A 144179-nucleotide genomic window follows, 5' to 3' on the forward strand; every position below is an offset into this window, starting at 1 on the left:
TTAATGGTGCCAGCAGTGTCAGGATGCATTGGACACCAAAAGCTCTCTTAAGAAAATAATACGACTGACTCACCAAGCTGGCCAAACGTATCCTGACCAATGACTATATATAGATGGACGATGCGTCTCCATCTGCTCTCAGTGTACGAAATTGATGCCAAAATAGCCCCTGTGATAGGCGGCGCCATCTTGTCAATCAATCAAATGTTATTTGTATAGCGCCAAATCATAACCAGGGTTATCTCGAGACACTTTACAGAAAGAGCAGGTCTTTAAATACAATTTTCACCATGTTTTTTGTGGTCGTCCAACCACTGTTGACGGTAAACGTAGTCAATTAATGGTGCCAGCAGTGTCAGGATGCATTGGACGCCAAAACCTCTCTTAAGAAAATAATACGACTGACTCACCAAGCTGGCCAAACGTATCCTGACCAATGACTATATATAGATGGACGATGCGTCTCCATCTGCTCTCAGTGTACGAAATTGATGCCAAAATAGCCCCTGTGATAGGCGGCGCCATCTTGCAAATGTGACGTCATTGGAGCCGGAGTTGTGCAGTAGAGATCTACGGGTTGAGCCGACGTAGCCACTTCCGCTAACCAAAACACACACTTAACTTACCCGGAAAAACATCAAGGATCTCGCATGTCGGCGTATTTAACGGTAGAACAGCTTCTTGTGTTGGTCCGAAGCTGGTCACAGATATATATTCTGGTGGTTGCCCAAAGACCCAGTTGTTGACTTTTAGATAAGCATTGCCAATAGTGACAAAAGTGGAAACACTTCCTGGAAGGGAAAGACTCGTAGTTTCTGTATTTCACATCATTATTTAATCTGTGATAAAATAACCATCTTTAAAGTTTGTTGCACAGATGCGCCTCTAGGTGAGGAAATGCTGATAAAATAATATGAGTGTTATCTCAGTTATAGTTTTAGTTAAGAGTTATATTGAGCCATAAAAGATTAGTATGACATACAACTCTACTACAAGGAAGCCGCAGAAGGGATCATGACCCGGATTCTGCAACATAACGGGAAAGCTTTTAATTGGTGGCATTTGGCAAACGATCATTTTTGAGTCACTGAGATGCACAGAAGAAGGTGGAGTCTCTGGAAAATGGTGCACAGTTTCTGAGAAGTTCCTTTGTACTTCTTATCATAAGCATCTTATCATAAACCTTACAGTAGCTGTGATGTTTAATCAGTGTTGGCAAATTGTGCTTGGGATATGGGTATGAGATACCCAAGGTAAGGTTTATGTGCGCATTGGTTTAGGGTTTGGCCTCCAGGGGAAAAGGAAGCTGATGTTTATAATTGCTGCTTTTAAGGGCGCATGATGTCACAAGGAAGACATAGATACCTAATACATGAGTCAGCTCACTTTCAGAGGGCACAGCCCAACATTATGTACTTTGCAGTCTTGCCTTAGTTGCACCACTTGGGAGTTCACCTGTTGTGTGGCTTAAATTAAAAAACCAAACTAACATGTTTGAAGTAGGCTAAAAACAATTTTTTTTTTTTTGTCTATCATAATTTTCGTGTTTATATTGCAATAAGTTACATTTTGAAATAATGACATACTATTGGAAAAAAATATGAAATAAAACAATAGTTGACAGCCATGCTAACAGCTCTGTCAGGCTGGAACAAAGGTGCTTTGAGCTCATTTAAGCATTCAGCATGGCAACAATCTCACAATCACAATGCTAACATCCTTCATGTTTTTTAGCCGTGACTTTTTGGGGAATTCAGTCCTTTTTGTGGACGATATTTAACATGTTAACCAACTTCCCCAAGCATTGTTAACATGCTAATATTTGCAGATTCATAGGGCTGTAGGCACTGTGGTGCTTTGAACTAGCAGACGTTAGCATGGCAACATTCTCACAATGACAAGGCTTACATGATGTTTAACATGTTGACCATTGTCTTTAAGCATAGTTACCATGCTCACATTAGCAGCAATGTAAGGCTGTAGGAACCAAGGTGCTTTGAGCTAAATGCCTTTAGCATGGTAACATTCTCACATTGACAATGCTAACATCCTAATGTTAAAATTCAGGTTTTTTAGCTGTGACTTTTTAGGGAATTCAGTCCTTTTTGTGGGCATGACATTTAACATGTTAACCATCTCCCCCAAGCATTGTTAGTATGCTAATATTTGCAGATCTGTCAGGTTGTAGGCACAGTGGTGTTTTTAGCTAACTGACGTGAGCGTGGAAACATTCTCACAATGACAATGCTAACATGCCGCTGTTAAAATTAAGTGTTTAAGCCTGGACCTCTTGGGGAATTCAGTCCTTTTTTTGTGGACATGATGTTTAACATGTTAACCTTACTTTTAAAGGGATAGTTGGGTTTGTTTGAAGTGCGGTTGTATGAGATGCTTATCAATAGTAAGTGAGCTACATTCCATGGATGCCGGTCAGCACGGCCAGAAGCTAGGCTATATGTCGCTGCAGATAGGGTCACTTTCACATGTATTTTATCTACTTATAAGGACGCCCCACCTAAAAATCAGTAGTGGTATCGATTGTACGCTATATTTCAATATTTCACCGCGTTTCACTTTTCAGTAAGAAAGCGTCTTTCTGTTTTCCTTCATGTGTGAAGTGTTTTACGCCGTATGTCAGATGTTTGTGTCAGAAAGTGCAGCAGCTAACACAGACTGAAATCAAACTTCACTTTTCTGAAAATTACCGTTGGTGCTTGCTTGTCTTTTTTTCCGGACTGTTGAAACAAAGAGTGTCCTGATTACCTTATAGATTACAGCGAGTTCTGCTGAGTGATCATTGTGTTCGTTAGCGGTGGCTAGCTGCGCTAAATGTAAACATCAACACTCGAGCGGCAACAGTGAGACAGTTATACATCTGCACCGATCATTTTTCTGAAGAGGACACACATTTTCTCAATGACAGTGCTAACATGCTGGTGTTAAAAATCCCATTTTCAGCTGTGACGTGTTGTGTTGTCTTATTGTTAGCATGCTAATATTGGCAAATGAACACTAAGCACATTGCTGAATACAGCTGAGACTGTTGGGAATGTTAGCAGGTATCTTAGGCCACAGCGTGAACCAAAGTGACTTGATGATGTCACTGATACAAAGCAGTTTAGGGATTGTACAGAGGGGAACATAAATGTGTGCGTCGTATGTTGTTTTCAATTGTTGAAATATTTCTTACACTTTACTCTGTGAACTTCAAAGTCAGTGTACCTGTCAGCCATCTTAGTTGCATCATCAATAAGGACTACATTTAATGGACACTGACAGCTATTCATTAAGCAAGCTGTGCCACATCTTTTCAACTGTAGTTTCCAAATTACATAACACACCCTTTCTCTTTGTCTGAGAATTATGTTAATGGTACTTCCTGAAAAGAAGCATTTGGATAATTTCCAACATTATTAAATAACCCTGATGTATTAGTTGGCAGGACAGTGGTTGACCTAGAGGAAACGAGTGATCATCAATCAATCAATCAATCAAATGTTATTTGTATAGCGCCAAATCATAACCAGGGTTATCTCGAGACACTTTACAGAAAGAGCAGGTCTTTAAATACAATTTTCACCATGTTTTTTGTGGTCGTCCAACCACTGTTGACGGTAAACGTAGTCAATTAATGGTGCCAGCAGTGTCAGGATGCATTGGACGCCAAAACCTCTCTTAAGAAAATAATACGACTGACTCATCAAGCTGGCCAAACGTATCCTGACCAATGACTATATATAGATGGACGACGCGTCTCCATCTGCTCTCATTGTACGAAATTGCTGCCAAAATAGCCCCTGTGATAGGCGCCGCCATCTTGCAAATGTGACGTCATTGGAGCCAGAGTTTGGCAGTAGAGATCTGATGAGAAAGATGAGTTATACCAGAAAGTTACATCACTGTAACTTACACACATTCCAGTCCAGTGCGAGTTGCTTTGTGTGGCAGCATGCATGTATATACATGTCATCAGTACTTACGTACTTAGTACTCAAAATGTAGGCAAACCAGATGTGTAAGGGCCCGATCAAGCAGAACGCGTTTTGCAGGCTTTGACCGCTGAGCTAACTTGCGCCCCAAAGGCAGCAAGTGAACATTTTGTCCTTGACGTTGATGTGTTGGAAGCAGGAAAAATTAGTAATGTAAGAATGTGAGCGTATTTGACAAGGTCCAAAGTGAGATGGCTAGACAACTGGGTTAGAGCATCTCCAAAACTGCAGTTCATGTGGGGTGTTCCCGGTCTGTGTGGTCAGTACCTATCAAAATGGTCGAAGGAAGGAAAACCAGTGTACCAGCGACAGGTTCAAGGCACCAGGATGCACTATGGGAAGAGGGCAGGCCAGCGGAGGCAGTGCGATGCTTTGGGCAATGTTCTGCTGGGAAACCTCGGGTGACACGTACCACCTACCTAAACATTGTAGCAGACCAAGTACACCCCTTCATGGAAGCAGTATTCCCTAATGGCAGTGGCTTCTTTCAGCAGGATGATGCGCCCTGCCACACTGCAACAATGCTTCAGGAACGGTTTGAGGAACAATGAGGTCAAAGTGTTGACTTGGCCTCCAAATTTCCCAGGTCTCAATCCAATCGAGCGTCTGTGGGATGTGCTGGACAAACAAGTCCGATCCATGGAGGCCCCACCTCGCAACTTACAGGACTTAAAGGATCTGCTGCTAATGTCTTGGTGCCAGATACCTCAGCACACCTTCAGAGGTCTAGTGGAGTCCAAGCCTCGACGGTCAGGGCTGTTTTGGCGGCTACAGGGGGACCTACACAATATTAGGCGGTCATAATGTTATGGCTGATCGGTGTATATACAAATTGCATCATTCAAAATACCTGTAATAGTACAAAAGTCCACACGAGTGTTTGAATCCCATTTTGCTGCAATAAATATGACATGCCATTAACAAACTGCATTTTGCAGCTGCCAAACGCCACAAAAAACTTTGACATCTGCAGGCACTTTCCCCACTTTGTACCTAACTCAGACAGAGATACAGTTGAAAATTGACAAAACTTCCCTTTAATATAATTCATCTACAAATCTGTCTACATTAGACCCAGGTACCAGGCTTTTTACCTGACAGCTCTGCTCTGAAATCTCTTCACCGCTGTGCTGTACAGAAGGTAAACATGACCTTCCTCTGCTGCCCCTCTCAGGCCACACTGCACTAATGCAGGGTGAGTTTGATGTGTTTCTTCTCCTGTCACCTGAAACTTCACTTACTGTAACTGATACACATGCCTGTCCAATGTGAGTTGCTCTGTGTGGCAGCATACATGTACATACATGTCATTAGTACTGTAAAAAATGTAGGCAAACCAGATGTATAACTACTGAGTGCCAATGTCCCATCTGCTTTTTCTCCTTCTCCTCCTCCTGTCTTTTTTTCCTTCCTTCAATGTAATTATTTTTTTTAAGATTATTTCAGTCTTTTGTTTTTTATTGTATAGGACAGTAGATAGAGTCGGAAATGAGGGAAGAGAGAGTAAGGATGACATACAGTAAAGGGCCAAGGGTCGGAGTTGAACCTGGGGCCGCTGCGTTTAGGACTTTAGCCTCTACTCATGGGGCGCGTTTTTGACCGCTGAGCTAAACCGGCGCTCCAACCGTTAGGCAGCAAGTGAACATTTTGTCCTTGACGTTGATGTGTTTTAAGCAGGAAAAAATAGTAATGTAAGAATGTGAGCTTATTTGACAAGGTCCAAAGTGTGATGGCTAGACGACTGGGTTAGAGCATCTCCAAAACGGCAGTTCATGTGGGGTGTTCCCGGTCTGTGTGGTCAGTACCTACCAAAAGTGGTCGGAGGAATGAAAACCAGTGTACCAGTGATAGGTTCATGGCACCAGGATGCACTATGGGAAGAGGGCAGGCCAGCGGAGGCAGTGCGATGCTTTGGGCAATGTTCTGCTGGGAAACCTCGGGTCCTGCCATTCATGTGGATGTTACTTTGACACGTACCACCTACCTAAACATTGTTGCAGACCAAGTACACCCCTTCATGGAAACAGTATTCCCTAATGGCAGTGGCTTCTTTCAGCAGGATGATGCGCCCTGCCACACTGCAACAATGCTTCAGGAACGGTTTGAGGAACAACGAGGTCAAGGTGTTGACTTGGCCTCCAAATTCCCCAGATCTCAAACCAATCGAGCGTCTGTGGGATGTGCTGGACAAACAAGTCCGATCCATGGAGGCCCCACCTCGCAACTTACAGATGTTAATGGATCTGCTGCTAATGTCTTGGTGCCAGATACCTCAGCACACCTTCAGAGGTCTAGTGGAGTCCAAGCCTCGACGGTCAGGGCTGTTTTGGCGGCTACAGGGGGACCTACACAATATAAGCCAGGTGGTCATAATGTTATGGCTGATCGGTGTATATACAAATTGCATCATTCAAAATACCTACATTTTGCAGCTGCCAAACGCCACAAAAAACTTTGACATCTGCAGGCACTTTCCCCATTTGTACCTAACTCAGACAGAGATACAGTTGAAAATTGACAAAACTTCCCTTTAATATAATACATCTACAAATCTGTCTACATTAGACCCAGGTACCAGGCTTTTTACCTGACAGCTCTGCTCTGAAATCTCTTCACCGCTCTGCTGTACAGAAGGTAAACATGACCTTCCTCTGCTGCCCCTCTCAGGCCACACTGCACTAATGCAGGGTGAGTTTGGTGTGTTTCTTCTCCTGTCACCTGAAACTTCACTTACTGTAACTGATACACATGCCTGTCCAATGTGAGTTGCTCTGTGTGGCAGCATACATGTACATACATGTCATGAGTACTGTAAAAAATGTAGGCAAACCAGAAGTGTAACCGAGTGCCAATGTCCCATCTGCTTTTTCTCCTTCTCCTCCTCCTGTCTTTTTTTCCTTCCTTCAATGTAATTATTTTTTTTAAGATTATTTCGGTCTTTTGTTTTTTATTGTATAGGACAGTAGATAGAGTCGGATATGAGGGAAGAGAGAGTGAGGATGACATACAGTAAAGGGCCAAGGGTCGGAGTTGAACCTGGGGCCGCTGCGTTTAGGACTTTAGCCTCTACTCATGGGGCGCGTTTTTGACCGCTGAGCTAAACCGGCGCTCCAACCGTTAGGCAGCAAGTGAACATTTTGTCCTTGACGTTGATGTGTTTTAAGCAGGAAAAAATAGTAATGTAAGAATGTGAGCTTATTTGACAAGGTCCAAAGTGTGATGGCTTGACGACTGGGTTAGAGCATCTCCAAAACGGCAGTTCATGTGGGGTGTTCCCGGTCTGTGTGGTCAGTACCAACCAAAAGTGGTCGGAGGAAGGAAAACCAGTGTACCAGTGACAGGTTCATGGCACCAGGATGCACTATGGGAAGAGGGCAGGCCAGCGGAGGCAGTGCGATGCTTTGGGCAATGTTCTGCTGGAAAGACTCGGGTCCTGCCATTCATGTGGATGTTACTTTGACACGTACCACCTACCTAAACATTGTTGCAGACCAAGTACACCCCTTCATGGAAGCAGTATTCCCTAATGGCAGTGGCTTCTTTCAGCAGGATGATGCGCTCTGCCACACTGCAACAATGCTTCAGGAACGGTTTGAGGAACAATGAGGTCAAAGTGTTGACTTGGCCTCCAAATTTCCCAGGTCTCAATCCAATCGAGCGTCTGTGGGATGTGCTGGACAAACAAGTCCGATCCATGGAGGCCCCACCTCGCAACTTACAGGACTTAAAGGATCTGCTGCTAACGCCTTGGTGCCAGATACCTCAGCACACCTTCAGAGGTCTAGTGGAGTCCAAGCCTCGACGGTCAGGGCTGTTTTGGCGGCTACAGGGGGACCTACACAATATTAGGCGGTCATAATGTTATGGCTGATCGGTGTATATACAAATTGCATCATTCAAAATACCTGTAATAGTACAAAAGTCCACACGAGTGTTTGAATCCCATTTTGCTGCAATAAATATGACATGCCATTAACAAACTGCATTTTGCAGCTGCCAAACGCCACAAAAAACTTGGACATCTGCAGGCACTTTCCCCACTTTGTACCTAACTCAGACAGAGATACAGTTGAAAATTGACAAAACTTCCCTTTAATATAATTCATCTACAAATCTGTCTACATTAGACCCAGGTACCAGGCTTTTTACCTGACAGCTCTGCTCTGAAATCTCTTCACCGCTGTGCTGTACAGAAGGTAAACATGACCTTCCTCTGCTGCCCCTCTCAGGCCACACTGCACTAATGCAGGGTGAGTTTGATGTGTTTCTTCTCCCGTCACCTGAAACTTCACTTACTGTAACTGATACACATGCCTGTCCAATGTGAGTTGCTCTGTGTGGCAGCATACATGTACATACATGTCATTAGTACTGTAAAAAATGTAGGCAAACCAGATGTATAACTACTGAGTGCCAATGTCCCATCTGCTTTTTCTCCTTCTCCTCCTCCTGTCTTTTTTTCCTTCCTTCAATGTAATATTTTTTTTTAAGATTATTTCGGTCTTTTGTTTTTTATTGTATAGGACAGTAGATAGAGTTGGAAATGAGGGAAGAGAGAGTGAGGATGACATACAGTAAAGGGCCAAGGGTCGGAGTTGAACCTGGGGCCGCTGCGTCGAGGACTTTAGCCTCTACTCATGGGGCGCGCTTTGACCGCTGAGCTAAACCGGCACCCCAATTGTTAGGCAGCAAGTGAACATTTTGTCCTTGACGTTGATGTGTTGGAAGCAGGAAAAAATAGTAATGTAAGAATGTGAGCGTATTTGACAAGGTCCAAAGTGTGATGGCTAGACGACTGGGTTAGAGCATCTCCAAAACGGCAGCTCATGTGGGGTGTTCCCAGTCTGTGTGGTCAGTACCAACCAAAAGTGGTCGGAGGAAGGAAAACCAGTGTACCAGTGACAGGTTCATGGCACCAGGATGCACTATGGGAAGAGGGCAGGCCGGCGGAGGCAGTGCGATGCTTTGGGCAATGTTCTGCTGGGAAACCTCGGGTCCTGCCATTCATGTGGATGTTACTTTGACACGTACCACCTACCTAAACATTGTAGCAGACCAAGTACACCCCTTCATGGAAACAGCATTCCCTAATGGCAGTGACATCTTTCAGCAGGATGATGCGCCCTGCCACGCTGCAACAATGCTTCAGGAACAACGAGGTCAAGGTGTTGACTTGGCCTCCAAATTCCCCAGATCTCAATCCAATCGAGCATCTGTGGGATGTGCTGGACAAACAAGTCCAATCCACGGAGGCCCCACCTCGCAACTTACAGGACTTAAAGGATCTGCTGCTAACGTCTTGGTGCCAGATACCTCAGCACACCTTCAGAGGTCTAGTGGAGTCCATGCCTCGACAGTCAGGACTGTTTTAGCAACTACAGGGGGACCTACACAATATAAGCCAGGTGGTCATAATGTTATGGCTGATCGGTGTATATACAAATTGCATCATTCAAAATACCTACATTTTGCAGCTGCCAAACGCCACAAAAAACTTGGACATTTGCAGGCACTTTCCCCATTTGTACCTAACTCAGACAGAGATACAGTTGAAAATTGACAAAACTTCCCTTTAATATAATACATCTACAAATCTGTCTACATTAGACCCAGGCACCAGGCTTTTTACCTGACAGCTCTGCTCTGAAATCTCTTCACCGCTGTGCTGTACAGAAGGTAAACATGACCTTCCTCTGCTGCCCCTCTCAGGCCACACTGCACTAATGCAGGGTGAGTTTGATGTGTTTCTTCTCCCGTCACCTGAAATTTCACTTACTGTAACTGATACACATGCCTGTCCAATGTGAGTTGCTCTGTGTGGCAGCATACATGTACATACATGTCATTAGTACTGTAAAAAATGTAGGCAAACCAGATGTGTAACTGAGTGCCAATGTCCCATCTGCTTTTTCTCCTTCTCCTCCTCCTGTCTTTTTTTCCTTCCTTCAATGTAATTATTTTTTTTAAGATTATTTCAGTCTTTTGTTTTTTATTGTATAGGACAGTAGATAGAGTCGGATATGAGGGAAGAGAGAGTAAGGATGACATACAGTAAAGGGCCAAGGGTCGGAGTTGAACCTGGGGCCGCTGCGTTTAGGACTTTAGCCTCTACTCATGGGGCGCGTTTTTGACCGCTGAGCTCTGCCGGCACTTTCCCCACTTTGTACCTAACTCAGACAGAGATACAGTTGAAAATTGACAAAACTTCCCTTTAATATAATACATCTACAAATCTGTCTACATTAGACCCAGGCACCAGGCTTTTTACCTGACAGCTCTGAAATCTCTTCACCGCTCTGCTGTACTGACGGTAAACATGACCATCCTCTGCTGCCCCTCTCAGGCCACACTGCACTAATGCAGGGTGAGTTTGATGTGTTTCTTCTCCCGTCACCTGAAACTTCACATTCCTGAGGAGAAAGACGGACAGTTGTTCCTGAAAGTTAACTTACTGTAACTGATACACGTGCCTGTCTGCTTTTTTTGGCACCATGTCAGGCCCCAGGGGATGCACATGTATTGTTTACAAAAAGTAGTCTGAAACATATCGTGTGTACTCCTGAAATGTAGAAAAACAAGATTTGTGAATCAGCAGATTTTTTGTCTCTTTTTTTCATAGATAACAGTTTTCCCTACCCTACCTCTCCAGTGAAAACCATGTATCTCCAGATCTGGTGATGTTGAATTTTCTTGTAAACTTAAAGTTTTCCTTAACGTATCAATTCTCCAACTTCTTAATCGACACAAACAAAAATAAGAGTCTTTTCTGATCACGTGACTTTTTTAAGAATCCACCAAAAGGTTGGTGTTGGTGTTTTAGAGTAAAATATCTCCACAAATATGGGATCCACTCACATTCATTAGGTCAAAATGTCAATATAACCAATACTTTATTAGCAAAATAAGAATACTACAATTCCCATCAGCCTCAGCTGTACTTTGTGTTTCAAACTGGGAATTTTAGCATGCCATCACGCTAAACTAGGAGGCTGAACTTATCCCTGCTTTACGTGAGCATTGTCCTTATGTGCTTATTAGCATAATGACGTTAGCATTTAGCTTACATATATGCTATGCATAATAATTCAAAGCTGCTAGTATGGACTCTGGTTTTAGAGACTCTAATTTGGACTCAGCAACTTGCTGCTTTACAGGCTTTTTTTAGGGGCGGCTGTGGCTCAGAGGTAGAGTGGGTCAATCTCCAATCAGAAGGTAGGTGGTTAGATCCCCACCTCCTCCAGTCTCTAGCTGTGTCCTTATTCAGGGGCTGCATCCTTCGAAGGACGTATTTGAAGTCACAGCGGCGCGTCGAAGGCTGTCCCATTTTGAAAGCTCCTTCAGATGCAGCTAACAAATGCTTCCTCCTTGTCCAGGGCCACGAAGGATGCATCCTTCACGGCCCAACGTGTCCTGAGATTCATTTAAACGAGATGTCGGACTCTTAATCGGCCGAGGAATACACTACAAGTTTAGTTAGTTGTTAGTTATGATAGCTGGTTAGCCCGCTAGCTACCTGTTGCTAGGCGACAGGAGCCGCGTTTGGTGACGCATGGTTAAGGGCAGGAACAGCTGGTAACGCAAACAGGAAATCCATCGTGGACCAGACCGCCTCATTTCAGCTCAGCCTTAGCGGTCTACGAAGGACGCATTCCCTGTTTGAGACACAGCTGCTGTGTTAAAGTATCCTTGAAGAAGATACTGAACCCCAAATTGCTCCCGGAGGCCCAGCCCACAGTGTGTGACTTTGTCTGGTTAGTTGAACTGTTACCTTGTATGGCACTAAATTAGTGGGTGAAAGCTGTCATGTAGTGTCAACATGCCTTAACGGCGCTATATAAATGCAGTCCATATATCATTTCACCGTCTTTATAACTGATGATTTGTTAAAATTCCCCAAATTCTATATTATACATTTGCTGTGCTCCTGCATCAGTACTGCTAAACCTTTTTGTCTATCAGACCTTTTGAGTGTTTGCTTTGTGTGCACCGACTCAACCCTTCAATGATAAAAACACCTTTGAGATAAAGACAGCAGAGGGCAGTGCAGGGTAAAAAGAGACTGCCTCTGTTGTTTCTATTTCAAGTGTTTAGCTGAGAGCAGCATCAAGACTCTGCTTTCAGCGTGCAAAGTACACTAACAATATGAGGAAATATGTTGATGTTGACAATTTAACTGCTAAGCTTGATTTAGTTTTTAAAATGAGGGAATAACTTGACATGATGTGGTATTTTCTACAAACAAGAAAGACACAGTGTTGGGTGTTTTGATATGACTTTTTAAAATCCACAGTCCATTCTTTACAATCACACCATCAAACAAATCCAAGCTTCATCTCAAACAAACATTCCTCTGATCTGTTATAATACAACTCTGACTAGCTTAGAAAGATGGCACCATCACGTGGGGAGGGAGCATGATTAGGGAGTGTTTTTAATAGGCAATTTAACAAAAATATTTCCTTTAGTTAAGATAGATTCTTTTTTTTAATGATATACTATGAGGATAGAATAAAATTTTGTCTCTGAAAACTGAAGGTTTAACGTTTGGAGAGTGCTATGTTGAAAGGGTTGCATAGTCGAGGAGACGTAAACGAAGGGGTGGTGGGGGTCTTAATTTAAAACGACACACGAGGGAGTAAAAAGCTTTTTGTGTAGCGCAGAGTGCAGGGTACAAATACTCTTAATGTGATTGTTTTGGCTCTCAAACACCACACACCGTCAAACAGCTTGAGCTGCCACCTTGATGCTTGTGTGCTAGCTTTAGTAACATATAGTCCATCTTTGTGCAAATGTAACTCAATAGAACACGATCCACAGCAATCACAGGTGATAGTAATCTCCCGAGCAGGTTTATGAACACAAGGGAAAGCTCGTTTTGTGTGTCGCTCACATCGCAGCCGGTAAAAACCGCCACTTAGCGCAAATCCTTTAAAATAAAATATCCTTAACAGGCAAACAAAGAACCAGCTTAGCTTTAAAAATACTGTCATTCTAGCTTATGGGCTGATTAAAGCTCCACGCAATCACAAACCCAAACTTCTCCCTTTCTTCTTCTTTCGAGATTGTGTTCATGTAGCAGACTCCACGTAGGAATCCTTGTCAAACGGCAGTCTCATGTGTTAATGTTGCTCACTCCGCATCGGCTGAATAAAAGCTGGAAAGTTGCAAAAAAAACCCACTCGTTTAGCGTCTCAAGATGCTGCGCCAAGCGTGTTCGTAAAACCAGGCGTTAAAACAAATGAAGAAAAGGGGTTCACTACGAGAGCCACGCCCAGTCTCTGCTGCTGGTTCTAACTTTACAAGCTTCATCCGCGGAGCAGGAGCTGCCTGTCTTCTCCTCACGTACATTCATTAGTCCCGTATCCCGACCAACGCTCAATCAGCCGTCCATCAACTTATTGGGAGCATGTAAGAGTTTGCACTTATCCAGAAAGCGAAAATTCTCATCCCTAGTCGCCGTTCTCCTCCTCCTCAGTAGCATCCGCAGACCTCGGCTTCGTTTTTAAGTCTCTGTCCGTCACAAAAAAAAGATCCACGATGCTCGCCGACGTCACCGGAACTCATAGATGGCTGCGCTGTGCTCGGGGACGTGGGTGAGGTTTAGAGACTGGTACCTGCAGGGTGACAACACAGTTTATGTTACGATATGTATGTGAGAAAAACATTGCATGTGCCAGATATGAAGGAAAAAAACTCATCACCGACAATCAAATGTTCCCTGGTTTAAGAAATCAATCTGCAAAATAGTTACACGACGTGTCGGCTTGTCTGCTTGTGACCTTGTTGCCCTGTGAAAAGCATGCATCTCCATAACATCAACTTTCATCAGATAAACCTGTTTTTCAGCTTTGTGGCATTTCTCAGATAATCCAAAGGGATTTACTGTGGTTTATACTGTTTGAATACATAATCCTTAATATATGATATAAGGATATATGAATCCTTAAGATATATTTAAATGAAATGTCAATCATTTTTAGGACTATTTATGTTGTGCATGATTTCTGCAACAGCCATTTAATGTATTTACATTCAGAAATTAATTACTTCTCATTTTAAATGCATTGTTCACCATCGCCACCATGGCTTTAAACTCATGTGCTTCAGAGAGTTCTGTGAGTATTGTAAACTATGGCGTCTCTGTTTGACAAACTATGTGATAACACTGTTATTAAATAACCCCATGCATTGCCCACTTAGTGCCTTTTTCTGAGTGCAATGAGGACAGATCATACGCGGCTGCCGAGAGAAAAAGCTGCACTCAGTGTCATTTTTCAGAGCGCTCCGCCTTTTTTGTGCAACCGCTCCCAGTTAAAAATCTCTGAACTTTTCAGAAAGGCACTGGTGTCGTCACCACCGCTTTTATCAGGCAATCAATCAGATTGGGCGCCACTCTTCACCCTGGTTACCACCAAACATGGAGGAGCAACTTGTTTGGCTGTTTCTGTTTACCCAGAGCTGTACGATATGACAAACAAACAGTATCACACTACAGACCGAAAAGCCCATTTGTGTGAGCAGATCGGCCGGACACAGTTTAACACAGTTAAACTTAATCATAAGTTCAACACAGCGAACAACAAGCGAACAACAAGCTTACAAAGCGTAGTGCGATAAAAGCAAATCACTTACCAGCAACATTTATCCAACTAGTTAAACTGGAGTTAGTTAAACTTATTGTCGTCATAGAAACAAAACCCACAAGCATTTTTTTCTCTCACCCACAAGTGCTTCATCCCAGCGCTATATCTGTAATAAGGTGTATGTTTTCCACCATGAAAACTTTAAACTCTGATCATATAATGCTGAATACAATGCTTTGGGTGATTTAGATATTATGTGATCCTGATATTGTCAGCACTGTCTGCTGCACATGTAGCCGAGCATCACAGCTGAGCTGATGGTGGTCCCGACTAGAGTTTGTTTACAATGTTTAATGCTCTTTAGTGAAGTTACTTGTTTAAGAAAGCAGCTTCCAAGTACGTCTTCATTGTGATATTGGCTCAAAATCTACATAGAACAGGTCTATTTTCTTTCCAGCTCAAAAATCCACTGTATAATTATATCACATTATGTCTAAAATAGTCACCGTATAGGTCTCAAAAAGCTACATCTGTCAGGCTCTTATTCACAGTTTCTTCACAGCCATAACACATCAGGTCAGTTTTCATTTATACACAAAGTAACAAGAGGAGAACAAGAAGGAGCAGCCACAGAGATGGACAGCTGCAGGTGCATAACTCCAGCTTCTCAGAAGGGTCACCAGCCTTGACTGTGTCTTGCCTGTTATGTAGAAAACTGCTTTGGCCATGTGCAGCATGAAATCAACCACTGTTGCACACGGTAATAAAAAAGAGAAAGGTAGAAATATCTATTGAAACTCTGTGAACTTGTTTGGCTGCAGAATAAACAGATAAACCAGTTACTCATCTGTTGTTTTCCTGTAGCTGAAGGAAATCTGCTACACAGATATGACCCAGTTTATTTTGGTCACCCGATAACTCCACTATAACAATAGCCTCCACTATATCAGAACAAGTCTAAATCACAAGATACATGGTAATGTACCGGTCTATGGAGTCAAATAAAGGCCAAAAAGTCAGCGAGTAATACCGCTAGCTGCACGGCTAACTTAGCTGTTAAACCGAGCGACCTCACAGGTCCTGGAGCATTTCAGTTTTGTTGACTTGATCTGTAGAAAGCGAACTCTAGAATCAGTTGCGACCTGATTGGACAGTTTAGCTTCGTCTGATTGGATGGTCAGTGGACAACGTGCAGGTGAGCTGATGGCTGGTTAGCTGAGGCGTAAAGAAAGGGTCAAAATTCATGCTTGTAACTCGCAACTGTTATCTTAACTCGTCGCTTGTACCTTCAGGTTCACACATGCACATAGGAAATTTGTGCGTCAGTAACTCAGACTTTGTGAAATCTCAAAGTTGAAAATATTGTGTTTAAATTACACATACACAAATAGTTACAGCTAAATGTGTGAGGACACTTTTTTTTTTTTTTTTTTTTACATATTCACAAATCCAGATACATGCATGCACATTTTTTTTTTTACATGCACACAAAACGTGAAATACAACCGCAGGCTGTGAAATTATTTGTGAACATTATTTTGCTAGCTCAAAATCTTTTTGACCCTTATTTGACTCCATACCTGTCTGACTAAACTGACTTCACTTGCAGTCTGTTTGTCAAAATCAACCCCGCATAAAATGGATGTTGATAACTAAAAGTGTGGTTAATTCAGCTCGAGGTAAGAAATGAATTGAGGGCAAACCACAGTCCAGACTGATGCTCATAATCAGGTTTCTCTATGAGGTTGCTCATAATCAGGTTTCTCTTCATGTTTAGTTTACACTTCAGAGGTGGTAAAACAGAGCAAAGAGCACAGAGTCGATCCCATAAACAAGCTACATTGAAGACCATAACAACAATCATCACACACTTTGAGTATGACAGAAGCGCTGGCTGTTACTCATTTTCCACTTTGGCAAATGGCACAAATTAGACCTTTAATTTGATCTGAGAGGGAAACATTACTGTTTCCAGTATCTGGTCAGCAAAGGGAATAAAAAATATGGATTGAAATCAGAAGCCGTTTGTATCAATAACATAACTATTATGTGCAGCGCGGGTTGAAAGAAGTGCCAGAGAATGTCAAATAAAAATCAAAACACTGAAGATGGAGTTCAAGCAGGCCTCAGTTTGCTTAGAACCAGGCAGTACAACCATATAAATCAAACGCCACAAACTAGGGGTGAGATTGTTCTGCTTTATCCATATAAGGCTGCACTCGGTACAGCCTTGAATTGTGCAGAAAAACAGGATTCATATTCTCCTCATCTGAGCAGCTCCCATTGACAAATTAAGAGTCAGAGGCACCTTGAGATGATGATTTTGTGTGTTCATGGTTTTTCCCCACCAGATTTTCCAGCTGGTCTAATGCAGAAACTGTAAAATTACTCCATTGTACTTCACAGTTATTATTGTTGTAGTACTTTACCATTCAGAGCTCCTGTGGTAGTAGTAGCCCTCAATTGTTGCTGTGGATTTCTGGAAGCAGATGTAGTAGAATCCAGCAAAGGAAGCTCCGCTGATGTCTTTGATTGTGTGATCAGGGACCAGAAACTGCTCCTGGGAGGGACAGAGAGGGTGAGAAACAGCACTTGCAGCAGGTCAGAGGGTACAGCATTTGGTCAGGCTCATTATAAGGCGGCATCTTACCTTCCACCTCATGAAAATATAGTCTGAGTTCTTCAGATCCTCATAGTCGAAATCATCCGAGTTGAACGTCTTTGCATACTGGTAGAAGGCCTGGAACTTGCCCTTGACATTAAAAGTAAAAGGATTACATGCAGCCTGCTGCAGAGGACTTAGCGTAGATTTTGCATGAACCAGCTTTCACCTTACCCAGTGCTTACGATCCACATCCTCATCTGCATCCCACTTTCTGGTGAGAAATGGCCGCTTCCTGCTGATGATCTCTCCGGCGAAGAATGTGGTCAGAGTCGGGTATTCCTGCGAGAGTGAACGCAACAGAAAAACAATGATATTCTGTTTGGGTGGTGCAGCCGAACTTAATCCGTGCTACTTTGTCTTTCCTTGTCTTTGTAGTGAAACAGTGTCACACAAAATGCTAATACCAAGTATGATACGCTGATGTTTTCATTCCAAGACAAATTAAAGGGGAGCAAGTGACTTGTAAAGGTAAATCAATGTTTATTTTCAAGGCACAGTCAGATTTTTATAATGCTTTAAATAATAATATACAGTTTAGGGTTGAACATATATTCTGAACTGTGTGGCAAGATATTACTACTTGCTGCAACTTAAACAGTAGACATTATATCGGGCCGTACAATCAAATGTGTGCAAAATGTACTACTACAAGCCTTTAATTCGGTGAAGGTTTTCTGTGATGTTCAGTGCGTTTATTAGTTTACGAGGTACATGTTCTGTGTATGAATTCGTTGTTATATAACACAACATTCTTTAGAAATGGAAAGCCATTAGCTGGACTATACAAGTCCCTTTTTATAAGGACAAACACAATGAGCAGTGGCCAGACCTAGCTTAAATTATGTATGTTTGCGGCATAATGAAGGGAATCACTCCTCTCACCTCAGTCAGTCCCTTTATCTTCAGATAGCCACATAGGTAGGAGTCCTCCATTGTGACATGCTTAAAAAGAAAACATAACACACGTTAGATAATGTTGTCATTTACTCTATATGTATTTAATAGTGTCTTCTTTAATAAGGTGACAGTAAGTGAGACATGATATGATTATTATATTATTGTAATGACCATGAAATATCCTCTCGTGCATGTTTGAAGAACCAAAAATAAGAATTAAAGCTCTATTAAGACTTATTTTCGATAATAACATTAGATAAAATGTCTCATTATAAGAGAAAGGGGTTGTTAGTAAACAGTCACAGCTACTGCTACATCCACAGCTAGCTTAGCGAGTTACTCAACCACAGGCCAGCGCTCATTGATTTTCCAGCTGTCAGTCATCTCACCGCCACTTTGACAGCTCACCAAATGCCCCTGACAGCTCGTGCTTATAGTAAAATATCCGCGTCACAGCCCCACCTGCAAAACAACCTCCACGTCGTAAGAGTTCCCTTTGCTCTTCTGGTGGCCCCTGAACTTGGAGCCGCTGTACAGCAGCGAGGTGACAACACCGGGCTGCTGGGTGTTTATCGGAGGCGGTGGGATAAGCGAGGCCGAGGATACGAAGGCCGCGGCGGGGGAGTCGCTGAGGTATCCAGCGGGGACAGGCATGGCTCCCGCTTCGCTGGCTGGGCACCGACCGCGGGCAACTGCCGTCTAAGCGACGGACTCTGTCAGTGTCGACGGAGAGGTGGAGGAAGACTGAAGGGCTCCACCAACATTCAAATCCCCCTTATTCCTCCACAGTTTAGTTTACCGGGCAGCAAGCTCCCAGAAAAGTAAGTGGACTTCGACGCGGCACTGTAGCCAGCAGAATCCGGCCTTCACATTGGCCGGCTGAATTCACCCTGGCAACATCTTCAACGTTCATTGGTCAAACCTGCGGAAGGCTTTGTGGGAATATTTGGGTGTAGTTTTTTCCAGTTGTGTAACGGTAAGAAGAGGCTCTTAAAAAAACTACATTTCCCACTTGTTGAAAGTATTTGCGATGTTAGCTGTCAAGCACAGAAGGTCACACGCGTGCTTTTGAACACAGAAGCTGCTCTGTGAAAGCCGAGGAAGGACTATATGGCAGTAAATAGAGATACAGCAACGTTATTCAGTTAGCCAGTATAATATAAACGGGAAATTAATTTAATACGAAAAACACCAACTCGTAAAACATGTTTGCATGTCATTAACTAAAAAACTGCGGTCACAAACAGGTAGCCTAGCAGAAACAGATAGCTAGCTTTTCAGTTAGCTTTTCTTAAAAACATAACATCTGCACACAACAGCCGCTATGTTAAGAAGCCTTGTTAAACTTCAGAGTCAGTTTGGAAGTGCTCTGTCTCTCAGTAAAGTGTGCCCAAGAAGTCAGCACCTTCGGTTTGCTTTGAAATACTCCACAGCCACAGCAGGTAAGATAAATACTAAACCTGGATCGAGATTGTGTTGCAGAAGTATACATGCATGGTTTTATCCTTGTTGAGCGAGTGTGGACTGATGTGATGTTTTCTGCTGTTTCCAGAAAGAAAAAGATTTTATCAGGATGTTAGTATATCCCAAGGTGAAGGTAAGTGTCACTCACAATATGATGTCCTGTGATAAAAGTCACCAAGCTCAAGTGATGTTATGTGTGTCATTCTTCTGCTCAATGAATATTTACATTTTCATGCAGGAGGTGTATTTGAGGTAAACCTGGACAGAAGGAAATTGAAAACACCTGGAGGGAAGCTGTTCACGGTGCCAAATGAAGCCCTGGCCATCGCTGTGGCAACCGAGTGGGACGCTCAAAGGGACACACTCAAATTCTACACCATGCACCTGGTATGACCTTTGATCCCCGATTCAAGGGTGTTTAACGCTTTTCGTTCTCAACCTTTGGGTCAGACGCAAATATAAGGTTACTAGACATGTAGATGAGATCCTGAGAAGAATTAAAAACAAATCGATATTTACATGTTTACATACATTTGACACTCCCTCCTTGCTAATTGACATATAGTGAGACGGTGAACTAGGTTACAGTTTTACAGAGAAAACTTGATTGTATCTTGCATGAGACAAAAAAATATTGTATGCTACATCCATAACTAACTTACTTTGAACAATTAAATACTGATTCAAAATTAAGATTACTCCCTGAAGCTATGATTACAGTTTTTTCATGCAGATAGTAGTAAAGGATGCTCAACTAAACGTAACTGATTGAAAGCCTGATGTTGATCACACTCTTCTTGCAGACAACACTCTGCAACACAGCTCTGGACAATCCCACCGAACGTAACAAGGACCAAATGATCAATGCTGCCCTGAAGTTCCTGGAAACAGACACTGTCTGGTATTCTACTTATTCACTATTACATTTTATTAAAGCAATACGATTTAAAGCATAACTTTAGTGTTGCTAAGAATAACAAAATTACTTTATTCAGTGTTCAGTACATCCATTTATATATTAATTGTTGGACATTAATGTATTTAATTACAGCAACAGACAAAAGAAAGGCAACATAGATATTAAAAGTCCTTCATATGATAAAATTAACTTATTATTTGTCACTTAATTTTATACTAGCTGCATTTAGACAAATGTTTACATGTGGATACTTTGTGGATATATTTAGGTGTTTTTGTTGATACTGTTAAAAGTTACTTGCAGTTGTGGCTTTGAATGTTAATGGTGTCTCATGTCTTGTGTAGTTACAGAGTAGAGGATCCCCACGGTTTGGTTGAGCTCCAGAAAAACGAGTGGGACCCTGTCCTGCACTGGATTGAAAACAGGTAACAGCAGCATTACCATTTGTTATAGTCATGTCAGTTAGCGGACATTAAAGGCCCCCCTTAATGCTGAACCAGCCCCTGTAAGTAAATGTTTTGTATTAATATTAATGTATTATTATTTCTCTAATTGCCTTTGTCTCCCACAATGCAATGCAGATATGATGTCACTATCGGCTCCTCGTCCAGTATTTTGGGTCCTGACATCCCAGAGTCAACCAAAGACACATTCAGGCAACATCTGAATTCGTACAACTTCTGGTCTCTTACAGGTAGATTGTCTCTAAATATTAACATGCATATACGCAAACATACAAACTTATATATTATTGAAAATACACTTCAAAAGTATTCAGACAGAGATAAAACAGTAATGTGGTGTCTCCTCTGCAGGGCTTGAGTATGTGATCACCCAGCTGAAGTCTGTCGTGCTGGCGATGGGGATTATTGACAGACACCTGAGTGTGGAACAGGCTGTGCTGCTCTCCAGACTGGAGGAGGAGTACCAGGTAGGACACCAGCAATGTTTTTTTAACCAACTCTTTTAGCTATCATTATGTAGCATTTGTGTTGTCTTAGTCGAGAGGCTATTTGACGTCTGTCTTCTGACACTTAAACTGTTAGTCTTGTTTTTCCTTTGCCCACTTTTTCAGAAATGTTGATAATTCTCTTGAATGAATGAATGAATGAATGAATGAATGAAACCTTTATTGCCCCTAGGGGAATTTGTCTTGCACCAAGAAGAGCATAAAAACATTAAATGACAAAAGATATCAACAACCATACAGGACAGTACATAATGAATATGAAACAAATTCCTCATGAATACATCATTAAAGGGCCAGTTTGCCAATTTTCAACTTTAGTCCTATCATGCAATTATGGGAAGCTAATGCCATTATGGTAGGGAAAAAAAGCAATTTCTCTCTGTGCCTTTGGAGGGCGCTATCTGCTTCTCCAATGGGGCCTTGGAAAACCGCCGCCAGAGTACATAAAACACGTCACCTAGCGAAGGCCAGCGAGCTTGCTAAACTACACTTCCTCAATCTAGGACTCCCGCCTCCGATGTCATCAGGTTTGAAATGCAGACTGCAGACCTGAAGATTTTTTAGACGATCCATCGGTATATTCTCATCGTGTTTCGGATTCTGTACTGCTCTGAGCTATTCACTGCAGTGAAAACTGTAGTATGTCCGTTCCTTTCAGAGGGAGGTGTGCAGTGCATGCTGGGTGTTGTTGGAATGTAGAATGGGCGAAACCACGAGCTGTTTGTACAACTTTCTCCACAGCTATGGCGCCAATTTCAAATATTATTGCTTATATCGATTACAGAGAACCCCAGCTGTGACTGACAGAGGCTTCTTCCAGGGGCGAACTGCTCCTTTAAATCATAAAGCATTGCATGGTTATATGTGAGGGATATTAAGTGTTAAGTTCAATAAAGTGCTGAGTGCCAAGTTTGAACGTTAATATCAAAGCATGTTAAGCAGCTGAATGCTGTGTGGGGCAAAGGATGTGATGCCCTGAATTTGAAAGCCATATTCAGACCAGTGCAGTGGGTCTGCTGTGATCTTCTGAGCTAAATTCAGTGTGTACTGATCTGTCATGTAAGAAATACTGCACATTTGTCTCCCAGTTATCTTGCTACCTAGTTGACTATCCTGTCTCCTTTGTTCTTGTTTTGTACAGATAATGCTCCCCCCAACACTGAATACAATGCAGTGTGCAGACTTCTTCTTCAGTCAAAGATTGTATTGGCTTTATTGTTGGCAAAAAAACATGTGTTTTGGAAGAACAGCACCCTCTTCTGTTCTCATAATATTTCTCATGAAACATTACCTGGCACCAAACAATGTACACTCAAGTGTAGCAGCTGAATTGCTCTTTCAAGTCATAGTTAGGTTCACAGGGAATTCTACATGTACAAATTCTGCAGTGTTTGCCATATAGTGATTTTTGTCTTTACTGTAGCTATTAAGAAAAAAAAATTACTTTGTTTTTTTCCTCTAACATGTTTTCCTCCTTCACAGATCCGCCGCTGGGGAAACGTGGAGTGGGCCCACGACTACGACATGTATGAGCTGAGGGCGCGAACTGCCGCTGGAGCTCTTTTTGTTCACCTCTCATCTGAGAGTTCAACTGTCAAACGCAAACTTCTGCAGGACTGAGAAGCATGAGCTCAAACATAAAACCCTCAAACTGAGAAACATCTCAACTTCACCCCTCAGATTATCCATGTTTCTACATCCCTGCAGGCAAACACAACAAACCCTGTTCGTACTGTTTAGCAGTGACATCTGCTGTGTCTGTAATCTGTTATACAGTAAAGTTATCTCCCTCTGGTAAAAACACATTGGCTGTTTTTTTGCAGGGTTCATGCGGCAGCTGCCAAGTATGACACCCTTCACCGAGTTTCTAGTCAGTTCTCAGTCAGCCGTGACATTTTGGACTCTGCGCATGGTTTCAAGAGAATGGTGACTAATGTTGTTGTCTGTTTGGTGGTGGAATGTTATTTTCATGCCAACTTTCTCTGTTTGCTACATTTGAATACTGCAAAGTTCATACACTATCCTAACAACATACTGAATTTGTAGATTTTAGTGAGTGGTAATGGTGCACTGCATCCAAAACAGTCACTTGCAATAGGTGAACATGCTGCACTCAAATTGTTTTCTGTTACTAAGTTTGTCATTATTTATGTTGGGTGTATTTCGCTATTAAGAGGAGCAAAGATTCTGTGCTGCACACAGAGAGCCCATACATTCGTATCATACATATTGCTAAGTTCTGTTTCTAAGAAAAATATTTTTTTTATTTCACTACTAAATTGCATCCAGTCCTTTCAGTAGTAATTATAGGTACAAAGCTTAAGGTCTTTTTGCTTGTTACAGTTAAAATAAATCAAAGTAATAAAAAGAACTGCATTATCTCACTTGTCTGTTTTTTCCTCCTACTATAAGCAATAGTTTCTCTCATAACGCATGACGATATATTTAAATTCTATCTCTGCATCATCTCATAACCGAACGTCTGCTACAGTAATAAAAAAACATTTGAATTTTATTGATGCAACCTTTGGTGCCTTTTATTTACAATCGCCCCACTCTCATGATGGCTGTGCCAGCTGTCCAATCACGCTTAAGGTCAGGATTTCCTAGCCAATTACGTTGCTCTGTGGGCGGGACTTATTGGACGTTTCCTCATGTATCATCATCATCCCATGGACTGACTTGTTTGTTGTCGAGCAAGATGGAGTTCCTTTTGGGAAATCCTTTCAGTACCCCTGTGGGGCATTGCATTGGTATGTAACTAGATGTTTAGGAACCGACACGGCGTGAAAATTGGATTAATATTTGTCCTGGGAATGTGTCTGTTACGTGCGATAGTCATTTGCGGGGTCGCTAGCTTTAGCATGCTAACGTCCCTGAATGAGTTCTAGAACGTTACAGCTGGAAAGCAACCGTTAGCCGCCTAGCTAACTAGTAGTAACGGTAACATCTGCTGTCATTATGCTAACACTATCGTTAACAACGTAAGGTCTGAATCTGTCATTGACAACTCTTCGGTCAGTGATAAACACAGTTATGAATACAATTAGATCTTAAATGACGACTAATAGCCAGGGAAGCTAACAGTCAGATAGCCACCAGTCATCGTCGTTTTGTTAATTGATCTGCTGTGTTTTACTGGGACTACTTTATATGTTATTCTCCTTAATACCCTAAAATTGTCTTCCAGAGAGAGCCACTGATGGCTCCCTTCAAAGTGAAGACTGGACCCTCAACATGGAAATATGTGACATCATCAATGAAACAGAGGATGGGTGAGTAACCAGGAAAAAAAGCAATCAATACCTATACCTCTTATTGATTACCTCAATTATGTGCACCAGTTTAATTCCGTCTTCCTTGCTCCTGGCTGTTTGCATTTCTGCAGCAAGTCACGCAATCAGAGTCAGTCCTTTTCCTCTTGTGTTTATCTGTGTCAGACTAAGAGAAGAAGAAGCCTGGCTCTGGCTGTGTAAAGTGGATTTATGCAAGGCCTCGTTGCTTATCTCATCCGTCCATTAACCTTGCACTGTATGTTTAAGCTGGTGTGTGAAGTCCAGGTCTTGTTTGATTAGCGGGTTGTAAACTGGCTTAGGTGGGTCTAGACAAGTGCAGTGTACTGTATTTTAGCGTCTATATTTAAAAAGGTCTGACTCTACTTTGTGTCATACAAACACTGCTGTGTAGCTGATTTGAGTTAAGTAGTGGCAAAGGACTTGGAAGCATCTACTACCCTACTACCCTACAGTAGAACTTTTACATGCAGAGATTGTGAAATATCAGAGAATCATTGACATGCCTGCACCGGGTTTTCAGCTTCCCAATTTTTGCTGTTAAGTCCATGATCCTGTCAGTGGCATTCAAATTCCCCTAAAGCCCTCGCCTATTAAGTTCTTGTTAACTGTGTTTATTCTGCTTGGAATGACTTACAAATCTATTTAAAAGCTGCCAGCACACACTATTATCCTTGTGTGTTTAATTTGTGTGCTTTTATTTCTGTGTTGATGTGTGTCTGTACGTGCAGGCCAAAGGATGCTATTAGAGCAGTGAAGAAGAGACTGAATGGCAACAGGAACTACAGAGAAGTCATGTTGGCTTTGACGGTGAGTTAAACACTGGAAGAGGAGTTTATCCACACTGTGTTTACAGTAAATACAGTGTTCAGCATGTAGTCTAGTCTTGTAATGTCACGATCTGTCAAAAAATGGGGCCACATAGTTCGCATTCACACAGAATTTGCATCCTAAATGTTGCTTCCATTCTACGTCCCGGTTGCAAAACTCTTCAATTGATTCACTTACTACCATACATTAGCATTCTGACAGCATATGTTCTGCATTTCCTCAGGTCCTGGAGACGTGTGTGAAGAACTGTGGCCATCGTTTTCATGCATTGGTCACCAGCAGGGACTTTGTCGATGGCGTGCTTGTTAAAATAATTTCACCTAAAAACAACCCTCCTACAATCGTTCAAGATAAAGTCCTCGCCTTGATCCAGGTAAGATAACAGCGCAATCTAATCAGTGAATGTCATAAAGTTCAGAAGGTCACTCCTTTTGGCAAGTATCTCATCTATACATTTTCCTTGTTTAATGCTGAGCATCAATATGAGAGAAAACTGTTTGAGTCGGTTAGCGAGAGGTGAAGGAGGGTTTGCAGCGCAGGTGTTTATTACAGTATTTCGACTGCACAGAAGGCGTCCCGTCATCCCCAGGCAGAGCCTCAGGTAAAGTGCAGTGTCTCCAGGGCTGCAGCCAAGAGCAGCTCTAGTTACCTGTCACAGCTCAGGTAACCCTGCGGGGCTCATGTGGGCTGCTCTTGTTTCCTCCAGGGGAACCATGTGACTGCAGCTTGCAGCATGGACCCGGGAGTAAAGGGGGGGGGGTATACAGTAGCTTCTGTAATTGTTCCTCGTTTGTCTAGTCATTAGAAACGCAAGCTTTTGAGAGGAGCTTGAGCTGGGAAAACTGTGTGGGAACATGCATTAAAGAGCTCTCCCTTTACACAACAGCAAGAGTATTGTTGACATTTCTTTTAGCACAATGTGTACTGCTTTGTTGTACGACAGACTGCGGCCGTGTATTGCCACTCCCTAACCACCTGCCTCATCCCTCAGGTGCTGATGTTTATACCCTGGGGTTATATAAAGAGCTTGTGTGCACAGTTAATAGTCGGAACAACATTTCAATTTTAAGGTCATGTTATGTTCATTTATCCTAGCTAAAATCTTGCCAGTCTTGGTTCTCGGTGTAGGGATTTTGCATTGGCTGATGAAGTTTTCAACCAGGATGAGAAACCAAAAAGGGAGAAAAAGGCTTGCAGTTAAATGACTCAGTCGAATCCTTTTGGATAGAAACCTCCTTCAAAGTCCTTGAGCACTTGTTTTTTAAAAGTGTGTCATGTGTTTAAGCTCTTGTAATGGCCCATTTTAGCTTTATCCTGTCCACTGCTGAGAGAGAGAGAGGAGCCAAGAGCTTTGTGGTTTGCTGACTGAATGTATTCAAGCCAGACAAACAGAAATGATCAGAGAACAGGCCTCTTTTAGTGCTCTCACATCCCCAGCTTTGTTTGCTGTGTCAGCCCTTCCCTTTAACCATTGTTTTTTCTCTCTCTTCCTTCTCCAGGCGTGGGCTGATGCATTCAGGAGCAGTCCGGACCTTACAGGTGTGGTGCAAATCTACGAGGAGCTAAAGAGGAAAGGCATCGAGTTCCCCATGTCAGAGCTGGAGACACTGTCACCTATACACACACCTCAGCGGGTAGGAAGGTGTCAAACTAAGCAGCTTAAAGTTTCTGTGCAAAGACCGAACACAGTGTGATAATCTCCCCAGATCATTCGTCTAATTCTCTGTTTTATCGCTTTCTCTGTTGCTCCTAGGTGGCATCAGCTCCAGAGGGCGACTCCACCCTTCATAAGTTCAGCACCCCTCCTCAGCCTGCCGCACCACAAGTTGTCCCACCAGCCTACCCCACCCCTCAGGTCCCCAACATTCATGCCTCTGGGTCCATCAATCCTACACCTGAACAGGTACAATGCTACTATCATAAACACACTGAATCTGAACAGTAACAGATATTTAGTCACTCTTTTGCATCCCTGCTGTTTCAACCTACTTATAATGTATGTGCTCCTACATTAAGTCACATCAATTGTTTATTCTTTACTTTTAGCTAACCCTTTTCATGTTGCCTTTTAGTTATAGCAGGTTTTAGTTGTTAATTCATCACTGCTTTTTTGTTACTTTAAGCTAAGTATTTACGTTACTAATTTGTTACTTTTAGCTAACAATTTCACCTGTTTATTCAATACTATTTGCTAACCTTTCAACTGTTCATTCAGTACTTTTAGCTAACATTTTAACTCTTTGACTTTTACTTATGGCAAACTATTTCAGCTGTGTATTCTTCCCTTTACCTTGTACCCTTAACTTACATGTCAAAAGCTTATTCAGTACTGTTAGCTAACATGTTGAGGTTTAGTCTTATTTTTAACTAACTTCTTCAACTGTTTATCTGTTACTTTTACCTAACAAGTTAATCTGTTAATGCAATGCTATTTGCTAACCTTTCAATTGCTTTTTCATCACTTTTAGCTAACTATTTGAATTGTTTACTTTTAGCCAACGATTTTAGCTGTTATTCGTTACTTTTAGCTCATTTTCAGCTGTGTCTTCATCACTTTTAGCAAACTATTTTAGCTGATTATTCAGTACTTTTTGCTAACATTTTAAATGCGCATTAAGTACTAACCTTTTCAGCTGTTATTTGTTACTTTTAGCTAACGTTTCAGCTGTTTATTTATTACTTGTAGCTAACGTTTTCAGCTGTTTATTTAGTACCTTTTGCTAACAGTTCAAAAGCTTATTCATTACTTTTAGCTAACCTTGTTAACTGTTTATTCAATACTTTTAGCTAACCTTTTCAACTGTTTATTCATTACTTTTAGCTAACCTTTTTAACTGTTTATTCATTACTTTTAGCTAACCTTTTTAACTGTTTATTCATTACTTTTAGCTAACCTTTTTAACTGTTTATTCAATACTTTTAGCTAACCTTTTTAACTGTTTATTCATTACTTTTAGCTAACCTTTTTAACTGTTTATTCATTACTTTTAGCTAACCTTTTCATGTTTATTCATTACTTTTAGCTAACCTTTTCATGTTTATTCATTACTTTTAGCTAACCTTTTCAACTGTTTATTCATTACTTTTAGCTAACCTTTTTAACTGTTTATTCATTACTTTTAGCTAACCTTTTCAACTGTTTATTCATTACTTTTAGCTAACCTTTTCAACTGTTTATTCATTACTTTTAGCTAACCTTTTCAACTGTTTATTCATTACTTTTAGCTAACCTTTTTAACTGTTTATTCATTACTTTTAGCTAACCTTTTTAACTGTTTATTCATTACTTTTAGCTAACGTTTTTAACTGTTGTCTGTTACTTTTTGCTAACGTTTCAACTCTTTATTCATTACTTTTAGCTAACGTTTTCAGCTGTTTATTTAGTACCTTTTGCTAACAGTTCAAAAGCTTATTCATAACTTTTAGCTAACTTTTTCAAATGTTAATTCATTATCTTTAAACTAACTTTTTCAACTGTTTATCTCTTACTTATAGCCAACTATTTCAGTTTATTCATTTTATTTTAGTAACTTAAAGCTTATTAATTCACCTGTTTATTCTTCACTTTCAGCTGACAATTTTCACTTTAGTGCTCACTTTCTAAATAGCTCGGATGCAACCTCAATTTCCATATGTGATGTTAGTTGTATGTATTTTGTTAAAATGGACTCTTTTTAATGGGCAGCTCACGTGTTTTTGCAAAATTAACTATTGGTTAGGGTGTTAAGGAAATTAAATGATCTTAATTTACTGGTAATATGCCTCCTCAAGGCACCAACCAATAGCTTATCTAATTGGCTTGTTAATAAACTAACTGCAAATGAATAAATCTCTATACATCCAGATTTGCCGGCTTCGCAGTGAGTTGGACGTCGTTCGTGGGAACACTAAGGTGATGTCAGAGATGTTGACTGAGATGGTGCCAGGACAGGAGGATGCTTCAGACTACGAGTTACTACAGGCAAGAAACCTGTGTGCTTGTGCATGCGTGTGTGTGTGTGTGTTTGCATGTGTGTCTCTGTATTTTTGGAAAAGTGTAAATGTGAAGAAATATAAGTCTTGTACGATTACTTTAAGAAGACTTTAACAGAGCACTAAGAAAATAGTAACCTGTCATCAATGTGCATGTGTGTGTTTGTATGTGTATCTTCTATGTGGGTTTGTGTGGGTAGGAGCTGAACAGGACTTGCAGAGCCATGCAGCAGAGGATAGTTGAGCTCATCTCCTGTGTTTCCAACGAGGCGGTAACTGAGGAGCTGCTGCATGTCAACGATGACCTCAATAACATCTTCCTACGCTACGATAGGTTAGAACACACTGACAAACACACCTAAAAATGACATCATTGTATGTTTGCACAGATTTGGTTAAGTAAAGATAAGAGCTCTTTGCCTGTGCTTTCATGTTGCCTTGTTTTCTGCCTCAGGTATGAGAGGTTCAGATCCGGGAGGTCTTCAGCTCAGAGTGTCAACAATGGGGTGAGTCAGCAGTTAGTCTCTCAGGTGGTGAAACACCCGGTGTTTGCATCATTGCTCATGCTTGCGTTTACTCATTCTTTAATGTTTCAGTGTCAGCAGTGTGAGTTGCATGTTGCATTACCAGTCAGGCTTTAGTGCTGTTATGTGTCAATTACCTGTCAGTGATTTACCAGATGTACATGCCTAACTAAATGGGAACCCAAAAAAGTCGCATATGCACCTGCTGTCATCAGAGCAAGTATCATTTGTTCACATTATGTATTTTTACAGTCAGATCTGCGCTGATGCTTTTACTGTAAGTGTCTAGTAAATGCACCAGGGGGAGACATTGCCTTTGACGATACAGTAGCCAATAGACAGCAAAGTGTTGGAATCGAGCCAATTGTATTTAGAGCTGCACTTGTGTCGTCTATGCCAGGATTGAGTACAATCAACAGTCTGCTCACAGCGTTTCAGCGCGGGCCGAGTGTTGTTCTCCAATTGGATGCTTCAGTAATCATGACAGCTGTGTTGAAAGTCTCAATTCATCACTTCTCTATTCGTCGTTTTACTTTTGTCATGCATACTTTTAACATAGGGGAACCTCACTGGTTTCTTGATCAGCTTATATTTGTAGATCTTTGTAGAGTTCAGTATAGTTGCATCTTGCCTGTAATCAATTTCCTTTTGTCTCCATCTCATCCTTCTATACTAGGGCTGCACGATTTATCGTTTTAACAATCGCAGTTGCGTTCTGCAATAGTCACTTCGCAGGACGTGCAATAGTGATGCAAATTAAGTGAAACAGGTCAAGCTGCTACTTTATTGTTGCTCGGTGCAAAACAAAAACTTGCCACTTTCTTATTTTCCATGACATGTCACATAGTGCTGCTCTTCACCCGAGCACACAAAGACCTGACGCTGTGCAGCAGAGTCTGTGCATCACCTGCATGTAAACTGGTGCATGCGATGCTGCTGCCTCACAGATTATGTGTAGTTATCAGCAGCACCTCGTCCCGCTACTCGTTAACGCTGTGGTCACATAAAGATCGTTCACGGAGCGGAATTGCCGCGCAGTGTTTACTTTTAGCGGCTACAGCTGCAGTGCACACACGGCGTGAGGTTGTGTGTGCCAACAGGAAGTAGACTTTCGTTTCTGAATGTTACTGTCACAGGGATAATCATGCTGCTTACACATACATCTGAACAGCATTTGAAATGGTAGATGACATACCGTATAAATAACGCAACTGCAGCCCACAAGTCTGTTTGTATTAATTTAAAGAGAAAGGTGTCGCTGCACCTGAACACTCTCTACTTTTTCATGCAGGTGTCAGAGTCACTGAACCAAGTGTGATAAAAGCAGGAGGGGAGTTCTGTTTTGTTAGAAGAAAATAGATTTAAAAGTCCAAATATTAAAAAGTATGATTGTTAATTGATTGTTGTTGTCGTGCAGCTCTACTGTATATACACAAAAATATTTAAAGGAACATGCACATTATTTTTAGTAGATTCTTTCTTCCTTTTTTAAATTGAGCTTTGTTTTTGTTTTCCTTTTTCCTCTTTATTAACACCTTAAACTTATCACTGTGACTCATCTCAGTTCTCTTATCCCCACTTACGCCTACACCTCTACTCTAACAAAGCTGCTTTCCCTGTTTTACCTTTCTCTGTGTCTCTCTCACTGTATGTGTCCGCTCTTTTGACTTGAAGTCGCCCAAAAAAACCTTACAACTCACAACATTATTTGAGCCGTATGCTGAGGAGGCTTGATAAAGCGTAACAGCATTAGAAAGTCTATAGGCGAACACGTTATCACTTCATTGGGTTCCCTGTTGTATTTTGGCATGTTCGTGTTTCCATAGTTCTCATGCCATTACATTGTGCTCCCTGCACAGGCATGTTACCTGTATTCACTGTCTCTTCCTTTCTGTTCTTTTCTGTTCTTCTGTTTTTCTGTGGCTAGCTGAGACAGGCAAGTATGAAAATATTGTCCACCTCCCTAAACGAGCAGCGCTGCTCACCCCACAGCGACTGTTAAAACATGGCTGAATAATATGGGCCCTTGCCTCCTCCACATGTATCTGTCACCCCATATGGCATGTTTTGACTATGCAGCCAGTGATATGACGAACCTGGAGGTAGACTGACAGTGACACGAGCTGAAGGTGGCACTAAGATGACACGCTGTCATGTTGTATTTGTATTATCTCAAAACTCCTCCAGAGCCCAAAGATCCAATCTCCCCTCCTCCCTCCCTGCTGTATTCCAAACTTCTTAAGGGGATTGTTTTGACTTCAATCAATCAAAACGATGTAGAAGTGATGGCAAATTTGACCGTTTCATCCAGTCAAACACAATTAAAACGTAAATATGTCTTTAATAGAGCAACATCTTCCCCCTTAAGAAACTGTTTTTCCAGAAACTTCCTTAATTTCCTCAGTCACCGACATTTTCATGCTCTCCTGAAGCTAACCAACACGTTTTTCAAGTTTGTACTTAAACTCATTATGCACCATGCTTTTTATCTTTTATAAGACGACACATTTTGTGTTTTTCCTTGTTTTTTCTTCCATTTTTTTTCAGACACAGTCCAGGAACTCTGTTCAGTATAACCCTGCCTCTCCTTAGCCTCCAACTAAAGGATTTATTTTGCTGCTTACGGGCCAGAAACCCTAAATCCTTCTCCCAGCTATGACGTAAAGCAACAGCTATAGTGTATTTCTTTTTCTACCAGGTCCTTAGTGAGGCTACAGAAGACAACCTCATAGACCTCGGCCCGGGCTCCCCGGCGGTGGTCAGCAACATGCCGAACGCAGCCCCGACCAGCTTGCCCGCCACCATCACAGCCCCAGCAGTGAGGCCCTCCTCCCCGGCCACGCTGGCCTCCCGCCTGGCTGGTCTCGGTACGCACGCACAACCTCAGACGTCAGCCAAGTCCTCATTCAGAGATATCACAGATGATACAACATAATGCAACAAATCACATCAATCAAATACATTTCTAGATTAAAGGAACAGTTCAACACTTTGGGAAATAATCCCTACAAGTTGTATCAGGTCTCACCCTTAAGGAGATCGTTGTTGCTATAATAAGTTACCTGCCTTCTGTACATTAACCTGGTCATTACATAATACTGTATGTTCTAAATAAATGATTAATTTGTCATGACATGGTGCAGTGAATCTATTGTCTACTGCCTCCTTAAAGGCAGTTAAAATGCTACTTAAACCACTGCACCTGCACCACTGCAGACTGTAAGCCTGCTACTATGTCCTACAATCGTAGCTTGAACGTTTTGACAGGGATGCAGAGCCCCTCTAGAAAAATGGGATTCAGTTATCTTCTTGTGAGGAATATTGCTCTGTTTTTTGGTCAATAAAGTATCTTTATTTCCCTCCAGACATGGGCGCAGACAGCGTGAGCAGCACCCTGAGCTCCCTGCCCAGCTGTAAGCCTCCTGCTCAGGACGACTTTGACGTCTTTGCTCAAACCAGGACCGGAAGTCTGCCTGAGCCAAACAAGACGTAAGAACACATTAGAACTTTAAGCAGTGAGGAGTTGTTTGCTGGTTATGAAACAGACTGAAATTATTTCTGAATACTCCGTACGACCGACAAAAGCAAACCAGTCCATCAGCTATAAGATTGATTATTTCTATACAGTTATTTTTAATGCCTGAAACTGCTGGTGGGGGGTAGGTGTCAGACAAAGCGATCAACTGCACTCTGCCTTTAACATTTTCCCTGGCAAAAATTTAAAGTGAGTGATACATATGACTGTTAAAGAAAGCAGTGTGTTAAAAATCTCTAAGCATGTTCAGTACAAAAACAGCAAAGAGATCAGAGGTACGGCTTTGTCCATAGGGGGCGCCAAAATAAAAGTTCCTCACAGCAGCTTTAACTGTTGAGACTACACTTCTTTCTTTTTTTCGGCATCAAAATGTATAGTTTATGCAGTTTTACACAGGTTTTTATAGGGTTTGGCTTGTAGGACCCCATGGTCAATTTGAGGGGTATTGATTAATCATTTTGTGCACAATATGTTAGTTAACAACATATATGAAAAGTATATGAACGCATTTAAAATGTTACCTTCAGTCCATAGTAGAGGTGGGAATCACAGCGTAACTCACAATACAAAACCATACGTTAAGATATACAATGCATGACCCACAATTACAATAATATCATGATACAGCGATTCGGCCAATTCATTTCTGTTCACATTAAACTCATTCACGTCATAAGCTCCACCGCAAGTAGCCATGAAGTAGCAGCACAGTGAGTCTAAATAGCAGGGAAATCTGTTTAGAGTGTCATATATTTGTAAGTTAAACGATCGATATTTGGCGCTAACCCATCGATAATTTTATTGCACCGGTCAGGATGATGATATATTGCCGTATCTATATTTTGTCCAACCCCTAGTCCAGTCTTACTGTCAACAATCCTATCGTTGGAGAAGCTGGAAGCAGAAAATGTTGGAATTTTTGCTTAAAGTTGTAATCTCGAAGGTCTCAGTTTCGTTCTCTTTGGCGGCACCTGTGGTGATAAACGGAGGAGCACACTTCCCAGATATCCAGCATGTGTGACGTCCACGGTTGGCTCCGGGTGTAGCTCTTGATTTCCCCCCTGACGGTCGCTTTCCTTTTTAGACTGTTTGCCTTCATCTGAGCGTCGAGTTTGTTTCTTTTTCTTTGGATTTTCACTTATTGTTGAAGTTGTATCTGTAGTCATCGATCTTTTCTTTGTTTGTTCAGCCATAGTAGATTACTGTTTACTTGCAACACTTGCAGAGACCGGAAAAGCAGCCGCTTAGCTCCGCCTACCCTCTCTGGCAGACCAACCACTGCTGGCTGATGGAAAACGCGTCACTAATTGGGCGCCCAGTCTGTAATACTGCAAATTTAAAGACTTACATCAGTGGGCTATAGGCACCATTGTGTTACCTCATTCAGCGATTTAACAGACATTTATTTACATGAAAATCTTCCAGATTATATCTTTTAAAAAGTGACTCGGATAATTTTAATTATTGCAGCTCTAAGCATAATTCCTATGATTAAAGAAAAAGTTATTAACAGTGTTATACACATCTTATTTCCACCTCTCGTCTCAGCTCTACATCAGAAGACAGCAAAGACCCCGGCAGCCTCCCTCCCACTCTGGAAGTGGTACAGCCGACTGCAGGAGCGGTGAGTCTCACTGTTTCGGGCTTTTATATCCAATGCGGGCTCCAATCTACAATCAGCGTCTCTGTAAACTCACAAAGAACATCTGGAATGAGTGTGTGTGTGTGTGTGTGTGTGTGCGCGCCACGCATTGAGCTTTGCCACGATGGAGCTGATTCCTAGTGCTTACGCTGCTCGATGCTAATTGCTAAATTAGTTAACCAAATTGGGTTAACACTTTGAAGCTTGTATTAAAGATTTTGTCTGTTGGTGTTTCTAACTGAGCCAGTTTAACAGCATGTGTGAATATTTCGGCTACATTTCCTGCAGTTTAAGGGGTAGGGGGGTTTAAGTGCTTCTCATTCTTTGCTGCTGTGTTTAATGTACTAACATAACTGACACAGGTTTAGGTTGTCTGCTTAAGTGAATGTGCTGCTTCTTTTGGACTTTTATTTGAGTAAAAAGCTCAAATAAACTTTGAGCTTTGGTTGCCTGATGAAGTGACCTGCTGCTGCTTGCATGAGCGCTGTGTCTGCCCATTACCATCCTTTTATTTTTTCATCACAAAATACCTCCTTAAGTTGCATTTGAGTTCATCATATTTTTTGTTGTGTTTTGGGTGGATGCTTTGTTTCTGTTGTGGCATTGCTGCCCCCCCCCTCCTGGTCTTGCTGCTGCCCACCGTAGGGTGTCGGAGGTCAGTCCTCTGTCATGGATGACATAGAGGAGTGGCTGTGTACTGATGTGGTGAGCCCATCATGATTTTTATTTCTGCCTGGAGTTCTGTTTCCCTTTTATGTTTTCCTTCATTCATTCTGTTTTATCATCTCATCTCATTTTTGAAAACATTAAAGTAACACATTTCTTTCACATTTCCTTGCTGTTGATCAATCCTTGTTCACCTTAAGTTACTAACAGTGTGCTGTGGAGACAAACTGACATTATTAAGACACAATCTGGTAAAATGAGCATGAGGTTTTGAATGCTTTCACATCACCGAACACATTATTACCACTCCGGCTTGTGGTAGTCTGCCCTGACCTTTGACCTCCACGTTTATACTCTTTTTCCTACTAACATAACCAAATCACAACCAAACCTTGAGACTCGTCTGGACTCATCCAGCTAACACTTTAAAGGAAAACACTGTTACAAGACTTGATGCTCATTTTACACAAAAACCATGTCACATTGTTGAGTGGTGATATCCAGCTGTTTTGGTTGGGAAACAACTGGTGGAGTTGTTTTGGTGTTCATGGTTTTTCCCATAAATGGACACCATTAGAGAGTTTGTATCCATGGTAACGACGGGTAAGTGGCTCCTTAATGTATAATAACGGGTAAGTGAGTGTGTGAAAAACAACCACGGTGCTGTTGTTGGTGGTTTTGGGCGCATGGGCAGGATCAGAATTGTACTCAGGTTTGTGGTGGTTTGCAGTGGATAAAGTTTAAGGTGGATTAAGTTTATAGAATCAGATCCCAGGTGTGACATGTTATGTCTTTCTATCTTTTCAACAGAAAGGAGATGAAGGGGAGGAAGGCGTGACAAGTGAAGGTAAGCAAACATAAATCTCCTTTTAAATTTAGAGTTCCAGTACCGCCTTAAATATGGGATCAGTACTGGTGAGTCTGCCAGACTATGCACCAGTCCGATACCTTAATTTATAACTCTCTAAAACACTTGCACTGCACTGCCACCATTGATTTATCATGGCTGCAACTATTGTTTTAGAGCAACGGGGGAAAATGGTTTCAGGTAATTTAACAGCAGCACTGTTTCACTGTGCTTGCAGACAATGTAACACAATATTTAGAAAATCCCACAAGTACTAGGTTAAAATAGTTCGGCATTTTTAATTAGTTTTTGTTAGTTTTTTCAATTTCAGTTTTGTTTCAATTAGTTCTTATTGCTGGTGTGTACGGAAGCCCTAAGAGGACATGCATCCATATATCTTATTTCCTAATATGGGATACTTGTCAGCGGCAAATTAAATTATGTATGAATTTAAACATATATATGTATATATAAAATAATGAATAAGTAATGTAAATTAATAAAGTATAAATGTAAATAAAAAAGATGATATTTTCTCAATTTTATTTAATTTTAGTTAGAATTATAAACACAAAAATAATTTTCTGTCAGTTCTTTTTTTTTTTTTTTTTTCAGTTAAAGAAAATGTTTTTATTATTTTGTTAGTTTTCATTAATAATAACGACCTTTTACCAGTAAATGATCATATATGAAATTGACCCTTCCATAAGCCCCTCCCCTGAACGGTCACTGTCATATCATACGTTAGCAACCGTAACTAGGCGCGGGAGGCCTGTCGAGCTTTCAGAACAAGGAGAAATGCTGAAACAGTGTGCATATGGAATCTGCAAGTCCGACAGCAGGTATCGTTAAAGTTAAGAGAGGGGTGTTGAATTTTTCCAGCAGGAGCCAGGAGAGATGTCTCACATGGATAAAACAAAACAAAAACGCAACTCAACATGGGACTTTTATTTTATGAGGTTTTGGTACTTACTCTTTACAAGGTAAATCATGTACTTGAGAGTACCCCCCACCCCTGTAATCTTCAATTTACCTGCTCCCTGTGTAGTCACAGGCAACTGGTCTCCGCTTGCAATCCTGTCTGACCTTCGCTACCACCACCGGTGACATCACTGTGAACATGACTGTTATAGTTGAAAACGCCATAATATTAACATGCAGATGCGAAAGCTTGACAGGCATAGCAACAGTAACCAAGGGGGGGCGGGACTTAACGAAGGGTCAATTGTAACAGTGTCCCAAGTTTCTGTTACTATTAAATAATACTGGCTTTGTAACATCTATACTCTATATTCTAGCTGCACTTTGACCTCTTCCCCTCACAAATTTACATTCTGTTTTCCTCCTTTGGTTTTATTTCCTCCAGAGTTCGATAAGTTCCTGGAGGAGAGAGCCAAAGCTGCAGAGATGGCCCCCAGCCTACCGTCGCCCCCCAGTGGTGAACCGGGTGCAGGGCCGGCAACCCCCAGCCGCAAGAAGCCAGACAGGCCGGAGGACGCTTTGCTCGCCATGTAGACCCTCCACCCCTCTGAAGACCCCGAGCTGCACCAACTGAGGAGAGACACTTAAACACATCCACCTCCGCTCTGATTCATCACAACACTTTTCAGTTACACTACAAAGATTTGCTCTCCTTATTAAAAAAAAAAGGGAATAGTTCATTATTTTCTCACAAGAAGGGAAACGAAACAAAAGGATCTCCCGTGTCAGAGACTGTGAGGCAGCCTGCTTTCTCCTTCCTCTCTACGTGTGAACAATCTCCCTCCGCCTGTTTGGACTGCAGAGCTTCATGTTGCAGCTAATCCTAAAAAAAATAGTTTTATAAAAGAAGCTTCCTGCCGTCTGAAATCAGTTTCTTACCCAGGCCCGTAAAGCATGCATCGACACCTTCAAACTCTCCGAATCATTTTTACGATTAAAAGCAGAAATATTCCGTTTGTTATTGTCGGCAGGAGCGAGCCTCCCAGGATATTGTTTTGGTGTTTGTATCAGTCCCTTTGCAAGTCAGTCTGAGTTGAATTGTAAATCTGTAAATGACAAATGTCGACTTTATTAGCCGTGTGTATATTTAAGCTACAGATGTATGAAAGAGATGTTCATTTAATGTAGATTTTTGAAAACAAAAAAAAAAGGGTTTATCATCCAGCTGCTCTGACGAAAGGGATGTACCTCACTGGGGTCACCAGAAAAGGGAACCGTGTGATCATTTACAAAAACTAACTGAGAGAGAAGAAGAAGAAAATGTAGTTTTTGTAATTGGCATAATTATTGCGCACTGCACCAACAAATGTGTTGTAGATTTCTCTGATTTAATGACAGATGAGATTACGTTGCTGAGATTTTATTAGCCTGAAGCTGCTGTCTGACTTTTATTTTGAAGGTAGTTTTGTCGTAATTCCATCTGCTGAAAAAAACTTGTATGTTTCTATTTTAATTTCTTTTTTTTAGTAGATGGCGCTGTATGGTTTCTGTTCTGACTTCACAGGACCAAATTTGTGCTGAATGTGGGAGGAAAATTCTCGATAATTTGGTTCACACTACGGATGCACGATATTATCGGTATCTGTCATTTCTCTGCTGATATTTTCCGCCGATAGAAAAGCGTTTTCATTTTGCCTAAAAGCTCGATGATTCCCGAAAAAAACTTGACGTAATGCTACGACATTAACTCAGCGCGAGTTGGCGCACTGTCTGCGCAAAGTAATCAACAATATACAAATAAAGACAAAAAAGTCACAGAAACTCCAATTAATAGTTATGAAAAGTTAAACAACTTTCACAGCTTGGCTCACATTCTCATTTTAAGAGAGTAATAAGAGTAGGCATGATATAAATTCCACTACAGACTTTATTCTCTGCAATTAGGTGGAAAAAAACGCGCCTAATATATCGGTATCGAAATCAGCAAAAGGGGTTGGAAAATATCAGCTATGGGCAAATATGAGCTATCGTGCATCCCCAGCTCACACACACTAAATCCTGTCCGTTCAAAACACCTCAAACATCCAGGGACGTAATGAGAATCACACTACAGAAGCTGTTTGCACCATTATCGCTCCGTTTATTTCCTTTATGCTGACCTTTCAACGTGACATTTGTTTGCAGAAACGAGCTGGCTGCAGACACGGCGCCGCAAATGAGACGTTTTGCTCTTTTCGACGACAGTAAATGCAACATGTAACGCAATCACAACAAGCTGAGAACAAGCGCGCACCTTTGGTCTCGTGCTGTAAATCACTTAACACTAAACCAAATGTCATTAATGAGGGACATCATTTATTCAGCACTATTTTGTTTTTCTGTGCAGATCAGTATTTTAATCATTTTATTGTACGAAAAAGAAAAATGGGGAATGAGCTGTGTTAAGGTACAGAATGAGAAATTGTGGTAACGCTGTTTGTTTTAGTGTTTCTGGCTTTAGTTTAACTTTTCTACATTGCTGCTGGCTAATGTATCTTAATCGTCATGGTTCTGTTTGCTGGATATTCTTGTTTTTAAATGTGTCCACACAGAGTTTAGCTCAATCCTAGCTGTAAGAAGATCCGTTAATCTCATGAAGGACACTGATTTTTCATTATTATCACTCAAATTTTCTTGGACCGTAAGCACATGGCGAAACAGACTTAATTAACTTTCTTTGGACACTTTTAAGGAGCATCAACATTGCACATTTCTAAAGGGAAACCTCCTTCTCTTCCCTTAGTTTTAGTGTTCAACCTGTGTGTATGTGTGTGTGTGTGTCAGCTGTTCTGTAACTTCTCAGTTCATTGGGGAAAAAAAGACGCCTCCAAGTGTGTGTACATGTCGTCACTCTCCTCTTTCATACAGCCCAGGACCCTCCCGGTTTATTTCAGTGACGTGAAACTGAATCTCGGCGTTCCTGAAACTGCCAGATGTTTTTATTTTTTTCTGCAGAAGAACAACGCGTTTCTTTGTGCGCCTGTGGATGAAATGAAAAGATGCTGATAAAGGAGGCCGTGCTGTGTGACTGCTACTTTCCTGAGTTGCCTCATCTCTCGTTTCTCTTTGTGTTGTTTGACTTATGCATGAACTCTAATAAAACACTAGCAGTGTGTCGGCATCCTTGTCTTTTATTTTGATAGGAGTCGAGTATTTCCTGCTGTATGTAACCACCACTCCAGCCCTCTCCCCGGCATGCCATCCTTCGCCCTCTTCAGATGGTAAAATGACCGGTAGTGAACCCTTTCCATCTACCTTACCCACACCCCCTCCTTCCTCTCCCGCCTCTCTCTGGAGGCCCGTGGGCCCCACACCAGGGGCTTCCCCATTGGTCGTCAGGAATCGCCTCATCCCAGACGTGGCCCCTCTCGCTCTGGCTCAGTCACTGGAGCGATTTTCCCGGTCAAAAAGAAAGAGGGGTGTGCCTGTCAGACAGTGGACTGGACTACACTCGTGCACAGGGTGTCTGTTTGGCTCGACATGTGCTGCTTTTAATGGCTAAATCATTCTCTGAAGTCCTACTGCACGTAAAGAACCGGTGGATTTCTCTCTTATGAGGTAAATGGATGCTTTTGTTTTACACTGAAGGAGAATTTAATGTGGAAAAAATGTGGCTTTTTAGAAATGTGTTCCATTTTTAGAAAGTATTTTAGATTTCTGGAGGAAAACTACATTCAAATATGATGCTAATTAAGAAAACAAATCATGCCATGTGCTGCTTGTTGGTGTAATGCAATATACTGTACATGAATGGGACCAAATGGCTGTGCATGTTCATTAATACACACAAAAATTATACACATTGCTTATATTTTCTGTTTCTAATATAAAAATGTGTGTTACAGAGGGCTGTGTCTGTGTGTGGTGATGTTGGATTCTCCAGATCTGGTTCACTGAGGAGCAGAAAACAGAGGAACTACTTTTTCTCCCCCAAGACGACACAAGCAGTCAGTTAGCACACTCTGCTGGTTGGATTACGGAGCCTGATCACACACGTGTCAGAGGTCAAATTCAGTGGAGAAATGACTTGATAATACGTGATAAGAGACAACCTGAACTGTCAGTAAAGATGGTTAAAGAGATGTGCCCTCTGTAAAACAGTATGAAAAGAACAAGAATCTGCACCCCTGGATGATACGTCTGGATGGATTGCAGGCCAGAGCTGCGGTGCATTGTAGTTGCATTGCATGTCATGCTCACACAGTGCAATGGATCTGCTCTGCAACACAGAACTTGGTCATAAAACAACTCTATTTCACACGTTGTTAGCTTATATATATATATATCTTTGATCACTTTATATAGAATGTAGATAATTTATGTCTGTATAATGTGGGTGGATATGATGACAGGAAATGAGCCCGCACCGCTAAAGGCCACAAGGGCACCCCTGTTTTTTTGGATTTAAATAAAGATTGAAAGATACAGACAAAGAGATACATTTTATATTTTAAAAAAGTAAAAAATAAATAAATAAAAGTAATCTGAAGCAGTAAAACTGTCAGTTTGATTTTAATCTTTTAAATATTTCCTGTAGTAGGGATAGTCAGGATTATGTGACTTTTTTTTTTTTTTTTGTATTTTACACTTTTGTAGTCTGTTATGTTTTGCCTTGTATTGCTATTTTTTTCCAGTGAGGGAAAGTTATCGGGTATATCAACTCAGGTATTGTACTTGAGTGCAGTTTTGAGGTACCATTAGGTACCAGTTTAGGTATTAGGTATCAGTTTCATTAATTTGACAGCTTTAGTTACTTTGCAAAAACAGACAAATAACACAAAATAAACTAAATATAAAATATAACTATAACTGTTATTTTTTTTCATTCCCAGGTATATATTCACAAGCTACCTACCAGATTGTAGTAGCTAAAAACCTTCTTTTACCAGCTGCAATAAACTTATGGACCCATTAAAGCATCAATACTTACGATAGAATAATACATTACTTTGAAATGCATCATACTGCACTAAGAGCACTTTCACTTTGGGTACTCTGAGTATATCTTGATGATAGTGTTGTAGTCGAGTCACCCAAGGAAAATATGAGTCAAGTCCGAGTCGAGTCCCTAATACTTGAATCAGAGTCCAAGTCAGGTCCCAATTACCTGAGCTTGAGTCCTAGTCCCCATTACCGAAGGCTAAGTCAAAGTCGAGTCCTGTTTACCTGATACCCAGTTCGGGTCGAGTCTTCCATTACCTGAGGCCGAGTCCAGGTCGAGTCCTCCATTACCTGAGGCCGAGTCCAAGTCCCCTTTACCAAAGGCAGAGTCCGGGTTGAGTCCCCTTTACCTGAAGCCGAGTCAAGTCCTCCATCACCTGAGGCCGAGTCCAAGTCCCCTTTACCTAAGGCCAATCCAGGTCGAGTCCCTATTACTTGAGTCCGAGTCAAGTCCCCAATATCTGAGCCAGAGTCCAAGTCTTGTCCCCATTACCTAAGGCAGAGTCAGAGTCGAGTCCCCATTACCTAAGGCCGAGTCAGAGTCGAGTCCCCATTACCTGAATCCAAGTCCAAGTCCTCAAGGAGACGCACAAAAATGCAAAACAGTGAAGTGATCAAAAATACCCCGCGACCTTACCAAACATCTTGGTACATGTTATTAACAGTCCAAGTGGTCTTGAGATAACTTTGGTTATGATTTGGTGCTTTACAAATAAAATTTGATTGAAGTAACGTCAGCATTTCATTTACTTTTCTGGGTGCTTCCTGGACAGATAAAGTTTGAGGTTGTCCCTGTTTTCTCCTCAGTGGTTTGAGTCCAAGCGCTCCTGGATGCTAATACCTCTTCAGTTTTTGTGCAGTTTTGACTGCCGGACTTTTTGTAACAGTATTTACTGTTTTCCACCAGAGTTCGTCCATCATTGCCACATTTAAGTGTTAAACCTTGAATTAGGACGTTTTCGGCAGGCGGTAAATTCAGTATGAAAATACTTGAGTCTGTTGTGTTGGATATCAAACACCGGGTCAAATCATGACCCTCCAGTGTAAGACGGACTGAATGTCTGAAAGTCTACCACAGGTGAAGTGTTTATAATATGAAAAATGACACATTTAAACACACGTCTGGCAGATTTGTTTCATTTGAATGTCAGCCCCCCTTTTCTTTATTAAATTGCCTATTTTCCATTTTTCCCTCCAGTCAGTCACTTCTGCAGTACCCCTGGCAGGGACAGTCCAAGTGTAAACACGTCTCCTTGCTGCCATTGATTGACATGCTGTGTTGATTTTCTCATTACTGACGCACACTTGAAGCCATTTCAAAATAAAAGCATATTCCAGTAGCTCTCAAATGTCAAAGGGCAGAGACGTGTGTATGTCAAAGTCCCTGGGGTGTTACGCTGATGTTCATCAGCTTAGTGTGTTTCTAATGTAGCTCAAATTAACAGATAAGAACACAAGAAAAACACCTTTCCTCTCATATTTATCATCACCCCAGTAAGCCCCACTACAGCCTGAACAAGCGCTTGACTCTAAACGACCTATTTATGTTTATGATTTATTTTATATTAACGTTGCAGATCAATGCTTTCCCAATTTCCCTCCACCTGCAGTGCTGCTGTTCTCTGCCCCTGAGCTGCTAATTTAATGTAGTCTGAAAGAAAATGCGTCTCCACACTCGTATAAATGAGAAGTATTAGCGTGTGCGTGATAACAAACAACTGTTCGGAGGATTAAGAAGGAAAGAGGATGGATTTGGGAGTTGTTTAATAGAGGCCATTCATCGGGACACCGCGCCGGTAGCTACACCTTCATTCACTCACAACATAATCTGCGCGTTGACTTTTCGGGCCTGACTGCTGCCTTTGCTTTCCTCTTTAGCTGCCTCAGAAGAGCCGCGTAGCCTCGGAGCACTTTATGCTAAGTTAATTTACCCAAATATATCCGCGGCATCGCGGCGGCCCCCGCTATTCAACATCAACAACTTTGTTAATGGAAACTTGCTGATCCATAAACGCTCGTGCCGCCGCAGACGTTAGCTGGGGGGCAGTTCACATATGAATGTTAAAAACGCACACAATCGATGAGGGGCATTTGCAAAGGAGGCATAAGGTGTGTTTAATTATAACTGCGTTACACAGGGTTTGTGTTTGTGGGGGGAGGGGTTGCCGTTCAGGCTCAGGCAGGGGCCTCCTGTATTTAAATAGGGTCACATCTCTGCCTCACCTTGCAAGTGTTATGCTATATTAAATGCCACTCATGTTAAGTGTGTTGAAACCCTCCTCTGATGTAGTCAAGACATAATATAAAGGTTAAATTGAAAAATGTCCCTTCAACGGTGCAGCTACACGCCATGATTGATCTCCCTCGTACAGGCAGGAAATGTTAGCGAGATCTCGGCCTCGTTTTAACTGTGTGAATACAAAATGTTGTAATAAGGATTGACGGGATTAGAATTTAAGTGTCAGTCAATCAGGATTTCAAAAGGTCAATAATGAAATTAGCTAAATGTGAAGAGAAACGACGGAGATCAGTCAAAACAGGCCTTTCTACAGATTTGTCAGAGTAGCAGAAGCAAAGGTGGTACATTAATAACATTAACGGTGGCTCTGTTCCTTTGGATAAAGCTGAGCAGTAACAGGGTACAGTGTGATAAAGGTGCTGTCAGAAGAACATGCAGAGTTTTGATGCACAAAGGAAGTGGAGGAGTTACTCAGTTGGGAGAAGTGTGAGCGATTAAAGATTCTGGAAAACCAACAATAAAAAAAAAAGTTCTTCATTATGCATACATTATTTACGATACACTAATCATTGTTGGTGTTCAGGAGAATAGTTGCAACGCTGAGTCCCGCCCTTCTGAGCTGTGATTGGTTAAGAGAGCAAACAGGTCGATTACAGACTTGTACCGGTAAGAGTGCTGTTGTTGTGTCCTGTGCCAAACCAAACACGTATGTCATGAAACCGACACAGTTTGGTAAAGTTTAGGCACAAAACCTCTTGGGCGTCGAGTAACAGCCAATCACAGCACCGCAGTACCAACCAATGAAAGCACAGGATGGCAGGATTTGGCAGAACTCAAATTACAAGTGAAACAAACTTTTGTTTCCTTGAAAGGTATCACCACAATCTTCAGTAAGTGTTTAACTTCACTGCTCCACCGCTTCCTTTGTGTAATGCATTGTGGGAAACTTAAGTACATTAACAGCACGCTCAGCGAGTGTTTTTAAGAACACATACTGACTGCAACTTTTCCTGCATAAAACCTGCAGAGTAGTTAATTTTGGACATGTTTCTCTTTGCAAACTCACATTCTGAGTGATATTTGTACCATTTCCTTCAAAAACACGTAATGTTTTAGTATATTAACGTTAAAACTGCTTTGATGGTTCGTGTGCTGTGTGTGCGGTCCTGTAAAGAAACCTTACATGGATGGACACACTGCACAGCGTGCACAAAACATGTTGGTGAAACAAAGAGGAAGGAGCGGAGGCATGCAGGTTAAATTAGCTGTATTCAGTGTAATCTTTAGTGAGAAAGATGTGTAATTATTAGGACAGAAGGACGTCCAGCCAGAACAAAGCATCAGCTGCTTTTTGCTTTTCAGAATAGTTAACGTTGTCTGCTAGAGATCTTAAAAAGTCAGGTTAGCAAAATGACCAAATCTGCCATTAAAAAGGATGAAACCTGAGAAATGACATGAAGCATTAAGTTCCTGCTTCAAATCCTGGTTTGGACAAAGTAGGCCTTTCTGTGCGGAGTTTGCTCTCCCTGTGTTTACGCTGGTTCCCTCCGGGTACCCCGGGTTTCTCCTGCAGTCCAAAGACATGCTCGTTAGGTCTATTGGTGATTCTAAAACTGAGTGTGAGTGTGAATGTTTGTGTCAGCCCTGTGACTGACTCGCCCAATGACAGCTGGGATAGGCTCCAGCCACCCGTGACCCTGAGCAGGATAAGCGGTATAGATAATGAATGGATACTAAGGCTTAACAGGCTGCAGTGTTAAATGAGAGGCGACATTATGACACCGTTTTGATTAAATTCTCTTCAAGGAAAGATAATTTAATAAATCCGAGAGTTTGTTTGACATTATCTGACGTTTTTAAACACATCACACTTTTGTTCCTGTGTAAATACATCGAGAGAATACTGTAAACCACGGGACACTGCACAAACAGTTTAATAACAATATGACTACTTTACTGTGTTTATCTGTATTATCACATTTTATCTTTTGAGTGAATCTTAAACAGCTTGATGCTTACTTGTAAAATCACATGATACTGTACCTCTGTAATTTGTTCTTCATTTACACTTTCAAGTCAGTAAATCCCTCATGTGACTTTCCTCTCTGTCTCTCAGGTTTAGACGATACAGAAGTCTTTCTCCGTCCTCTCCTCTCACAGAGTCCAGAAGTGCAGGTTGAGGTGCTGCGGCTCGAGCACGTGAACAGGCGGCCCCGTGGTCGTCATGTGAACGGGGCCGCTGGACGATCTGAACCCCGTCAGCGGCGGATCCGGGGTGGACAGGATGTAGTCAATACTGAACTTGATCTCCGACTCGGGTTTCCCCGGCTGGGTGGCGTTCTGGAGGAGGTGGTCCTGCTGGGGCCTCGGCCTGTCGGGGGTCAAAGGGCAGAGGGCGGAGTCGGGTTCAGGGCCTCGAGCCGCGGGTACGCGCTGATTGGTCGGGCTTTCTAAAGGGTGGAAGTGTGTTTCTCCCGAGTCACGGAAACCGATTTTCATGTTCCGTCTGCGCCGCCGACGCCGGAAGTTTCCGTTTTCAAAGAGGTCGAGCATCGATTCACAGCCGGTGGCAAAAGTCCAGAAGTTTCCTTTTCCTTTCTCGTTGCCTTCTGTCCGAGGAACCTGAGGGGACAAAACACATGATGATGAATTACAGCTAAGAAAATATGAGGTTCCCCTAATCTTCCACTAAGAGGAGAAAAAACTCTCTTGTTATATTTGCAGGACAGCGTTGGTGCACCTTGATGAAGCAGCTGTTGAGCGACAGGTTGTGTCGGATGGAGTTCTGCCAGGCTCTCTGGTTGGAGCGGTAATAAGGAAACCTCTTCATGATGAACTCGTAGATCCCCGACAGAGTGACCCGCTGCTCCGGGCTCTGCTGGATCGCCATGGCTATCAGAGCTATGTAGCTACACACACACACACACACACACACACACACACAAGACATTTCACAATAAAAGTGTTATAACGACTAAACGTACGGACGATGAATGAAGCAGGAGCCGTTTCCTTTGCAGCATCAGATTAGACTAAATAATATAATGAATGTAATTTAATGTAAAAATAACCATAATGCATTTTTATAACAGCAAATACACATTTGATTTCTGATGGGTGTCTATAACCAAATATATAAAGACACACAGACAAAGATAGAGACGTACAAGTATAGTTTGATGTCTTACATAGACGTTATCACACTAGTGACACAATTCTAACTGACTGATTTGTATTATAGGAGTCATCGGGCTGCAAAAAAACCCCAACTAAAAATAATCACACAAAGAGAGAAAATAAAAATCTGTTGTCTTTAAGTTTTTCTTAATGAGCACATTTTAATCTAAAATTCAAAAGCTATATCGATCAAATCAGATCAGCATTTTACCATCGAAAAAATCATCAAAATCAGACGCTGAGGAATGAATATGACCGTAATGAAAAGTAGACCAGACTACTGCAATGGTCTATTCACCTGCCTCCCAACATCAGCTGTCCGGCGTCTAATTCTCACCAGAACTAAAAAGACTGAACACATCCCACCTGTTCTTAGATCAAATAAAATAAAGAATAAAATGATCCTACTTGTGTTCAGAGCTTTAAATGGCTTTGCACCTCAGACTACGCTGCTAATCAGCTACAACTCAGCAAGAGCTCGCAGGTCCACGTTCAAACTCCAAAGCAGAGGAGGCTGCTTTCAGTATACATGGATCGCCCTGCCCGAGGACCGAAGACCTCTTCATCAGTTTGTGGTTAAAAGTTGTAGTGTGTGTGTGTGTGTGTGTGTGTGTTGTGAATTTGATATATGACTTTTTATTTATTTCAGTCTATTTTTTTTCTGATCTGAATTTTGTCTGACTTTGGATTTTCACTTCTGTGTTGCGATCGCTTTGTCACTCCATGAGGAGCACATTGTGTCGCCCTGTGTATGAAATGTGCTACAAATACAGCTCGACATTGTGAGCACATTACCAAACGTTAGGCTGATATACTTTCTGTTTGCTTTTGGCAGTTAAAGACCAAACTTTAAGACTCAGTGAGCGTGAGGATGGAAGGAATATTAGCTTTTACTTTAAAGAGATGCTGCTGTATAAATACTAAAGAAATAATGGAACAGAATTTAAATGTTTCCGTACGGCCCGAAAAAATCGTGCATGGTTTGGTTTGTTTGCTGTTGGACAGGAGACAACAAGCAATCACAATCCATGTAGAAAACGTCGTCTAACTTTGTAGACCAGGTGTGCCAATGTACAAACATGTTCCTTTGTTTTTTTGATAGAATGACCTGTTTTCATGTCACATCATTTTACTTTATAACTGTGACAAAAATATATAAAATAATCCTGATTAAGCATTTTTAGAATTAGAATTGAACAGAAAATAATTTTAACGCAGCACCGATGGACAAAATACCTGTCTGAATATAACATTTAACAACACTATGTGTAACTACCTCTCCTATAGCAAGATTAATTTTGGATAGGTTATGAATAAAGCAATTATAGTAGTTTAAAAAAATGTTGTTTTTTTGCCCTATCTGGCAAAATTGATGGGGAAAAACAGCTCAAGTCATCTGGGGGAAAAGAAGATAGTAAAGGTAATTTGACTTTTTAAAAGCACTTTTTAAATGAGGACATTAAATCTGCAAGAGGAATCATTTCTTTACATCACTTCTGAAACCTACAAAATGCAGCAGCCATAAACAGTCAACAGTCTTTTAAAGTGGCTTAAAACAAAAAACAGTTCGTACCTGTAAGCGGGTCTGCACATCTTCTTCTCCTCGTCCGTGCTGGACGAAGGGTATCCGTCTCCATCGTAGTTGAAGCAGTTGAAGGGGTAGTGGGAGTTATCAAACATGTCTGCCCCTCGAGGAGTCAGTGTGTGTGTGTGGCACTAACTGTTTGACTCTCCCGGCCTCGGCCTCCCGGCAGCACCCTGACGCCCTGACACCCTAACACCCGGTGCTGCTGCTCTGCTCTGCCTCCACCATCCTCCGCTCGGCTCGGCCGGCTGACACTCTGAGCTCTGCTGTGACGGCTGCCTCAGACCCCCCTCACACATCCTCCACCCATGTCCACCCCCTCCTCCTCCTCCTCCTCGTCCCAGCTGGGACGGCTGCTGTTCTCATGACACATTTTTGATCTCACAGGAGCTCTTTCACATTCATAACTCTACATGTTTTGCTTATTTGTCCACTTGATACAAATTTATTTTGTCAAAGACACACTTTTATTTGTATATCCAAGCTGGGCCTGTACAAAAATAACCTTCCCATAGTGCTGACAACACTGTACTTGAACATATTTAATATCTATAAACACCTTAACAAGGTAGGTGGCAGTGTGATTTCCTATCAAGGCCTGATTTTTCCGGCTTTTTTCGTCCTATTTTTTAATATAAACTTTAACTTAAAAGCTACAGACACACTGACAACTAAATGTACTGTTGTAAAAAGATGTTTTCCCTTCTAAAGCGCGGATTAAAAAAGAAACAGGAAATGCTTCAGCCCAGCACCAGAGGGCTTCAGTCCCCAAAAACAGCCCTCAGCTGCGCTACAGTAGCGGTTATACTTTGTTCCTTTTTTAAGCATTAAACAACCCTGGGCTGTCGGCCTTTGTGGAGCATGAATGGAGCCTTTCTTTGGTCAGTTCACAGATCTGAGTCCAAATCAGACAAATTCTTTAGTAGCCAATTTTGCATTTGCTTTTCAGCTGTTGAAAGGTCACTGACAAAGAAAGGCTGTTCCATGTCCAGGTCCAGACGCTAAGAAATACTGTCAAAGTATCAAAATGTTCGATACACAGAGAAACGCACACAGTGTAGGCTTCTGTAAGGCAGGTGCAGCGGTACGGACCATCTTTACCTTCCTCTGCCCCTAAGTGGATCAGTCTATGAAAGGTCAAAGGTCAAGCAGGAAATACTCACAAGTAAGAAATCAAAACCGAAACAGTAGTTTCTGGAGGAGCTGAATAAAAATACAAATGAAAAACATAATTAAGGGGCGGCGATTTAGCTCGATTGGTAGAGCAGGCGACCCAGGTACAGAGGCTACCTCGATGCATCGCTCGTGGTCTCCTTTGGTGCATGTTGTTGCCCCTCTCTTCCTCCCATATTTCCTGTCCCTTTTCACTGTCCTTTCTAATGAAAGCAAAAAGCCAAAACAATCTTTAAAAAGATAATTAAGGTGGGAAAAAGGAACATAGGTGGAGCTCTAAAGGTCTGAGACAGCAAAGGAAAAGAGAGAGAGAGATTGAGTTTGGTCCTCATTCTGTTCCCACTCTGACCCACATGGCACATGATGAACCCAGACCCACCGTCCAACTGTTGTTGTTGTTTAAACTTTATTAACAAGCTGTCATCCCATCACTGAACGAGCCAGTTGCAAGACGGAAAAATGTCGGGGAAAACAGAGCCAATGCACTGCCATTTAAATGATGGTACAGACATGTTGCTGAATTGTATTTGTTCCTCTCATACTTTACTAAAATAACATTTTGTCTGAATTTTCTGCCCAATTCAGCACTAACTGCTTCCTCAGACAGACACATACAATAGAGGTGGCTCGGAGAAGCTGCTGAATGAATGAAAACACTTATATTAGATAGATTGAGATATTTAAGGGCATTTTAGATGGGGTTTGGTACATGAAAATACAAAGCCATCTTTTAGATATCTATCCATCATCTACACCGCTTATTCCTCGCCATGTCAAAAGCAGCTTGCAGCCTACATTACCCAGAATTAAGTGCAACCAGCAATAATTTAACCTGAGATTTGGGTGTATCATGCTAGTAGCGGCTAACGTAGCATCAAGTTGCTATAGCTCTGTTCGCTCACTTCTGTCCCGCTCCACAGCACCCGATTCTTTTCAGGTTTGTCTTCCCCAACGAGGCTGACTTAAGTGACATCACTTGAGGCGATTTATCAGGCTTAACATTGCCCCCTCTGGAGCCACAAAAGGATTTACACTGTTTTCACGTAGGCTTTAGTGCTACACACTTAGACGTGGACAATCTGAGGAGTTCCCTTTGCCTTCCTGGTCAGTGGCACCCTGCAGGTCGTTTGAACCCTCAGCTGGTGGACAAAACGCTCCTCTCTCCCATCCCCCTGAAGGATTCTGGGTGGTCCGCTTAGCTTGCAGGCCGCCTTCATGTTTTATTTTTGTTTCTTTTTATAGCCTAATCTCTGCAACTGTACTCAAAACAGCTACCCCAAACCAACAAACAACATCCTTTACATCTTTGTTTTCTTTTTCTCCCTCTTTGGGGTGTGTGTGTGTGTGCGTGTGTGTGTGTGTCCACTCTGGCAGACGTTTAGTCAACAACGGGAAGTTTTGCAGATGCTATCTATAATGCTCTATAATGGCCATAAATTGTTTCCGTGTCTGTAAAACAGGGGGATGTGTGTTTTGAAGGGATCTTAACGGGGCAATTGGAGGTCTCCTGGGGGGCGACAGGGGACAGAAAACAGCCCGAGGTCTGCGGGGCCTCTGTGTGTGGCCCCGCTACCAAAGCAGAGCCCTATAGAGACATTATGTCTTTATTTCTGATGAAGCTAATGAAGCAGCTCAAAGGTCAAAGGTCAAGGTGCAGTATCGAGGTGGCTTCATCTTCTGACATCACAGATCTCTGATGTATCTTACATGTTTTTGTCTCCTTCTTCTTCTCTTTGCCCTTTAGGTTTGTGTTTTGATTTACAGGTAAAATAATGCAGTGAGTGGGAGCTGAGGTCATGCGCTCACTGTTTTTTCTTTTGTTTTAAATAACCTGAGGAGGATTTTACTTTCCACAATTCAAATCCAATGAGGGGGGAAACCACACTGAATATCTTTCCCTCTTTTTTTGAATACATTTAAACAATCCAAATGATATAAAAGACAGGATCTTTTAAGTTTCCTACTTTGTTTTTTCAGTTTGTTCATTTGATATTTAAAACCTGTAAATCACTTCTTAAAACTCACTTTTACAGACTTGCTTTTATGTGTTGTCACCTTTTAAATGCATTTTAAAAGCTTTTAATCTGTTCTTGAAGTTTTATTTATTTACTTATTTATCTTTTATTCTTCTTTCTGTTCCAAACCTTTTATCTTTTTTATTTCCTCAGATGTGATGTCGTCTTCTAATAATCTTTTCTATCATCTTTTATTGCTTTTATTCTTTTATTTATCTTTTTGTTTTGCTTTATTGCTTTTAGTGCCTTTCCTCGGTCTACCTGTCTTATGGCTTTTATCGTTTTTATTTGCATTTATTCTTGTTGACCTTTTTCCTGAGCATTGTGTTTTTGCCTTTTGTTGAATTTGTCTAGACTACTCTCTGTGCGGCCTGGCTGTTACTAATTATTCTAATTATTATTCACTTCCTGTTTTTACGTTGTCTGTCAGTTATTATTATTATTATATAAAATGTCTTAAATTCAGCACGTCATTATGTTTCTGTTTTGTTGGGTTGTTTTCTAATATGTTTTTTTTTTTTTTTTTTTTTTAAATAAACAGATTTTGCTTTTTGCACTTCCGGGCCTCCGTATGTAAGGTATGCTTTCTCTGCCTGATCAAATGCTATCAGCTAAGCTAAACCAACATGCCTCTGCATGTAGAACTCATTTAATGTAGTACAGCTCTGTACTTGACTCTGCGTCAAAATTTTATGAAAATAATTGAAGGTTTTGCTGACGTTTAGTGTTTTTTTGCAGATGTCGTTATGACCAGTGGTGCAGGGGTAAACAAGTAAATATCACCGGGTGGAGCGGCCGGGTTTAGCTCAGTTTTTAAGGCCTATTATAAATGCAGGACTTATATGTCTTATAATTCTACTTCTACTTTAGTTAAAAGATCTGAATACTTCCTTAATTCTACATTAAACCAATAGTGTTAACTTTTTGGAGTTGTCTGGGCCTATGCGCTCCAGACCAGTAACAGATTGGTTCATACAAAGCTGCACACAGAGGAGGAGGAGAGGAGGAGGTCAGTGTATCAGGCTGGTTTGAGCTGAGATCAGATAACACCTCCTGCTTCACTCCCATGACGAGGCTTCCTCCGGCGTCCTGTCTGCGGCCGCCGCAGCGATTACAACCTCGCTGCTCCTCTGGTCACTCTCCGTCCCTCTGATGGTTGTCTCAGACTTCCTCCGTGCAGAGCTCCGTCTGCCTGCATGTGTGTGTGTGTGTGTGTGTGTGTGTGCATTTATGTAAACCAACCAAGGAGCGTTTCCGGGGGCTGTTCTGTGAGGAAAGGTTATGAAAACACAACAGTGCAGCGGGGCTGTAAACATGCTCGTGCACAGAGACGGGCTGAGGGCCGTTTTCCTCTGCAGAGTTCTGTGCAGCTGTCCTCACTGCATCCACACACTGCTGCTGCAGATCAGAGCGACAGCGCAGGCCTGTGTGAACCTGGTGTTCAATTTATACTGACACCAACTACTCTGACTCTCTAGGATAGATAATGGTTGGATGGAAATGTCCGTGAGTTCCAACCTCAGCTGCTGCCGACACCAAATGTCAAACTGGACTGACTCAACATTTTGGGAAGTTCTCATATTGGCTGGTTTAGTTGTTTCTACCTTCTTTGAAGTCTTTAGGCTAAAACACACCCTGCCTCATATTATTAAATATCTGGGGTTTACATTGTGTTATATATATATTTGTTTATTGGGGTTTAATGTCAATTATACAACAGTAAGTTCCGACCAAGTAATGTGATGGGACAAGAGGCCTTCCATGAGTGCTGATATAAAGCATAACATCACTGCGCCTCAGCCAACTGTTCTGAATACTGTTAATTACCATTACAGCAGACCATGTGTGTCTACATTGATCAAGCTGGTACCTCTGAATCACACAGCAGACTCTTATTTCACTGGTTGATGATGAATTAAAACAAACAGATGAATGTACATGATAAAAAACATCTGTGGTGAACTGTAGACGCAGAGCGCAGGAGAACGTTTGGGTTGCTTGGCAACAAAAGTCCAGTTTCAGTTAAGTTGTGGAACTAGTTGAGTTGGTGGAGCAAAACATAATCTGTTGTTTACTGTTACTTTTTACTTCTATTTGCTGCTTGTTTAACTGTTGTATAAAAGCAATATCACTCGAGGTTGTGATGTAATCCTGAATATCAGAACAGCTGATAATCACAGCAGTCACCTCGAGTGTGAAATTGCTTAAATATATGCCTGTATTAGTGGTATGATAAGTATGATCAACATGCTTCAGTGATTTTGTTTTATCAAATTAAAATACAGTAATAAATTGCTCTGGATGTGTGTTTGTCACTGTCTGAATTATGTCTCCTAAGTCCCTGTGCGGCCATACATAGATACATAAAGCTTCTATATATGTTAGGATTATTATTTGCATTTAGTATGGCTGTTATTCGGTCGCAGATTATCACAGCTGTACTAATATTCAGTATAACAGCACAGCATTAAGTGTGATATTGCTGTTATACAACAGTTAAAAAGTAAAAAGTTTTGCTCCACAAACTCCGCTAGTTCCACAACTTAACTGAAACTGGACTCTTGTTACCAAGCAACCCAAATATTCTCCTGCACTCTGCATCTACAGGTCACCACAGATCAGCTGTTTTTATCATGAACATTCATCTGTATGTTTTAATTCATCATCAACCAGTACAATAAGAGTCTGTTGTGTGATTCAGAGGTACCAGCTTGATTAATGTAGACATACACGGTCTGCTGTGATGTTAATTAGCAGTATTCAGAACACCTGGCTGAGGCGGATTGATACACAAAGTGAAAAGTCCCAGTGATGTTGTACTCTATATCAGCACTCATGGAATGCCTCTTGTCCAATCAGAGGACTTGGTCAGAAGTAACTGTTGTATAAATTATATATTTTGCTTTAGTGTGTAACTTGCTTACAGAATTAAAGGTCAGTTTGTGATCCTCTGTTGCTCTTCCTGAAGCTTCTTCCATTTTTTCCCATTAAAGGGAATTTTTTATATATTATAAATATAAACATAAATATGGTGTTTTAGATATTTAAATAATATCAAAAACCCCATATTTGAAGAATACACACTCACAGTCACCCATAAAGAAAACATAGACCCACTACAACATTCTGCTTATTTTGTTTTATTGCACTTTTACCATGATGCAAAGAAGTGAAAAAGATCCACAGAAACCATGAGTTTGAAGAAAGAAAAGAAGCACACGCCCTCTAAAGGTCCTCCATGGATCCACACACACGTCCACACACACACCGCACTGACCTGACAGGACAATGGAAACTCAGACTGTGTAATCAAACGGAACAGATGGCGTCAGCACACACATATATGTAGACCTCCGTATCTCATGTACAGCTCGCACCCGGGAGGAGTTAACCCTTTCCGCTATGAAACCAGACATTCAAGTATTTCTATCATTGCACAGGCACTAGATTTTCCTACTGAATATATTAACTTTCAGCCAGCGACTGAATCGTTTCACACCAGCAGCTCAGCTATCGGCTGCTACTTGGTGAATGAAATTTACATCCTGAAAAATAATCTCTCCACAACAGCAACATCTGGACATCAAATATATTACAAAGAAACAAAAATAGAAAACTATTAGTGTCACATTTGGCTTTTGGTACCTTAAATCTGACTCATATCCGTTGCATTGAAACAAAAGCTGATAAATGTTGTAAACACAGGTGTAGACTTGTATATTTGAATACTTGCAGAAGCTATAAACCGATTTTAAAGTGAGTTTTGATGCTTTAAAAAGGGGTGTAACTTTCCCTGGCAGCTGCTTTTGCACATGCTCAGTTCGCCCTCTGGTGGACAAAAGAGGAAGTGCACCTCTGTGAGGAAAAGAAACGGTTCTCTCTGATAGAAAACGTGATGTTACTGATTAGAATTACTTTCAAACAAATAAATATGAATCTTAATAAATACTCTCCCAAGTACAAGTAACATTTATGGGCAAAAATTAAAGGACAAATCCAGGAGTAAACCTGCACTCCAGTCAAATATCTCAATCTTTAAAAGCAATGAATCAGCTCAGCAGAAATAAAACAATTTTAAAAAAAGACACTTTGCAATAAAACATTTCTCGGCAAATCAATAAAACATCTTTTTGATCATTAAGACAACAGGAACCTCCTCCGTCTCCTCCGAAACAGTTGCAATACCAACGATACGTAGAAACACATAGTTCAGCTTGTGAAGAGGGAGGGGAGAGGAAGAGGAGGGAGGGGGCGGGGCAGGAAGTTCTTTACAAGTCCCTCAGAATTCACTGAATTCAACAATAGGGTCCAGAGAGAAGGCGTCTCTTGCAAGACTTTCATGGTTTGGTGGTGCTGCGGTGGGTCGGTGGGTGACGCTATCCTACACTACAGTCAGGGGCTGGGTGTTTTAAGGAGTCTGGGTGATGTGAGGGGCGGGGCTTCAGGGCCACCGACGTCTTCAAAAAGTCCACTCTTACCCAGAATGTCTCTCCTCCCACACAGCTTATTTTCACCTCAGGCAGGCGGAGCTTCCCTGTAAAGTCAGCGAACATATTCAAAGAGTCCTCTGAGATTTGACCACAGATGAAGCTCATATGTCGTTCAGGACACCAGGTCAGTTTTAAGAGGAATCCTGAAGCTGCTAAATCCAGCCTTCTATCTCGAGGGATTCAGTCTCATCCGGCTGCCAGCGCCCCCAGACAGCTACCTCCGTCGCGGGCCGCTGTGGGCATGGTCTGTCCCCTGGGGTCCCTGCAGGTCGTCCTCTACGACGTAACTGTAGCCCTCCTTTTCGACGCATTCTGACAGCACATTCAGCACCTAGTGACGATGAAACACAAAGATAAAGGTTTTATTGTGGAATGATGGGAAGCAGTTGTTGTTCTTTGTTCAAACTATCAGAGGTACAATGAGCAGGGCCGTGTGTAGACTTTCTGGGTGGCCCAACTGGGGTACTGACGTATGCAGGGGGGGCTTGAAGTATGAGCACACACATATGTTTGATTGGTATTTATTTACCATTTCTGTCTACAATAATCACATCTACTTTAACTACCAACGTTTAGTCATCATACAGTTGTTACAGTCTTGTGTAGTTTTTTTAATTTAAAAAAAACTACAAAGAACAAAAGAAAATGTGCTACACTGAAATGTTACAAAAGCTACTTGCGGCCTACAGTATAAAAAGACTGTATAAAAAGATGGATGACATGACAGCTCCCTAAAAGTGAAGCCAAACCCTCTCTATCGCCCCCTGCTGACTGGCTGCAGTATAGCTCATAAAGCCCGCCTCCTCCATGTTAACAGATGGGACATGAGTCAAACTATAAAATTAAAATACACGCCAAATAAATGTTTCTCAAACATGGTTTCTGCCATTATAGTTAGTTCTTATCATGCTGATTTACATCCAAGTGTTCATTTTTCAGACAAGTTTATTTTTAATTATTTATTTGATGCTGTAAAAAGGATGATTGACAGCTATGTTGACAAATACGGCTCCTGCAGCCGATCAGTTCTGGATTAGCAGAGTAGAGGAGGAACGGCGAGAGGAGACTCAACTAAAACAATCACTGTGAATCCCATATCTGTGAATGTCTGCTTCAGACCAACACAAGAAGCTGTTCTGCTGTTAAACACGCCGGTATGCGGGATCTTTGCTGTTTTTTTCAGTAAGTTAAATGTGTGTTTTGGTTAGCAGAAGTGGCTACAGCGGCTCCATGTGCCGATTGCTACTGCGCAACTCTGGCTCCAAATGACATCACCATCACAAGATAGCAGTGCCTGTCACGGGGGCTATTTTGGCTTCAATTTTGTACAATGAGAGGAGATGGAGACACGTAGTCCATCTATATACAGTCATTGGTTGCAATGCAGCCCAGTAAGTTGGTTAAAATTGAAGTCCCGCCTCCGACTAGGCAGATAGCCAATAATAGTTTAGGATTACAGGGTGGCCAGTCCTGCTCGTAAGTTCAAAATACTTAAGGGCCCTGAAATAAAGACACACTAGATGTTTGAAGGACAACATTTGGGGTAATAAACTTTCTTGCCAACCGTTCAATTAAAATATCAACACCACTCTGATGTTCGTGTGCTAAATATGAAGCAATACAGCCAGCAGCCAGCTAGCTTAGCTTCGACTGTAAACAGGACGAAACAGCTAGCTGGGCTCAATTCAGAGGCAACAAAATCTGCACACCTGGCGTAGTCGACGGTCCATGGCGTCCAGGTGTGGCTGGATGAGGATGGGACTGAGGCGGTCCCTCACCAGGGACTCCGCCATGAGCGTGGACAGCTTGTATTCTTCCTTAGCCAGCAGCTGCAGACGCAAGTGGGTCGACTTCCTTACCCTGCAGAAAGAGAGCACCCGGGGGGTTTGGGGGAGTCAGATCTGCCCATATGCTCTGCAGCACTGATAATGTGAAGAGCCAAGTATGCAGCAACTATGCTTCACGCTGTTGCGATTAAATGAAGCCATCGCCACCTTTTTGCATCTACATAGAAACAGCAGATTAAAGGTCTCACCTGCAGCACTGAGTCAGCGGCACCAGAATGGACACCTCATCATGGGAGTGCTTTCCAAAGCTGAGAGGAAACACAGAAACAGTATAAAGATGATTTAATGACTGCTGTTTAAATGTGCTGTCGTGCAGTTTGTCTGCAGCCCCTTTTTATACGACGCGTTTTTAATCAGTGTGCTGCTGTTCTGCGAACTTCTACAGAGTAGCTTCATATGCTTTCAGAAAATGTGCACACACTTGCACTTAAATCAGCTGCTCTGCATTTTTACTGAGATACTTTATTAACTGATTATTTAAAGACTATTCCCACTGACATCAATTTCAAAGTGCACATTAAATCTCAGCCGTTATACAGAACAAACTCCGTTCTAATTTTAAAGTGCTCAATATTACAAACCCAATCAAACATACCCTCATTATCGTGACATAGACAGGTTATGTATTATAAAATGTAACGCATTAAATTCACTCGTATTGCAACAGCACCAACACATGCACTGTGAGGGGCGCTCACACTTGTCACTCATGAGTTTGGTGAGGGAATCAGCTCAGCGCAGGGTCAAGTGTGTGTGTGTCTGATCAACACCAGGTGTGTGAAGCCTACATGCCCTTAGGTTCCAGTGCTCTGTGCCGACTCTTTATCTCACCATCAGAGGTAGTGAGGTTCTCTAAGTGTTTTCTCTTTTCTCTTGCGTAGGGGTGTGCAAGTCTGCAGAAGCACCACATGAACCTGTCTGTGTGATTTGCTCACCAGTTCCGGCTTCTCACAGAGAGCAGTTTGTGGGTGCTGGTTATGTCTCTTCTAAACCCAGCCTTTCATGTTTCTCTTTTAAGACATGCCTGGCTGCCACTGTGTTTTGGTTTTGAAGTGTCTCCTTGGTCTCCCTGAGAGATTATTTTATAGTCAGCTGCTCGGCAACTGTGGTTTAGTTTCCCCTTGTCAAAGCGTAATTAAGGATGCTTTCACACCTGACAGCTTCGGTCTGGACTTTCGGACTTTACTCCAAAAGTCTGGTTCGTTTGGAAAGGTGAGAACATGCATTCAAACTCTGGTGCGGACCAAACTACCAGACCATGGTCCACCAGCAAATACGGGACTCCACCACGGTTTTGATTCAGGTGAGAACATAAACGGACTTAAAGCAGGACCTAATACAAGAAGCAAATCAAAAAACTGTGAAAGTGTGGGTTGTAAACGGATGTTGACACTTGCAGAGACATTCACGCAGCGAGGCCGCAAGATGAGTAGTGGACAGATGTGGGGAGAGACCCCATGAGCTGACCATACAATTTCACAAATGCTTGTGGAAACGCCCAAAAGAGGTATTCAAACTGTTCAGTGTGAACACAAGCCAAACTCAAGGCAAAACATTGCAACAATTTGGTCTTTGATTCGGATCAAACAAACAGACTTTAAGTGTGAAAGCGCCCTTAGTGAAAGGAGCTTGTCAATCCAATCGCTTGTGATTTTTGTGGTTGTCCCTCGGGGATAACTCTGAGACACCCCTGATCTGCAATTGCGTCCCACTCCCCATCAGCCTGACATGAAAGTGAAAGGGCATTCAGATGATAAGTCACCAGAGAAGTATGGAAATAATTATGTTCAGTGATTCTTCTTTAATGTCAGAATAACTTTATCAATTCATTTGAATGAGGCTCATCTGAAAACATGTTTAATTATAATGTGTTGAGACTAAAGCTGTGTCAGTTCAGGGGCTGCATCCTTCAGAGGACATGGTCCTTAAAGGATGAGTAAATCATAGTCTGTGTAGACCGCTGAGGCCGAACTGAAATGAGACGGTCTGGTCTACGGAGGATTTCCTGTCTGTGTCACCAGATGTTACCCTTGCGTCACCAACGCCGCTCCAGTCGCTTAGCAACAGGTAGCTAGCTGGCTAACAAGCTATAATGGCTAACGTTACGTAATTATTATTTTAAAGAAAGTTTGTATCACTCGCTATCCGAATAAGTTTAAACCTTTTAAAAGTGTATTCCTCTGCCGCCACCGCGTTTGAATTGGTGCACAATAAATCGCGAGATACAGTATGTTGGGCAGCAAATCAATCAGTTTGTTCTCTGCGTTTCAGCATCTTCAAGTTTGACTCACCCTCGGCCGTTGTCCAGATGGATGATGAAAGTCTCGTTTCCAAACTTTTCAAACGTCTCATAATGGTGCCGGTCCATGTTTCCTGTGTCGGGAATACAAGTTAGAAGATTAAGCAACTAAACTGTGAAATAAAACTCACTTCACCTGTTCAGTGTTCTGTGTTCAACTCACCCATGAGGAAGTCAAAGATGGTCATGTCCATGATGTCCAGCAGTCGTGTCCCGCTGTCGTAGGGCGGAGTCTGCTTGACCTCCTCGCAGTAGTCCGGGTCCACCTCCCATCTGACGTCACACAACATGTTCACACTTAATATATTTGAATGTACGTGTCTGCTAAATATCCCCTGACATCTGAAGCTACAGACTCTATAGTGATAGAGACGCTACAGAGCCGTCTGAGAGCACCATCGATCTCTTACTCTGCCTTCTTGCGTTTGTGGTACGAGCGCCTCCACGGGTTCCTCCAGGTCTTGCGTTTGGCGAGGGCCAGGTCGGGAAGGAAGGCCGCCAGGGATCCTTCGATCTGGTCCGGTTTGCCGCACAGAGCATGCTCGGTGGAGCAGTAGTACGAGCACTCTCCGTAGAAACATACGTTGTTGGCTGAGAAGAGGAGAAAGAACACATTGTTTGTAACAGTGGCTATAAGATGAAACTACTACACTCATCAGTGTTTAAGAGTCTCAGCGTAGCTCCACTCTGTTCCTGTCCTTTTGAAATGCAAACCTCACACATTTAAAACCCAGTTTCCACACGCTTTAAACTACCTGGAGACGTTCAGTGACGTGTATTAATTGCTGAGACTGTCAGTAATTTGAATCCTATAAAATGTAAAGGTTGCATCGCTAATTAACTGTCATTCTTTGGCGCGAGCTAAACTCCCCTGATAATGCTAATCCCATGCAAATGAATCTCCCAGAAATTCAGGGCTTTGCATTATATTATGAAGGATGAAACTGCTCTTTTTTAGCACCATGAAAACTTCACTGAGTCATTAACCCGTGTGTGTTACAGGTTTGGGGCACACACAACAGGTACAGAGAAAGTAGAAGCTAACGTGCACCTGTTTTATGAATTCTGCGGATGTAGCGAAATCAATCTCACGGTGTGTTGGGTAAAACTCTTTCCCTTCAAGTTGTGTCTCTGAAAACTAATACCGCTCCACTTTTTCAGCTCGTACCTGGTGAAATGAAAAAAGTCCTCCAGAGCTTTTTGTCTCGTGTCACGTCCCGAATCTCTTTCGTCATGTTGACGAGCCGGCCGGCCACGGGAGGGACGCGACGGAAGTCCAGGACCCTGCAGGACAGAGAGATGAACAGAGGGGTTACATTCTGCCTTCAGAGTAAGCAGTGATGTTTAATGTGCGACGAATTCACTAGCATGGTCCGGAGGCAAAAAATGCACACACTGTGAATCATAATTCAATCATTTCACAAAGACACAACAAACATACTGTATGACTGTCACTTTCCCTGGAATACACATATTTAATGTCCAACACAAACAAACGTTCATAATTCCAGTCAGAAAATCAGCTCCGGAAAAAACACTACTTCAAAAATAAAATATTCTTTTTTCTTTTCCAGCTTTCATGCAGCTTGGCATGCTCTCCACCGGTCTGTCACACTGCTGTTGTTAGGCCACTTTTGGCGCAGAAATTCAAGCAGCTCGGTTTTGTTTGATGGCTTGTGAGTGAGCATCCATCTTCCTCTTGATTCGGGAGGTTTTTCAGTGGGGTTCAGATCTGGATCGGGCCGGCCATGACGCAAAGAGAGACGCTGATTTAAAGGTGACATATTTTAGCTATGCAATCAATGTTCTACTATTTCAGTGTGTTTTTGAATCACGTTGGTAAAGTTTGTCTCGTTTTAAAAATTGTATACATATTTTAATTTAATTATTTTTCGGAGCCTCTCCTGAGACAAACAAGCTGTTTTACCAATCAAAGGTCAGACCTTAGCCACCATTGACTAACAGTTTTTGGAGTGACCGCGTAGCATGAAACTCTTTTAGCTGTGCCACATGCTTGGCGCTGTTTTTGTAATAGCCACACACATCCTTCAGAACAAGTTTCTCTATTGTATACACCTGTTAAGTAACATGTTATGAATATCCTCACACTCATCCTGTTTGTAGTGTCAGGGAGAAAAGAGGCCTCACCCCAGATGGGACTCGAACCCACAATCCCTGGCTTAGGAGGCCAGTGCCTTATCCATTAGGCCACTGGGGCAGACATCATTCATCACTTACTCATGTAGTTTTAAATCTCTGCCAGCAGAGGGCACTGTGACACCAGTGTTTACCTGCCACATGTTGTTAAACCTCCCCGTTGTTTTAATGTTGCCTTCATTCCACATTAAACACATTTTTAACTTTTACAGCTTTCTGATTCAACATGTCTCAGGATGTTATCCCCAGTGCATTCTGGGAAACTAGGTCTGTATTTCATAAACATTTCATTTCTTGTGAGGCCATCATGACTTTCTATCTTTGCATCATTTGACAGGAGCATTAGTGTCTCTGTGCGTGTATGTTAGATAGTAAGAGGAAGCTCTTAATAAAGCCGTCCTCACTGAGAGGTGGTGTGGCTGTCTCCCTGTGTGCGTGCCACATGCTGATTTTATGCATGTGTACCCCCCGTGCTCAAGACCACCCGGCTACAACCTCAGCACGGGCTCTTTAAAAATTGATACCCCTGACAGCACCTAATGGCCGAGGCCTGAGGGCAGAGAGAGAGAGATGCAGGATGAGAGAGAGAGAGATTGAGAAAGGTAAGAGCACCTGATGGAGGAAAAAAGAGAGCTGAGAGAGTGTCGCACAAATGATGCCATCAAGTATCTCAATGACAGGTGGAGTGAGACAGATGCACACAGGCATGTCTCCTCCTGACACAGGATGAGGCACAGAGTAAGACTGTTCGGCCTGCTGGGCCGGGAATGCTGTTGTGTTAAAGGGAGCAGCTAGGACCGAGCAGGGGTGTCTCTAAGGGCTGGCATGGGGTGGCAGGGGCCCCTCCTGAAATTGGCCACCCCATAAACTACGACTTATGACTTATATTGAAAAGGACTTAAAGGGCTTCAAGCTGCTTTTGTGAGTACTTTTAACCATGACTTTTGGAGATACATCTTTTTAATCTTAAATGGCTAGTTTGCCGATCTTCAACCTCAGTCCTGTAATCCTATTATGGGGAGCTAATGCCATTATGGTGGGGAGAAAAATGCTATTTCCCTCTGTGCTTTTGGAGGACGCTTTCCGCTTCTCCAATGGGCCCTGGAAAACCTCCGCCAGACTTCGTAAAACTTGTCATCTGGCAGAGGCCAGGGAGCTTGCTAAACTACACTTCCTCAATCTATGACAACCCACTCTGATGTCATGTCCCGTTTAAAATCATCAGGTTTGAAATGTAGACTGCAGACATGAAGATTTATTAGACCGGATCCACCGGTATATTCTCATCGTGTTTCGGATTCTGTACCGCTCTGAGTCATGGCCTGCAGTGAAAACAGTAGTATTTCACTCCAGTGTCTCTTGCTGGGCCGTTCCTTTCAGAGGGAGAGGCGCAATGCAGGAATGGTGCATAAATGCTGTTCGGAAATGTGTGCATGCTCACATTACTTAATACCACGCCTGTATAAGTCAGCGTCCCAGTCGGGCCACCCCAGTAGAATGATTCTGGAGAGTTCACTTCCCTCGTCAGTCATCCTTCTGCCTTTGATACCCCTTTATCCCCACGGTGGCCATTTATTTCCTTGCCTGCTGAGATCTGTGCATGAACAACAGCAGGAATAAAACTCATAGAATCCCAGCTGAAAAATGTAAAGCCTCCAGGGGCTGCCATGAAAGGTATGTGGTTTCATATTTGAAGGTCATATTGTTCCTTGTGTGTCTTCATATCTGCCTTCTTAAAGCAGCAACACAACGAGCACATCCCATTTAAATCTAACCACATAATTAATGATGCTTAAAGCCTATATAAGAGCAGACAGTGGCTCTGTGTGTGTGTGTGTGTGTGTGCGCAGTCCTGTGTCAGTGCTGCTTCTAAAAGAGCCCGTGTGTGTGTGTCTGTGGGCCCCCTGGGAGGCAGTGCAGCCTAAGCCTCTGCACCAGCAGCAGCAGCAGCAGCAGTAAGGCTGTAGCCAGGCTCTAATTTAGAACAGACAAAATAAGGGGAAAAAAATAAAGCGCTGCTTTTGGCAAACCCTCCCTGACTTATATTTAGAACGGGCACAGGGCCTTTTCATGCCTTTGGTTTCCTCCTCTTCCCCCTTAACCCGCACATATGCAGGGAGTGTGTGTGAGCGTGTTTTCATGTGTGTGTGTGTACTGAGGACCAGATGTGTAGCAGACTGGTGAGGAAAGCTGCTGCTAATGCAATTGCTGCTGAACTGTGTCATTGTGCCTGAAGGGAAAGCAGATTCAACATCTCTACCCTCCTCTGTGGCCTCTTTGTGTGTGTGTGTGTGTGTGTGTGTGTGTGTGTGCGTGTGTGTGTGTTAGTGTGTGTGTGTGTGTGCGTGACCTCGGTATCATCACCAGCTTTCACACAACAACACAATCCCTCTGCCCCTGATAACATATAGCCACTGTGACGTCAGCCGCACTTTAATACAACGCCTTCGCTTAAAACTCATCTCTCTCGCCCATCAAGGCTTTCTCTTTTCATTACAGCCTCTCCAGCGGGCCGGCCGGCCGTAAAGTGTTAACCTTGTAAAGGCAGTGAAGTCACACAGCGTGGTGGTTAGCTAAGCAAGGAGGCTGCAGTCATTGTTCAGTCAGATGCTAGCTGCGGGAGGGCGGCATTCATTCTCCATGACTCATGGCCTCTCGGTGCTCGCGGCCTCCACTGTACGGGCCGACTCACACCGCTCGCTGCGTTTGAAAAAAAGATGAAAACTCCGAGGGAATGAAGCGATGAAAAGGAGTACGCACTGAAGAGACACGGGCACGCCTTCAGTCACTGATCTGTGCTGCTGTACTTTGGGGCGGGGATGTCACAAATACAAGCCTTCACTGAGCCCACGTTTGGCTGAGGTTTGGTGTTCTGCAGGTTTTTGTTGCCCGGGTGGTTAATGAGAGGAACAAAACCTGCAGGACGTTGGTCGTCAAGGATGGAAAGAAGTGCTTGTGCATGAAGGAGTCGGAGCAAATTTTAATCGTAATTAGGTTGGACATTTTTGTGGCATCAGGGCCGTTTGTGGAGCCAAACATGCACTGCTAAACTCGGGAGTTACTTTTGCTTTGATAGAAGGGATGTGAAGAATGTGTTTTCTTCCTTACGACTCCACAACAGCACTGTGAAGGAGAGTATCATCTGCAAAATGAATCTAAACAAAAGTAAAGAAAAATCTATTTTACAGATAGTGAAATAAGGAAAGTCATATAAAAATACACACAAATAAAAGCTATCGACAAGGAAATTGATCACCAGTGCAATCAGTAATTATAAGCATGCTGTGTCCGATGAACATTTATCATGTCCCCCGCTGTGTTTTGAAAGGCCACGTTGCTATAAAACCTGAGCGCAATCAGCACCTGCAGGGCGGGGACAGCGCCACGTTTCTGTCCGACACATGCTGCAGCTGAGCGGAGAGCTCGTTAATCAATTCAAACAGGATTTGTCTGTCAAAACGAAACATTTCTACCAGCTCACTTTCCAAGTAGATTAGGTCTCTCTCGTTTTAATGCCGTTTTATTAATTATCTTGTAAAACAACAAGATGCGCTGCCATTGTGTTTTGCCTTTGTTAGATAGGACAGCTAAGGCTGCGATCAGCGTGTCTGGGACTGTAGCCTCTGTACACGTGGCACCTGCTCTACCAGCTGAGCTAAACCAGCGCTCTGTGTTTTTCTCTGAAGTTTTGTGACCTTCACTTTTACCGTTTGTTTTACCTTGAATTTAAGTCCGACTTTCTGAACTTACACCTGCGCCCGGGTGAAACTCAAACAGGGCCTAAGTCTAACCGGGGGGCGGGGCACAACTTAAACTCTGTTGTAACTTTCAGCTCTAGGCCGGTTGAATGTTGCACCCAGGCTTGCCTTTCGTTGGCAGAGCGTAGTGGGCGGGAGTAGATGAAACAGATGAAAAACACCCATTTCTGAAACCAAATGTAGCCCAGCTTACATTGCTCACTGATGCATGTGTCATATTTCTGACCAAAGCTTTTGTTCCAGTTTATTTTTTACTTGCTCACTTTTAAAGGTGTCTGAAAATATTGACAAAAAGCTGTATTTCTTCTTTCCCGGGTCGTGTCCTGGGCTGCCTCCAAGCTGGCCTATGCCTCTAAATATCCCTGTGTAGCCAAGCAATCAAAAGTCTGACCCAAATAATATGAACCACACACACACACACACACACACACACACACACACACACACACGCACACACACACACACACACACACGTCCCCTGAGACTTGCTAACTTGTCCTACCTGTCCAGATGAAAGGCGGCGACTTCAGCGTTGTGTCTTTCAAAGTCAGAGAAATAGAAGAAGTCGGGCGGGGTCTCCTGCTCCCGGGTCTGCCTGCAGAGACACAAAGGAAACAGGATGAGAGGTCAGGTGTATCTGTCGTGCGAAGCAGAGGTTTTTTTGACAGTCAGCAATATGCAAAAGGCTCGGCAAGAACCTGACCGTGCAACGTTTTAAGAACAGAGCTGCAGGTAACAATCCAAGAGATCTAAGAAGCAGTTATATTAGTGTGTCGGATTCAAATAAACTCAGACGTCTCACTCCAGAGGAGGCCCCGTCAACTTTACACCTGTGTATCTAATACTGCGAGCAATATCCCAGGCCCCATAAACTCGTGTCCTTGCCTCACAAAAAAAACCCTCATCAGAGTCACTGTGGCTGTTTTGTGGGGCAACAACAAGCGGGGACAATTGAAGGTCAGATACTTCCTCCTGAAGCGTCCACTCCTGCACCTATTTCTGTCCCGCTCTGATCCTTTCCCCCTAAAAAACTGCTTTGCACACACATTCTGCCTTAAAGCTCTTACTGGAGGGAAAAGAGGCTCTTAAAGGCTTAAATCAGAAAGCTGATGGAACGCGGGCCAGGACGGGGCAGGACGGACGGGACGATCGGGGGTTAAAAAGGGAACGTGAAAGGAAGCGGAGGTGAAAAGACGCGGCAGCTGTAGAGAATATGCTAATGTGTTCGAGAGATACAAGGACAGCGGAGCGGACCATCACCAAAATGCAATCTTTCCACAAAGAAGCTGCATATTTGAGTTATTTTTCCTTTTTAAAAACGCTGCCTTCTCTTTGCTTCTTTATTGACAACAGTAAATACTTTCCAGGAAGGCAGCTGAGCGTAATGATTTGGACTGCAGCCGCTGCCATTTCTGCCTCAGCTCGTTGAGGGAGGATGAGAAGAATGGAAACTATCTTGGCAACTTCTCTTTTCGCTCCTTCTCTCGCTCTATTCCCTCCGGATGCCTCTCTCTCTCTCTCTCTCTGTTTATTTCCCTCAAAATCCTCTATCTCGCCTCCTCGGCTCCAGTTTTCTTTTTTTGTCTCTTCTCGTCCACGGCTTAATACTTTTTATCTGTCTGCCTCCCTCTCTTCCCTCTCTCTCTCTCACTCCGTTCCTCAGCTGGCTGGCTGATTGTAGCTCCACAGCTGCGTGGCTGACATATGCACCAGTCATTAACTATCCCAACACGGAGCCCAGAAACACTCATCCATTAGAAATTCCTCCATTTCTTCCTCTGTTTATCGCCTTTCTTCCGTCTCTCTCTCATCTCTCTCCCTCGTCCGTCGCTCTGTGAACACTTGACAGACAGCCACATGCAAATTTGTGGCCAAAGTAAACAGAAAATCATAATATTGAGCTTATCACATAAGTTTTTAGCTCACTTTCCATTACGGTAGCCTATTCTCCTTTACTTCATTTCTCAGCCTCAGTTTCCTCCCTCTCTTCTCCTCTCGCTCATTCTTCATCTCCGCGCGGCCGTTGACGCTCTGCCAGTTAAGGCCCGAGCGGCGTCTGTTGATTGTATCGTCTCTTTTCTTCTGGATAGCCTTGCTTCAGGGACGCCGCTCTCGCTCTACATCAAGGAAAAATGAGGCTGACTTTGAAAGCAGAGAGCAGTTTCTATTTACGCCAGCGCCGCTCAGCTAACAGGACAGTATCACTCAGTCCAGCATGTGAGGCGACTACGACTGTGTTATGGATGGATACGGCTGTGTTTAGTCAGGCCTTGGACGTCACACTCGGGTTAATAAATCTGTGGTGTCTTTTGGAGACTGTGATGTATAAAGTTCGGGACTAACCTCAAGTCAAATGAAATCATTTGTTGGACTAGCATAAAATGCTACAACACAACATGTTTAAAAAGTTGTTTACACCGAGGAATATTGATCTCTTTTGCGAAACTTTACACTTGAAAAATAAATTTAGGAAATTTAGGATTTAACTTTTTTGGTCAGAATTCGGTCTTATTACTGTACACAAAATATGAAGCAAATGCTTGCAGCAATTAGCTTAGCCTAGCATTAATTCCAGAAACAAAGGGAGCAGTTAGCCTAGTTCTTTTATACAAATCTGCGTGCACAATTTAAACTTAATTAAGCAGTATCACATGAGAGGGAGTAAATATCATCACAGCCGTGCTGATATTCAGTATAACAGCACGACCTGGAGTGTGATATTGCTTTTATACCACAGTTACACAAGCGGCAAATAGTAGTAAAAAGTAACAATAAACAACAGATTCTTTTTTGCTCCATCAACTCAACTAGCTCCACACCTTAACTGAAACTGGACTCTTGTTGCCAAGCAACCCACACATTCTCCTGCACTGTGTCTACAGGTTACCGCAGATCAGCTGTTTTTTATCATGTACATTTATCTGTTTGTTTTAATTTATCATCAACCAGAGAAATAAGAGTCTGCTGTGTGATCCAGAGGTACCAGCTTGATTATTGTAGACACACACGGTCTGCTGTAACGTTAATTAACAGTATTCAGAACACCTGGCTGAGGCCCAGTACTGTTATACTGTATATCAGCACTCATGGAATTCCTCTTGTCCAATCACTTTTACTTGGCCGTAACTAACTGTTTTATTACTGTTAATATCTTGTTTAGTCTGTAGAAAAACTGAACTATAAAAACTAAAACAGAAACTTGTTTTTAAGATATTTGAAACATTATCTTTATGTCCAATATCTTCATGAAACTGCAACACTGATGCATTGGTAACGGGTACCTAAAGCCGAACACATCGTGACTATAATAGTTTCTTCAAATTAAATTAAAACATACATAACAGCCAAACATCATCATTTTTCATTCTGTTTAATGCATGTCCCTTGCTGTCTAAGTTTCCCACGAAGCACTGAGGGATATTTTGTTTCAAAAATGTGGCTTAACAGGATGTGTCGGATTTTTTCTCAGGGGAGTGCAGAAACTACCTCGGATCTTATCATCATCTTCAGGTTGCTAAAAACAAGTGGAAACTGAAGGAAGTTAAAGTAAGAGGTCAGGGCTTATTTAATAAGCTTTAGAGGCGACGGTAGACAGATTCTGTTATCTTTGGACAGAGCCAGGCTAGCTGTTTCCCTGTTTTTAGTCTTTATGCTAGGCTAAGCTAACTGCTGTAGCTTCATATTTAATGAGCACATAACGGAGTAGTATTGATCTGTCTTTCTAACTCTTGGCAGGAATTTATAAGTGAATGAGTAAGTGTATTTTCCAAAAAGTCAAACTCAGGATGATATGTAAGGGATAATCGTGAGCAGGTTGTTATAGCGAATAGGACCCAGACACGGTCAGCAGGTCTTGTCTCACCCTGAAGGGGTTCCTCTGCTTATTACACAGCTTTTTACTGAGGACATTATATTATTAATTAAATTATTATATTTTCCATGTTCTGTTTTAAATAGGCCGTTACACTCACAGTGAGAGCTGCGTCCAACATTTAACTCTGTCTTTAAAGGAGCTAACCAAGCTGTTACTACTCACATTAAATGGAAACATTTCCAATGATTGTTAAGTAAGACAAGGGGAACAGGTAATCAGGAATCAGCGCAGCACCTGAAAGAGTCTGTTGACGTTTTCTTTACCTGTACTATGTTCAGTTTGTTTACTTCATGTGCTGTCTTCAGTTTTGTCGGTCTCTCTGTCGTAGCTTTCAGGTTTTAACCTTTATGACTTTCTCTCCGCTGTTTTTGTCTCTTTTCTTTTCCCCTCTGTAAACAAACCGACGTCAAATTTACCGGACTTCTTTCGGTGGATTGATATGATTAAAGTTAGTCCTCCTTATTGTGTGATTAGAGCTGCATCCCTAGCAACGGTTTGTTCTTCATAGCAACAGTCTGTTATCGAAAAATAGCAGACCTCGGAATTGTAATTAACCAATCAGAATCAAGTATTTAACACAGCCGTGTAATAAGAACCTAAAGTTGCATTTAGATACAAGACAAAATGTTGGATTTTGGAGTTTTTCTTTAACACTATTTCATGACTGGCTCACTGCGCAAGAGTCATGGAGTAAGAGCAAACACTCTGCAATGATTCATGATCATTGAGCCTTTAAAGACATCCACATGCATACCTCACACAGTCCTACTACATGCCTGTCTCTATAGGGGAAGACACTACAGTGAGCTTCTTTATCCGTGCTCCTATTCACAAGCTCCACCAAACACAGTAAGGTGAACAAGTTCTGTGTCACTGCTCTTCTATGAGTGCGTGAAAATTAGCAAGCGGCCTGTGAATGAAAGCGCGTGTTTGCATATGAGAGACATTTCTCATCCTGTGGCCCCGGCTTGAGATGTGGCTGCACTGATGCTCTCCTCTCGCTGAATGCCAGCCAGGAAGCAGGAAGGCTGGATAATTACTGTGATCCGGAACCAATTCAAATGTCAATAAAGTTATTTAGAGCATAGCATGACGCCCCCCCCCCGCTGACCGGGAGAGAGGACGACTGAAAAGAGAGGAAAAAGTAGAGAAAGGAGAGGAGAGGAGGAGATAGTGACAAAGGCATGGTCGTTAAAGGAGGGAGTAATCAGGACAAACTGCAGTAGACGTCTCTCTGTGTTCTTTGAACTAACAAATATGCAGCTGTTACACGTTACGTAACGTTATGTTTGAGTCCTCGCACAGCAGCACCTGTGTTCAGGCAAATCTAAGCGTGTTCTGATCAAGCAAAGCATTAGGGGCAGGTTGTCGGGAGTAAGGCGGAGCAAACATACATAAATGCATGACCGAATAATAAAGTGTATAAATGTTTGAGCACACAGTGTGCACCGAGCTCAGAGGAGGGCAGAGATGCTCAGGAGCTCCTCGTCCTGGTTGGGCTTAACCTTTAAAATATTTACAAATCCAGAGCCGATTTATGCTGAATCATAATATCTTTCAGCGAGAAGCCAGAAGACGCATACATTTCTTCCCCTCCTTAGACAGACATGGTGGATCTGCCAAAAACATTTTTTAAGTGGGATTTGGCACCACTTCAGCCGCCAACATCAGATCCTTTATCATCCACAGCAGGTGAGACGTACTGATCCGAGCATGCTCAGTGTGACCCCAGCCTCGCTGTAAACACATAGTTTACACCGGGTGGCCAGACAGTTTCTTGGCTCCGCTCCCCGCGACCCCGAGGGGCCCCAGCAGCCAGCGGGGCAGCGGAGGTCCATCAGCAAACACACAGCAGTGTGAGAAGGTGAGCAGGAGCACTGCATCTGGAAAAATCTACCTGTGTGTACAGGACATAGCTGACCTCTGCTACACAAGCAGGAGAGAAAGGAGGGGAAGCGAGGAAGAGGAGGCATTTCCTTCTGACCTGTTACTGACATCAAGTTAGAAACAGTACTTTTGCCTCAAGCTGCAAATAAAAACACTCTCTTTAGATACACAGATAAAGTTCCTGTGTTGGTCACTTCTCTGCCTTCAGCGATCAGTGTAAAGTTAAAGCGTACACCTACACAATAGAGCTGAACACACTGTCTTGTCCCCTTTGGTTTAAACCATCACAAGATAACAAACCAGGACGGTAAACCTGTAACATGAGTCAGTTGTGTGCATTTTTTTTATTCTCTGTTACAGATTTATTGATTCCAAAGTCCAGTTACTCCTGCAGTGAACTATTTATTCCACAAAACTGGAAGGAGACATCAAAAATTGGACATAATGGAAGCAACAGAGGCAGAAATATTTTTAGTCTCATGTTTAGATCGAGCTAAAAAAACCCCAACATTAATCCTACATTTCCCATAATGCAATGTAATTATTTTACTCATGTACTTCTCCTGCCTGGTTATTACCTACATCTTTGCCCCTTTGTTACGCTTCAGATTTGTAGTCCTATTTGTAGTTTCTAAGCCCAAACAGAGGTAACCCTGATGATGTCACCAGGGTCGTTTTCACACATGTAAGGAGGCTTCTCCTCTCCACGGCCAAAGAGGACATTATTTAAGCAATATCACACTTGAGGTCGTGATGTTGTACTGAATATCATCACGGCTGTGCTTCGGTCGCGGGCACGAGGTTGCAGGCCGAGTGTCGCAGCTAATTAACAGTATTCAGAACACCTGGCTGAGGCGGAAGTGAAAAGTCCCAGTGCTGTTATACTCTATGTATCAGCACTCATGAAATGTCCCTTGTCCAATCAGATGACTTGGTCAGAACTAACTGTTGTATAATAAACTTTTGTAGGCCTACTGCCTGAGTTGAATAACTTTATTGACAATAGAATTGGAAGCGGATTATTTAGATGTAACTGGATTTTAATGTTGGACTGCTCCTTTAATTCTCCCTGCTGACAGGAATTACAGTCTCCAACATGTGACCCAACATAACTTGTTCACCACTTTGTTCACCTCTCTATCCACGCTGTGTTATACATATTTAACTTATTCCTAGAGGTGAACAAAATGTTCCTTCAGTCGAGCACTTCTGCTCTTCTCCTCCATGTTTAACCTTTTTCAGACATCAGTGTTGCATCCCAGAAGTTATTCATAATAAAGAGTCCAAATGTTGTGACAATTTGGCTTTATGCATGATGCATTTCAATGTGAGCTCACAAGTTCTTCTTGCTCCAACTTTGAACAACCCTTCCTCACGACTTCATAATAAGAGTGAAGATCTGCGTCTCTCAGTGTGTTTGAACATTACAGGGTGTACTTTTAAACACTTTCAAAGTCAAACAGCCAATCGATCACGTAAGCCCGTAGCTACAGCTGCTGTTCGGTTGTAGGCCACAGCGTACAGACGAGAAACAAAGATCTGCTGTAAAATATAAAAGGACAAGGGCATCTTCCAGCCCCAGCGGGTTCCCACCAAAGGGCTGACTCCACACACTTGTCACACATCATCCGTCAAACCCACGGGCCCTGCACACACAAAACTACACTGTACTGTACATGCACACACACACACACACACACACACACACACACCCACACACACACACACACACACACACACACACACACACACACAGGCTAGTGTTTATAAACCTAAAGAGGGGGGTGTTGAGCTGCATGTAAGCCTCAATGCATGAGAAGGTAAGATAACGAATCCCATCTAAGGGTCAATACAATAATAAAGAAAAACACCATCACCACCAGCGGGAGACGAGGAGAGGCGGTACGTTGTTTTATCTCAAGCATAACGCACGTGAAGGCTGACCTTTAGAGCCATGACATTTGATAAATTGAGAAAAAAAAGCCTTTCGCCAGCAAATGGGACGGGCGTACCTGTGCGCTGCTGCTGTTTACTGGTGGAGCTACTGTAACCTGCCGCTGTAATCCTGTATGATCTACAAGGACTGTGCGCACAAACAGGCAGCTGTGACAGGTTAGTTTATATGAGCAAGAGCTCTGAGGGTGGGACAGGGGGGTGACATTTAGTTTTATAGAGTAAGGATGCAGGGAGGCAGAAAGAAGAGGAAAGGAAAGAGGAAGAGAAGAAGCGAAGGATGGAAATAAGGAGAGAAAAATGATGGGAAAGATGGAGATGAAAAAGAAAGGACATAAAGATAGAAAGAACAAAGCAATCTAGGGAGCGGAGAAGGAAAGGAGTTTAAAAAAAAGGGAAGAAAGAAGAAAAATGAGGCAAATGAAAAAAAGAAAAGAAAAAGGATGCAAAAGAAAAAACAAGAAGGAAAGTGAGAGAGGAAAGAAGAAGGAAAAAAGAAGGGTGGGAGGAAGGAGACGAAATAAGAAGGAGAGAAGAAAGGAAACAAGGAAGCTGAGACTAAAGGAACTAAGAAAGACAAAAGAAATTAAAATAGACAGAAAGAAGAAAGAAATTAGGAAGTAGACAAATAGGGAAGTGCATAAGACAAGAAGGAAGGAAGGATGTAAACAAGAAAGAAGGAAAAAACAGGAAGGAAGAAAGAGAGGAAAGAAGGGAAATGGAAAAACAAGGAAAAAAGGAAGGAAGGAAGCAAGTAAAAAAAATTAAAAAGAAAGAAGAAAGTGAGGGACAAAAGACAAAGGAAATTGGTTAGGAAGAAAACGTAAAGTAAGGAAACAAGGAAACAGAGACTAATGGACAGAAAGAAAGACAGGTTAAATGAAGACAGACAGAAACAAGAAGGAAAATAGGAAGTGGACAAACATAAGGCAAGTACATAAGGCAAGAAGAAAGGAAGTAGAAGGGGAAAACAGGAAGTAAGTTAGAGAGGAAAGAAGGAAACATGGTAAAAGGAGGAAAGAAGGAAGGTAGGAATGAGGTAAACAGAAATAAAAAGGAAAGAAAAAAGTGAGGGAGAAAAGTTTATGGGTTTGGAAGAAAAAGAAGTAACGAAACAAGGGAGCAGAGACGAAAGGAAAGAAAGAAAGACAGATAGTAGAGACAGAACCAAGAAGGAAAACAGGAAGTGGACAAATAAGGAGGTTAAAGGCAAGAAAAGAAGGACAAATTAAGAGACAGAAAGGAAAGACCAAAGCGGGAAAGAGAAAAAGGAAAAGGAGAGAGGAAGGGTAGAAGGTGAAAAAAGAGAAAAATCAAGGAATAAAAGGAAAGAAAAAATGAGACAGCTGTAATCAGTCAGTTGGTAAAAATTCACTCAAGGTTTTTTAACCACGACAACCCAAGGCCTCTCTAAAAAACTTTCTCTCTGCCATCCAGGTGTGTGTGTGTGTGTTTGTGTGGCTCGAGATTTGTGTGTCCCTGATTCTAAGTGTGATGGCTGTCATAGCTCCCCAGGCACTGCAGTGCTCTTCATCCTCCTCCTCCTCCTCCTCCTCCTCCTCCTCCTTTACTCCCTTACCCCCTTCAGATCCCGGGCCTGACATCCAGAGAGACAGCTGTTTCCTTCCAGCAAAGCTCTCTCTCTCACCCTCTCTCTATTTGACACATTGACACACACACATATAGGTAGCTGCCAGCGCACACACATTCGGGAGAGGAACGCATAGGCATATATATAGGCTACACAGAAGAAGAGACTCTCACACACACTGGGAACTGATGAAAGTATAGAGAGCTAGCGTACTGACAACTATGACACACACATACACATACACACACACACACACTCCGTTACAGCCTGCTACAATAAAGAAGTGAGTTATTCTCCATTAAAAACAGCTGTGTTCATGCTAAATTCTCCCTCCTTCTGAGATCAATTCACACACATTAGCATGATTCACATACATCCTCATGCATACGAACAAAGATAACGTCAATATCATGAATTATGCAGCAAAATGATTTTAAAAGAAAATACATCCTGTTTCCAGTTTAGCCCCCGTGTCCTCGGGGCTAGCAGCACCATGTAAATGAAGTCATCCTGAATAAATAGCCACAGCTTTCACAACACAACTGATTTTTTGTCAGTCTGGAGCCACATCAAAAGAGCCGCGCGCTAGCTAAAACCAGTCCTTAATGGAAATCATTGAGCACAGCTATTAGCTGTTTAGCGAGTGGCAACACAACATGAAGAGCATTAGCTTGAAGGAGGAAGAGTAGGGAGGGACTTATGGAAGAAATTTCAACTTTATTGTATTGACGATGTTAACATGGTAGCCATTTTTGCTCAGGGTGGGAAGCAGTTTGTAGGACATATAAATGCTGTGAATCGGACAAACATTATCATTTCACCACTTCCAGACTGATCAGCAACTGAAGAGACAACAAAGAGTTCATATCCAAAGTGACATGGTGTCATATTTCAGTTTAAAGAAACAAATTTGTTACCCATTAGCTACCGTGACAGCTTGTGTTAGTTTTCAGCAACTTTCTAGCTAATGTTATATGTTCACTAGGAAGTTGCTCCATTCCTATTGTGTAACACGATCATCGGATAATGTAGCTGACATTAGTTAGGAAGTGGCTAATGTTAGCTTGGCAGTTCCTAGCTAATATTAGTTCCTAGCTAGGATCCTAATATTAGCTAGGAGGTAGCTGAATGCTATCATTACTGTTTGATAGCATGACAGGATCGGAAAGGAGTAAATTCCTTGCTAACATTTAGGAATTTACTCCTTTCCTATCATGTAAAACTATTCCATTACCCTATGGTAATGTAGCTAACATTAGCTTGGAGGTAGCGATCAAGCAACTAAAATTTTTTGATAAGTAAATTAGCTAACTAACTACCTAGTTAACATTGAGGAATTTACTCTTTTCTTATCATGTAAAAATACCACAGGGCAATGTAGCTAACATTAGCTAGGAGGTACCTGAATGCTATCATTACTGTTTGATAGCATGACAGGATCGGAAAGGAGCAAAATTCTAGCTAACCTTTAGAAATGTACTCCTTTTCTATTGTTAAAACAATTCCATTAATGTAGCTAACATTAGCTAGGAGGTAGCTTCAAGTGAACATTACTGCTTGATCATGTTTTTTTGATATGACAGCAAAGGAGTAAATTCCTAGCGAGTTTATGTTAGCTAGAAATTTGTTAAATGCTAGCTTAACGGTAGCTAACAGGTTATCAAACATGTTGTTTTTCCTTGAAATATGTGCCGCTGTCCCTTATATAACATCTTTTGTCTTTTCCGTTGCTGGTTAATCAAGAAAGAGTAAAATAATAATTTGTCAGATTCCTAAAGGTTTTACAACTTACGTGCTGGAACACACTAACTTATAACCTCGAGCGTGACATCCAAGGAGAATGGACGTCGTGTGAATACAGTGAATTGACCGGCTTTTTTGATGGCGGCAAGAGACAAGGGATAAAAAAGGTGAAACCATTAGCCTTGCTTTTGGCATTAATCCTTTCTAACACACATTAGAGCTTGTAATCACACACAGTGGTAACCGAGAAGCTACATCGCTCCGCCCGGCCTCCTCTACCTCTCCCGCTGCCGGAGCTGCTGTCATGTCATCCTGTAAATATCCCGGGCAGATAAACAGGCCGTAAAGATGAAGCCATCATCTCAACATAATCTGAGACAGATATATAGCCGCCTCTGACAGCAGGATGCCTCCTCCCAGCAGTACACGTCCTAATACAGCAGCACCTCTCATCTCCGGACCTCTATCTTCCTCACTGTCTCTGTAAGTCTATCTTACAGGGAAAAACTAAGCCATCAGCTCCACTGCCTCTGACTGTCAGCTTCTCTCTCCATCTGGATCAACCACTCAGAGAAAATAGAACCATCCTGGCCCTCAAGCTTTTACTGTTTTTTTTTGGAGTGTATTCGACTGGGCGCACACGAGAACAGAACCAGCGAGACACTTCCAGGAGTCGTCCTTCCAGTGCTGGAATATCCAATCACTTTTGAGTTCGTTTCAAACGCATAACGGCCAGCAGGAAATCAGGAAGGGCTCCAAGTTAATTAAATTGCCTTGGATTAAAAATTGAGCATGGGAATGCAATTAAGTATCGCAAAACGCCTGACGCCATTCCCTCCACCTTCAATGTGGAGTGGAATCGATGGACAGAATGAGACAGGGATGGATGGATGGATGCCACAGAGTTAAGTTTGGGGTAAAAAAAGATGGATGGAAGAACAGATGAATGCTCAATTGATCTAAAATGCTATTGCTAATGCTAATGGATGGATGGATGGATAGGTGTTAAAAAAGCTAAAAGAAATGTCTGTTTAGCAATTCAAACGTTTCCTATATTCCCACTTGGAGAAGAAATCCTATTTTCCATGCACCAAACCAAGAAATGAAACATGAAGGCGCAATAAAACGTTCTGAAAGATTTAAACTGAATCTCTTCACAGAAATGTAAACATGGACCATTGAATTCCCGTATAAGCCACATATGAGGACAACTGAACAGTGTTCTAATCTCCATTTCTAACACGGAGGTTGATTACACGTGCATGTGTCGCGGTGAGTGGGAAGGGGAGATGATGAATTTCCTCGTATGACATAAAAAGATCCTTAATCTGCACCATTCATTCAGTTTTCAAACGAACGGCATCAATGAAGCGGAGCCACCACCAGTTAGTGAGCACAGGGTTACACACAGGGCTGCATATTGACCAGATAATCACGTTATGCAACACAATTGCATGACTCTGAATGTATAGGAAGTTAAAATGTGCTTTGAAGTATATATCATGATACATAGGAACAACTTACAGGGCTTAAAAGGGAGAAAATAAGGGAATAGTTTACTTTTCGTTTGCACATTTTCAATAAATTAGATTTAGCTTTTGTAGGGCTTTACAGCGAGGCGAAGCGCTAGCTTAAAAAAAGGTTTAAATTCCTTTTAAGGAAACATAACCTGTTTCTTTTGTGATAAGTCACAGACGTAAAGATAATGCAATGTCCATGTTCTGAATGAAAAACACAGCATGGTTAGGTTAGGTTAGGTATCGATATCGATGTCTAGTAGATAGAAACAAGACCAAGATTCTTCAGCCATGCTAGCAGCTCTTTGATAGCAGAATGGTTAGCTAAATGCTACTATGTTCAGAATGAAATGCTAACTGTTAGGTGTAACAGAGGTATGACATGAAAATTGTACACTGTCTTGGTGTGCTAGCATGCTAACAGTTTTGCTAATTAGCAAACTGACTGACTGCCGGCCCAACAGGAGGACTGTTCAAAGCAGCATGATGCTAGCTTGGCTAAAATCCTAGCAAATCAGACTGTGATAACACTGAGATGAAAGAAAGTTAACTCTTTTTTGGCTACAATTTGTAACAAAAACAGCAACCACAAAGCTTTCTAATCACATTATAATTCAGTTATAGCTGCAATAATAACAATGACTGAGGACTGATTTTCATTGCAGTTGAAAAGGAAGTACAGTCGGTTTCTATAAAGCAGACCTTTGGTTAAACTCTGCTATTCTCTGCGGTAGGAGTGATTTCATTGGTTGAGTTCGACCTCAATGGTGGGAAGAAAGCAGCTACAGTGTTATTATGAAGGCACACTCTCTTGATGAAAGCTAGCCATTTTTGATCACGGTTATTTATTTACCATTCAAGCTTGCCAGCTAGCAATTTGTGGATCTGGCTCTGCCTTTTTAGCTTCAACTCAAGCACTAAGATTACATCTGCTGCCATTTCCTTCGACTAATGTGGGATTGACTTTAAGACTCACCTTCTGCTGTAATATTCACACGTCATACTTTTTGTGGTATAACAAAAGAGTAAAAACAGCAGTGATACACTTAACAATCAGGGCTGAAGCGAGACAGCGAATGCGTCATCACATTTAATTATCCATATCTGTAATTGCTGCATATTTGACTTTATTGGGAGTGCTTCAAGTGCCAGTTAGTAAAAATAGCCTCCGTTCAGAATGAGAACCTCCTCTGGATGATTAGGGGACCGGCTGGGCTCAGACTGATTGCTGTGGCCTTTTCCAGAGCTATTCTGGCTCTGCTGAGTGTGTGCCTTCCACTCAACATTGATCCATCGACCCACCGTCCAGTAAAACCTCGCCCAGACCAAAAGGTGAATCTCATTTCTAAACACACACGCACAATCAACAACAACACAGCAAAGCCGTGTGCATACACACGCAAACACACAGACACAGACTAACAAGCATGTTGATTTTTGATGACAAGATTGATTCAGTCTCTCTGAATTCTCCTTGCGTCAACAATAGCCAGCCTCTCCAGAGTGTGTGTGTGATTGTGTGTGTGTGTGTGTGGTTGTGCGCCATTGACCAGCCTCTGTAGGCTTTGTGAGACCATTGCAATCACCACGGTGTAATTAGAATTTAGCAGCTCACCCATGTAACTGGACAAGGTAAGAAAAACGATTGCTATTGTCGGCCTGTAATGAGATGCAGGTTGAAGCCTTGAGGTTAAAGGTCAGTTATAGAAGACATCGACATATTCATGGAACAAATACTGCAAGCTAATGTCAGGATGACTAAAACACAACACGACACTACTTTCTCTTCTTTTAAGAACAATGAAAAAACATTTTATATCTTAATATAACTTACAGTAAAATTCAGTGTATAAGACGCACTTCTAATACTTTTTTTTCCCATCTAAGGTGGGCTGCGTCTTATATACCAGTGCGACCAATATACCGGTATAAAATATAGAGAGAGGTATTTTATTGTGTATTTTACCCAGACGATGGCGCTATCCAGTTGTTAAGTGGTGACTCCACATCTCCGCATTAAACTGTTTCCGGGCCCAAGCCGCTACAACGTCTGCTATTTGCAATATATGCTGTTTTTTGTTTTCCTCGCTGTTTTAATGTTTCTTGTATAACGTATTCTATCGCCAGTGCAGCCGCCCCTGTCACAACAATCAAGATGGTAGGCTGTAATTTGTGTGTGTTTTGAATGTGTTTTAAATGAAAAAAAATTGAAATAGTGTTAAAATAGCTTGTATACATGTTTTTATTAATAAATAGCTACTGTATAGCTTTTTTCCCTCTAGGATACCCCCAAAACAGACTGTAGCTGTGTCCCAATCCAGGGGCTGCAGCCTTCGAAGGCCATATTTGAAGGCCGATTGCGTCACAGAAGCGTCCCAATTCAAAGGACCCTTCACATGTGGCCACCAAATGCGTACTCTGTTTCCCCAGCTGTGAATGATCCATCAGGTGCATCCTTCGCAGCCCACCGTTATTGGGACACAGATTGTGTCTTATATTCCCATGCGACTTGTAGTCCGGATTTTACAGTGAGTTAAATGTCATATCCTACTTTTGATTCATATCTACGGAAGCCATGAGATGCAAATCAGGGGGGGAAAAGCTTGATCTCAACTGTTTTATCTCCTGTGTATTAACCTAAAAACATAAACAAACACATTTTTGCAAGCAATTTTTTCTTTAACAGAAACAGGTCAACAATTGTTTTCTTGGATTATTTCTTATTTTTATTAAGAATTTTTTTTTTTTCTAAATTACTATTTTATTTTGTCTCCGAGAGCAGATTTTAAAAAGAAGTGGCATAAAAAATATTTGAAAAAAAAAAATGTAAGCTCATTTTCTAAGTGTTAGTGTAATCCTCAATTTGGCCATAAGAGCCTGAAGTGGATTCAATTGTATTTTGAGATTTAATTTCTCGTTAAACTCTAAACACAAGGTAACTACGTACTTGATATTATGGTTGCACGTTATCTATACATCATTGTATCTTTATTTTGGCTATAAATGTAAAGTTAGAAATTATAACCCACTTAAAAGAAAACATGAACACTTTCAGTGTTGTTTAAAACCTGGGGAAGTGGTGCATTTTAGAATCTTGTGGCCAAAATGGGGATTACAAAAACAACCAGCAAAAAAGTAATAATAAGGAACTTATCTTGTGTTTTTTGGTCTTAATAAACATACAAGAAAAAGTTTACAAGTTTACATCATAGAGTAGACAGATGGGATCCCAAGCCTGTTTTTACTGATAAAAAAAAGAGAGAGAAATGACCCAAGCAAACCTTTTTTTTGTCTTAATAAACAAATAAGAAAAACTATTCAGATCAGGCTCAGATAATGGATTAAAGGCTAGTTCCTTTTTGGATAGACTTAATATGACAAAACGTAGAAGGGATTTTCATTAAGAAGCAAAATCCTAAAAGGAGACGAATCAGTCTCTTAAATTTCAAGCTTCACTGAAAGCTTTCCTAACTTTATGTAACCGTTCTCGGTTCAGCTTCTCCTCCCTCCATCATCAGTGAGCTCACTCACCTACACTGAGCTTCCTCTCCACTGTGCTAACATAAAGCTCGTGGCCCCGTCCTCTGTGTTACTACATACAGGGCTGCTCTTTTACTGCTCGGTCATGGCCGCTCTTTTCTCTCGCTTTATGTCTGTGTATTTCACCCTCTCCTTTTCTCCCTCTTCTCCCCCACAGGGCAGGCAACTGAGCAGCAGAGAAGCCTGTAAATACAAAGCGCTCTCTCTCTGTATTCACTGTGCACGCGTGTCAGGACCAGTTATTTTCTGAACATTATTTGTTTTCAAAGGATGGATGCTCTGCAGCCTGCTCTGTACATGCAAATTCATATTCCAATCTTCACAAGATTATAAACCTCATTCAGATGTTATCATGCACGAACAGTTCATTGCAGGCAGGTTGAATGTGAGGTTTTACGCGTCACTTTTTCAACACAGCAGCCTTTAAACTTGTGTTTAAACAATTAAAACGTGACAAGCATTTGCCCTACCAGACCAACGTTGGTAAGTTTTAAAGCTGCATCTTTGTATTAATTATTCAGTTATCAATTTATTTTCCAAATATATCAAAAGGCCTCTATTTCTTGTAAAGCCCCAGATACGTATATCAAACCACACTTGACTTTTAGCTTGTGGGTCGTCGTAGCTAAAAAGCAGTCAAAATATATATTTTTAGCTGTTAATTATTACCAAAAATGTGATCTTTTTTACATATGAAAAAGGAAAGTCCTTTTTACAATTTGACCTTTGACCTTGGTCCTCATCCTGATCTTATAATACAGGTGAGGAAGGTGGAGGTGGAGATCAAAGGTCTTTTATAGCCCTGTATCTCACTAATCCAAACCTAATGCACATAATAATATCCTTCTCAGTAGTACCTTTCCTTCCTTTATCACGTCACATCACTGAAGCTGAAGATGCTCCCACTTCAAATTCAGTGAGACTTTTAAAGATTCCACATTTTTTATCAATAGACGGTGATGCCTCTCGCTGATGGTGGTTAGAGCTGACTGCCACAGTTAAGGTGATACTTGTTCGAAAATTTGAGAGATAAAAAACACTGCACGCCGGTTTTGTTTCCATGCCAACAATAACTTTAACATAAGCTAACAACAATCTTCACACACAAATGTTTGTCATATGTACAGCCCCGACAGAAACGGCCCAAACGGTTTGCTCCTACATGGTTACCAGGGTGACGAGTGGAGCCTCAACTGATTGGTTGCTTGAAAAACCTGAAAAAGAAGCGCCGGCGTCTTTCTGAAAAGTTCAGAGAATTTCAACTCAAAGCGCTCAGAGCGGCCGCACAAAAAAGGCAGAGCGCTTCTTCTCTAGGCGGCCGCATACGCTCTGTCCTCATTGGGAACAAATGAAAACACATGAACACACATTCATAGTCGATGGCTAGGGAAGCAACTTGGGGTTCAGTATCTCACCCAAGGATACTTCAACATGTCTAGAGGAGCTGGGGATCGAACCGCTGACCTAATGATTGGAGGACAACCCACTCTTCTCATACAAAACAGGGCATTTAAGGGCATTACCCTGGTTCCAAGACATTATTTTTTATGGTCATATAAAAATTAACTTTCTCTAAGATGCAGCACGCATGAAATTTAATATAACACAATATAAACAAAGACCGGAGAGAAGAGGAGAAACTCTCCGCCCTAAACGGAGGAGAGGCTGAGATGAAACCCAAACCACTTGCCTTTTCTCTCCCTGAACAACAATTACTGCTAATTATCAGCCGCTCTGCCCCCTCAGCTTCTGTCTTTAGCACTCACATCACGTAGCAAACATCCATCCGCTCACTTCTCAGGCCATCCTTCTCCTGCTCCTATCTGCCTCTCCCTCTGCACACGCTGCCTTCATCCGCCTGTAACCAAAACAGCACAGGAGGATGCCGGGGTGTCGCTGGGCCTGATGGGACAGCGTGTGTGCTGGCGGTTTTTCATTATTCATGCCCGCCCTCCTACTCGTCGCAGTTTCTCTTCTTCCTTCCCTCAATCCTCTCATCCGCCCTTTTGCTCTCGCAGCGTGCAATGGATTTATTAGACGGTATTACCAAGAGGGCCTGGTGTTACCGTGCTTACATCCTGATGGACACAATGCAGGAGACGAGAGGAGGAGGAGGAGGAGAGGGAAAAGGAGGAGAGACATGGGGGAAGAGTAGAGTAGAGGTAACACTGCTGCAACACTCATGAGAGGAGACAGAAGAGGAGCTGAGCTTGCTTTTTGGAATACATTTTTTATAACCTGAGCCCGCGACGAGACACGCAATTATGTTTTAATGATGCCTCATTTTGTATTAACATGTGTACTGACCTGCACTCTCTTTCCCTTCAGACATTAAACCATCACTGCATGTGTCTAAATACTGTTGCTTAATGGGCTTCATTCCTCATCGCTGTGCATCATGGGAGTGAAGGTAGGAGCCGGACTGTGCCATAGGCTGGTTTGTCCACTGCTGTTTAAGATGCATTTTGGCCTCAGCTGTGTTGTTTTGTTTTTAGAGCAGGAAGTGACCATATTTGGACAAGAAGGTGGAGCAGGAGAGGAGTGAGGTGTATGCAAACGTCAGGTTAACACAGCTAGATACAGCCTGTGCCCTTGGCTAATTCATTAGCTGGCATTTTAGCAAGCTAGCTGTCGAGTTTCCCGTCAAATGAGATTCACAGTGGTGGTAGCTAATCAGAGTTGTTATTAGCAGACTAAAGGGGCTTAAAGAACGTGTGGAAGGTAGGTTACCTATCGCTCGCTCAGGCAGTCAGTCTTCTTAGCTCAGTAAACCACACAGCAAACCATATCATTAGTTGGATATTTACTTGAACATTCAAGACAGGTTAAGGGGGGGGGGGGTGTATTATGCTATGCTATGCTAATTTCAAGCTTCATACTTACTTCACTGTGTGATACCTGTGGAGGAGATTTTTCATCAGAAACTCAGAAACCCCGCCCTAACAAGCCCACTTTCTTCTGATTGGCCAGCTCTCCTAAGCCTGCTGAGGCTGCACTTTGTGATGTCACAAAGCCCGGAGATTACTCCCAACATACTTCACCCACGTTTAAATTGGACATCCAACATTGTAAAATTATATGTCTTAAAATGTGAAACAGCATAATACCGCCTCTTTAAGTCGACCTTTCACTTACACAAACTATGAGCCTTCTTCAAGCTTCAAGCCTTAATGTAATTTGGACCGGTGAGTAATATAAAAATGTAACTCCTGTACAGTTGTCATAAATAGATAAATACGCTATGGAGACCAAAAACCAATTTTGTACTAGGCTGCAAACTTGTTTAATTCTGCTGTAAAGTTTTTGCATTATAACATGGGCTTTAATGGGGATTGACTCACTTTATGAGCCAGCCTCAGGTGGCCACTCGAGGAACTGCAGCTTTTGGCGCTCCTGCTTCAGCTTTATTCTTCAGCCCTTGAGGTTGTCTGCTTGTACTGTACACACACATTAACCCACTTACATGACACACATGTTGAGCTGACTTTTCTACATCCAGGCGGAACATTAATGATGACAGAGTCCGACGACATGTCCAGCTTAGAGCTCTACTTTGACACAGCTTAATGCAACAGACACACTGCAGACGGACACGGGTAATCGTCTTTCTCTGCGCGAGCAGCCCTGTCACACACACATATATGAAGGCAATGTTCCCTTAGGGAGCAGGGACAAGGATGTGCCAGTACATTTGCATATATACATCTCTAGGTTTGCTCATTTATGTGTATGAAAGTGACACACTTAAGATGCTATATAGCACCATTTGTGGCATCAGAAACTGAGCATGAAAGCTCAAAGACGCGGGCCTTTCCTAAGCTCATCAAGAGCCTCTCAGAGCTGATAGGCTGCAGCTTACTGTAGCAGCACCAGCGGCTGCTAGAGGCTACACTACTGAGAACAAAGCCAAGGCGCTCTGAAACATCACACAGGCCAGCGCCATCCAAACCCCAGAAGAACCTCCGCGTCGCTCGCTCATTGTGCCGTCGACTTATCAGGCCGTTCCTGAATAGGACGTGCTAATAGAATTATGAGGAGGGAATGAAAGGAGAGGAAGAATGGCGGCCATGTTTCTGTTGAGAGCTGATTCAATTCCACAAGAGGCGACGGGCTAGCCGACATATGTTGTAGCCATTGTGCAGACTGCAGTCAATAAGGCCCTAGCTGACATTAAATGAACTCGCAGGCACGGAGTAAGAACACCCGAGGGAGTCACATCCACATCTGCGATTGGAGAGAGGACAAGGAGCTGCAGGCGGCTGTGTTTCCAGTGAGGTTTCTGTGTGAGCAGGTGGAAAAGTAGAATTTTAACACACACACAGGCTACCAGCTGTTGTGTAAGTGTGTGTGTGTGTGTTTCCTCAGGAGAAAATCCGAGGCCAGAGCAGTCTGACTATCTGGAAACAGCTGGAAACCTCCGATCAATGCATGCATAGAGCAGAACCTCACACCACGGGCAATCAGCTCAGCAGCAAGACACAGTGTGGTTTAATGGTTTATAATGCACCAGGGTCCTGTCTCACATTATTAATTCTGTCATAATGTGCTTAAGGTCATTTAAAACACATTTACAGACAGTGTATGGCTTAAGAATGGGTCTTCATAAAAATATACATCTTCATATGTGTCATTCTGAAAATCAGGTATAATCACAAAAGGTTGTAATCATACTAATACCAGATTCAGAAGTGCCTTCAGTGCAGCCTAGAATTTTCTGATCAGGTGTTAGTGAGTACACAATATCATATTTTATTAGCTGAACTTAGCTAACAGTAGCCTACACAGCGGGTTGGGCTTTGCTGTAGTTCAGATCGTTGTCGTTGGCAACGTGGATGTTCTTAAGCTGCCACAGGCAAAAATCAGTGTTTCTCCAGCTCTTTGGCTCGAACAGGACGTCTAGAGGGGCTGCAAACCAAGATGCTGTTAACGTTAGCTTAGCTTGTTTCGGGTGCTCCGTCCGCTTTAGGTTAGAATTCCTCAAGTGTTCATCCTGCACAACTTTCTTTTTATGAAAGACGCTGTGAATGAAGCTCTTTCAGGTTAAAAATCAGTGTCTCTCAGACACAGAGAGATGTCTCCAAAAAATTGTCTACATACAGAATTTAATTACTGTATTGGACCGAATATAAGACGGCCCTGATTATAAGACGTTCCCCCTTTTCCAGAAAGACTTCTTGAAGACCAAATATTTTAACTATTAAATAAAATCACGTTTCCAACATTTTTAAGAGTAAATTAACATTTAAACTCAGTAAAATACCTTTAAAAATGTCAATAAATCATTAACCATCAAAGTGAGGTCTATTTGTAGAGCAGTCCTGAAACAGCTGGATGACAGCTCAGGTAACAGGCGTACCTTCATTTAGTTTTTTTCAGTAACACTCTCCTGTGAATCTGAAGCGACCGCTTGGAGGACCACGGTGCGATTTCCTCTGTTACCATCTGTTAGCTAAGACTGTACGCGATGCCTTTGCGGCATTTTTCCAGGCCGGGGAGGGCCGGTCCGGTCCGGGGGGACTCCCAGGAGCTTAACCAAGGTGCTAAGGGCCGGGCTAAGCCTGCTGAGAGCGCAGGAGGACGGGGCATGGAGCTACGCGTCTAGCGGCGGCGGTTACGGCTCTTGAGGCATGACTTCTCCAGCATCCCCAACTGGCGAACAATTTTGGTGTCGGCCATCTTTGCTATTGTCGTCTTAAACATGATCCTTCATCCTGTTATGTTTCACTCTGGTCGCATTATATAAACGTCATCAATGCCCACCTGCTTGCAGTTAATGTCCGACCATTACTTGAGCCAGGCCAAACAACAACAATAGCATCCATACGGGGGGAATAGCATACAGCTGTTCTTTTAACAACACTGCACTGGTATCAGTATTCGGAATCTGTATCTGGAGGTGATGTTATATCAGAAAACCTCTATTCACAAACACAGCTCATCACAAAATGACTTCAAGCATGAAAATTAGGCTCAAGCCTTAAAGGGAAAATCTCCTCACAGCAGGTTGGGACATCTTCGCAGCTTCCTCCCTGCAAAGATCCTCCTTGCTGCTACATTTAGTGACAGCTTTGTATTTTGCACTCTCTTCTGAACGTTAAAAAACCCAGCACCAATGATCTCAGCTAATAAGGCAAATTATAGCATCTCAATTTGAAGGGGACAGCGTGTTCTTCTCCATGGCAGCTATAATTTGGGCCTGAATATTTCCACACAGAAATTGAGTTAAGTGCAAATTCAAAATATGGTGTTATATATCTTTTTTTCCCCCAAATGGATTTAGTGAAGACATTTGAATTTAAATTCAGTCATCTCCTTTAAATAGAGTCCTTTCTATGTCCCCCTCTCTCTCTCTATGAGCAGGCAGGGACGGAGCAGGCTGCCATGCTGTGCTTATATTACTCAGGCTGACACTTAAATGGCTCCACTGGGCTCAGACTCCCATTGTGAGCTGGATGGATAACAACATGTCTGCACTTTGGGCACATGATCAGGTTTTATATGACACACTAAAGCCCCCGGGGACATGCATATGGCAAATTGGAAATTAAGTTATCCAAACAGTTAAAGGAGCCGGAGCCTCGCTGGAGGGAGAGATAATGTCATTGGCTGATATTAGAGTTAGGGGGCCGACAGAGGGCCAAGGTACTGGAGTTGTTGAGCTGACATATTACGAAAAGAAGGAAGTCTAACCCCAAAGCAAGTAAGTCCCCTGAAGAGCACTTTAGTGTGGTGGAGGACCGTGGTGGTCCCGAGCCCTATCAGTTCCAGCTGTTGGCTGCAGCTTTCGGAGCTGAGGCAATGCAAGTGCGCATGCGCCAACCGCGGGTGCAGCCTCTTCAAATTATTTCTGATTCTGAAGAGAGAATGGGCGCAGTCTCTGAGTGGTAACGTAACATCAGCTAGAAGGCTAATGTACAGTGTGCTCGCAAAAACAGTGTAAACCCCAGCGAATGACGGGAATGACGCGGTTTGACAGACTCCCTCTCAATGACGGGGCCAGGGGGGGTGTACCGCCCGTCTCTGATTGACAGGTGTTAACAATCCTTTTTTAATATAAATTTCTGATGTAATTTTGTCCCAAATGGCAATATAATTTAGATTACGGCTCAAAAAACATGTTTAAGTGCGCAGTTACTCCTTAATGTTTTCTTTTGCTAAAAAATAACTTTTAAATTACTTGTTTATTTGAAAAGTTCTGCAATTAATTGTGCAGCTTTACTTTCATGACTTTAGACAGTCAGCAGACTATCCATTATATTATCCTACAGCCTAATATGATGTTTTGTCCGACCAAACGTCCAACAGTCCCACTGACATAAAAATGTTACATTTGTTTACAGTGTAAAAGTAATAAGAGCAATATTTTGGTTCATTTAGCGAACCTGGAACCATTTAAGTTGAGCTTTTTGCTTGAAAAATGAATGATGTAATTACTTTGTTTATTGGCTTTATGATTAATAAGTTCATTATGCAGCTCTTTATTTATGACTTAGGAGGGCACATTGCCTTATTGATGGTAAATACACTGTACTTACTGTATATAACACTTTTCTAGTACACTGATGGCAGAGGCTGCTATGCAAAGTGCAAATTTCCAATCAGGATCCAGCTACAACAACTTTGCCATTCACAACCTGTGGATCAATTTGGGGGGATCGATGTCTTGTCCAAGGACACTTTGACATGTAGTCTTCAGGAGCCGGGGATCGAACCGCAAACCTCCCGATCAAGAGATGACCCAATTTACCAATGAGCCACAGCCGCCCATTGAAAAAGTTGTTATAGAAGAAGAAGATATATCAATCACTCTGTTAGTACAAACATGCTACACAAACATAGGCCACAAATTACACACATGCACAAAAAGAACCCTATGGACGTGCAATAATGGACTTAACATGGGTAACACAACATACTCGCTTGTCCCTGCACCTGTATCTAATTCAGTTTTGTAGTTACACAACATGTCATGTCTGTGCAGGATGTATGACTCGGCCACACCCACTCTATCAACAACCACATGTAGCTTCATGATGTAATGCATCTCCGACGCGAGTCAGAACAGAAGACAACCCTACCCCAACTACCTGTGGCTAACAGCAGCACAGCCTCCTCTCTGACTTTAGAGGACGGAGATAAGAGTCAGGATCATGTGACCTCCCAAGAAAGGAATCATTATCAGGATATAAGGGACAGAAGAAGAGAAGTATGGCTCGGAGGTACAGTATGTAGTGATTGAATAATGTACGTGTGCCCACAGGAGCCTCTCAGTGTGCTTTGAATGTCCCGCCTACAAGTACATGCCATCAGATTGCCTCAGATCGGGGCTGAAGTCGTCCCTCTGCTCTTCTTGTCTTTCATGTTGGCCACATTAGTGACAGGAGAGTAATCAAAGCTGCCATTAATGCCCGGCCATTTCCTCTTCCCTTGTCATGCAGGCCCACAGGGCAGGATTGCACTTCCACTGGACTGAGTACAGTGAGTGTGTGTGTGTGTGTGTGTGTGTGTGTGTGTGTGTGTGTGTGTGTGGTTTGGGGGGATAAGACAGCTAAAACCACCCAGCTAATGGATTTTCCTCATTTCCTGTGGCTTTTGACTTGAAAGAAAGAAAAAAACCACAAAGATGCTAGTGATGGAAAGAGCAGTGATTTGTTAAGAGTGAGACACAAAAGGGACAATCCTTTAAACCCCCAAACTCAGCTCAGTAATGGATGATAAATATGCGGAGAAACAGGGGAAAAAGGTAGAATTTAGCTGGATTAAATTTACATTTTTGGTGTTTTTTGTCTTTTTGAGTTCTTGTGTATAAAAGAAAAAAACAAAGCTGTCAAAAAAACGTACTATGATATAGATGAGACGATGGATACCACTCTCGTGTCTGTGCGCTAACTACAAAGCCAGAACAAGGAGATGTTAAGCTAGCTTTGAGTGGAAACTAGAAGCAGCTAGCATGGCATACCAACACTTCTAATGCTCACCACTGTTCTCTTACACCACGTAACTCAGCATAAAACCACAATTTAGCTTTGGTGTTGAAGATACACTTTTGTTTCTGTGGGCAGAGCCAGCTAGCAAGCTTTTTCACGTTTCGCTAGCTAGCTCTGCATTCTTTACATGAGCTAGGCTAGTAGCCTCCGTGGTCTAGCCTAATATTTAGCATAGAGATATGAGAGTGGTATCAATCTTTTCTGCTAACTCTTGGCAAGAAAGTTAACAATGTTTTGTCAGATGTGTAATTTTAGATTTCATTGATACTACAAATTCCATTTCATTGAGCAGTATCTGTTTAGCTATCAAAACAGTGGAGTTTTGTGTGAAACAAAGAAGCTAGTATTTAAGCTGTTCATGTGATTTATTGCGTCATGCGCCTGAGCGCAACCATCAAATAGTGTCAAGAAAATACCACAGGATAGAATGCTCTCCCTAAAACCTGCTTTTGGCAGAAGTGATAGCAATGAGTGCTATCAAAATTGAGAGCACTAACAATACACTACAAAACCTTGAATATCTGCTTCAAACCAACACAAGAAGCTGCTCTGCTGTCGAATGCATCGACATAAGGGAACTTAAATAATGATTATGATAATACACTTTATTTATATAGCACATTTCATACATAAAATGCAGCTCAAAGTGCTTTACAATAAGATCAAGACAGGACAAAGCTGAAATAGAACAAGATTAAATTAAAACCGAAATCCACTGAATAAAATAGTTGTTGTAATAATAATGATGATAATAAGCGAAATAAAAACACAAAGCCAAGAAGGAAACATAAAACACATAAAATCAAGTAAAATGCAACATTTAAAATTGAGTGCAGCAACATATTAAAACATATTAAAATAGGGAAAATCATAGCTGGACAGAGGCCAGTGTAAAGAGATGTAAAGAGGTTTTAAGCTGTTTTTTTATAGATATTTAGTGAACTGGCTTTCCTCATGTCTCTGGGTAGTGAATTCAACAGTTTAGGGCCATAACTGAAAAAAGCTGCTGGAAATGTAGCTTGTCCTTGTCTGTTAAGGGCTTTATACAGAGGAGGAGGACCTTAAACTCAATCTGAGATCTCTCTCTCCTCTTGGTTTTGGTTAAAAGCCTTGCTGCAGAATTATGAATGAGCTGAAGTCACCAGTTAAAAGTGCGTTGCAATAATCGAGTCTGCTTGTAATGAAGGCATGAAAACGTTTTTCAGCATCTTTTTGGTTTATGAATGGTCACACTTTGACTATGTTATGAAAGTGAAAAACGGATGTAAATGTAAATGTGTGTTTTCATTAGCGGAAGGGGTGGTACGTCAACACTGCGGCTCCACCAGCTGGTCGGACTCTGGCTACAAATGCGCAAGATGGCAGCGCCCATTTCCGGAGAATATTTGCTTACACCCTACACATGGGTCTGTATGTGACTGACGAGAGAGAGAGAGAGTCGCGACATTGCAATGGCAGATCATGGAGCATATTGGACCTCCATTGACAGGACTCTCTGTCTATACGGCTCTGTATACTTTGTTCGGGGAGTTGGCGGGGCTGCTCCTCCACTGCTCGTCTGCTATCCTCACCTACGTTCGCAGCGCGCACCTGCTTTCAAACACGTTGTCATCTGCCTCATAAGGACAGTCCTTGTCCCCTAGCACGTTTAATGACCATAATGAATCCAATAAAACTATTCTAATAAAAATCATCAACAGCCAAAAGGGTAATTGATGCGTCTAAGGCCCAAACACCTGTTGGGGTCCATCAGGTGCCAGAAAATGAGACAGTTAAACACATCCACAAAGTGTTCTCCAAACTCCAAATCTGTGCGTTCTTTATGAATACTTCACTAACGGGATTAAAGGAAGTATAATAAGTCAGGTACGTGACTATGTTTAACCTATATATAAATGTCATGAGTACGGGATGAAAGGATTTCTTCCTCTGTAGTGCCTCGCCTCATTCAGAGCGCCTGACAATGAGGACAGAGTGGAGCTGAATTAGACGCGAGAAGATAAACCATTCATACATCCGTTAGCAACGTCCCATTAAATCCAGTTGAAGTGGGCCGTTCTGCCAGGCAGCGCTTCATCCCGTCTGCCTCCCACGTCGTCTCTCTCTCTCTCTCTCTGTCTGAGTCACACTACAAACTACACCCTGGTTTTCTTACACTTAATCTTGTGGCTTTTGTGCACAATTTAACTGTGTCTCAACCATTGAAATTCACTTTAATCAACCCTGGCTTTAAATTACCCACGATCCATCACTGGCTCTGAACACGAGCTGCAACTATGTGAGCAATTAGTAACATAAACCCCCAAATTCTTTCATGTCTGGATTGAAATTTACTGCAGAGACAATTCGTCTAATTACACAGTTTGCCGCCTGGATAAGAAGGCGCACGCATGCCACCGTTGCAGGATCCGACTTGTGTGCTTCTGTGTGTCTCAGCTTTTAACTCGCATGTTATTGCACAAACAGAGATTGTGTAAAAACGTGCACTGATGCGGGTTTGGCAACATGTTTGATTTATGACACACAAATCTGCGCGGATCACGGTTCACACCTCATAGCTAAAGTAATACACACATGACGAGCGCAGGGGAGTGTTGAGCTGTCGAGGGGCAGAGAGAGTTTCCCAAATCACCCCCTGAAAAAGTGGGTTAGCAGGGAGAGACGGGAAAAGAAAGAAATAATAAAAGCTGTGTGGTGAGAAAAACATGAATTAAGGGAATAGGGAATATTTTAGTAAGAAGGAACAGATGAGAAAAGACAGGCATCAAGGTCTGGTGAGCCCGGGCCTGTGGTGTCCTGAACTCCCAGCGCTGTGTTGGGTAAATTAGTGGGTGGGGTACACAGTGGCGTTTGATAAGCAGATAGAAAACAGGGCTCAGCGCCTTTAAATACTCTATAAATACATGTAGAGAAACCCTGGAGCCATGGGACTAGCATAGTGAGGGCGCAGAGGGAGGGGAGGCTCCAACTGGTAGGCAAATATTCAGAGGGAAAATAGAAGGAGTATTTAGAGGTCGAGATGGGGAGAAATGTGAATGGATGGATGAAGGCATAAACTATATCAGATCTTACAAACACCATGAGTCACCTCTTCTGTTACATAAGACCCGTAAACAAGTGAAAAGGCACATCTTACTCCTCCGACCTCAGACAAGCCAACCTCTTTTTTAATAGCAACACCACTGTAACCTCACGAACGCCGGAAAGAACAATACAAAACTGACCTTGTTAAGCATTTATAAGCACCGTCTGGGAGGCTTTATGAGCAGGGAAAAACAAGTTTTGCGAGAGGAGGAGCAATAAACGACAGATTCAGATTTTCCAGGGATTACAGGGGCTGCGAGAGTAGGAAGCAGAAAGAAAACAACCTCACAGGAAAGGAGGGAGAGGGACAGCGTAAGAGCGAGCCTGCTTCTCCCCGCTGAATCACTCGGATCATATCGGGAGGAAAATGAGAGGACGAAGCATCGCTCTCCTCTTGCTTTCTGCTCTCCCCCGAGAGCAGAGACTGAGAGGTGTGGCTGGAGGATGAATAAAGGAGTGATGGTGAGAAGGAGAGAGAAATGACAGAGAAAAACAGGAAATGGCCTTGGGATGGTTAGAGAACAAGTGGAGGGGTGAATGAGGAAATAAGAGTGAGAAAAATAAGAAGGGAAGATTAAAGGTGCTTATTAAAATGTGCTGACAGTTACACTGTAAGATGTTAAAGGGCAGGTCCACTCTTCATAAGATAGTTTGAAAATGTTATCCACACATGCTAAAATGAACACTGAAACAGTTGTTTTTGTTTGTACATTTCAAATGTAAGAGTTTCAGATCAAAATCCTTCATCCCTGTTTATCGTGAAAAGCGATTACGAGGTTTCAGCAGAGCTAAACTGAAAACTGGTGAATCTTTTTTCAATTCAAGATGGAGGGAAGAGTTTCGGGGAAAACACAGACATAAGAAGTGGTGGTACCCTCTTGGTTTTAAAAGCCAACCCAATGGGGAAGAGCCTTAAACCTGCATTCTGTCTAATGGCCAGCAGGGGGAGACTCCACTGGTTGCCAAAAGAGGACCATACTTTACAGCTGATTTATTACCTTATTTAACATTTTCATAACGTGTTTATTATGTCAACTGCTAGTTTTAAGTGTTCTTTAATGCAGCACGGTGTTAATTTTGTAAATTATGGTTCAATCAGGTGTAAAATAGACGATAAAGCAGGGTATGCTTAAGGGCGTGGCTACCTGTGATTGACAAGTCACTACTATGGCAGCCTGTCAACCAGAAAAGGAACGTCCACCATGTTGTTCAAATATGGTCACTCCTGGTTCTATGAAGCTTAAAGAGGGGGTATTATGCTCTTTCACATTTTAAGACATACATATAATTTTACAATGTTGGAACTAAACGTGGGTGAAGTTTCAAATCTGTAGGTAAAAGTATGTTGGAGTAATCCCCAGGCTTCTCAGCTCAGTCTCCAGTCTGCAATGAACGCCAGGTTATAGACAGTTGCACTTTGTGACATCACAAAGCGCAGCCTAGGCAGACTTCTGAGAGCTGGCCAATCAGAAGAAAGTGGGCTTGTAGGGGCGGGGCTTCTTAAAGGGACAGAGCTTGTTTCAGGCAGATTACATTTTCACAGAGTGAAATATGAAGCTTGTAATTAGCATAATACCCCACCTTTAATCCAAAAGGCATCTGGACTTGGGTGAAGTTCTTGAAGACGTTTCACCTCTTATCCGACAGGCTTCTTCAGTTCTAAACTGAACATTAATATGCTAATAAATCATCAAGTAAGAGTCGCTGCTCGGGCCTATGGCCTACAGAGGCTTATATTTCCAGTTTGTCCACCAGAAGCCTTTTGGATGAGAGGCGAAACATCTTCTAGAACTTCAACCAAGTCCAGTTGCCTTTTGGATTAAGCTTCAATTACCCTGACCTGGATGAGTGAGAACCTTCAAAGACTTCTGGTTCTAGAAAACATAGATGGCGTCGGACAAAATGCACAAAGCTTCAAAAGGGAGGTCCACAATGTGTGACTTCACAGGGCCTACGTCTTTATACAGTCCAAAAGGAGAAGAAATACTAAAATCCACAAAGCATTTTCACATACTAACAGAAAGTTTAGTGAAACCGTTTAGTTGCACGCCGTTTTGTGCATCTCCTTCATTACCAAAGAAGCTGTGCAAGCAAAGAGGATGAAAAATGCAGCAGCCAACTGGCCATCGAGACACAGACTGTCTCTTAGTTCCTTTAGTGCTGTCAAGCATTTTCCAACAAGAGAACCAGGCAGTAAAATCCTCGTGTAACATGCCAGTTTCTCTTCTGCCTGGAGAAATTACTGGCTCAAAATGCAGCTAGCAACAGTTACTGAGGAGGCTGAACACACCATGACACATTACATTTAGGAAATAAGAAAAACATGTAAAGAAAAAAAGAAGACGTGCAAACTTTCTTATTTAATATGCAGTCTTTTCCTACGTCCGTTGCACTTAACTGCAGCTCTTCCATTACTGCGCTGTGCAGTGAATATTGGTTGAGAGCTTTAAAAAAACTGCTTTTAATGTTTCCTTACACACTGTGACAGATGTGAAAGCCCCTCTCTAGACTGACTAATAAATTATGAGTTGCAGACTTATATTTAGGAGAGGTAGTGTTTTGGATAGTGGAAGTTTCAAGTTTAAGTGGTCTGCCTGCTTGAGTTGTTCATGAACAGTGAATTAGGGGAGGACGTGTGTAAATAAAGGTGAAAGCTCTGCCCTGTTCCAGCTGCTGGCCTTTGATTTTACCGGATCATTACTTTGAATGATGAGACAGCCACGCCCCCTCTGAAGTTAGCTCGAGCAGAACTGAGACTCCAAAGCTCATATTTGAATAAGCGCTGGACAAACACCATAAATGCCCCCCTCTCCCCCCCTCACACACGAACGCTGCCGAGTTAACAGAACACACAGCGCAGCGTCACAGTTGGAAAGCGCGTTGCCTCTCTCTCTCTCGCACACTAATCCGTGCCATTTTGCCAAGCTGCTTTCTCCTCACTGTGCCTAACAATGCCGAAGTCACTTTTCCTCCCTCGCTCTCCTTTTTTTTTTTTTTTTTTGAGAAACAACAACAAATCATAATCCTTTGGTGAGCCCGAGCATATGGTCTTTTCTTTATCCTTTCTTTATCCACACCCCACTGACATTAATAATCTGTAGCACTGGGGAGATGGTATGAGGCCAAAAACACTCCCAACATTCAAATAATCCTACTGTAAAAATGTGTTTTTATTTTAGATTAAACTGGCATTCTCATGGAAATGTGTTGCTTTAAAATAATTAATAGTTTAATATTTTAATACACGTGAAGAGGAAATTATTAAGCCCTAGGATTCTACACTATTAACCTAGCATTTAACCACACTAGTGATTTTTGTAATAGCTGTGTTTTAAATCAGTAAATGTTAAAGAAGTAGTGAGAGTCCCTAAGAATTATCAACTTACTCTGCAGTTTTAGCATCTTTCATTGAAAAATATCGATACAAATATCTATTATAAAACCTACTGTATGCTACCTTAACAGCAACAAACAGCTGAAAACAAGCTAACAAAAACATTGGAGTGTTGAGCCTCAAAGGAGCCAGGTTTTACCCTCAAGAGTTTGCTGTGAAGGCACACAGCTAAATGACGGTTAATACTGAAGCTAAATTGATCAGACACAGCCTGAAACATAACTTCATATGCTCCTCATTTGCTGGATGTCTAAATACATGGTTTGCTAACTGTTTGCTAGCTATTCGCTAGCAAGTCTGTCATGTGATCTTAAAGATGAAACTTAGATTGTTATTAGCCTACTGTTCCTCTGTGGCTAAAAATAAATCACTTATTACAGGCATAAGGTGATTCCAATACGTTTTCGCTGCTTGCTAATGCTGTTAGCTGTTTGGTTGCAATCTTTTCATATTATGATTAAGGTTAGCTAGTTAGTATGGTTCAGGAGTTTCAGGAGAAGTCCGACTGAGTTATGACCCACACATGGAGTGTTATGTGATGTAAATTTTAACGCATTTTGTAGTTACATTCATAGGGCAGCCAGAAAACACAACTACAATAAAAGCTAATGCTAGTCCTTGTTTACTGGATGTGTAAATAAGCCACTCGTCGCTAACGTGTTAGCCGCATCTGTAGTATGTAGTATGCTAACATGTCTATTGAGTGTTAACAGCTTTTTTCACCGCCCCCAGTGGCCAAAAAACTGCTGTAAAAAAAGATGGACAACATGACAGGTCCCTAAAAGTGAAGCCAAACCCTCTCTATCGCCTCCTGCTGACTGGCTGAAGTATAGGTCATAAAGCCCGCCTCCTCCATGTTAACAGATGGGACATGAATCAAACTATAAAATCAAAATACACGACAAATAAATTTTTCTCAAACATGTTTTCCATTATAATTAGTTCTGTGATGGTGATAGCCTGTCAAGGGGGCTATTTTGGCTTCAATTTCGTACAATGAGAGCAAGTGGAGATCCATCTACAGTCATTGCTTTACACACATAAAAAGTATCTTTGCAATAATTGTTATAAATTCATGAGGCGTTCATAATTAAAGATGCTTATTTTTTGCTGTTCAGAAGTCAATTTATTTGGTACTTAAGGAGAAGATAATACTATAATCATTGTTGCAATTTGAGTCAATATATAATCTATTATTGGATGTTTTTGTTTCAGACCCCATTTGCATCGCGTGCCGATATAACACCTTCAAAATCCAATGAAAAATAATTTTTACACAATTTAAATGAAAAGAACTCTGAGAACATTATCGTGCCACTTAAGCAGCACATTCTCAGTGAAACAAATTACACGCTGTCATCACTTTTAAATTATGCCCATTTCTAGGAGTGCACTGGTGGAGTACTGAACATGCAACCTTTTCCACCCTCTCTCATGTGAGGCAGCAACTCATGCAGAGACTTGTGTGTAATGGATTGCTTTATAATCTCCCCATCTGAGGTCGGTTGCATCACATGTTTTGACTATCCCACCTCCTCCTTCTCCCCCTTTGTAGCGGACGTCAGCGGTGCGGCTCGCGGGGCTTTATATGCAGATATTGAATTGTGAGAGCAGACTACTTTAATCAAGCTCGTACACTATGCAGCAGTTTGGAGCAGATGTTGTTTAATCCGCATCTATAACGCAGCCGGAGCGCTGACAGCTGTGCTTCACGTAACCTCTTTCCCGCCATAACCTCAGTCGCCACTTTGCTGTTTGCTAATTACGTATCACAACATAATGCCAAGCTCCTGAACGCCTCCCTCAGAGGGCCGCTCTTCAGGGAGGAAAATGAAGCCTAATTAGACCGAGTGTCCATCTGCTGAAAGGGAGAGGTGAAGGGTGAGCTGCAGAAATGAGATAAATGCACAAAAAAAAAATAACGTGACGCCCAAAGACCTCACAGAGCTATAATTAAACCTGACAATCAGGAATGTTGGAAAGCGACGGGTGAACATGGTATTTTACCTCCTGCTTCATTACAGTCTAATGATCCCCCTAAGGTGTTTTCCCTGACACTAACTACAGCTTATAAAAGGGATCAGTTTCTGCCGCCGGGACAGTGAGGAAGAGACGTGAAGCTTTAATGGCGAGTGAAGGTGAGGACAGAAAGCAAAGAGGAAGATCACAGGAGAAAACTTTAAGCTCCGCAGACCAGACCGAAGCTCCGGCACGTCATAAAACTCTGAATACTTCTGTAAAACCAGAGCTGTCTCGCCCTGTGGCGGGATAACAGACACTGTGTGTTTTATACGAACCGCAGAGCACGGCTGTTTCTCCAGGCCGTCGAAGCTCTCTGATCGAAATCAAGTTAAAGCACGGAGCGTCGGGTAAGGCAGAACATCTCTCTTTCACTGCTCAATCAAAGCACATTCATCTTCTATAATGAACGAGACTAACGGCTCTTTTACGCCAAACAAATTTGGAGCAGCTTCACCGAAATCTGGGGATTTTTCTCAGTTGATTTGGCCGGAACGCTCCGTTTAAATATCCTGAATCAAAACAGGTGAAAAAAAAGCCTCTTTGAAAAGAAGAAGTGTGGTGCCGTTTCTTGGAAATGCATCACCCAAACAACCAAAGACAAAAGGTTTGGATGGCACCCAAAGATGATGTTATTTCTCACATTCTTCTAAAGGTATAAACAGCACAGAAAGTAAATTAGTTCCTGACTCTTGGCTAAATGAAAGGAATTCAAGTTAGATTTATTTAGTCTCGTGCTGCTGCCAAAACCTCGTAGGATGACAGGTTTCCAGACCTCCGTCCAGTAATTGAGCGGTTTTGTTTATAAGACCTGGTTTGCTTGTAACCATGCAGCATGAGACTAAATAAACCAAATACCAAAATGTGAAAAAAACGTGGGTTGGCTCTGCAGAGAAGCACCCAATGCTGTCAAAAACAGCAATTAGAGCTAAGTTTCAGCCTTACAAGTCTTAAGTTTGCATTTTAAAGTGCTTGTGTTTCCACTTAACTCAAGTATGCACCACCAGACACAGGTCACATGACACTCTCCTGTTCTCGCCCTTTGTTCATCGACTCCTGGAAGATATAAAAGGCTCATTTCCAGTCATGAAACACCCTCCGAGCCGCCGCTCCCAGCATCTGCTCCTCAATAAGAACAGCAGCGCGGGCCGGGCCAGATGAATCAATGTCTGCTGTGATTGTCAGCCTGTTGAGGTGTCCAGAGAGAGAAGGTAAAAAGCCGGCCTTTGAGTGACAGCTCCTTCAAAGCGGTAGAGACAAGATGACAGATGGTATCAATGCTCGAACTCCCACAAAAACACACAGCCGGAGCAGGTTTCCTGCAATCTTTTAGGGCGAGTAATTAAGCAGCTTTTTGTTATTTCTAAGAAACAATGAAGGAGTTTATCAGGGATGAACCGCGATTGTGGCGGGCCGGTAACAAGTTGCCTCTGAGATTGCGGAGAAGTGGCGTTTAAAATGTGCGTGCAGCTCCAGCACACACACACACACACACACACACACACACACACAGATGGTAGAGGAATTTAGCCGAGGCTTTGATATGCAGATTGGACGCTGGCTTGTCATTTCTGCTGGCTGCAACACTGTGTTATCGTTCCTGCAGCACAACATTACAGCTGATAACATTTACCTGAAGGGGGGGGCAGCTGACTGATAATATCGTCAAGACAATTTCTGCTCCTGGAATGCCCGAGCGAGGCCTGCGTGGAATTCGCCAGAACGGTATCACTGCAGAGGGGGTGCACGCACACATTTCAAACACACAGATCGGCACAGAGAGACAAAGAGATACAACCAAAGGATGTGCACACTCTGGGAAGCTGTGCGACGGCTGGATGCTGATGTGACGTTTTAATGAAATGCAGGGAAAAAAAGTGTAGAAGAAGAAGATTGTATTTTAGCATCTGACAGACGTGTCAAACGTAACGATTATGCTAATCAACTTACACTGATTAAAACTGGCACCGCGTGTGAGAATACATTACCGAGGAAAACATCTCTGGCTTAATAATATCTGCGTTCTCCATAAATCATGATGGCTGATTACTGTAGGTGGCAGAGCGCCAACAGTACATTAACAGATTATTACAATGTGCTACTTTTCCGTGCCCATCCCCATAGACCATAGATTAGTTGCATAAGCTGTTTTTCAGCATGTTTTTCTGCAGCACGTTGGGCCATAGGTCTGCACCAGTTTTGACAAATTCAGCCTCATATTAAGAGGTTTTTATCAGCATGGGCCAGTTAACCCTTTATTTTTAATTACAGGGTATTTCACAGCTGCATCTGCTCGGTAAATAGGTCCTCATCCACTTTTACACCAGAACATAAAAATCACTTAACACAGCGAGCCAGAGGGAGCTATTTTTGTCCTGTAAAAAATGTGTTCCCCGCGAAACAGGAGAAGTGGTTCATTTTGTCTTCTTTAAGAGGCAGTGATACGGGCTAAAAAGCCTTTTCATGTAGCCCAATCTTTGACCCATGTGCTCTGGAACACCTCAGATGTATCCTTAAAAGTCAGCTTAGTTTTTATAGAAATGTGCACAACCCTTCCTGTTTTTGGCCGTGACTGCCGCTTGAATGAAAAGCAATGATTGATCAGAAGCAGGTCTCTGAATGACACATTTCGCATCAATGCCTTACGGCACAACCATGTCACGTATTGATTATTTCAACTGTGCTACTTTTTCCTACAATTGAGGAGGATTTTGTTGTTTTTCAGCACATTTTGAACAACGTGAAACAGACAAAAAGTCAGGTTTTTATCGCATATTACATCTATTATTCTAACATCTTTCTCATTTTAGCCTCCTGTAGCAATGTTTTTATGCTAGCGCACAAATTCTTCTCTTTCAACACTTCAACCAGGGTAAATACAGGTGTCCACAAGAGGGGAAACTTATTATACTAGAGGTGGGAATCGCAGGGTAATTCATAATACGATACGATATCATACAATACGATTAGATAGGAGACGCAATACGATTAGATATGCGATATGATACAATGAGATACTATACGTGATATGATACGATAAGATACAATACGATAAGATACGATATGGGATACCATGAGAAACAATACGCGATATGATAAGTTATCATACAATACGATAAGCGATACGATACGCGGTGCGATACGCAGTACGATAAGCGATGCGATACGCGATATGCGATATGCGATACGATACAACAAGATAAGATAGGAGATACATGGCCCATTATAACGATATCACAATACAGCGATTCTGCATAATTGATATATCCAAGACAATCATATAGCACACATATCAATGATATATCACCATATCTGATCAACTTACTCTTCGGCCAATTAATGTCCGTTCACGTTACGCTCGTTCATGTCATAAGGAGTCATGAAGTAGAGACAGAAATCTGTTTAGAGCGCCATATTTTTGGAAATTTGATGCCAGTCTATCGATAATTGTATTGCACGAGTCAGGATGACGATATTTTGCCGTATCAATATTTTGTCCCACCCGTATTATATTACATACTCTAAGGCCCTTTTCTGTTTTGATCACTTTTTTTCCATCTCTTTATGTTTGTTCAAACAAACACTTCAGCCCATACGGGAAAAAACTGTGCTCTACATAATCCTGGTGCACCAATGGCCTGCAGTGTGTCACAGTCTCTGCAGGGGACACAGCAAGGGGGTCAGATTACTAAGCCTGAGGGCTCCATTTGATCATCACTCCACTGCTCTGAGAAATATGTTCACCTAATTCAACTGCAGTATTCATGTGACGACTGGTGCACGAGTCCCTGTGCTTCTGCGAAGTTGTGCCTTAAACTGAGCACTTGAAAACACATTTTTTCCCTCTTCCTCCAACAGTTTTCCCACAAACACCTTAATTTCTGCTTCCGCACTAACTGCATACAGCACAATAACACCCTGGTGGAACAATTATAACACAGGGGGAACAGTCAAAACATTAAGCGGAGAGCAGTGCGGAGCCTGAAGTGCTGCTAAATCGCACATCTCACGGTGGCTGTAATTTTAGATTAATTATTCAACTGAACCCTTTTTACAGCAGAAAAGAAAAGGAAGGGAAATATTTCCTGAGGTCAGCCTGTGCGTTTACAGGCAATTTTAATATTCTGCTATTATTCATGATCCCCGAGTGGTCTGTTTAAGATGTGGAGCATGTGCGCAACATACTGCTTTTACAGCCCAGGAAGACTCATAATGTGAATATGAGAAAGTTATATGTGTAGGCTGGGATACAAAGATGTTATATAAGACGTTCATTCTTATGTGTGCATAGAGGTTTGCTTATATCAGATATGACCATAACTCACATTAAAAGCATGTAATGCATGCAAATACACTCACAGTGGAGCTCATTGATGTGCTGTGCAACCGTGTACAGTGCAGGGTTTTATTTCTATAGTTGGCATGAATCCAATTACGGTAGTGTTTAAATGGTTTATGTTATGGATCAATCCCGGCACTTTAAGGGTTAACCCTCCATCTCTGCCGTTGCCACTGTGCTGCTGTGAATTTCCTCTATTTCCAAGCCGAGCTGCACTCATCATCTGCCTTCTGAATGACTTGTCCTGAGGCGGTTCATCCCTTTATTTCCTGACTCAAAGTCAAAGCGCAGGCACAGAGGACCTTGTGAATACGACATCACACAGTAAACAAGCACACATGCACACAGGCTGACAAACAAACAACCCAACTGACAAACTAGAAAGAAAAATGAGTGGGGTTAGTCTCCAGAGATGTCAGGTTGTTTGACATCCTTTTGTTCGCCGACATATAGGAACAATCCCCGGATTGTCCCCGTACTCTCACTGCTCAGTCTGTGCTGTGTTTGAGGACAAATCGGGGCAGCTTTAAGCAAGAATAATAAGAGGTTCTGTTGAGACATGTTCACACAAAGCCCCCCTCAATCTTATTCTTTCACCTCCCACGGCTGATGCAGCCTGATGATACAACATCATCCCTTATTCGCAGCCAATTTCGCACTAATATTTCACATTTAACACAGACGTTTCCTTCAGGCTGTTATTTGTGCTGCTGTCAATATGTTATTGACACAACAAGGTGACATTACGTGGCTCCCGTCTCTTGTCTCTCCCCCGACACGTCAATCAAAAATTACTCACGGACCCGCCTCGGCACAGATATGGATCGCCGGGTGTGGAGGAGCAGCGGAAAGAGCAGATATCTCTTCTAGGAATACTCGGATTGATTCACATGTGACTGAGCCAACAGCCGGGTGATTGACGCGCGGTACAATTAAGTGGGAGCGAGAAGGAACGGAAGAGCATCATTATATCAATCATCAGTGCTTCCCCTGCCTTCCTTCGTCAGTCATCTGCGCTCATGATCTGATGGACTTTGTGTGCTATGAGACTGTAAATATTCCAATCATGTATCCTGGTTCACACCAGCACAAAGCCGTTATGACAGAAAATAAAAAATAAATGAAAAGTCTTCAGACTTTCAGACAGGTTTAGGTAAGGTACTGTAAAATACGACGCCACAGCTGGGACTCAAACACATCGTACAGCACAGGTCTATTTCTGTACGCAGAGGTACTTGTTAAAAAAGGTCCTTAAGGTATAACATGCATATCTTTTTATTGTGCTAAAAGAAACATGGATATTTCTGACAGCAAAAGGCGCAATATACTGTATGCATTAGTATTATTTAAACGCCTCTGAAGGTAAAACGTTTTGTTGCTGGAGCAGTTCTCCCACAGGGGCTGTTCGTTTTCAAAGAGCAGGCTACAGCACTACAGAGTAATACTGCCGTGGGCTAACAGTCCAGTTTCATGCTGTAGTTCATTCACAATAGCTGCTGGCCAGAACAGTTGTAATTGGTATCACGTTTAAGTCAGGTTAGCCAATGTGAGTTTTCTTTTAGCAGGACTAACAGTATGGTCAATAAAAAAAACAAAAGAAAGAAAGAGTGAGCTTTTGGAAGCCCGCAAAGTCAGAAAAAGTAGGAAATACTATTTAGGAAAAGTATAAAAGGGAAATCATCACCATCTTCTCATCGCTCTTTTGGTGTCCCTCAAGGTTCAATTTTAGGCCCGCATTTCTTAGAATAATCAGCCCTCTATTCATCCCTGAGTTAATATCCAGATGGATGCAGATGCGGATGCAGAATAGAAAGCTGAATGTCCTCCAGTAGTTATGGAGAAAGTAGCGGACTGGTGTATTAGCTCATGCTTGAATTTATCCAAAAATGTCAAGAAATGATATCCATCCTCCTGATGTTACTAAAACAAGACCCAAAAGAAAGACAAAATGAGCTATTGGAAGCCCACAAAGCCTGAAAGGAAAAGCAGGAAATACAATTCAGGAAAAAATAAATACATAAAAGGGAAATCATCACCATCTTCTGATCTCTCTTTTGGTGTCCCTCAAGGTTCTATTTTAGGCCCAATTTATTTTGCATTTCTTAGAATAATCAACCCTCCATTTGTCCAGAAGTTAATATCCAAATGGATGCAGATGACAATCAGTTATGACACAGACACAGTCAACCATGACCCAAACCTACAAGCTACAGCATACCTGCATCATTAGACAGTAAACTACTGGGACAACAATGACTGTTTTGTTCTTGTTGTAACAAAGCGTGACTGTTTATTTTTCCATTGCAAGTAGAAACTTTAGATTAAGCCCATGTCCCTTGTCTTCTAAAGGCTTGTACAATGTTTATTTTGAGGATCAGGAAAAAATCTGTTGTTTTTTCCAACATATGCTTTGTTGATTGTCCCAACCTGACATTGCAAAGTGTTCGTTCACAGGAACAAAAGCAGATATTATAGAAGTGCTGCAATCCGGGGTTATTTCAGTCTTGGCCGTGGGCATTCAAGGATGCAGTGGATGACAAAGATGATAATTGAGCTTAGTCATCTAACTTGGCTTTATTCAGGTTACAATGCAGTTGTTGTGACAGAGAGCACAACTGTGCGTTTCATTCGTTGACTGAAGCAACACAGGGCTGGGCATCAGCGGGGATTTAACACAATCCCCTCAAGCCTGAAGTCTTAACAATTATTGCAAAACAATGCTTGTTAGACTAGTTAAAAGCAAGGTTTATTCCATGTCTGGGAAACTGGACCGCAGACAACAATTTAGAGGACTGAATCATCCTTATTACATCATAATGGACAGGTAGTGCAGACTTTGTGTGGCGTCTCAACTCAGTAAGAGGTAATTAAATCTCTTGTCTTGTAAAGTGTGAAACCATGATGAGTGTGCAGCTGCAATGATTGATCGAGAAGTCGATTGAATGAAAGTCAAATATTTGGATATTTGATTAATCGATTAATCATAGCAAATATTTAAACATTTGCTGATTACAGCTTCTTAAATCGATGGATTTTTTTATATGAAAGTCTTTCAGACGCGAGCTGTTGATTCAACAAAAGGAATTTCAAAGACTTCGCCTTGAGCATTTCCCACAACTTTTTGACGTTTTATTGACGAAACGATTAATCAACTTATTGCAAAGATAACAGGCAAATCAATCAATATCAAAAATCTTAGCTGCAGCCCTACAAATGGTATGTTTAATTTAAAATAAAGAAGAAACCTGGCGGAACAAAACAGCCACAATAATCACAGTATCTGATCATCCCCCTATTCTGCTAAAGCAAAAAAGAAACGAAGAAGAGAGAATACCATAAAGATCGATACGGCAAGCTTGTTAATGGATTTCTTCATCTGTGCCGTTCATTAAAGTTCATTAAAAAACGTAGGAGAGAGAAAAACAAACAGAGGGAGTTGTGGATGCAGGGAGGGAATGATGGAGAATATTAAGACTGCGAAAAAGGCAGAGGCTTTAGGGTTTCACATATACGGATGGTTGGAGGGTCGATCGTTACCCAGACACCGCATGCCTGCCTTCCTGCCTTCGCTGCCTGATTGCCTGGCACACATTTGCATCAGAGTCGAGAGGAGCCGAGCGGAGGAGCACAGCCGGAGAAGTCTTTGATCTTTCAGCCTCTGTCTCTTTGATGCACCATGTGGAAACACACCAGCAGCTTTGGGAACGAGTCGATGATGTTGGGTGTTAAGTGGACGCGTGTGTGTGGATGTTCGCGTGTGTGGATGTGCGTTCACTGCAAGGAGAATCATGTCCATAGTGGGAATGACTGTGCAAATCTGTCAAGACCTTGATTGCAGTCCAAATGAGCACAATGCACACGTGCCAGCACAGGTTGCCCTATTTTGTGAAAGTCAAGTGCATTCAAGCAGGAGGGGATGAAAAAGCTCTTCACTCTTCAGGATTATTAAACGTCACGGGCGGCTCTGACAACCACGACTGTCAAGCAACAGATTTACATCCAACCCCATCACCCCTGCGCTTTTCTCTGGAAATGTCATTTCATATTTCAGTCTGGGTTCAAATTCGAGGCAGTGCAGCGAGATAATCTGCGGATTTCGACTCTGTGCGTGTATTGACAACACTCTCATCGTCTGTCCCTCTTCCCCACCCTCCTTTCTCCTCCTGCCCTTGCCCCCTCACCTCTCCTCCTTCCTCTCCTGAACTCCTCTCCTCTTCCATCCCTTCTTCTTCTCTCCCCATTCTCATCTCTCCTCTTCCCGGCCTGTCAGGATGATTTCAGGCTTGTTGCGTCTGGCCTGACTTAGTGTGGTGCGATTGAAGCAGTAATTACAACAGTCTCTGAATAGCTTTTCCTCCCACGGAAAACCTCGCTACCTATCATCCCCAGGCTTAACCCCGCTCTCAACGCTGACATGTAGGGGCCAGACAACAGGCCTATGTAGAAAACCATTAACCCTCAATTAAATTACAATCACCATAACAAAGGACGGGTGACATTTAAATCCACCAATCGAGGAGGGATTAGGAGCAAAGAGCACTTCTCTTGGGGTGTGTTATCGTCTAAATATGACAGTGCGGATAAAGGAAATGTGAATTAATCAAATATTACACAGTATCTACCAGTGGGGCACTTATCTTCTCTACATGTTAAGCCAATGAGAATTAGCTTCGTGTGCCGAGTTTTAGCTCCTCTTCACCTTTTTATGTGAGACATTAATGATATGCTGTAGTTCACTGGTTGGATGTTCTCATATCACAACTGGAATAGGATTCAAAAGGAGATGAGACATGAAACAGAGGAACGGGGGCTTGGCGGTAGGATCACAAAGCTCCCAGCAGTTATATCTGGCACCGTAATAGAGAACAAGATCAGGAGAAATAAAATATGAGGACAAAATATGTAGCACCCGTGTTAGCAAGAGAGGTACCTGAGTGGCTGCTGCCTGAAGCTACAGCTGGCAATCAAAAAATACACAGCTTAAATGATACTTTAAAACTCGACAGTTCGATTTTCCTTGACATAGGGCCGCATGATGTAGCAAACTCAAACTGGTACTCTTTCTGAAATGTATTTCTATTATTTTTACGAACCAAAATGGCCGCACGATAAGGCCACAACACCTGTAACAAATGTAACAAGACGACAAGAATCTATGCTAGCCGCTATGTGAGGCTGTTCTAGGCACAGTGGTGCTTTAAGCTAACTGCTGATCTGTCATCATGCTAACATAGTCACAATGACAATGCTAACACACTGATGTTTAGCGGGTATAATATTAATGTTCAACTTTTTAGCTCAGTGTGTTAGCATGCTAACATCTACTAGCACTAAATACAAAATATAGCTTTGGCTAATGGGAATGTCATTGGTTTTGCAGGTTACAACATTTAAAACAAATCAAACAAGACAACAAGAGTCTATGACTATGCTAGCGGCTACATAAAGCAGTTCTATGGCAGTGTTGTTCTGAGCTAACTTCCTGACTTCATCACGCTAACATACTCACAATGACAATGCCAACACGCTGATGTTTAGCAGGTATAATATGTTCAGCAGCAAGCTAGCGTGTGGCTTTAAAGTTCCATATTAACACTGGAAAGACAGACAATTACATTTTTTAAAATGGAAAAAATAAAAATAATAGTAAAAGAATGCAGTCCGAAAAGGCCATGGACCCAAATCCAGTTACAAGCACCACCAGCTGTGTCTAGCAAGCACACAAATCACAAAACGGTGACATTTAGCCGACTAGCTGGTGTGACATTATCAAAAACCCAAAAATTGATCAGATGAATGAGTCATAAAATGACACAGCTGGTGTTGCCTGAGGGCTGAGGACGTCCAACACGGCCTCTAAAAGACGTGCCGTGTCATCTGACAGCCCTGCGAGGTGAAATGCCTACTCAACGCTCGCCTCTGACACAGCAGAATGATGTTGGCCTTCAATCAAATATCAAGGTTGTGCTGAAATGAAAGCAATTTGATATCGCCCGAGAGGAGAATGTGGAAATGAGATTGATGTTGTGAGGAGAATGAATAGGTGAGAGAAGGAAGTCAGTCGAGATAGAAAGCTGCATAGTTGGTGTTTTGTGCTGAAATGACACTCAAGCTTTTACTCAAGACTAAAGAGACTGCTTATTCTTAAAGAGGGTGTACTCCTGAACACCCTGCTGCCAGCGGAGGAGAGATGAGAGGGCAGTTTGACCACAGGAACAATAGGGCTAGTGGGAGCTATTTTTAAAGCACATACAGCACATAAAATGCTTTTTTGCTGAAAGGCATAAAAACTTACTTCATGGGTTTAAAGAGAGCCTGGCCGTAGTTCTGGAAGGTCATGATGAGCTTGAGCTGCGTCCCTCCTGACTTCATTGCTGTAGAGGTAAAACAGAAAACACGGCTATTAACAAATCATTAACTAAAAGCAACTAGGCCATAAACATTTACTGTTACACTGCTGTTAATGGGTTTACAGACTTTGGTGCTTGGGCACAAATTGACCCTGTAGAGTTTTAGTTACACAAACAGTTGGTTAATTCAATAGCTAGTTAGCTAGTTAGCCAAGCTGGCAGTTTACTAGCTAAACTATAGTTTGATGATTAAGTAGTCTGCTGACTTTTTAACATCAAATTTAATAACTTTGTACAACAACTCACTGCCTAACATTTTCTATTTTTAGTGTTTAGCTTTTACTCATTCAAGCTAGCAATTAAGCTAATTGGCGTTAGTTGTACTTCACCTCCAGAGCAGCTCTGATATTGACAAGAAAATGTGACTAAACTCAACATTAACAAGCTGATACACACAAAAGGTAGCAAGTAATGATTACAGTATATCAAAAAAATTGTTTAAAATGTTCAACACAACACAAAGAAAACTCGCAATTTCTCCTATCTGACAAGCTGAACCAACTAATGTTTAATGATTCTGCCAGATAAATGACCTAAATAAAACGATTAGCATAATTGTTTGTATGGCTCCATCGAGTCCAAGCTACTTTAATAAATCTAAAAAATTGCTGCTAACTATTTTTATCAGATTAAAGACCAAATATCATTGTACAAATATTTCTAATCACATCTAATCACAAACAAATTTGTCGAACTTAAATTACTCTTCTGAAATCGGCAATTACACAGTTGATCAATACATTCCTTAAGTGACTGACTTAACACATTAGTTACGGATCATTCAGTCAATGTTAATAGAGTATCTTATAAGGATAAGTCCAACTCTGTTTATATTATCCGTAATGTAATAGTTCCTCACACTGATTTGATTCTACATTTTAGAGATGAGGCAATCTTACACCTGTGATTTCCTCTGCTGTGTTGTTGAAGTGGACTATTGTGTATATGAGCTTGCATGTGTGTGTGTGTGTGTGTAGATCTGCGTTTGTGAGTCTGTGTGTGTGTGTGAGCTTGTGCTTTGAGTGCTGATGTCACTGTGTTTGTTTGATGGGAAGGGAGAACGAGGGGGTGAAGGACAGCCAGTGCTCGCCCGACGCTCTCTGTTCCTGCGCTGTTTATTCTCTCTGTGTATTCTCTGGAGGGTCCATCTCTCCCTCTCTATCTCTCTCTCCAACTCGCTGTGTTTCTATTCATCCTCCTATCCTTCATGTTTTTTCCCTTTTTGAACATGATAATGCAGTCTAAAGGCACTCATGGGACTGGGCTCGGAGCTGGGGCGAGGACTATACAGGGCTAAAACACAACAAAAATTTGCAGCCGGTGAGCCTGTTGTTCCTTCAGCTGATCGATTGGAAGCTGTGTTTTGGTGGCCTTTTGCCAGAGAACAACCTTTTCAATCAATGTTCTCATTTATTTTTACATAGGGGAATCACAGGGACAAGGGGAACGTTTACAAAGGGAAAAAATTACAAGTGAAAAGATCAAAGTCCGTCCTTGCGATCTCACCTGCTGCTGTGTGAAGTTGCGCTTGATGGAGACGTTTTAAATAGAGGTAAATCTAATTGCGAGGAGCTCATGCATGTTATGCAGCTGCATACAGGGAGCCTTTAAAACCTTTTTATTTAACCTGCACTCATGGTGAGCAAACTGTTTTTATCCAGGCTGTGCTGCAAAAATGTTCACCTCGCTTGTTTTTGGGCTGTGCACTCAAGCCTTCAAAATAAAAGACTTTCATTATCATCTATAATAAACTGTATTGTATCTGCTTCTTTTGCACGCTATGACCTCATTGATGAACGCAGCTCAGAAGAAGTAGTGTATTATGCATCCAAGCACTCCTGTGCTCAAGTTTAGATAATAACCAACTGCCATTGGCCTCTATTGGTATTCTGCCTCAGGCCTGTGTAAAGGCTCTGTAATTACTGAGCCACCATGTATTTAGCTGGCTGCAGACGCTGAGAACTGCTTCCTCTATCCAGCCAGAGAGGAAGAAGGAGAAAATAAGACAACATCTGGAGTAGAAAACCAGAAAAGAAAGGGGGGAATTGACTCCTTTAGTGGCCAAACGGAGATACTAGTTTGATAAACAGCTAATCCTCCACTAAGATAAGTATTTAATCTTTGCAAAAGGCCCGTTACAGTCCCGTCGTTGGCACATGAACCTGAAATCTGCAGGCGCTTCTTACAGCGAGCGCAAGATGGGCCGACCTTGAGTCGACAAGCACTCTTGGAATGTGGGAGCGGGACCGAGCCAAAAAGAAAGACAATCCACCCCCGAAAAAAGGGAAAAAAAGGAGAAATAGATTCCATATAACTGGCCTAGCATGGATTATCGCCTCTGTCAGGTATCTGCTCGCACTTGCAGGGAAAAGTCGGCTGGATTTACCGTGCACCTGTCAATCAAATAACAAAAAAAGCGACGCTGTTTGATTGGAATCGAACCGCGATGTGTAGCCGCGTGATTTGCATAGAGACCAGGTGTTCTCTCCGGCTTGATGTATTGTACTTGTGGGGTTACGTGAGAGGAGGTTGTAGTGTTTTATTGCGTCGTACGATAGCCTGCAGCTGACTTCCATCGCCATGCACACTTGTATGTGTGTGTGTGTGTGTGTGTGTTTATGTCATCAGTGCCTGTGACAGCGAGGAGCGCAGGTGTCCATCACTTTGCCTCCTCTCACTGTTAACCGGTAGACCCCGTTACTTTCGAGGCACAAATTCCCCCTTTGGCTTACTGTAAAGACTGACGTTCAGTGTTTCCAGATTGGGCTGTTTTTACAGCAACTGGGACTACTTTTTCTTTGACACTAATTTTGAACCACTTATGATAATTGAGGGTAATTTTTGTACTATTTCCCCTGAAGAAAACTTGCTCTCCGTGTATTTTCATCATATCTATCTGAGCTTTTAGATCAATAAGCTAAAACCCCACGTCCCTGAACGTCTCACCTGTCCTAATAGAATTGTTATACCGCTCCAAAGCCAAAGCTCTTTAGCAGCCTCGTAAACGCCTTCTCATCTCATGGATGACTTTTAGCTTTTAACATGTTATCCAATTAGAGGAGATTATTCCTAATTACTGTTACCATGGCGCCAGAAAGAATAGACGACTTCAGTTTTGAAACAAAAAACATCAGGATGGATCTGAGCGGATCTTTAAAGCACCGCAGAACAAAGCCAGTGAAGCCTATAGAAAGAGCATTTCTTTAATATCTATGTTCTTTATTATATTCTATTTATTCTGTTTCTTGGCAGCAGAAGTCCTGCTGTCAACTTGTTATATATAACATATCTTTGTGGCACAGATCTGTGTGTGTTTGTGTTTTGTTTTATGAGAAAATCACATGAAAACATCATCAGCTGACTTTGTTTTTTTAACAGGAAACTCTTCAAACTGAACTTTGAGCCCTACCTTTGTACACAGTGTCACTTTAAAACTGTATGTGACACAGTTTCAATCCACGAAAACACCAAGTATTTATTATTTATATAATATTTATTATATTATGTCCGTAAGTCGACAAGCCGCATGTCAAAGTGTCCTTCATCAAGACTCCGAACTCTCCAGTCGTTTGTGTCTATATAACCAATAATGTGGTGTTAATACTAGAAACTACTACAGTTATGCGAGCACATATTTGATCACCCTTAAACCACAACCAACTCTTTTCCGCACAATAATCTTGGTCTCCTCAGAGTAAAGTGTAATTCTGACCGTCCACCTGCGCACTGTAACCCTCCATCTGCCTGCTGCTGCTGCTGCCATGGAGTCAGCCCCCCCCTCCCTCTGTCTCTGTATGACTCACCCACGCTGGTGATCCTCTGGGTGACCAGGTCCTTGAGGAGAGCGTCGATGACCGGGTTGTGTCTGGAGTACAGCTCGTAACGGTTAATCCCAATGTGGAAGCGGAGCCAGTTGGGGTAAGAGTCAGCTGTCAGCTCGCCTGTTGGGCTGAACTCATCCATGGTGCCTTCAGCATTCCTGTGAAGAGGAAGAAGGAAGTGAAAATAAAGCATGAGGGGTTATGTCAATGTTATTGCCAGATCTTAACCTTTAGCCCTCTTTGTTGCACTTAAGTAGATTTTATCATGCTTTAAATGACTTCCTGATTACACTTTACCATGCTTGATCCTCAGCAGCTTTGGGGTCAAATCTGATGTCTGTGTTGACGTTAAACAGCGTGTCCTCGTCTGTCAGAGCCGGCACAGATCTTTTATACAAGGGGTGATCATACAGAGCAGACAACCTTGACCCTTTAACCGGCGCGTTCTTGCTCATCGCCGCGTCCTGGATGAACTGTCTCTTCCTGTCCCCGCGCTGCTGCTGCTGCCCGGGGTGCTCCAGCCTCCTGAGAGCCTGCTGCTGTGTTTTGTCGCCTGTGCCCGGGCTCCTTTCCAGGGAATGGGAGGAAACATTAGAGCTGGGCTCGTTGCTGAAGTCCTGGAGGATCCGCAAGGTGTGCTTGTTAGGCCAGCCCTGCTGCTGCTGCTGTTGCTGCTGCTTCCCCCAGCTCTGGGGCTCCTCGCTCGGCGTGTGCGAGCATGAGCAGCCGCTGTTGCCGTGCCTCTCCAGCTTCGGTAACAAGTCTATCATAATGTGCATGGAGCACGCGATGAGGAACACCATGAGGATTAGAAAGCGGAATTTGCGCAGGAGAATCATCTTCATGGTCTCCCTTTTGAGCAGATGTGAGTATTTACTGCAAATGATGAGCACGCAGATGAACAGGCTGACTACATCGCTGATGATGTTTACTAGACTGGACGCCAATCTAATGAAATATACATTAAACACATAGGAGCCATCTTCACTTGCCGTCTTGAGTAAAGGATTCAGTGTTCAGCCTTTGGATTTTCAACATCAGAGTCTTGCTTTTTATGCGCGCGCGCGTGTGTGTGCGTGTGTGTGTCCAGATTTCAGAAGCGCAAAATCACCCGCAAGCGTGCAGGTAAAGCAGGTCGCGTGGGCTCAGACCAGCAGTGGATTTGCGCAAACAACATCCTCTTCCACAAAAATATTTCAGCAGGAAAACACAGGATACAGCAGACAAGTGATCCAAAAGCAGCTGTGGACACGCGGGGAAAACAATCCGTTTAAACGCGCGTGTCGAAGAGGTTCGAGGGCGCGTTCCGGTCTCGAGCTCACCATCCAACCTCGATCCTGAGCGGAGAGGAGCAGCCGTGGATCAGCTGGGACTTCATGTACGAGGAGCGCAGCCCTTCAAATTAAAATGTTTTTATGGAAAGTCCGAGAAAAGTAGTCGACTCATCCAACTCAGCGACCTGCGGTGCGTAATTTATGTCACATCGAGTCCCGACTACTCACGAGCAAACGTAGGGAATACATAACACAGGTAACAGGAGACAGAAAATCCTCCCGCGGGGGCCAGGCCACCTCTAAGAGTACAGCTGGATAAGAGAAAGCACCTCTTGTAGCATGTGTGAATGTGGGTGGGTGTGTTAAATATGATGATGAAGCCAGGACTAGATCCAGCCTTTTGCGCAGCGTCACTGTGCGCAGATTGGCTGAGGAGGGAGAGAGAGAAAAGAGAGAGCATGTGAAGCGTATAACTGCTCGCCTGTATGCCTCTTGGAGTAAATCCTCCCTGCACATCCCGCCTGGGCAACAAGAGGGCGTCTTTCCACCTTTTCAGCCACAGCACTTTTTTTTTTCTTCTTTCTGAAATTCATCTGCTGGAATCCCTCCGAAATGTCTCCTCCGAGACGGCAGTCAATCCGTCGATGATACATTAGACAGGCCTATTAGACCGCTCATCAGTCTGAGGATCCACTCCCATCCTGCACTGCTGCCACTCAGCCGCAATCACATCTTCAATAACGTTGAAAGGCTGCATGAAATGAAAACCACAAAGCACCTTTCAGCAGCAGGCAGAAAAAAAATGGTCTCATGCAGCAGAGAAATAAACTGACTTCACTCTATTTTCCTGCTCTGACCTCTAGCTAAAAAACTAGAGATTTTCCGAATGCCATTTATTCCCCCAGATAACGATTCCGATACCTAAACTTGAGTATTGAAAGCAAGTACCCCTCTAAAACCAGTGTAATAACGAAACAAAAATATTCTTATAACTACTGTAACGACATTTAACTTCTTAGCCTGTATGTATGATTGCTATCATTGTTGTGATACCTTAAAAACAAAACAAGCTAACTCAAAACAAGCTAAACACCTGAAACAAGCTAACTAGCTAAAGTTAGCAGCAGAAGATGTCCTGTTTCCACCAAAGAGTGTCGCAGAAACACTGATTTTTAAACATGAACTGCTTTATTTGGGGTTTTTACCTTTTTTTAAATCAAAAAAAAAAAAAGCCTTAAAATGTTTGATAGTAAAACGCCAGCTGTGTCCCAATCCACGGGCTGCAGCCTTCGAAGGAGGCGGTCTATGGACTATGCTCCATTCGTAGCCTGCGTAGACTGTTAAAGCCGAACTGAAATGAGACGGCCTTGTCTTCGGAAGATTTCCTGTTCACGTCAACAGCTGCTCCTGCCCTTTCCCTTGCGTCACCAAACACTGCTCCTGTCACCTAGCAACAGGTAGCTAGCAGGCTAACGAGCTAGCATAACTAACATCACGTAACTTCAACTGTTAAAGATAATTTGTTTCAAGGGCCCTTTCATTTTTTTTAAACGTGTAACGCTAGCTATTTGATTGAGTTGGAACCTTAAACTATTCATCGGCCGCCATCTTGTTTGAATTAGCGCGCAATGAATCTCAGGATACGTTGGGCTGCGAAGGATGCACCCGATGGATCCTTTGTGTCCCGAGAAAAGGAGGACGCATTTGTCGGCCGCATCTGAAGGAGCCTTTGAAATGGGACGGCCTTCGACGCACCGCTGTGACGCAATCGGCCTTCAAATACGGCCTTCGAAGCACAGCTACTGACAGCTGACTTTTGCTAACTTTGACTAATGTTGCGCTCAAGTGCTATGCTAATACGGTACTATGGTTGTTTGCTAATGCCACATGAAAAATAGCTTGACACCAGTTCTTCCTCTTTGGTCTAAATCAGTTTTTGCTGGTTGTAGCAATGAAATATAAAATGTCTGGCTTCTTATTTAGAGAAGAAAAAGTTAAATAATGCTACATTTTTTAGGGTGCTAATGAATTATCAAATTGGAACCATGCATTGACATTCACGCCGCAACTCAATACCAAATTTGAGGCTGTATTGGAAGATATGGTGCTAGTGTCAGTATCAGAACAAGTCTACCTCTACACCTCTACCCTCTAAACCACATAAAGCACATGCAGCAAACTTCCAGCTTCCACTCAGAGCACTAATGTTTCTTCTTTATGGCTAATTGGCACAGCATTACGGCTGCATGCATGCTTCCTAGTGGCTGTAAATAGGCAGCAGAGAGAGACAGGGGGTAATAAACTGCTTGCTTTTCATAGTATGGCATATATGCATGAGTAAGTGATCATGCTGTCTGTGATTACCTCCCTAGATTAGTTTATAATTAAAAAGGGCCCAGAGAGAGGGGGGGGTTGGCTGTTGCACTAACACTGAATGGAGTCATAAGAGAGAAGAGAGGAGATGGTTTAAAATTGGCTCTATGGGAGGAAATACCCAGTGGAACAAAACATTACTTGCGAGTGTTTATGAAGCTGATGTAGAGGCAAAATTAAAACAGCAGCACAGAGCTCTTTGCTAATCTGAAGCGCTTAATCAATTACGCATTTAAAGGGCCAGATCTAACAAAGGGGCCGAGCATTTTTATTTCCTAAGTCTGACCTGTGAAGGTTGGAACTTAAATTAATTAACAATGCACCTTTTGAATACAAGAATAGGTTGTTTTTTAATACACTCAAAGTTGCATTTTACATGTCTTTAATTGAGTTTCCTAAATCCTCTAATTAATGGGATAATTAGTTTAGTAATTAACTAAAGATCTACCAATAAGGAAACAATGATAACACATTAAACTTGTAATTTAAGCAGGTAATTTAAATTAAAACACAAAATATTACTTAAAGACCTTGATTTACATTTGATTGTAGGAGGCCGTCACACCGTGAACTTTGTGTCTGCGAACATCCGAACTGGCTGGAAAAGTGCAAGTGCTTAGTCTGGAAATGTCTCTTAAAGAAAGGGGGGGGGGTTTCTCACACTGGTGATCTGTGCAGGCCCTCATACAGCCTCTGCCTGAAACGAATCAGTCAGCTCTGTCCCTTTAAGAAACCCCGCCCCTACAAGTCTACTTTCCTCTGATTGGCCAGCTCTCCGAAGTCTGCTGAGATGCAGAACTTTGTGTTTGAGGCACGCTTCTTACTCTGTGGCCGTGTTACAGAGAAGTCGGCAAAGAGTAAACTTCACTTTTTCGATTTGAAATGAACGCCTGGTGCTCTCATCGTTTGGAAAAGTAAACACTGATGTCTTTCCTTCACAGCAAAAGAAACGCTTCCTTGAACTGTGCCAGGGGTAGGAAGCTCTGCTGTGGCAGATGCCCAAAATATAGAGTTCCTCCACTTTGTGACATCACAAAGTGAAGCGTCTGGAGAAGTCTGTCTGAAAGCAAGCGTCCACAGCAGCCTGCAGGCTGAGGCTTTTTTAGCAGGGGAATACTCCAACATACTTTTACCTACAGATTTGAAACTTCACCCACGTTTAGTCTGTACATCAACATTGTAACATTGTATACATGTCTTAAAAACAGCACAATACCCCCTCTTTAAAATTATAATCTTTTACCACCAGAAGGCGTTCTGCAGATCAAACGCATAAACTTTGCTCCTGCAATCTGTGGTCAGGGAAACAGGTGCTACCATGTCCAGTTGATTGTTGATTTGCTAACGGCTAACAACAGCTAGCCTAAACTGCATCAAAAGTATGAGCGTTAACACTTCGTACTTGAAGAAATTATTTTTCAAAAATGTTTAAAATATTTTTTATATCTATACATTTTTATAAATAGTTTAAGAGCTGGATTCAGGGCATAAAAGGGCGTATAGGGCGTCCATTGAACATGTCTGATGAAATTGTGAGTAATTCAACAACCAGCTACATTGTCTATTGTGTTCGCCACAGAGGACGGATTGTTGAATGTCCCCTGCAGGAAGTATTCCCCTGCTTCCCTAAACGACTGTGTAATGGAGGGTTTACACACATAAGATACACTTACCGCTGACATTTTGGGGCCCTTTAACAGTGACTAATTCCCAACAAAGCAAAAGGTCCGTCAGATCGCCTCCTCTGGTGTTTGATGTCACTGATACCGCGAGTGCGGAAGACAAAGTGATGCCTGTTGCCTGTTCAAATGTGTAGCCTGTGGCCTGCTAGCCTGAGGTGAAACAAGCAGAGATGAATGTGTATTGATGTCAGTCAGACATGGATCACAGCAGTCGATGGGTCAATGCTTCCTCACAAGGCCTGTCTTGTGCAATTGTGCCTGAGCTTCTCATGAGGAATCAACTCGACTGCTCGATGCCGTCCCCGTCGGGCTGATGCGTCAACACATTTTTTATTTCACATTTTATCTGCTGTCAAATGACATTAGCGCTCCAGGTCCGGTAATAGAAGATGACTGTTGTGAGAAGACAATTTGCAACTCCCAAATTAATAATCTCACTCTATTACCGGGCAGGAATGCAAGCTATCATGACAAAGCACAGTGTATGTAAACAAGAAATCCACAGCAACTCTTTCACAGTTTTCTGCACGGTTTGTATTTTCTGTGACCGAGCTCCTTCTGATTGCAATCTGTGACATAACGCACTGATTGAGAAACACCATCTGCCGATAACCGCTTTGACAACAGTATTAAAAGCACCTAAACATTGCGCAGACAAGATCAGGAGGAGGAGGGCAGGGTTTCCTAACAGATAGCTGACTACAGCACAGGTCGTAAATACACAAGATTCATGTCCTCTACACTTCACAGTGTCTCTCAGTGAGATAGCACTATCTGTGTTCCTATCTGCACCATCACAGGGAAGGAGGGGGAGGTCTGCTACTGTACAAAGTCTACACAGGCAAGAGGTGATTCAAGTCCACATGAGAAATGACATTTTCATTTTGTCAGCTGATATTTGTATCTCATAAAAGAACCCCTATTCAGTGTAAAAAACAGTTTCCTCCTTTGTTCTGATCTTTAGCGGTGACTCAACGGGCTGATAGATCACTGACACAGGCTGGTAGGGTTGCATTCCAGTGACGTGTGTGTTGTCATTTTAAGAAACCAGGTTTTGTCACTTTAACTTCCTGTTCGGGAGAAATGAATCAAGGAGTTACATGCATGTTTTTTTTTTTACACTAATACTGTATATACAATAAAAACATGCAGCTAATCTGATTTGTCATCTCTTAACAGGGGCGTGTCCACACTTTGTTAAGTGGTGTGGCCCACCTGGGTCACTGACTCATGTCTCCACTTATCAAATCTACTTACATCTACTTACTGCTACTACTTACATTGAGGTATCATACAGTTTTTATATCTTTAACAGCACAACCGAGCAGCAACATGTCTTTCATGCATAATTCTTAAAAGACTTCGGGCTGTACGATATATTGTTTTACAACCGCTATTGCAATGTGCGCATGTGCAACAGTCACATCGCAGGACTTGCAAAAGTGAAGCAAGTTAATTGAAATACAAGCTGTGACTTAAAGATATAATCTGAAAGATTTTCATTTAAATAAATGTCTGTTAAGTCACTGTCTATCGCCGAGTGAGGTAACACAAATGTGATTGAGCCTATGGCCCGCCGATGAAAGCATTTGCAGTATTACAGACTGGGTGTCTGTTGCAGAAAAAATCACAAGCGGCGCCCAGTTAGTGACGCGTTTTCTACTCTCTCTGCAAGTGTTGCGAGTCAACAGTAATCTACTATGCTATCTACTTCTACTAAACAAAGAAATGATTGCTGACTACAGATACAACTTCAAAAATAATCCAAAGAAAAAGAAACAAATTCGACGCTCAGATGAAGGCAAACACTCTAAAAAGGAAAGCGACTGTGAGCGAGGAAAATCAAGAGTAACAACCGGAGCCAACCGTGGACGTCACACATGCAACACTGTCTGGATATCTGGGAAGTGTGCTCCCGCAATTACCGTTTATCGGGATTTATCGAGATTACATCTTTAATTTATGAAAACTCTCCAGTTTCCTGTTTTTAACGACTAATCCACAGGAAAAGTCTGTTTATTATCACATTAGTGCAGCCCTTCATGAGAGCACAGAGTGACCGGACCACTGAGCTGCAGAGTTTGTGTCACCTGCCTGTAAACATGCACGCGACGCTGCTGCCGTCACAGATCATGTCGGCTGGATGATCAAGGCTCCGTTAACAGCGGCACCTCGTTCAGGTGCTGGTTAACGCTGTGGCTCCATAAACAGACTGATCACAGAGCGGAATTGCTGCCGGGTGTTTACTTTTAGCGGCTACACCTGCAGCGCGCACACCGCCTGAGGTTGTGTGTGCTGACAGGAAGTAGAAGACATGAGCTTTCGTTTCATAAAGTTAGCGTCACGGGGCTGATTACACATACATGTCAACAATGACATGTCGTATAAAAAACACAACAGCAGCCCACACGTCTGTTTGTTTTATAAAGAAACGTATCGCTCCTCCTGAACTCTACTTTTTCATAAAGGTGTCAGAGTCCGAGCCAAGAGTGGTAAAAGTAGGAGGGGTTTTGTTATGTTGGAATAAAATAGACTTAAAAGTCCTTAAAAATAATAAAACATATGATTGTTAATTACATGATTAAAAAAACACGGCAATTATCTGGTATAATTTCCTGTATTTTTTAAAAATGCAATAAATATCGCAAAACAAACAATATTGCAATGTTATTTTTTTTACACTATCGTGCAGGCCAACAGCCAATCATAGTTTAAGTTGATGGGGTTTAGCTAAACAGATTTTGAGGGGGCTAGGCCACCCTGAGCCACCACTGGACATGTCCCTGTCACCTTAGGCATGGTTGTTAAACTATCACAATTACAGTAGGAAGTAGAGCTAACAATGGCAGCTCTGGGCAAACTTTAAAATACTCTTACATTAAGTTAAATGAAATGTGAAAGTCACCCTGAAGCTGTATGGAAATATAATGCTGACAGTTGTTTATGATTGTAAGAAAAGAGAGTGGTATGGCCCCCCCTGCTTCCCGCCCCCTCCGCGACTCCTGCCACTCCTACATCCCTCTGTACCGCCGGCGCTCCATATGTATTGTCTGAGTAAATTCATTTGTCTGTATTTGCCCTTGGCGTGACCAGGGCTGAGTGGGGAACAAGACTAATTTCCATCCCTGAGCAGCGCCGCACTCACTGCATCTGATACGGCACATTTGAATGGATATTACAGATAACAATGCCCTCTGTTGGCCCCAATAAGCCTCACGCCGCTCCTCCGTCTCCTCGACCCTCCTGCTTCTCCTCTTTGAGCCCCTCCTCATCTCCCTTTGCAGACCAGGTGACATTTTAAAGACTTCTTCCTTCGCTGCTCTTCTTTTATTTTCACTAATACAGCTTGTATTCTTCTGTTATCCCTTTTCATCTTTTCCTCACAATGTCTGAATGATCGACGCGTCTTTTGTGTACACAAATTATCACTTGTTGGTGTCTTCACAAAGCAAGGTTGACAGTCTGCTTGATTGCATATTAGCGCCGTGTGTTCTCTTTGTGATCGTTACTTTGTTCTCATTTACAGAAGAATGGAAGTTGTTGATAAAAATAATTGGCATCTCATTTAGAGGGAATATAATATTCATACAGAATTCATTGTTCTTCAGATGATGCCCGAGGGCTTAAAACAAACACTTGGCAGCGCTTTACAGATCAGTAGCTCACAACTGTTATTAGTGTATCTACAGGAAATAGAGTGTATTCCCTCATGAATAATCATAACAAATCAGTGAATTAAAGCGGGATGTTTTATTCTCATTAGTATAATCACAATCAGAGAGCTGACGACTGGAGCTACCTGGAGCCTGTACATATCCCAGTACAAAGTAAATGGCACATAAAGAAGTAAAGGTACCATGAATAAAATAATAAACTGATATACATTGATGTACAGTCAAATGTGAACCATTGTGAAATTAACTAGCAGCTCTATGGAGATGGACAAGGCATAGAGGTGCTCTGAGTAACGCAACAATGGTTAATGGACTGTAATTATGTAGAAATTTTCTAGTCTTTAGACCAGAGCACATAGCGCTTTTACACCACATGTCACACTCACCCTTTCACACACTGATGGCAAAGACCTAGGATCTATTCACGTTCATACACCAATGGCGATGCGTTCAGGAACAATTTGGCGTTCAGTAAGTTGACTAAGGACACTTTGACATGTAGACTGTAAGAGTCAGGGATTGGACCCCGAACTGACGACCAAATCCACCACTGAACCACAGCCGTCCAAGGCTAACATGCTGATGCTAACAATGTTTACCATGTTCTTAGTTTAGCCTTTTTGCAGGCAAACATTTGCCAATTAGCACAAAAACAGAAAATGAAATTAAGTATTGTACACACTAAAATTTAGACCAGATATGTCCGTACAAAATTTCACGGAAATCCATCCAATATTTGTTGACTTATTTTGCTGAAAACCATCAACCTCTTAGTCAAAGAACAGGGACCATGGCTTTTTGAATGAAAGTCAGTGGAAATTCATGAGTCTGTCCAAAGTTGTTGAGACATTTCACAAAAAAAAATCTACAAACGTGAACTTTGTGAAAGGGACCGCGCCAGAGGAAAGTCAAGGGCTCACCAAAATTGCGGGGTTCATTATCTGGGGACCAGGAACTGTCATGAATCCAATAGTGGTTGAGATATTTGCGCTTTGGACCAAAGTGGTGGACCGACCAACAAACCATATCCAGAGCCACGAGGACAGCATGCATAAAAACCCGGACAAATAAAAATCAAGCCAACCTTGGAACCCATCGGCTATTTGACGACTTTATAGCCTCTGGGGGTGACGATTAATTTTTCTGGGGCTTCCTGTGTAGACGTGGAGCGGTTACTTGGATAAGCGATTCAGGAGTTCCTTCTCCGTGCTCGCTTTTTTCAGACTAGCAACCTGAGTGAGAATTGCATTATGGTCCATGAAGTCCGCCTCTTTTGCTCTCCAAAGCCTACTAACATGAGATTGGACAATACTTCTCGGACTACAAGTACTCCCAAGTATAATATCTTGTCCCTCACTTAAAGATTCAACATTGAGGGGACATTTCCCAAAAGTTTGATTTCCAGTTGAACCACGTTGTAGGCAGATAAAAAATCGCCGCCATATCATAAAACATGCAACTGATACACTAATCTAACCCCAGAGGGAATGAATGTAGACCTGCAGAGAATGAAGGAGCTGAAACAGAAGGAGGTCCTTCACGTTAAAGCTTCCTGCAGAATACCAGATATCTAAAAGAAGGCAAAGGAAGGAAAAGGCTGCATGTTCCCCCTCGAATCCAGGCTCTTAAGTGGTGATACAGGCTCCCCTGGGTCATCTCTTAAAACATCTTAAAAGCCCAGACTGTCTGTGGCTATAATAAGATGTTATTGAGAAGCGTTCTCCTGACCCTGTCTGCCTGCCTCTGCTATCAGACTGTGGCACTGAGTCTCCTTGCTGCTCCACCTTGGGGTTATTTTTAAGTCTGTTTGGGAGGCACACGGTGAGCACTATACTTACCCAGGTATATGTCTTGTTTGTTGGTTCAAACTCTGAGAGGAGCGTGCAGCGTCCTGCAGAGAGGCCGAGAAAGACGAGCTCTGTGTAAATGAGTGTTTGGGGTTTGTGCAGGAGTGCGTGCGCCTGTGGGCGGATACCTGGGTCACTAGGTGCACTGATCAGTGTGTTTTGGCGCAGCTGCATCCAACCCGAGGCCCTGGCTGTGTTTGTCATGCTGACTGCCCTGTAATCCTATAATTAGAGCCTGGGCGGACCACTTTAATGAAGGCTGGTTTGGATGGATGAGTGTTTCTGTTTGGATGATTTTTGGTACGAGCGTGTGTTTATTTTAGAGTGTGGCTCTGCTGACCGCCAGGACCTCCCCCTGCATGGCGCTCACTGCTCAGGTCCAGATATAGCAGTGACCCTCAGCGCTCTCACCATTCCTCGACAGATAACAGTCATCTGCGGGCAGTTTGTTTATTAACTTTCCCCCGACTGCTGGAGATGCTCCCTGACCTGTAGTCTCACCTTGGAAAATACGCTGCATTAGAAAGACAGCAGTGCATTCTGACAGAATAATTCAACATTTAGGGGAATGTTTGCTGTCTTGTTGAGAATTATGAGAACTCCTTTCTATCTCCTTTTTATCTGTATGGTAAATGTGAGGCCTCCACTAGCTTGGCTTAGCATAAAGAGTGTTCTCTGGTAACATACCAAAACCTTCCCACCAGCCTCTCTAAAGCTCACTTATGATACACAAGTTGTATCTTGTTTAATGTTTGAAAGCAACAAGAATGAGTTGTTTTTTTCACAGGGGATATGTGAACAGTAATCAGAACACAGAAATACATTCATAAAATGATCTTGACCTTGTAACGCTATTATGTTGTTGTCATATATGATGTGTCAAATGGAAACGATGGAACAATGCAATCAATGCCAGTGCAAATGATAGATGTTTGATAGTATAAAGAGTGATAAAGTCCTCCGAGTGTTGGTGGTCAGTGGTCAAGACTTTCATGTTGGAGACTTGAGTTCAAGTCCTGTGGTAGACGCTATCCCAGCTGTCATTGGGCGAGAATTGGGGTACACCCTGGACCGATCGCCAGGTCACAGACAGACAACCTTTCACACTCACACCAATTGTAGAGTCACCAATTAACCTAACGAGCATGTCTTTGGACTGTGGGAGGAAGCCGGAACCCATGCACGTGGAGAACATGCAAACTCCACACAGAAAGGCCTCCTGCCTTTCGGCCTCAAACTAGGAACCCTCTAGCTGCGAGGCGACGGCGCTACCTACTTCACAACCGTGCAGCCACAATGTATGAAATTTAACGTTTATCTTGTTGACATTGTTGAATCCCTTCACACACTTAACCTTCAGCTTTATTTAACCAAGAAAGTGCAACTTAACAGAAACTGTTCTAACCACAAGTATTTCCTGTGTATGTACTCTAAATGCCACTTTTCTAATCTTTATGCTAAGCTAAGTCCTGTAGCTTTTGTATACACGATAGCCATTGTTCTTCTTATCTCTCAGAAACTGTCAGAAAGAAGTAAAAAATAATAATAATCTGTTAATAAGACTGTTAATAATCGTGAGGTAATATTGTACAAATGTGTATTTGCAAACTCACTTGCCTCCAATTTCACCTGAGGCAAGTATGTTTAACATAAATCTGTATGCTAAAGCTTAGCTAACATCTTTATGTAAGCTAACTGCCTCCTGGCTGTGGCTGCAGGTTTAATATACAGATAGGAGAGTTGTGTTTATATCTTTGTGTAAATTTAGGCGAGCAAGTAAGCATAATGCTGTACATTTGAGCAGCTGTTCCCTTAAAGTACAAAGTTTCTGTAATTAAATTGCTACTGTTAGCAGTGTGCTAAGTTAGCTTGTGCCTAGTTGAGCAAAAATCCCAAACATCCCCTGATTCAAACTCAACTATAAGAATTTGCTGCTCAACTTAATATGCTTTCACCTAAAGTATTTTCTGAATCAGTATAAGTTTCATGAGTACATTTAAATTAAGAATTTGTCTAAAAGCTTAATATACTGTTTTTACAGCATTTAATATTAAGGATATTGTAGTTTCTGTTTTCTAACCCTGCTAAACTGCTTTGCTCTCACTCTGGTGTCCGTACTATTCCTTCTGAATGTTATTTTTCTACATGCCTGCATATTTACTTACATGCAAATATTTGAATTAATCACTTTAACCACAGTTTGAGCAAAAACATTCTTATCGTGTGACATGCTTCTTTGGCAAAACAAATGTTTGCTCCCTCTGCGCTTTTACATGACCCGTTTTACAGATACCATCGCACAAAATCAACATTTATATTGGAGCATTTTATGGCTTTGGTGCAGACCACAGCTACAAGAAGAAGGGTGGGCTGCGAGAGTGAAGCCTCATGTTTGGATATTAACATCCCGATGCCTTAAAAGCACTGAAATCTCGCTTTTAATCCAGCCGTCCGCCTGGCAGAGACTTGTTTAGTTTGCTAAATGCTGTAGGAGGAAACGCTCTGTAGTAAATCTCAACAGTTATGACAGCAGAGCTAAGATTGAGCTAAATGGAGACGGATCCTGAAGTCGTTAAGTAATAATGAGAGAGAAAAGGAGATATCTCAGAGATTTGACTCAAGGCCAAAACCATTAGGAGGATGATAGATGAACCTATTTTGTCACTTTTTTCTCATTTAAAAGGACAAAACACACACATACCTGTACGCACTGGACAAACTTGGCTATACTAGCTGTTCTAAAGCTCACCTAGGCGCTCTGCACGCACACACAAACACACACAACTCCTGACTGCTGACTTTGCAACTCCCGCTTCCCTCGTCTTAGTTTGTCTCCACCTCTTCTCTTTCCAAACCACACACAACTTCTTCCTCTTTTCTGCTCTCTCTCTTTATATCATCCCCGCTGCTGTGGCGCATCAACAAAGTCCCGTCACTGTCTTTTGGAAACACATGAAACGTCTACACAAACACGAGGTTGTTTTCCGCGCGTGTTGACTCACACGAGTGCGAGTGCGTGGGAGGATAAGCAGTCACGATGACACAGTGAAAGAGGCACTTGTCTGTTGTTGTTTTGGGGGCTTTTAGACTCACACACACATCGTGGAACCACAAAGCCATGAAAGTGCAGTCAGAGGGATTTCAAAAGATAAAGAGTTTTTTTTTAAAGGATATTGTTTCAGGGAGTTATTGCACTCCCCGGTCATAAAACCATTCACAAACACTTAACAAAATTTTATATAGTAGCACCTTTTTTTTTTGTACATCAGTGCAATCAAACGGCTACTGTAAGATCAATAACCGACAAAGCACCAATAATTCTAGGGTCTGCTGTACTGCCAATATTTTTATCTGAGTTCTTGCTGGGTGTTGGGATAAACTTTGTGTTAGAGAGAGCCTTGTTGGAGGAAAGCATGATAGGTGAGTAATTGGAGGGTTGCTTTATTGTGGGTAGAGATGCAACAACAAATATAGCCCAAGACCAACAATCAGTGTGTTAACTGCTTGGCAAATAGCACCGACACCTTTCTGACGCTGCAATGTGGAGGCTTTTGTACCGTCTGAAACTTAAAATCAGACATTCACACCCACTTCACCCTGTGAATAACCAGCTGTGCAGAGATGAGAAAGTTAGCTTGGGTTTGACCTTTTCTTTTTCATTCATGACACTCATTTTTCACGAGAATTAAAAAACATGAATTTCTTTCAGGTTACGTTAAAAAATGAGCGCTGTTATGACCTCTGCCCACTTTTTTGTGCTTACTGTTGCTAGGTTAAGAAAGTTCTTGTGTCACTTCCCTCTGTTGTGAACGTTAAGTCTGTTGTAAATCACTCTGTATGCTTAATATTTGCTTTTATTCAAGGAAATTTTACAAAGAAAATATAAAACAAAAGGAAAGGAATCTTGTCCTGGCATTAGCAGCAGCTCTACACAAACTGTACCTTTGAGAAAACGTCAGCTTCTCCTCTGCCGTTGTTATTGACAAGTTGATCATCGAAGTCCCACCCCTTTTTGATTTTAATTGGTCAGTGAGGGAGAAGTGACACTGATGAGAGCGGTGGTGGTACAAAAGTTGAACTATTTTCTACTGAGAGCTACACTGTGAGCTCAGCGAAAAAATAAGTTGAGGGCATTAAGCGCTGAACTGCGTTGGTTTTGTATAGAAAATGGACGCTGCAAGTGCAAAAAAAACGCTGTTAGTGGACACAGGCCCTTATCCTTTAAGTTTAGTGTAACCAATAGTAAGCTAACATGCTTAAAACAACAATTTTAACATGCTATTGTTTGGTAGGAGCTAGCGAATTTTATAAATAGTGTGTTAACCATCTTAATTCAACTTTGGGCATGCCAACACTGCTAGTTAACACTAAACACCAAACTGAGCTATTAAAAAGGCCTTATAATGGTAGAAGCACGTTAGCAGTTCAAAGAAGGTATTATTAGATATCTTGTATGGAGCATTAAGGGCCTGTGTCCACCAACTGTGCTTTTTTGCCTGTTTTCTATACAAAACCAAATGCAGTTTAGCGTTCTCAGCACTCTTAAGATTTCCTTGAATAAAAGCAAACATTAGCAATTTAAAACAGGCAAGCAGTAGTGCCTCCACTTTCGTAACCTAGCAACAGTAAGCAGCAGTGAGAAGCGCTCTGAAATTGAGGTTTGTGGGGCGCTGCCAGCGTAAAAAACGCCGTTAGAGGACACAGGCCTTGATGACTGGGCCAAATTTCATGGCAGTCCACTGAAAAGTTTTCCAGACATTTCGCTAAAAAACTGCAAATGTTAACCTCAATATGTAGATGAAAAGGCAAGGGATACCAAAAGTCATAAGTAGTCATGCTGTGTGGACTATTGATATCTGTACCAAATTTCATGGCAATTGATTCTATTGTGTTTTAGATATTACAGACTTGACCACTGTGGTGGTTCAATAGAAGAACACTGCCAATGCCATTGCCATCCCTACAGCCATCCCTTTGAGCGTGGTCAAAAACCTTTATGATGTTGGTTTGTTTATCCATATCTGGGATTTAAACCATGTGCCAATTTTAATCATGGAGATGATAACTCTGCTAACTACCACAACACAAGTTTCAATTTTAAAGTCTTTTAAGGTCAAGAAGTCCATTAAGTTCTAAATGAAAGTGAGAGCGAGAAAGCACCAGCCCTGGTTTCAGTTTAACTTCCTGCGGTTCCTTTTGATATGTAAGGCACTTTGTCTTCCCGTTTTTGAAAGGTTCTGTATAAATATAAATATTAAATGTTAAAGTGGATGTGTTACAGTCACACACAGAGCAGTGACAAAGCAAAAGGGCAGCGTAAATGAGAAAGACACAGGTTGCATTTCTGACATCAACAGAGTGTTAGATGCCCATCTATATTCACGGCGATCAAAAGGTCAAAGCGTGGTTCTGACATTCTCTACACCTCTGTAGCTCACACTCCCCCCGCCAGGCTGCGGAAATGTTATTTTAACAGAGATGATAGCTGGATGGAGGCAAGTGTGGCACAGGAAGTGTGTATCCTAAATGGAGTTTCCGTGAGATTCGCAGAGGCTTGACCTTTCAGTGATAGCCTCAATGTGAGTTTTTTTTCCCCTCGGGGTAAAAAGAAAAGGTGCGTTTGCTATTTTTCACGCTTTATTGAACGGCGAAGAGGGAGAAAAATGGCGTCCTCAACTTTTCTTATTGAAGATGGTGCAAAACTGCGATCTTACCTTTAAGAATGTGTGTTATACAGAAATAGACTCACCATGCAAATCAGAATCAGAATTGGTGTTTATTGCCAAGTAGGTTTACACATACAAGGAATTTGTTTTGGTGATTTTGGTGCAGAACAATTAACACAGAACTAGAATAAAATTAAGTAAAAGACTTAAATAGAATAAGATAAAAAATAGGAGAGTCCATGTCACGTGGGGGGTGGAGGGGGGTTGGGGCCTTGTTGACGGGGCTGGCAGCAGAGGGGAAGAAACGGTTCCTGTGTCGGGAGGTTTTGGTCCTGATGGAGCGCAGCCTCTTGCCAGAGGGGAGGGTCTCAAAGAGTCAGTGACCGGGGTGAGAGGGGTCGGCCACAATCTTACCTGCATGCCTCAGGGTCCTGGAGGTGTACAGGTCCTCGAGAGATGGCAGATTGCAGCCAATCACCCTCTCTGCAGAGCGGATGATACGCTGCAGCCTGCCCTTGTCCCTGGCAGTAGCAGCAGCATACCAGACGGTGATGGAGCAGGTGAGGATGGACTCAACGATGGCGGTGTAGAAGTGCACCATCATTGTCTTTGGCAGGTTGAACTTCTTCAGCTGCCGCAGGAAATACATCCTCTGCTGTCCCTTTTTGATGAGGGAGCCGATGTTCAGCTCCCACTTGATGTCCTGGCTGATGATGGTCCCCAGGAAGCAGAAAGACTCCACAGTGGAGTCGCCGATGGTGATGGGGGCGGGTGTGGCTGCTGTCTTTCTAAAATCCACAACTATCTCCACTGTCTTCAGAGTATTAAGCTCCGGGTTGTTATCACCACACCAGGTCACCAGATGGTCAATCTCCCACCTGTAGGCAGACCCGTCCCCACCAGAGATGAGTCCAATGAGGGTGGTGTCCTCCGTGAACTTCAGGAGCTTGACGGACTGATGACTGGAGGTGCAGCTGTTGGTGTACAGGGAGAAGAGCAGAGGGGAAAGAACGCAGCCTTGAGGGGAGCCGGTGCTGATGGTCCTGGAGTCAGAGACTTGTTTCCCCAGCTTCACGTGCTGCCTCCTGTCAGACAGGAAGTCTGTGATCCACCTGCAGGTGGAGTCGGGCACATTCAGCTGGGAGAGCTTGTCCTGAAGCAAATGCGTGGAGGAGTGCATAAAAACTGACACCATTCAGGGTATGGGACATGTTCCAATGTTCTCCATAATGCGGGGTGATATGAGCCATGAAACCTGCACGCTTTTATATCTGTGCATCCATAATTTTATGGTTTTGGTGATTTTATACCGCAGCTTACAGGATTTTGCTTTATGACATCTGTTGCGACATAGGCGCCGGCGGAGGATATGATCAGTTGGAGTAAAATACGACAAACCTTGAAGTATTATTACCCCATAAAACATACACATCAGACTCTATTACTGCGCGTGTAAGACCTCTGCCGTCGGTGTTCTTTGCCATTCAAAGGACATATTGATTTAGCTTTACACAAAACCAGTCCTGCCTTATTTCCCTTAAGACTGCCGCAACTAAAGCCCCTGCTGCTCTTGTTGTAGATATTGAACTGTTACCCTTTATACATCAGCACACATAGGAACACACCCTCGGCTTCCTCGTCTTAACACTCTAATTCACAGGACACGTCGTCCGTCAGGTGGAAACTTCACATGTAGAAAATGTTCATTTCTCAGCGTGATAACTGTTGTTTCCTCTTTGAAATGGTCTCACATGCTGGAGGGTCTTTTTACCTGTAAAGAACCATGTAATTCTTTAATGGAATTTCAAACACAAGAAGGTTTTTCTCATGACAGAAGCAAAATGTAAACGCCTTTGAGATAAAACTGCAGTGAATTAGCTGTGCTTATAATATGTGTGTTCTGCTCGAATACTTCCAGTTGAGCATAAAGGCCGAACAAACCTGCTCTGGATTCAGTTCATTGACCTTCTCCTTCCCCGTCTTTAAAACAGAGGCTCTGTGTCTGTGTGCGTCAAGACAAAACGCTCTGATGTCAAACGGGGCGGTTTGCGGTCGCCGGGGCAGGTGGCTCGACTTGATTTCATTAGTCTGATGACGAACTTGTAACGTCACAGGGGAGGAAAAAGGTAGACAGCTCATTTCCCGTAACCTGCTGGTGGTTTGCAAGGGGGGAAAGGAAAAATCTAAAGTATGTGAGGTGGATAATGGTGTAGAGTTGGGATAAAAAGTGCAGACGTAGAATAGACACAGATGTTATCTCTACAGATTTTTGGTCTTGGAAGTGTTCTGGTTTCTGTTTGTAGTACATTTGTAGTCCGAGTGGTATCGACCAATCAGCAGGCCGTGCGGAAAGCAAAAGGGGTGGAATGCAATCCGCCTTAATGACATCCCAGCTCCGATCAGCGGTCATATGTTGAGTCGACGATCCAGCTTTTTATTAATCTCTATTAAAGCTGCAGCAGGTAACATTATTAAAACTAACTTTTTGTCATATGTGTTCGAACTGTCACTTTATCCATGCAGTAGTATGCAAGACAGAGAAAAATCATGTTCCTCTGGCTCCTCCTACTGCTCCTAATGGCATTTGTAAGAATCCAACGCTCCCAAACCACAACAACCAATCAGAGCCAAGCAGTACCACTCCTCCGCGCATGCTCACACGGTCAAGCTCAATTTCTTCAGCGTGTTTGTGTCCACAATGGCTGAAAAACAACCACTGGGCATGAAAAATTGCCCATCCCTACATTGCCAACCACGGCTTACACTGCAAAGACCGTTACAACGAAGAAGACAAATAAGGAAAAAGAAAGAGTTGGACCGAGACAGAAGCAAAACGAGAGTAAACATTGGAGCGGCATTTCCGAGGTGAAGAGAACTACGGGACTTGAAAGGATTAAAAACCGATTCTGAGTTAGACAGTTCTGCTCGACAGCTTAATATCTGCTGTATTTGTTTTCAAAAAATGTTTCCACATTGCTCAGATGTCTGTGGTTACTGTGACGTTGTGTTACGTTGGTGTTGCAGTCGGGCTAACGTTAGCTTGTTCCTGCTACTGCTGCTTCTGTTTAGCGTTGTTTCATGGCGGTGTGGCTGAAAATATCTTTATTTAGTGCCCAGGCAGTGTTACCGTTTCAGACTTTCTCCTGATAGTTCTGTGTACCTGTGCTCTCACGGCTAAATGTTCATAACATCAGTGTGTTACTGCTTAGTTGACGCTGTTTTTTTTCACAGTTTCTTGTTGGCAAACTAAGTGCTGGTGGTTTTGCCAAATATAATTAGCTGTAGATTACCGTTCACAGCAAAAGCACTGATTTCCACTGGTTTGATGTGTCTCTGCTTTGATAGTGCTGGTGGAGTAATACAACGGCTGCGGTTGTTGTCATTTCACATTTCTACCGGTGTGTATACTTGGCTTCTTCATTTGCTGTGGTTTCGCGCGCATGACAGCAGCCTCTGCGAGGAGGGTTTTGGAGGCAGGACTGAGCGCCGCAGAGAGAGAGGGGGAGGGACCTGGGGGTTTTAATCTTCCTTTGACATCATATCTCAACTCCAACTCCATTCTTGCTACTCGAGTTGCTAGAGGACTGTAAACAATGCAGCACATGGAAAAGGAAGTATTGGCCGGAATTACTTCATTGCACTGGAACCCCTGAAAAATTGGTCGTCAGTCCCAGAGGGTACATCATCATCAGATGAAAGCTGATGGGTTCCGAGAATTAGACAGATGAAGCTGAGAATGACATGATGGGATTTGAATAGCTTTGGAGAACACCAAGGCAATTGGAATGGCCACATTGAGGTTGTATGTCGACGTCAACCAATTAACTTGCAGTTTACACACAGTGTAATCATTGGAGGGTTAAGAGCGGAATTTGTATATATAAGTTGTCCGCTAATTGCTTGAGGAAGGCTGCATTCACTTTGACGGATATAAAATGAAAACCAAATTTTGTGTCCACGAGAAAGGGATAGATCTGAGGTCACAGTGACCTTAGACCACCTCAATTGAATCAGTTCAACTACAAGTCCAACTGGATGGTTGTGCCAAATATGAAGATAATCCTGCCAGGTGCTCCTTAAATATTTAGTTTCCAAGAATGGGATGGAATAACGAAAAGTGATTTTCCAGGACATTATAATTTCACAGTGAAGATGACCTTTGACCTTTTGGGGTAAAATGTCATCACTCCATCCTTTTACCTTTATTTCACATGGAGTGTAAATTCTTGAGGAATTTTCTGCAACATTGTGACCTTTGACCAGCTAAATCATATCATTTCATCCTTGAGTCAAAGTAGATGTTTGGGCCATAAATATCACCACTTTCAAATGAACAAAACGGACGTTCAACGGCAAAGGCAGTTAGTATCAGAATTTCCTGATCCTTCTTGCACCAATTTTCCTCTCAACAACAAACAAACATTAAAGCCTCAGTTCTCTGTTTCCCCCAGATTACCGAGCCTCAGTGTATATCAATGATCTCCTTCTATCTGATCCCCTGTTGTCTGAGCTCCCACCTGCCTGCCTGGGCTTTTTGCCTGAGCTTTGTTGGGTCCTGAGAGCGGCTTAATACCTGTGGCTGATCTTAAACCGACAAAAAGCTTTCTCTCAAGCCTCCCACCGCACCTCATTTCCTTCTAGTGATGGATTTTCACAAGCAAGACGCAAACAGGAACACTAAAAGGCGAGGGGTGAACACAGGGTGTTAGAAGAGGGGGTTCAGATTGGTCTTGTAGTCTGTGTTGTACACGGTTGGACAGACTCAGGGTTTTTATCTGAATCCAAGTTGTTGAAGAAGAAGCCAAAGTCTCATTGGATATTTGTATGTCTATCTAAATATCAATGGTATCACATAACAATGGCAGCAGAGCTCCTTGTTCTTTATCAGTCCGGATATGGACGAGTCAAGCGATCATCAAATATGGGGATTAGTTGAAATTGTTCTCGGCAGGGCTCATTCTTGCTGCTTGTTTGTTGAACGTAATAGAGTCAGGTCCCTGTTGTGTTCGATGTGCCAGACTTTCAAAGAGGCTGGAATTCAAAGGAAGTGCCTACAGCGTCCAGTGCATCTCAAAGCAACGGATGCTGTGCCAAGGTAAATACGGCGGAAAGCCAGCTGATTTGTAACAGCACTCACCTAAATGGATACCACTCGCTTGGAATGAAAGCAGGCCTGTGTACAATGACAAATCCAAACCAAGCGTAGATGTACTCTGTGGCCGGCGATCACAATCAGGCCCAAAGACACTAATACCCTCAGTCTCAATCTGTCATTAAGCCCACTTTAAATTAAGGAGAGCAATGGAAAACAATCCAGGGCCCCTGAATAGCCTCGGTCAAACGGGGCTAAAAGAAAGTAAATTGGATTAGTAGTCCTCAATCATTCAATCCAACTATTGATCCCCAGCCAGAGGAAATATCTGGATGGCTGCTGCAGGATCCAAAGTGGGATTGATTGGGAAAATGGGACGGACACGAGCTGATTTAGTTGATGCATCTAATCACTTCAAAGTTCCACAAACACAGACCCCTGAAATACACACACACACATACACAAAATACATCTAAAGTGAGGCTAAGTAACTTTGGAAACTGCAAATAGCACATTCATTCTTTTAAAAAGGAAAGTCTGACAGCCTTGGTAAATATATTACAGTTGCAAGTTATACCACTCCTGTGTGGTACGATCGATAGCTTTTGGCAGCTAATGTAAGCTAATGTTTAGATTTATATTTGTCTAACGTTTTCTGTACCTATGCCACTGTTACACTACGTTTTAGCATTTAACATTGTTATATATTTGCCAATGAGGCTACAATGGCACAGTTAAATCCCAATAACACTGTTATGAAGAGACATCAGCTTGTTCTTTAATATATCTTTCAAAGATTCACAAATTGTTGTTTCATTCAATAGCGTGCTACGTAGCTTAGGATATGGCTAGCTTGTACCAAAAGAAAAGAAATGTGGCTCGTCGTGTGTTAGCAGGTCACTTGCTAACGTTAGCCACTCTTTAGCCTACACTTAGGAATCAGACAGATTTAGCTTCACGGTGAAATAAGTGTGAAACTGTAGGAAGATAGACAAAACAAGGAGTAATGTAGCTAATCAGTTTTGCTTTTGAGTAATTTGGTTGCTTGGCAGTCCTCAGTATCTCACAGCCTGCCTCTATCCTCGTATGATATGCAGGTGCAAGTTTAGAGAGATACACAACTGTGTGTGCCTGTGAGCACAGATCCACACAAACACACACGTAAACACACACACACACACACACACACACTTGAAAATTACTTATATTGAATGAATTTGATGGCTCCTGTAATTTAAATGAGAGAAACCCACTAAATGCAGACTTTCATGCACACTGGGCTGATTGGACTGATTTTTCCTGATTGTGTGGTGAGCAGTAGCAATCAAGACCAATCCCAGGTTAGATGTGTTTACTGCAGTTTGGTTAAAACTAGATTTTTAAAAAATGAAATAGTCTAAAATGCACCCGGCAAAAGTAAAACTGTTAAATTGTCCAAATCAAACATCTCTGATCATGTATTTACAGCTTTACCAAGAGAGGAAATTACTTTGTATACCCCAAGACAATTTTTTTCACGCTTACTGTGAGCACAAACTGTCAAACAAACAGGGGCGGATCCAGATGGGTGGCCCAGGCCCCCCTTGAAATCTGATTGGACACCCTAAAAGTTAATTAGTTATTAATAATTAAAAAAAACCAAAACATTTTAGCATTATTTTCCTAATATGTAATTAGAAGATGATGGTAAAACTTGAATAGTTCAAGACAGGATTTTCCTCTGTCACCAAAACTGTTGACAGAAACTTAAAAATTAAGTTCCTATGAAACGGCTACCCGGAAGATTGCTATTTAATTCTACAATAACAGCATTTGTCCTGCAGAAACCGAACAATAGGGAGTGCCTTGTCCTTGACATTCGTTACATTACAGCCAATTGCGTTTACAATTATTTGTTAGACTTTTGTATGAAAAATCCCCAAAAGGCACCAACAACTCAAACACGGTGTGTTCAGTTAATAGAGTATCTGTGTTGATGTCTAACAGACAGCCAAATCCAAGACCAGAGCTGCAGTCGAAAAGTCCTTTTTGGTTAGGAAAGTTCCTAACTGAGTGAGTTAAACTGTCAGGCATGATAAGAGCAGTTCGAATCCTGTTAATGTTAAAAAAAGGAGCTCCATTGCTTCCTTTATTATCTCCTTTAGGCTAGGAAACACTGGACCATCCTTTAGGAACGGAGAGGAGAAAATTATGCCCCACAATTCCTTGTGCAGCGCTCTTCGTAGTCCATCTTTAGTAAATTGTAGGGTTTTTTTACATGGCAGACCCACGTGACATCAGCATCATCCGCCCAGTGTTAATGCAGTCGGAGAATTTCATCATGTAAGAGGTAAAAAAAACTATTCCAGGTGAACGACAGGGAGAATGGCTGGAAAAATCAACATGGTTTGCAAGCATGGGATGCTAACCTGCTGGCTAGCTTGTACGTCCTGCACATCGGACAGTAAAGAAAGCCTTTCATTAGACAGAAAATAAGGAAAAGATTAAAGATAATTGTAGCACTGATGTCAAAACAACTCATTTACAACTAACAGGAATCCCAACAAATCAACAGAAGCAGCAAAGAAACAAGGAGTCGGGATATCAAAGCTGGAACACGGCAGAAATGTTCAGTTAGGGGGTGATATATCACCATGCCCAATCCAGACATAAAAACACTTTGCTTTGTTTTTTTTGGCTGGAGTAAAAAGGCTCTTTAGCCTTCGTACTTGAGCAATCATTGAGTCACTGGTATTGATCAACAACTACTATCGACCACCATCAGGTCATTTTGTTCTCTGGGGCAATGAAAGTCTTACCTTCTAAGTACAGCTGAATGGTGACAGGAAAACATCTTACATCATAACAGTCCTGCTGGATTGGATTATGTTTTGCTCATTTTCTCAAGTGTTTCCTGGTCATTGTTGTGTGCAGGGAAGGTGATAATGAATGGTCGGACCAGTTCAGCCGCAATCAGGTACCTTGTGCGTCTGCAGCCCTCCTCCTTTATTGTGGTGAATGAGACTGTTCATTTTAGCTGAACTGCAGCCAGGCAGCACAAATTAAAGACACACACACACACACACACACACACTATGGCGCAGGGAAAAGGACAACATTAAGACTATCAAGAGGTCAAAGGAGGCTATATCCTTGCCGAAGCCAGCTACTGACCTGTCCAATGATAAGCCAGCGCAGGTAACTGAGAGGCCGGCGGTGGTGAATGAAAAGCCGCCTATTCATTCGACCAAGGCGGCAAGTCATTCATCTAATGTAGCAACCCATTGGATCGGCTGCTGGATAGGCTGGTCATTAGCTTCCGAGGCTGGTAACTAGCACGCCAAAAACGTGGATCCGCTGTATTGACAAAAAACAAATGCAAAAGAGAAACACTGCATGTTGAGTCATCACAACAGAAGCTGAAAACTGTCTGAGTTTGCCTTTGTCGGCCACTGTACAAATCACATCTATCATCATTCGTTTTTTTGTCTAATCGTCCTGACTTTCTGTAACACCCGTTATCTCTAACTGGTGCTTGAGGCTTTAAAATATCATGGATTTTGAATGTCCGACAATCCACGACTAGCATCTTAATCCCGTCTCATCCTGTTCACGAAAACAAAACATACGTGTCGTCAGAGTTTTATTATCAAAGATCTATTAGCTCCGCCAATGTCTTATTGTTTTCATGGAAAAATGGTCGTTGACGAGCATTTATCGTCATAATTTTTCGTTAACAATATAAACGCTGCTGTTGATTAACTTTGGATATCTTGTTTCTTTTTTATTTGGTGCAGGTTACCTTAACTAGTTTGTTTTTGCATTCTTTATAAACTGCAGCTCGTTTCTCATTATTTCAATCTTTTGGGCCGTTGCAGCAAGTTTGCCCTTGTAGGCTACAGTACAAATACACAGATCAGGCATCTCATTAATTCTTTCTTTTGGCTTTGAATGAAGCTAAACTTAAAAAAAGTTAGTATCAATGTTGTTTTCAGCATTTTGATTATTGATCCTTTTTTCCAAATTCCCAAACAAGTCAAGAGTTTGAAGGCCTGTAAAACCCTTGTGGCTCCTTTCACCTTCACTTTAAAGCAGTTATCACTCAATTTATCTCCTGAATTTCGTCTGTTTGCAAATCACAGGATGGCCTTAAAACGGAAGGTAGACGCAGTGAGCCCCCTGCATCTCTTATTTGAAAGATAGACATGTGGAGATCCTGATAACATATATGAAATATCACCATCATTATTAGCCATCCGGCACGCCTGACAGACGGCAGCCGTCACAAAATGGCCGTCGTTGTCTTATCTGGCCAGCGGCAGATTGAAATGTTAATGAGGCCTTTTGATCAACAGAAGGCCCGTCTGTCAAGCTCGTCTTTAAACTGATCGTTTGTTTGTCCCAAGGATGCAAAATCAAGTCTCCAGCCTGATGACCTCTTCGTCGGATTAAGAGATACAAATGGTTTTCGTCTTTTGCTCTGTGCAGCTTCTTCCTCCTCCTCCTGATGTGTCCAGGTATTGATTTGAAAAAGAAAGAAGATCTTTGATGGGAAATGAGGATTTGTTCGAGAAATCCCAAACGGCGATGAGTTTCAAAGCAGCAGAAAGCGACAGAGAAAAGCCTGAAAGAGAAGCAGAGCAGAGAAAAGGAGGAGACTGAGAGGAAATACTCATGTCGAGTTTAGAAGAGCAGATCTTTGATGTTTCTCAATCTCCGCGTCACAATGAAGAGTATAACTTCATTATGAAGGACAATACAGGCGGAGATGAATGGCTCTAGCATGTCTCACTATGTGGCAATCATCATCACTTAAACCATCACTGAGAGCGTCCGCCGCACAGCATTAATGTGAGTGCTGATTGCAAATTGATCCCCGGAGAGTAATCCGTCACACTCCACACATGTCCGGAAATGCTTTTGAAGTATTTCTATACCTTTAATCCGACATTTAGTGGAAATATAACTCTATTCGCTAAGATGTCAATCTAAATATTTCAGTCGAATGTCCTGATTCTTTTTTTTAATTGCAGATGCTGTCGTATGCATATTACATGCACAGCCATCCTTTACTTAACAGGTTGTGATTCCCAGGAGAAAAGACACATCTGTCGCCTTCAGAGAACCATCTCTCATTTTCTTCCATCTCACCGCCTCCAAACATCGAGCTGACAGGAACGTATAGTACTGTGATGGAGGGACAGCGCCGTTTATAGCGTCAGACCCGTTACACCTACAAAAAAATTCAACAGGAATGTTGATGTATTTTTCCTTGAAGGGAAAAATGTTGACAAGAAAAAAAAGACTGAAATCGAAATTCCTGTTTGGAGGGAAATCATTTTATTCACACAGATTGTGCGTGTGTACTGTGTGTGTGTGTGTGTGTGTGTGTGTGTGTGTGTTCTCTGAAATATCTATTTTATTAACTGCTCAGCTTGATACTATCATCAAAAGGCGACTCCCCACTGCTCTACAGCGGCCGAAACGGACCAATAACTGCTCAAATTGGGAACCTCACTTCTGCTAGACAATGTACGTGGAGGTATGGTTCGTGTAGACTCATTTTTTCGTTCCAAAATCAGACACATGTAGTCCTTTAATCAACAGTGGTCTTTCAAATCTTAATAATGTCAGTTGACTACTCACTTCTGGTTGGGCGATCTGCGAGCTAAAAACAAGCCGATCTGAGTGATAGGCCGCATTTTGGCTGATACCCATGAAAAAGTTCGGTCTCATTTTTAAATCCACACACATAATCCACTAAACTAAGGCATGATTCTAAAGGAATAAAACCCTGTTGTTGCCGTCTTGACTTTTAGGGAGCTGGTGTTGTGACGGAGTCTGCTCCCCGCAGCAGAAAGCAGCCCCTTTTACAAAATCTGTTCAAGACGAGACTGTTACACCATCTGTGTAAAGTCACAGAGGCATAAAGGTGGGGCGAAGTCATTCCACCGTTGAGCCGGCAGCAAGGGGTGATTGGTGTCTGTGTGAATAGCGGAACGCTGTAACGCTGTGTAAAAACTAAGTGGCACAAAAAACGGTTTTGTTATAAATAGCTAATTTATTGTTCAAGATAGCTGTACGGGGGGTGAGTGTTTTTTGGGACACACCCGTTTTAATTATATTAAGCCTTAAATTACAGGGGCCAGTTCACTTGATTGACAGGTGGATCCTGCTGGCTGTCAGCTGGACGTCAACCCAGACACAGTCACTGAACTTAGCTTCACCTGTTTGTGTTGTTCCTGCCTTTTGGCCTTTCCAAAGTTTGGACAAATAATCTGTCTCTCTCTCTGTGGGATTTATGGAATTTTATGGCTGTGCAAGAAGTCGGAGCTCCAGCTTTTCAGTGAGTTAAATGCGAGTATAATCGTATTGATATATTTTTAGCGGTTATTTTACGTTTCCCATTGCGTGTCGGCTCGCCGCTGTCTCTCCGCTACTTCTTTAGTCTGATAAATAAACACCTGCAGTCAGTCACCGTCACAAACAGAATCTCCTCTGTGGGAAACACGAAGTTAAACTAGCTCATTCATTATTTATACAGTCTATGGCTAATAACCGCTAGCTACGGTGAGAAGCATATAGCCTAGCTTCATAGCCGTAGCTGTCTGATTCATGCGGCCCGCCCATAGTCTTCAGCCTAGGTTTTAGCTTGGTCGCGCTCCACCTCTTTGCCTGCCTCTGGGTTAGCCTGCTCTGCCATTTCAAATATGGTGACCACCAGCGGCGGCGCAATTCAGGCTTCAAAACGCTTCTTCAGAAGCCAATGGGTGACGCCACTGAGACTACGTCCATGATGTGTACAGTCTATGGTAACAACTCACACTGGGACATTAATTTTACGGTGTTCTGTGCTTCAACGTAAAAGTACAGTATTACGATGAAGTTACGACACTGGCAGAATCGCCGTGTAAAAAAGGTCTCTCGTGGTGGAGACTTTTACAGTTCAGATGAGGGTAAGGTTAGTCATAAAGCGAATGGCCGTACAGGCCTGG

At 42.3% G+C, this 144179-nt stretch overlaps 5 protein-coding genes and 1 non-coding gene across 7 annotated transcripts; 2 read left to right on the plus strand and 4 right to left on the minus strand.

Annotated features, from left to right (window-relative positions):
- Positions 1–12252: 12252 nt before the first annotated feature.
- On the minus strand, positions 12253–18965 carry LOC138593956 (glucose-induced degradation protein 4 homolog). Its single transcript, XM_069665040.1, has 6 exons — positions 18597–18965; positions 18120–18179; positions 17409–17516; positions 17223–17324; positions 17002–17132; positions 12253–13603 (listed from the first exon to the last, which is right to left on the minus strand). The coding sequence occupies exons 1-6, from the start codon at positions 18786–18788 to the stop codon at positions 13540–13542; spliced, it is 657 nt and encodes a 218-aa protein (XP_069521141.1). The 5' UTR covers positions 18789–18965; the 3' UTR covers positions 12253–13539.
- Positions 18966–19210: 245 nt separating this feature from the next.
- On the plus strand, positions 19211–23868 carry atpaf2 (ATP synthase mitochondrial F1 complex assembly factor 2). Its single transcript, XM_069664811.1, has 8 exons — positions 19211–19576; positions 19687–19731; positions 19837–19985; positions 20402–20499; positions 20862–20942; positions 21099–21211; positions 21333–21448; positions 22970–23868. The coding sequence occupies exons 1-8, from the start codon at positions 19459–19461 to the stop codon at positions 23105–23107; spliced, it is 858 nt and encodes a 285-aa protein (XP_069520912.1). The 5' UTR covers positions 19211–19458; the 3' UTR covers positions 23108–23868.
- Positions 23869–24170: 302 nt separating this feature from the next.
- On the plus strand, positions 24171–40870 carry LOC138593481 (target of myb1 like 2 membrane trafficking protein). Of its 2 annotated transcripts, XM_069664504.1 has the most exons (15): positions 24171–24240; positions 24678–24762; positions 25512–25590; positions 25835–25984; positions 27111–27245; positions 27365–27514; positions 29456–29572; positions 29784–29917; positions 30038–30089; positions 32806–32974; positions 33473–33596; positions 35191–35266; positions 35930–35989; positions 36761–36797; positions 38164–40870. In XM_069664504.1, the coding sequence occupies exons 1-15, from the start codon at positions 24189–24191 to the stop codon at positions 38310–38312; spliced, it is 1569 nt and encodes a 522-aa protein (XP_069520605.1). In that variant the 5' UTR covers positions 24171–24188; the 3' UTR covers positions 38313–40870. The 2 variants fall into 2 exon arrangements, with proteins under 2 accessions (XP_069520605.1, XP_069520606.1); XM_069664505.1 differs by lacking the exon at positions 35930–35989.
- Positions 40871–46769: 5899 nt separating this feature from the next.
- foxl3 (forkhead box L3) lies at positions 46770–49927 on the minus strand. Its single transcript, XM_069665041.1, has 3 exons — positions 49688–49927; positions 47678–47846; positions 46770–47559 (listed from the first exon to the last, which is right to left on the minus strand). The coding sequence occupies exons 1-3, from the start codon at positions 49792–49794 to the stop codon at positions 47092–47094; spliced, it is 744 nt and encodes a 247-aa protein (XP_069521142.1). The 5' UTR covers positions 49795–49927; the 3' UTR covers positions 46770–47091.
- A 6093-nt stretch (positions 49928–56020) lies between these two features.
- On the minus strand, positions 56021–117145 carry fam20cb (FAM20C golgi associated secretory pathway kinase b). Its single transcript, XM_069664129.1, has 11 exons — positions 115895–117145; positions 115580–115755; positions 111662–111740; positions 67941–68033; positions 62692–62807; positions 61934–62114; positions 61687–61796; positions 61516–61597; positions 59413–59472; positions 59087–59237; positions 56021–57708 (listed from the first exon to the last, which is right to left on the minus strand). Exons 1-11 carry the CDS (start codon positions 116440–116442, stop codon positions 57592–57594), a joined length of 1713 nt encoding a protein of 570 aa, XP_069520230.1. The 5' UTR covers positions 116443–117145; the 3' UTR covers positions 56021–57591.
- Positions 63669–63741, minus strand: trnar-ccu (transfer RNA arginine (anticodon CCU)). The gene has a single exon. It is a non-coding gene; the product is annotated as a tRNA-Arg (tRNA).
- Positions 117146–144179: the final 27034 nt, after the last annotated feature.

The sequence above is a fragment of the Semicossyphus pulcher genome, unplaced genomic scaffold (genome assembly GCF_022749685.1).
Source record: "Semicossyphus pulcher isolate SPU_LCO1_2020_fin unplaced genomic scaffold, fSemPul1.0.p SCAF_16, whole genome shotgun sequence".
In the NCBI taxonomy this organism is placed as follows: Eukaryota; Metazoa; Chordata; class Actinopteri; order Labriformes; family Labridae; genus Semicossyphus; species Semicossyphus pulcher.

Bases quoted from the DNA above. Each gene is read 5' to 3' on its own strand.
- fam20cb (XM_069664129.1), bottom strand. From the start codon at position 116,442: ATGAAGATGATTCTCCTGCGCAAATTCCGCTTTCTAATCCTCATGGTG. The intron at 61,797-61,933 runs GTAAGAGATCGA...GTGTGACGTCAG, and splicing joins CACAAACGCAAGAAGGCAGA to ATGGGAGGTGGACCCGGACT. The intron at 57,709-59,086 runs GTGTGCAGATTT...CATCGTCACTAG, and splicing joins TGGACCGTCGACTACGCCAG to GTGCTGAATGTGCTGTCAGA.
- LOC138593481 (XM_069664504.1), top strand. From the start codon at position 24,189: ATGGAGTTCCTTTTGGGAAATCCTTTCAGTACCCCTGTGGGGCATTGC. The intron at 29,573-29,783 runs GCAAGAAACCTG...TTGTGTGGGTAG, and splicing joins CAGACTACGAGTTACTACAG to GAGCTGAACAGGACTTGCAG. The intron at 33,597-35,190 runs GTAAGAACACAT...CTCTCGTCTCAG, and splicing joins CTGCCTGAGCCAAACAAGAC to CTCTACATCAGAAGACAGCA.
- LOC138593956 (XM_069665040.1), bottom strand. From the start codon at position 18,788: ATGCCTGTCCCCGCTGGATACCTCAGCGACTCCCCCGCCGCGGCCTTC. The intron at 17,517-18,119 runs GTGAGAGGAGTG...TCACTCTCGCAG, and splicing joins AGATAAAGGGACTGACTGAG to GAATACCCGACTCTGACCAC. The intron at 13,604-17,001 runs GTAAAGTACTAC...GTCACCCTGCAG, and splicing joins TACCACAGGAGCTCTGAATG to GTACCAGTCTCTAAACCTCA.
- atpaf2 (XM_069664811.1), top strand. From the start codon at position 19,459: ATGTTAAGAAGCCTTGTTAAACTTCAGAGTCAGTTTGGAAGTGCTCTG. The intron at 19,732-19,836 runs GTAAGTGTCACT...ATTTTCATGCAG, and splicing joins TAGTATATCCCAAGGTGAAG to GAGGTGTATTTGAGGTAAAC. The intron at 21,449-22,969 runs GTAGGACACCAG...CCTCCTTCACAG, and splicing joins GACTGGAGGAGGAGTACCAG to ATCCGCCGCTGGGGAAACGT.
- foxl3 (XM_069665041.1), bottom strand. From the start codon at position 49,794: ATGTTTGATAACTCCCACTACCCCTTCAACTGCTTCAACTACGATGGA. The intron at 47,847-49,687 runs GTACGAACTGTT...GTGTGTGTGTAG, and splicing joins ATGTGCAGACCCGCTTACAG to CTACATAGCTCTGATAGCCA. The intron at 47,560-47,677 runs GTGCACCAACGC...TTGTCCCCTCAG, and splicing joins TCAACAGCTGCTTCATCAAG to GTTCCTCGGACAGAAGGCAA.